Genomic DNA, 144,179 nt, shown 5'->3' with positions numbered 1-144,179 from the left:
TGATTGGAAGGTCTCACTATCGGGCTGCTGATTGGATGACTTTCCGGTCCCGCCCCATCAGGCCCCAGCACTGCCCTGGGAAGCTGGAATGACAAGTTCTTGGTACAGTTGTACTAAAGCTGACCCTAAAGGGGACATTGCATTTAATATCATATTAAAAGTCATACCGATTTATGAATCACATGTATGTATATTATTCTCAATAGAAAAGAACTTTATGACAATTTTTGTTCCTAAGCTCTCTTCCCGAATTCTGTATTTTAAAATGGGACGCAGTCCCCTGAATCAGCAATATCCAATATAAAAAGGGAGAGTAACACACCAAGTGTAATATTAAACTTTCTAGTATTAATATTAAAATTAAAACAGGCGATAGTGATTGTAATAAAACCCAGTATATCCAAAATATTATCATTGTGTGGAATAGTTATTGTTACTGATATATATGTATATTTACATATACACATACATTGTTACTGATTATATATAATATATAATTTATATATATAATATATTATATATACTGTGTGTATACACACACACATACACATTTCGGTTACTGTACTAAATCATCAAAACTCATGGAGTCTTCAGCAGATTTGAGTTCAGGTCTGTCACATTCCTCGTCTAAGGGCTATGACTTTCCTGACCTCAATAAGGTGAGGGGCCTGAGAATCTCTCCCATTATGTCATAGGTGAAGAAATACAATTCCCTGTCAATATTTCTCTTAGGTCCCAATGAATGGGAGTAACAGTGTCCTGAAAGAGAGCAGGGAGCTCCAAGCAGGAGGGGTCCAAAGGTGGGCACAGGAGGGAAACCCTTGTCTCCTGATCTTTCCACAGACTTGCCCTCTGTAGTTTAAATAGGTTAAAAGCAAAATTCCTTTTTTTTTTTTCCAGTTTGGTCTTGGATCTATTTGTCAGACTGTGGATGTCTGTTTTCTCCTGTTATGTGGAATACTGTGTAAATTTAAGAACCCAACCATATGCACAAATGTCTGCAAAATGTCCTGTATAATTCAACACCATTGAGCAAGAGATATAACTTTAATTAGTGGGAAGGGAAATTAATGCTTACATAGCAGCTGCCATTTGCCAGGTAACTTACAATTAGAATATCATTAAGTTATGGCATCATGCCTATAAGGGTACATTACTTTTCTATCCCTGGATAACAAACCACTTCTAAGCTTATTAGTTGGTGATTGGGTTGCTTCGCAATAGAGGTTCAGCTGGGCTACTTCTGGTACATCTGGTAAGTGGATGGTTGTCAAGATGGCATGGCCTCAGAAGGGTGAGCTGGCATCAGCCGAGGCATCTTTACCAAACCCCTCAGGATATTTCGTCTTTGCAGCAGGCTACTGTGAACTTGTTCTCATAGAAATGGAGGTGTCTTGAAAGAGAAAGGAAAAACATTCAAGACCTTTTCAGCCCAGGTATCAGACTAATGCACTTTAAGAGACACAAGGTTATGTGAGTCGTGGCCAAATGAGGTCAACTCAGTTGCAAAGTATAGAAAAAGATACCACCTTTTGATGGGAGCAACAGAAAAAACGTGTTGCCTAGGTCATTGGATGCAGGGAAGAACAAAGACATGCTGACATTTTTGCATTCAGTATCATTATGTCTTGTCTTATTAATAAGGTTCAACTGTTCCAAGTCAAGGAATTTACCCAAACAAGACTGGAATTCCACAAGTCTCTCTGACTTTCAAAGTCCAACCACTGACTCTAGAACTTGTGGTTCACCCCACCTATATGGTCCTTGTAGGATCTGAATAGTGACCTTAGTCAAAAGAGCAGGCTTTGTGTCCATGAACTATTCTTCATTATTGGGAATGATCTTTTTTTGACAGAATACTTCTATAGCTTCTGCCAAGGACCTAAAATAATTTGGGGAGATGTTTGAGGGGAAATGTTTTCCTCAAAAAAAAAAAAAGAGTGTGGGGGAAAACTGGGGAAATCAAGCACCAACCGTACATTTTTATGTCCCATCACAAGAGAAATTTGAAGACATGTATAATGTATCCCAGAGGCATGAAAATTATTTTCACCTTTATTTGGTATTTGTAGGATATTTTTGTTTCTGATTCAGGCAGGATGAAATTACTATTCCTGAAACAACATATTACTATGAAAACAAGTGACTTAAAGACATATGGAGTGTCTGCTGAAATAGATAAGTTTTTATTTATCTCATCTTGGTTTAATTTTAGTCAGTCATATGCATCTAGAAATTTATCTTTTTCTTTTACATTTTACAGTTCAGTGGAATACATGTTTTTAACATGTATCCTAAGGATTTCCTGAATTTCCCTGGAGGTCAACTTAAATGGGTAGCCTAGTCACAACACAGCCATATCTGGAGATGGTGTTCCTGCTTTCATGGCATACATGCTCCACTGGGTATCTCTCAGCATACTGGCTTCTCTGTAGGTGTCCAAGTTTCCTCCACTTCCCGTAAGTTGTGGTTTGATATCAGGACCTAAATTTCACGTATTTCACATTGAAATAGATTCTATCAAGATTCCTCCCAAAGGCTGAGAAGATATCTTTGTCTGCCTCCAATATGTATGGTTTGCTGTCTGCCTTAACCAGAACTTGGTACTATATGTGAACTTTTAAATTTGAATAATTACTGTCAGACCAAGTTTATTTTTTAATTTGATAGATATGTTAAATTTTCTGCTTTCATTATATGCTTTTTACATATTTTAGATACTCTTTTATATTCTGTACCTTAAGCATGCATACATATTCATGCAGACACATAAATTCATACTCTAAAATCTTAGATTGTTTCTACAGTCCCACTAATACCATGTCCATCATGCTTTTTGACCTTTTGCTTTCCTTTGAAAAAATGTTTTATATTAATAATGACAAGCTTCATTCATTCCTGAAATCACATCCTTAAAGGACTTAAACTTTAAAATAAATAAGTCTATACAAAATTTCAGGTCAGCCAGTATTCTTTTCACTATGATTTTGACTGTATCCTTATCCAAAATCAAAAGTGAGATAAAATTGACAGTTTTGGCATCTTTTGCAGTGACTGGCAGCAGCCCTAGCCAGCTTTGCCCTAGCCTTTTTCCACCTGCAAATTACTGAGAATTTTTGATAACTGTAGAATATATCAATAGGAACGTTCTTGATCAACAAAATTATCCCCCAGTTTTGCAAGAGCAGTAAGCACTCTCCCCTGCTGAACCATCTCTTCAGCGCATTACATCTTTTTATCTACACGGTTTCATTCTCAAACCTTTTGATCAACTTCTGTTCATTCTGTTTCTTCATTTTATTCCTTAATCATTCAATCTTTGTATTGAGTTTAGCAGGGCAGATATTTTGTCAAATGCTTTTTTGCATAGAATGAAATGATTACAGGAACTTGGCCTTTATTCTCTTAATGTTGTATGGGATATTTATTGATTTGCATATGTTGACCCATTGCTACATCCCAGAAACAAATACTACTTGATCATCGTGTATGATCTTAAAAAAAAAAAAAAAAAAAAAAACCTCACTACATTTTATTTATTTTTATTTATTTGTGTGCATGTGAGACATGGCACACACGTGGAGGTCAGTGGACAACTTGTGGGTGTCAGTTCTCTACTCTCAGTGTGGGACCCAGGGATTGAACTCGAGTTGTCAGGGTTCGTAGCAGGTACCTTTACCTGCTGAGCCATCACAATAGCCCACAGTTGATGATCCATTTCATGTTCTGTTGAACAAACTTTATCATGTTTTTTTTTTTTAGGATTTTTTTATGTAGGTTCATTAGAAATATTGGCCTCTGCTGACTCCCCATGGGAGACCTTGCCTTGGAGGAGGTGGGAATTGGGCAGTGGGTTCCAGGGGAAGGCTGGGGGTGGGAGGAGGGAGGACAGGGGAATCTGTAGTTGATATGTAAAATGAATAGAAAAGCTCTTAATTAAAAAAAAAGAAATAAATATTGGTCTCTAACTTTTTCTTGTATTGTCCTTATTTTGTCTTGAAATGAGGTATTGCTGGTTTTTATAAAATTAGTATTTCTTTTTATAAATGTATTTATTTATACATACATAGTGTTTGGGTGTTTTGTCTTTGTGTATGTTTGAACTCCACATGCATGCCTGGTGTCCTCAGAAGTCAGAAGAGGGCATTGTTAGGTCCCAGAAACCTGGGACAAATGGCTAACTGAGGTGCCTACTAACATATCAAAGGGGACACTGGTCAGCTCTCCCAGCATCACTGAGTACCTGTGGCTCCTCCCAGCACTTCTCACCCCTCCCCTTCCCCTAGTCCTCTCCCTCCCAGGGATAGGGCTCCCACTTCCTTTCCCCTTGCCTGATCCCTGTATAAGTCAGCCACTTTGGCCACTCCTGTCTCATGGCCCTGGCTGCCTCTCTTGGTTGGTGGCTCCTCTCTTGCTCTCCTCCCTCTCTCTTCTCATGGACAATCTTCCTCTCTATTTTTAAGAGTTTAATGATTGGAGTTAAGTCTTTAAGTATTTGGTAGAGAAATTACAAGTGAAAACCTTATATTTTAGGCTTTTCTTTGGTGGGAGATTTATCACTATTATTATTCAGTCTTATTTCTGGTCTGTCTTTTTCTACACCCGAGTTATGTGGCAGGGCAAAGTTTCCTCCATCTTGTCTCAGCTGGAGCCATCTTTGGTTTAACATGAAAGTGGCCCCCAACCCCCATTTTCAACCCTGCCATGAAAAGTCCCATGGGAAAGTACGCAACCCTGTTCTATCTAGTCAGTCAGGGTCAAAATGCCCCAGCTAACTGCATATTGTTTTTGGCTCCTGTTAAACTGCCTCCTTGCTCTATTTCCCCCTGCAACTGGCAATCAGGACGTAGTTTTTCTGTGATTTTTGCCTTTAAAAGCTCCCTGTAAGATACATTCCAGGCTGCTCTGTGAGAAGTGTTTCTCTTCAGGAAATCACCATGGATTAATAGATTCTCATTTCAGATTTTGGTTGTACTGAGTGGTCATTGGGTCTCTACCCCACAACATTTGGAGGTCCCACTGATATCCTTTCAAGATCCTCTCCCGTTGACCAACCCCAAGGTCTCCACATGGGCCATAGCCTTTGGGGGGGTGGACTTCCTCCCAGGGGTGCACAACTTGAGATGTCCCAGAGCTGGCTCCAGGAGAGAAGGTGTCAGCACTTGCAGCAGTCCAGGCCTCTCCAACACCCCTTCCTAAATTTCCCTCAGTGAGAGTTGCCTAGTGTGTCATCTCCGGAGGTGGGCCATGGGAATGCCCTGTGATGTTCAAACAATTGGACCCTGTGGCTATGGGATGGCCCACCTGTCTAAGAGCTGTGGTATCTGCCACTATTCAGATAAACTAACTCTGGGTCAGGATCTTTTTGATCTGCCCACTTCTGCCTTCTAAGTGCTGGGATTAAAGGCATGCGCCACCACTGCCTGGCCTGGGTTAGGATCTTATATTCACAGCATCCCACGTAGTTGAGGCTCTCTTCTGAGGAACACCAGACTTCACTGGCTGTCTAATGCCCATGTGACCAAGTACCAGGTGTTTTGTAGAGTCTATAGATGAAGATGAAGACTTATTACCTTAATAATGATTGTACCACAGAACAAGAAATATATTTATTTATATTTTTTGTTTCTTTCTGCCATGCCTCAAGGAGCTGTGAATGTGTATTTGTGTATGTTAAGACATAAACTTTATTACTTCAATTTTGTAGGACCCCAGCTGACTTTCGCTTATTGACCATCTACTTTGCTTCATGTTTCCTCCATCTTGGTTTGTTTTCTACTGCTGTAATATCACTCCTGAGACCAAGTATCAAGAAAATAAACTTTATTGTTCTGGATGCTTGAAATGGCTGCATCTTCTGTGGGTCTTTTTACTAGTGTGGACTGAGGTAGTTCTAGGCTTCACACAGTGAGACCCAGTATGATTGACAGCTCCTTTTATAATGTTCTTAGATAATCCATTAATCCAATGGTTTGTGAATGCCCAAAATTATGATATCGACCATTAGTATTGCATTTCAGAGGTTCTCCACAATGCCAGTAAAGTGCCACCAACACTGTCGAGATAGATGATTTCCTGTGCCTACAAGCCCTTGGTCTACCACACCCTGCTGGGCCTACTGGAAGGATGGGGACTTTCTTCTCAAGACCAGGTTTTGGGAGATGCCCTTGAAACTTCTGAGCTACTGGGATGCAGCTGAGGAAAAGCGTCCAATCTGCCACCTGTGTGAATGGATGTCGTGTGTGTGTGTGTGTGTGTGTGTGTGTGTAAGTGATCAGAGACATAGGTATTTTTTATTCATACTTTTGAACTTGTCTTCATGCTTATATAGCAAGTGCTCTTACCCAATGAGCCATTTCTCTAGCCCAGTTTCTTTTCTTTTGTTGAGAAAGTCAGTGCAGTCAGCAGTGTTTGTAAAGACACACAACACCATGTACTGCACATACAATTACATCCTTTCTCAGGAATACTAAGCTTTGACATTATATCATAAAATGGATTGAGGACAGTTCTTCCTCCTTTTCTACGTCTTGACCGTTAAAAACAAAATACTAATTTTTGAAGGACCCAAATGGTAACATTATGGTATGATCAGCTATCATCTCCAAGGAATAATCCAGGGAAAGCCAAAAGTCAGGGAAGTAACAAAGACGGTGATGGCTCAGAGGGTAAAGCGAGCTTCACGGGGCAGGGCCAAAAGCGCCAACTGGAGACCAGATGGAGTAAAGGAAATCAACAGACTGCAGGCAGGAAAGGAAGAAGTTAGGGTATCCTTATGTGCAGTATGATTCTAGATGAGACTATAAAGACTCCTCCACACACCCTGGAAGAACTGATGCACACTTCCACCAAAGTGACAGGATAGGAAATTAACATACAAAATTCAGTAGCCTTTCTACACAACAATGACAAACACACTGAGGAAGCAACCAGGGAAAGAATCCTACTCATGACAGACAGACAGGAAGAAAGACAGGAAGAAAGGAAGGAAGGAAGGAAGGAAGGAAGGAAGGAAGGAAGGAAGGAAGGAAGGAAGGGAGGGACAGAATCCCTCTCCAACCAGCACCATACTATTCTACTAGTTAGCCAAATAAAGCTGTTCCTAAGAGCAGCAGAAAACTTGGTGTATTGTGTGAAGAGACACCATGACCACAACTCATGTAAGAAAAAACATTTCCTTGAGGCTGGCTTACAGTTCAGATGTTCAGTCCATTATCATCATGGCAGGAAGCATAGGGGCACACAGGCAGACATGGTGTTGGAGAAGGAGCCAAGAGGTCTACATCCAGATCAGTAGGCAAGAAGAGACACTAGGCCTAGCTTGACATTTGACACCTCAGAGCCCACCCCCAGTGACACACTTCCTCCAACAAGGCCACACCTCCTAAAAGTGCCACTCGCTGGTTCCCACTCTCACCTCCATGTCACAGGACCACACAGACACTCCTGGAGCTAGAGGGACCTGCACCTTTCAGTTCAGTGCAGCTGTGCCAGCAAGTCATTTCGTAAGGATTCTTTTTATTTCTTCTTTCCTGTTTTTTTCTTTGTTTTTTTTCTTTTATTTTTTGAGACAGGGTTTCTCACTGTAGACCAGGCTGGCCTCAGAGACCCACCTGCCTTTACCTCCCAAAGGATTAAAGGTGTGTGCCACCATACTCGGGGACCATAAATTATGTGTCTGCATGTGTGGCTGTGCACATGGGTGTAGATGCCTGTGAAGATCAGAGGGGACTGGACTCCTTGGAACTCCAGGCAGTAGTTAGCTGCCTGGCTGAGTGCTGGAACTGAACTCGGGTTCTCTACAAGTACAGTGTGTGCTTTTAACCACTGAGCTCTCCTCCTAGTTACTTTACCCACTTCAATTTTTTTTCAAAGTGGATTTAATATTTAATCCTTATTCTTTACCTTTTATTTTTAAGTATGTGAATATGTGCACGAGAACGCAGGCGTCCAAGGAGGCTAGAGAATGTTTTCTGGATCTGGAGTTATAGATACTTGTGGTCCACCTGACATGGGTGCTGGAAATTGAATTCCGGTCTTCTCCAAGAGCAATCCACACCCTTAACCACTGAGCTATCTTCCCAGCCCCTAAACCTTGCTCAAATCCACTCTACTTCCCTCCCACTCCTAAACCGAAGTCTGAGTACACACCACCATAGTACCCTTGGTCGTTTATTCTCCAACACTACTGAAGTCACAGAGGCCACTGTTACTAGATAGCATGACAGCTGCACAGTGGTGACATCAAATTGCTGTGGTTGATTTTACAGTTAATATTCTATTCAGAGAATAATACGGGGCTTATACCAGGCACTGTCAGCTCAAAGTCTGAGGTATTATTTTCTAAACTATACAATGCTACCACATTGAAGTCTCATTTGCACACTGCAAATACTTCAACTGAAGGGATGTATCTAATAAAAATGTAAATCAACAAAGAAGCATATAGAAATCCCAAACAGTAACATAAGAAACATGAAAACCAAGACAGCATAATTCCTCCAAAAATCACTAGCCTGGCAACAGTGGCATCTAGTGAGAAGGAGTCAAATGGAAGCCTGACAAAAACCTTTAAGTACGTTCAAGACACAAAGAGCTGACTGAGACAAGGAAGGTGATGGGTGATATGACAGAGAGTGAGTAACAAAGAGGTAGAAATACTAAAGAATTAATATGAAGTGCTGGAAATAAAAGTAAGTCAAATAAAAATTTCTATGGGAAGTCTCAGCAACAGAGTTATAGGTGTAGAAGGAAAAGAATTTGATTGTAAAGGCACAGAAAACATTTTCAAAGGAGTCAGAACACAAAATTCCCCAGAATTAGAAAGAGATACCAATCTAGGCACAGGAGGCATTTCAGACACCAAACAAACGACCAGAAAAAAAATCTGCCGTCACCTTATAATGAAACACTAAATGTACGGAACAAAGAAGTATGTCGAAAGTGGCAAGAAAGAAACACTAAGCCATATATAAAGATGGGTCCACCAGATTATTCAACAGAAAATTTAAAGGCCAGATGATCTTGGAATGATGTATTTTAAATACTTAAAAGATAATAACTGCCAACCCAGTATTCTATACTTAGTGAAACTATGTTACAATTAAAAGAAAAACTTAAAAACTCCTTGATAAAAATAGACTAAAGGAATTTATGACCACAGTTCAGCTCTACAGAAGATACTTGAAGGAATACTTCAGACAGAAGAGGAAAACAAATCCACAAGGCCTCAGGAAAGAGTAAACCATGCTACAGTAATACTAAGCAAGAGAGGAAGAAAAAACTAAACTACAAAATCAACACAATGGCAAGTAACACTGACTTTTAGATCTGAGTGTTGAATGTGGAGAACCTGTGGCACTCAGGCAGCTAGAAAGGACTGCTGGGTCCTCAGCTCTCGATAGGACAGCCATGTCACCCGCCTCCCAAGGCCCAGAGAGCACTGCTAAAGAGAGGGTGGAAACAATCTATGCACAAGAGCAAGCCAAGAAGTCAACATTCCCACGCATCACTAATTACTCAGTGGGTTGGGAAAAAAAAAAAAAAGTAGGGAGGTGAGCATGTTGGGGATGCCCAGGAACAGAGGGAGCTGGGAGTAGATATGACCACGATACATTACTTACACAGAGGAAACTATTAAAGAATAAACAACATTCTATTAAAATAAAACAAAACTACCCAACCTCTTGGAATAATCCTAAAAAGGAAGTAAAAGACCTCTACAATACAAACTTTAGATTATCCAAAAAGAATTTTTATTGTTAAGATCCCTCATGGTCATGGATTGGAAAAACATGAAGTCTAGATGGGACATGAACTGAGAGATTTTTCACTCTTTTTTGCCAAATGGATCCTCACCTAGACTATACGCAGTTTTAGTAGGTGACATGGCCTCAGCTTCCCAGATGCTCCGTCAGTGTATGGTTTAGTAGGGATGGCTACCCACACCTAAGTTCCCTGGGAGTCTTGGGTCACAGAAGTGAGTCATTTCCATGGAGATCATGGATCATTGAATCATTGTAGCCACACATGGGAGCCATCAGCAATCTCAATCTCCCTCCCTCCCTCCCTCCCTCTCTCTCTCTCTCTCTCTCTCTCTCTCTCTCTCTCTCCCCCCCCCCCCAACAATTTGGTCTCCTTCCTTCTGTCTGTCCGTCCATCCTTTCTTCCTTGCCTTGATGGGATCTCTTTAGATGCAGGGCCTACAGGTCAAAATCTAACTACTGATCTTTCGCAGAGCAATAGTTGTTTATACTACTGCTTTAGTGTATACAAATGGCATACAGTCTACACAGACGACTCCAAGGTTTCAGTCTTCTCAAGATGCTGAATTATGTTAACCTGGGCTAGGTGGTAGGTACAGGGGCACTGTCCAAGCCTCACGATGTCCTGTCCAGAGGGTGGGCACAGATGTAGGCTCGCTTCTCAAGGATCTGCTGAGACACTTTCTTAATCTGCTCATCCATATTTTCTGGAGCATCTGTGAGAGGAAAACGAGGCATAGGTAATCCTTTTGCAATATGGTAATGCAAACAGGTCTAAGGAGTGTTTTTACCTAAGTTAGTTCCCCATTGGGAAGCTATACCCAGGGATACCCTCCTTTAGACCGCCAGGTCTTACGTGGGAAGGCCCTACTTGGTAACTGGCTCCCAGAAAGGCTGTTTCACTACCCTCCACAGTATACCACAGTCCTGCAAGCCATGTACGGCCCCTAGGCTGGGTTCTACAGCTGCAAGCTATACATCTTCAGTAAGGACTGTAATGGCCCTCTCTACCATAACTGGCAACAGGGCCAGCCTCTTCAGACTGCCATGTCAAGGAGAACCTGGTTATATTTCAAAACATGGACAAGCAGTTACAAAAGAGAAAACGCATTTCAGACAGAAAAGCTGGCCTAAAGTAATATGTTTTCCAGGGCCAAGGCTTTTGGAGAAGCCATTTTGGCTAGAGTCTGCGGCTGAAGAGACAGGCATAATGCTGTGTCCTTCTTTGGGGACCTCTCCTAAACGGACACCAGCTATCCTACATAGGAGGCCTTAGTACATAGGGATGTACCTGATCTGGCAAGCCCTCTACTGTGAGCCCAAACCACTTTCCTGGCAGCAAGCTTTGGGAGGAAGTAAGGCACCAACAGCTATGGATGATGGCTGGCCCTGGGTGCTTGCTTTCCCGTAGGCATCTCACTCACACTTGTCCAGCTGAGACAGGCTGAAGAGATTCTGGAAATAAGCTTCCACACAGAACATGTTGGCCAACAGAACCTAGACAACCAAGGTCAGAAAGGACAGCAACTGAGAGCTCTGAAGTTGGTCTTTGAACTCAAAGAATCCCAGCATATTGCCACACTGGGCATGACATCTTGGGCAAAAAAGCCTGGCTCAGAAGTTACACAGCACCCTGACCAAATGCAGGCTGACCAGGAGCAAGTCCCTCAGGATCTCCGAGATGGCGTCTGTCTTTGTGAAGTGTGCACCCATGGGCTATTCTGGAATGACGTGTGTCAAGAGGCTGGTAAACATGAGTTGCTAGTGACTAAACCTGCTTGTCCCTGCAGGGTGAGGAAAGTGTAGTGCAGGTGATGAATGAGGGTGGGCTTGTCACTCACCTGTCTCCTGTAAGAGACTAAAGGCCAGGATCAGGAACAGCACTGACATGGCCATGCCACAGCAAACCCATCCACCCATCTCTGCAACTACCACTTGGTGCTGGAGACTCAGTCTCTCCTGTGCAGGACTCTCCAACAGGCCACACTACTCAATTTCTCCCTTCCTCAGCTCCAGGCTTCATTAAAACGCAGTGGATAAAGGGTCTGTCCCAGTAGCCATGACCTTGACAAACTCATTATGGCTTCTGTTAAGTATTTCCCATGTAGGGCTGGGCAACACTTACCTCATGATCATGATTCCGGAGCCCAGTTCGGATGGAGCGGCTGGCCCGTGACAACACGGCTGTCATGCCATACAGGTTGATGAGGATGTTGGCTACCCGCTTCAACACCAGCTGTTCCTCTACAATGGTCTAAGGACAGGTTCAGAGTGGTGAACAATGATGCTTTTCCTTTCTCTATATCTGGACACATGTCAAGGCTTAAACAGGTCTCAGAAACTTGTCTGATGCTTAGTATGCTCAATGTCACCTTCAGCAAGACTCCCCACAGGGATTAGCTCCTGTGCTCAGCCCCCAGTAAGTAACCCCTCCAGGTATTCCAGAGAGCCACTCTGGTTGGAAGGTGCTTAGAACACTGGAAATAACTCAGCTAGCAGGGCCCTCCACGGGCAGTGCTGGCTAGCAGTTCCAGCCCCATGGAGATCAAGATTTCTATTCTAGGCCTGGACTCACAGGTGGGCAATGGGCTCAAAGTAGTCCCATGGCGGGAGTACCAGTAGGGGAGGCAGTATCCCACACCCGACAGGACCCATTTACCTTTCCAAAACGGAGTAACAGGGTCTCAACAGTCCGACCAAAGTAATACACATTTTCCTCAAGCTTGTTGGCACTGTCCTATTAGTGAAGAAGACAGACTTTGTATCTCTTCCAGGATGTTCCATTTGACCCACCTAATGGAGCTCCAGGGAGATAGGGCAGGGATAGAGTGGGGAATCTGAGTATTCCCAACTTTCCTGGAGGATCCTAGATGCTAGTCACATCCTTCTGGATTGGGACTACCTTGCAGGAGGGGACCCAAATGTGGGAAGTACAGGTGCTGGACATACTTACTCCAAGACTGGGGTGTACAAGGCCAAGTTTGCCTGACAGTCCCATGTCCACAGTTCGGCCCAGAGAGTCCCGAAGCTTCCGACCAATTGTCTCCAAAACTGTGGTCACATTGCCTCTTTTAAGCTCTCTGCAGGAAGTTCACAGTCTTGTGACTTAAGACCCTACAGCTGGCTCCCACTGATCAAGAGTATGGCACCATGGAACTCTGTGCTTTTCTAGAGCTGAGCATGTGGGTTTCATGCAGGGAGGCTTTCTCCTCCCGGCAGAAGGAAGCCTGTTGTACGGTCAGCTTCCAAACAGTTAAGGAGCCTGCAAAATCCTATTAGCAGCCTGTTGTGGGCTCCAGCAGGGATCTGATTGCTCTGCCCTGGAATGAGGGTAGAGGAGATAAAGAGGGGCAAAGAAGAGAAACTAGTCTCAAACTTGCCATCTGTTAGCGGGACACCTCTCATTCCATGGCTTCTGGCTGTCTCAGCAATCCAGCCAACGTAATGAGCATTTTCAAACACCAGGTACCCTCCAGGGTGGGAGATGAGCATCAGCGGGGGTTGAGGGGGAATGATAGAATTTAATGTGTCTAGAGGACAGTGTGACTCTGCAGGCAATGAGGACAACTTGGGCAGGTTGCCCTCCCTGCTGCTTTTGGTGAGGGCAAGCTAGAGGTGTGGGCTTCCAGTCCCTGTCACCACTGTGCAAAGATAGTGCAATTGCTTGTGCAGCTTTGCAGTGAGCCTGTGTGCAGGCTGCACTCCCCACCCACTGTTCCAAGATTGGGACCAATAACAGATGGGAAAATAGCACCTACTTGATCCTTGAGGTCAGGATGCGTCCGGCATGCTGCAGGCCTGTCAGGGCAATGAACAACCGAAGAATCTCATTGGTTCCCTATGGCCAGAAGTGTGAAGGTCAAAGCAGCCCAGCAGTGCAGGCTGTGACTGACAAACCCAGCCACTCCCCACTGTCCACATGGTAGAGGCTGTCACTGAAGTAGCGTGAGAACAAGGCACAAAAGCAGGCTGTGGCCTGGTGTTAGGGAACACACAGGAAGGGTAGTAAGGCTGACCAGATGTATGGCCTCCCACTGGGACTTTTACCTCTCATAGCCTGTCCTGCATAGTCCATACCTTTCTCTAGGTCCCAGAAGCCTTATTAAAACTGAAGCCAGATTTCCCTGGGTGATAAAGGAGTGTGATGACCAGGACACAGAAAGTGTGGAACAGATAACCCATGGCTTTCATTTAGACCAGAATCCTCAGGGAAGCTACAGACAGCTGAGTAGCAGTAGTTGGAAGCTCCTCAGGGGAAAACACACACACACACACACACACACACACACACACACACACACACACACACACGAGCTTCTTCATGATTCTACTATAGAACAGGAAGCTGTAGGCCACTGACCCAGGCTTCCCAGCCAGCACCACCCTGTAGTTGGACTGGCACCAAGGGGAGAGAAGTTCCCCTGGGCGGAAAAGCTGGGCATGGAGGCTCTTCTGCTATTGCCCCCAGCTCTAAACAAAGTGTGCCTCACATCAAAACTTCCCCACTTATCTATGAATTACGGCCTCAAGAGCAAACTCTGCTGAACCACATCACCTTAGCCAGGCTCTTTGAGAAATCCAGGCCTCTCCCTGCAGGAAGGGCCAATAGAGAGGCAACCCCCAGACAAAATGACTTAGACATGCCTGACTCTTCGAAGAGCCAACCCTTCTGCTATTAGGCTGTGCCTGATAAGGCAGAGATGTTGAGTGGGACCAAAGGACCAAGGAGAGCTTCGATTAGAGCCAACAAGAGTCAGCTCAACTTCAATTTACTGAGAGTGAAATCATAACCTAGTGAGTAGAGGATGGAAGCAGAGTAGGAGCTGGGACCAGAACCCGACTCTCCCACATTTGTCCAACCCTGCCCAGTCAGAAGGAACTTGGCAAAACCACAGCAGTCACTGGGAAGCTGATCCTGTAGAAACGGACTTCAGGAGTGTGACCTGAAGGGGCTGTTTGGGCTCCCTCAGCCTCAACTCGCTCTACATAGCAAGGGACGGTGGAAGCACTGGTGTATGGTTAAGAGGATCCAACCAGAGGATACAGCCTGCCCTGTATCATTGTACGTCATCTCTGGGGACTCAGCAGCCTCTCTCAGGGCTAGGAAGGCTGGGAGAAACACAGGGCATCACTAAGGGGATGTACAGGGAAGTACAGTCAGCAGAGACACTCACCTCAAAGATGAGGAGGATGCGGCTATCACGCAGTATACGCTCATAGGGGTAGTCCTTCATGTAGCCTGAGCCCCCAAGGATCTGCAGAGCCTCGCTCACACACTGCCAGGCAGCCTCAGAGCTGAACACCTGCCACAGAACCAGACAAGGTTAGAGCCTGGAGGGAGTGCTCCACAACCAAGTCATCCCCTTGGGTCTTCTAAGATCAAGACCTACTACAGAGAGCTGCTGCCCAGGATGCAGCTGGAGAATGTGTGGAAAATCTGAGCTTGGAGATGAGTGGTTCCAGGAGGAACTTTCTAGGTAAGCACAGGCAAGTCCTTTTGCCTTCTTGGACCAGTGACCAGCCTGCGTGTTCCATCCCCAACATGACTTGTCATGCCTCTTGTGCCAACTCCTGTGCTTTGTAAATCACCCAGATTTCTCCTTTTTAGGAAGTGTGACCACTCTTGCCATCCACATGGGCTTCCATTTTGCTCTGATGACCACTCTCTACTGAACATCCTATAGACAGAGACACTCAGCTCTAGGGTTAGCATGTGGAAAAGGGTCAGCTCTTGGGTACCAGTCAGGAGCTGGAAGGCACCAGGAGAACATGAGAATGAAATGAATCCCACCCAGCACACAGCTGCCCCTGTTCCCAAGCTTAAGCAGGAAGGACTACCTCAGACTCTCCAACGCCCATTTCTCTAGGCTGTCACATCTTTCAGCATTTCTCTTAAGAATTCAAGTCCAGAGGCCAGTTTAAAGTTGGGTTGTCATCTGTATTATAGCTTTAAAAAAAACCTTCCTCAACCCCACCTTCTAGCCCACTCCAAGTCCTTTAAGTCACCTGCCAATTCCTAGAAACACTTTCTACTCTGGACCCCCAGTGGCCACACAGGACCTGGATTCAGAAGCACTCAGTATCAGGCAACCCTCAGCCTAAAGGTCCTTTCCTAAGATCCGAAGAGGGCAAGGGAAACTAAGAAACAGAACACCTACCCACAAAGACAAGACCAGACGTCAACACCTACAATTATCTCAACTATCATAACTACAAATGCCCAGACACCGGAACAAAAATGCAAACATTAACAGTCAAGACAATATGTATCCACCAGAACCCAGTAACCTTACTACAGGGGACCCTGTGAAGTTCTACACAGCTGAAGCGTAAGATAAGGACGTTAAAGAGGTTATGAACAAACCCCATAATGAAGTCTGTGAAAACACAAACAGTGGAACATCTCAAAAAAAGGACCCCAGACAGAAGCAGCAGGAAACAGATATCTACATACATATATATTTTTTACTTAGAGGCTCTTGCTACTAAATGAAGTATATTAGAAAATTCCGTGGAGCCAAGGGAAACAGTTCCAACTGATAGTGATGCCCCAAAGACAATGGATCTGGCAGGAAGGTGGCTGTGATGGAGAGCAGAAGAGTGGGAAACACCCAATGCCACAGAGGTAAAGACGGTGATTGCTGTATGCTGTGGGCCAGGTTCTGTCTACTCACGATCCTAGATTTGCTTGTTTAACCTTTAGGTATCCAACTGAAGCAGTACCTCTGTTATCTGACAAAGGTATGGCCCAGAGGTAAAGCTAGGGGAATCCTTATTTCAGCAAAGTTAGTAGCCACCTTGAGAACAGATGGTGTGAAGAAGCCCCAGGAACAGGGGTATAAACTTGGGCCTGTTCTAGACTCCAAAGGCTGTTTTAGAGCATTTCCTACTTGCAGTGTTTCTGGACCCTTTAAGATAGATAGCAACACTGGGCAACTCAGGCCATGGCCTAAGAGTCAACCTGGCCCTTTTACACACCAAAGAAATCAAATTCTTGTAACCAGTGACCTCTTTTTACCTCACTGAACATGTTATAAAAGAAGGTTCTAATCAAGAGGAAAGGCTATTAACTCTGAAAATAATGACATTCCTTCCTCGAAGAGCCCAGCTAACTTACATGGATATAAAGTTTTGACATCTAGGTCTTGTCCTGTTGCTATAGACTAGAATCAATCAGTGAAAATGGGCACAATCCATACTGGGAAGCAGTGAGCTGCCCTGTAGACTCACACTCAGGTAAGCATAATTCTGCATTACTTCTCCCAGCTTCGCCCTAGGGCCCTGCTAACCCAGAAAGCTGCACAGGTACAAATCATAGGTCAAGTTGTTCTATCAACTAATAAGAGGATGGCTGACAATGCCATGGATCAGAAAGGCTGTATCTCCCCCAAGTGCTAGCTCTAGTTGAGCTGGGATTACCTTCACCATAGCCGCCTCAATAGAGCAGTCGGGAAATCCTGGTTGGTCTAGCATCCCCGCAGTGAGGTAGGCCATGCTCTCCATTACATAAGCCTTCTGAGCCATTAGTGCAAACTTTTCCTGAAATGTTCAGAAAAATAAAATCAAGAAGCGATCTGCACACGCATAGGCTTAAATCTCCTAACCCTCTTCCCGAGAAGCAAATTACATGAGAAGCCTTCTATCCCAGTGGCAACAATGTCTTGTACAGTTTTCTTCCTATGTCCTTGCCCATAGGCACAGTACAGAGAGCCAGCAACCGAAAACCTCTTCCCATCCAGTGAATCAAAGTCTTTAGTACCTGAATCAAACCAAATTCACTGAGATTCCTGCTGAACTGCTTCCTCGTGCAGGCATACTCAGCAGTGAGTTCTAAAGAAGAACAGAGTTGTCAAAACAAACAAAAACACAAAATCAACTAACAAACAAACAAAAGGTTTTTGAATACTGGAAAAGTACTTCCTAAGACCAGCATGATAACCCTTCAACACCCAGAAGGAACTATGAGAGCCTTGTCCTTGAGATGAGAAGCCCTGGAGCTCGAGTTCCTACTTTCTGAAATTCTTGGTCCTCGTGGGGTCTATAGGCAGCCGGGAGGAAGTTAAGAACACAGAATGCTGAGTCAGCTGTATGGGTGTGGAGGAAACACTCTACCTCCTTTAACACACTGCCTGCCTCACAGAAGTGCTGTGATGCTAGGAAGAGGAGGAAGGCTGGAGGCAGTCAGGCGCACAGGGCATCCAAGAAAGATGCAGAAGCGGGCCTACAAATACTCAACCACAAAACAAGGGTACCTTCATGGCAGAGCTCTGGTTGGGGCCTTCATGGGCATGGCTGTTGATAGTGCTGGAGTCTAAGAGCCTCAAAGGGACACTCAGCCTTCTACTGTGGCACTAGCACTTCCAGCTCTGCCTGCACCTTGTTTCCCAAATATGTCCTCTGCTGTGATCCAGTTGCAGCTGGTTTCCAACGGTTCCTACACTCACATGTTTTTGACTGTGAGAATGCTCACTGACGAGAGCCACGGGGCATGTTGAAAGGCGCCTGAGCCTAGCTGGCAGGTCTGCCTTAGGTCATGATGCATGGCTTGTGTAAACCACCACCCTCGCTGGGCCTCAGTTTCTCTACTAAGCAAATAGAGGAAGAATCCAAATGTGTGCCCACAATGTTGTAAACTCCAGCAGTCACGAAATACACAGGGCTGTATCTGCTTCCAGCACTTCACAGCCCACATCCATGCCCAAAGAGCCACGGGGCTTGAGTGAGATCAGAGCTAATGTTTTCTTAATGCCTGGTTCATGGACTGAAGATCATTAGACAGCCAGGTTTGTCATGGATAGAGCAGAAACACTTCATGCCTCTGACAGAATGCCTGATTGGTGTACAAATAAAGCAGAAGAATGCTGAAATATCCTAGGCTCTGGGGAAGGAGTACATTTGGTTCTAATCAAAGGCCGGATGCTGCATTTAAGCTGTCTGTCCAAGTGGCCTAGCTCAGCCTTGCCCGCCCAGCAGAAATAACCCAAACATTCTTAGTATGTAGTCAGTGCTACAAAGGGCTCCTGCTCTTGACTTACCTACTATGGAGATTAATCTTCGCTGTTAACATCATTGGCTTTAGAACCACGAATCATGACACTAGGAGATACCTCTGCGCATTGTTTGTGAAAGAATTCCAGAGATGTTTAACTGGGGAGAGTCTCCCTGAATATGGGCAGTATCAGCCCATAAGCTAGGTTCCAGACTGAATAAACAAGGAGAAAGCTGTGGGAGCACCCACATTCATTCTTTCTGTGTCCCAACTTCACACACAATGTGACCAACTGCTTCCCATTCTAGCAGCCACAGTTGGAGATGTTTCCTAGCCACACCTTCCTTGTTAAGATGGACCAGGCATTCAAATTGTGAGCTAAAATTAACCCTCCCTTCCTAAGGTTGTTTTGTAAGGTATTTTGTCATAGCAACGAGTAAGTAACCATATACCTACCAATCAGTTTCTTGAGCATCCCAGCCACAACACTGCCCATGCTGAATCGCCCACTGTTGAGGATGTTCATGGCTACCTGCAGAAAGAGTGGAATAGGTCTAGAGGCACTGAAGGAGGCTGAGGGAGCCAGCCAAACCAACTTGTTTTCATGAAAGCAAAGGCAAGTGTCTACCATGCCAGCGTCCAGGCCAAGTTAATCACCCTTCCTGTTTTCAGGCCAGAAGCAAGCACTTCTAACCCTCAAACTAGGTGGCTTAGTCACTGTTGTACCTTTCCGTCAACATCACTGGCCTCACTCTGAGCACACACAAGTCACTGCTCCTACTCTAAATGGAGGAGTAGCTGTCAGTACTCCTCGTCTGTGGTAGGGACAGACAGCAAGACTGATCTAAGAATGCTACAAGCAGCAAGAACTTTCCAGCTGTGCTTTGGGATCAGCACCCAGATTTTACAGATGAAGCAGCAGTGTTGTGACTTCCTCGGGACTGACAGGCAAGACTGTAGACAGAGATGACCCTACTGACTGCAGCCAGGTGCCTATGACAGTATCTGATGGCTGGGCCAGCACCCTGCCTCTTTCCTTGCCCTTTATTCTGCTCCAGTACAGTGAACAGCGGGGAGCCAGACAGGTACCCAGCTCGGGTTCACATGCTCTGCTAGCTTATCCAGAGTCAGGGGTTCTCCTCACCAACCAGAGGGATCAAGTGAGAAACTGCGTGAAGCCACAGGGTTAATTTAAAAATGGACAACACCACAAGTTCTGGTGAAGATGCGGAACCCTCCTACACTGAAGCCACCATGGAAAGAGTTCTTCAAAAGAGTACTATAGTCTCCATATAGCTGGTGATTCTATTACTGCACCCAAAGGGATTGAGAACATATTTTCCAAACAAAAACTTGACGATGAAAGCTCACAACAGTGCTACTGACACACACAAGCCCCACAGTGACAATTCGACCCAATGAACTGATGAGTAACATGTGGTTTATCCACACAGTAGGACATTATCTCCCCATACAAAAGAATGAAATACTGACTCATGCTGTGACATGGATGATGGCTGAGAATACGGCGTGAAAGCAGCCAGCCACAAAATACCTTACACTGTATACGATTCTAGTCGGATGAAATGCTCAACATCTACAAACCCAGAGAAGAACAAAAGACAACAGCAGTTGCCAAGAGACAGGGGTAGAACTGGAGGAATGACATTTCTGGAATTAGAAATGATGATGGCAAAAAAAAAAAAAAAAATTAAATTAAAATAAATAAATAAATTTGAAAAAAGGAATGATGGCATAACAGACACTATATTAAAAACAATAAACATGGATATTTTAAAGTGGTAAACTAAATATCACATAAAACATTTCTCAATAAAATATAAATCTGGGGCTGGAGAGATAGCTCAGCAGCTAAGACCATTTGCTGCTCTCGCAGAGAACTCAGGTTCAGTTTCCAGCACCCACACTGTGGCTTACAATAGCCTGTGACTCCAGTTCCAGAGGATCAGAAGCCTTCTGGCCTCTGCAGGTACCAGGCACACGTGCAATTCACATACACAAATGTAGGCACTCACATACATACATAAAATAGAAATAAATCAATCCAGCTGAGTAAGTGGTATATGTCTTTAATCTCAGGACTAGGGAGGCAGAGGCAGGTGGATCTCTGGCCAGTGTGGTCTACATAGTGACTTCCAGGCCAGTCAGAACTACATGGTGAGGCTCTACTCTATCTCAGAAAAATAAATCTTTAAACTATAAACCTGATGGCATGGGGGGAAGCCTAGGGCAGGGAGTTACAACCTAGGGTGCTGGGTTCTTGGAACTTGGGCCTCTCTGGAGCCAGCCCACTAGCCTGTTTTCCACACTCACTGGGGAGGGGAACTCCATTCCTCACTCAGAAAAGAGGAGGTCTCCAAGGGGAAGAAAGACTCCTCACCCTATTGAGACTCCCTCTTCTAGGGGCAAGCCATTTCTCCAGCCTCTATGGTGCTCATTTCCTATGCCCGAGAGCCATATGAAGTCACAGATAGAGCACAGGCTAGCCTGCTAGCAGAAAGGCTAGGGCAGAACATGAGACTCACATGTGAAATGGCCCAGCACTTAACAAGACTGGCCTTCAACTTACCTTAAAGCCACCTCCAACTTCTCCGAGAACATTTTCCACAGGCACTCTGGTATTTTCAAAATGGACTTCACATGCTAAAACACATGGAATTTAAAAATTGTGACTAACAAAAAACCCACTCTGCTCTTGACCCACAGGCCTGTGACTGACTAACTCACTCATTTAGCATCTTGAAGATCAGGGAAGAACACACTGCTGCCTTCACAAAGCTCATTCTTTGGCCAGGAAGACAAACCATAAGTGCAAGGACATGGCAGCCTGGTCAGCACTGTTATGAAATGAACAGCACAGAAAGAGAGAGGTGGGGCTGCAAGGGAAGGTGCCATTCTTCTGAAAGGCCATGCCAGGCTTTTGTAAGGCAACAGTTGACAAAAGCCGAAAGGACCGAAATAGCCAAAGACAGAAAAGCAAATGGAGAGCACCAGCATTTCCTCAGACCTTAGAGTCAATGGGATTCTTGTTCCCTATGTTTAACACAGCCATACCCCACACTATGGGGTAACATCTTCCCAGCTTGGATGGGGTGTCAATTCATCAACACTCTCCAGGTTGAAGCATCCCCAAACCATAAGAAATAAAATCCTACTGCTGTAAGCTAAATCCTAAGGTGTCTGATAGACAGGGCTTCCGTAGCCAGGGACCACCAGCAATCATGAAAGAAATACAAGCCCCATTGGTCAGTGTGAGTGAAACAGTGAGAAAGCAAGGTACACAGGACGAGGCAGGGGTTGGAACAGTGCCCTTGAACAACCTTCCCTGCAGCCCTGCATGTTTTTCTACATAAACAACGTAACTCCTGGCATGCTGAACCAGAGAAAGACACTTAGGATAAGAAAGGTTAGAGTTCAAGGGACAGTCAGGCCAAGTGTCATAAGCTGGACCTGATGATTTTTCCCTCAACTGTTGCTCTGGCAATGTGTGGAGTGAAATGCCACAAAACATGACCTCTCTGTCTGCTGATCATATTTCAGGGTTGACTACATGGGCTACAGGACCTATGCAGTTGGTCATTCTTTCAAAGGCTGCTCGACTAGGTGTGGGGAGGATATATCTTCCTGTTTGGTCTTATGTTCCTGGACCCTCTTCTGGGGTCCTGCATGCTGTTGGGGCACCAGCCTCCCAGTCGTCAACAGGTAACTGACACTGTTGACATGCCCAGCTCCAAAAACAGGGTACGCAGATGTGGACCTTGATGTGCCAGGAGTGGAACACAGTCCCTGTAGGATGGCCACTCTAAAACTACACCAAGAGAATACTGTAAGAATGCCATGGTCAGACTGGATGAACTGAGGCCAACAAACAGGACACCAGCCTCCACTGAAGCAGCAGCTGCCTAACCAGGACATGGTCAGACTGGATGAACTGAGGCCAACAAACAGGACACCAGCCTCCACTGAAGCAGCAGCTGCCTAACCAGGACATGAAAGGTGGGTCTGGACGGTAGGAAGAGAAAGGAGATTCCAGGAAAGAAGATGGGGTGACCCACCACAGGATGTTTACCCAAGACCCCTGTGCTTGTGTGATGCCCACTACTGCCCTACCCAGGCTGAGATTCCAACTGACCTCACTTACCTAGAATCAGCAGCGCCAAATGCACCAAGGTGCATAGGTTGTGACTGCATTCTTATTTTGACTTTGCTAAAATGTCTCACTGAAACCACAAGTAATTAAATGGCATTTTCCATTATACTTGTCATAGTGGACAGTGAACCTGTCTCTCAAGTCTCTCTGTCACACTAGTGCATATGAACATCTGTCACACTACTTACTGTTGGAGCCTCGAATGCCCAGTTTATCTTCAGGTTTCCCATTAGTGATTCCGCCAAAGTCTCTTTCTACTATGAATGCAGTGATTTTGTCTTTTACTGAACCATCAGAATCAACCACCTCAGTTTTTGCAAACACAGTAAAAATACTGGCCAGTCCTCCGTTGGTGATCCAAACCTGAGGAAAACCAAAAGATCCTTAGAGATAGCACTCAGCTCTATCCACCCACTGGATTTCAGGCCAGACATGCAGATGCTCCACAGCAGACAAGACATGGAGAAAGCTCCACATAAGCCAAACCTGTGTGAAAGAGCACGGGGACACACTTAAGTCTCTCCAGAGCAGGGATGTTCTCAGGAGAGAAGTGGCAGGGCAGGGATGGAGCATAACTAATGACACTAAGGTGGCCTCTGAGCTCCATTCATTGCCACACCGCTGACAGTAAGAAGGAGCCTTTTTATCATGGCTGCACAAATACAAACGTACAAATTTATATACTGTATTTTCTTATCAATTGAAAAAAGTGAAAATAGAGGATGAGAAAAAGAGCGAGTACTCAACTGACCGCAATGGATGGGAATTATTTACTTTTGAGTCAAGCAAACAAACTGATCGGGGGAAAGAGTAAGAGATGAGCAGGGAAATCTGGATGCTAACTAGGTAAGAAGCCATTACTACTCGTTCCCCCTTTTGCTAATGGCATTTCAGTGTTCTATCTTGAAGCAGTCCTTGATGAAATCTCAAAGATGCCATCAGAGGTGGTGATGTCAACAGGGGAAGGACTACCAGCCACGAGTGTGTAACTCCTCTAGTGGGTGCCAGGGCCACGGAAGTGCACCACACTATACTCTGCATCTTTGAAAAGGTGTGGAGTCAGAACTGAAAATAAACACACAAGAGCAGCTGTAGGCACAGAATCAGGAGACTGTGGAGTTAGACTGCCTTGCTCCAGTCCTGGCTCTGCCACTCAGCTATGCCTCGGGTTGTTCTGATAAAGGAGTGGCACACACCCAGTGTGGTGTGCAGAAGGTAGACACATAGAGGCGGTGAAGACTGACTAAACCCGATAGGGAAATGAGGTCACGCTGTACCTTGGAGCCATTGAGGACAAAGTACTTCTTATCTTCACTTAACGTAGCTCTGGTCTGGATGGAGGCAGCATCACTCCCACTGCAAAGACGGAGATGTGTGACTAAAGGAGAACACTGGGAATAAGACTGGAATGGTTTTGAGGGTGTAGAAGTAAGATAGGCCTTTAAAATACCGAGTCAGACAAAAACATACAAGTCTGTTCCACTTCACTCTGATGCTTGACCAAGGAAAGTGGCCAGAGTCTGGAAGCAGACGGAACATTCCAGTAAGACTCATACTAATGAGATGTGTGTGGATAACAAGTAAAGAAGCAGTAGTGGAAATGGTCTGTGCTGAAGTTCCCACATGGGAATGTGGGTTCCACAAGAGCTTATCAGAGTTTCCCTGTGTGTTCAGCCCACAACAGGAGGAAGCCTGTTTCAAGATTTCAGATGAAGGGGAGCAAGATTAAACAGGTCCCAGCTGGACTCGAATCAGAATCTGAGTCTTGCCCAGGCCTGCTTCGTCCTTGCTGTGGAACCTTGGACTGGTTACAACTTCCCTGAACTTCAGCTGCTAATCTGGAATTGCAGACTCACCACCCACCCATGTGCCCTGAAAGACTCACTGAAGTCTGAATGCATCCCTGAATGTCAAGAGGCTTGTGAGCCACAAACACTGACATAGTCAATGCTGTAGGAATGTCACCTGTAAGTGACCATGGGCCAGAGATAAGATAATTATCTTATCAATAGTTGTTGATTTTCTGAAGGCATCAGAGGAGGAAATACAAACAAGCAACTCCATCCACACAAGCCCCATGTCCCAGGGAGCTTGGACACTGTCAAGTATACAGATGACTTTGAGGAGACAGACCTGGCTGGCTCTGTTAGGCAGAAGGCTGCGATGTGTTCCCCAGATGCCAGTTTGGGCAAATACTTGGTCTTCTGTTCCTCATTGCCGAACAACATAATTCCCTAAATAAAACATACAGACCAATTGACCAATTGAAGATGAGCGAGGTGTTTTTATGACAGCCCCTCTGCTGACAATATTTACTTCACTCAAGAGAAAATAGTGAGTTCAGAGCCAGCAGCCTCAGACCCCGCAAGGAAGGCTGCCGATCTGTTGAAGGAAGGCCCACTACTCATGCACAAGGGGCAGCCACAGTGGTAGCTTTGGATTCAACATGTAGGATTTTCATCCCTACCTACACCAGTATGTTCTTGGGTCAGCTATGACTCTTCTCTAAGTCTCCACGTCATGATTTACAAGCTGAGGACCTCTCCTTTATGGACAGGATGGCTTGGATGATAGAGTGTGAATACATGGGGGTGCTAGAACTACATCCAGTATGGGAATGTATAGTTTCAGAGCTGTGCTCCCCAACTCCAACCCTGCTGAAAGTAACTGCAGACTGGTCACCTACCTAAACTTGGCTTGCAAAGCTGGACACTGAGTCCATTTAACTGCCTTTCACCTGTATACAGCAGAAATGAGCTGGCTAATGTGAAACCCTTGAGGAGCGTGTGCCTTTGAAGCCGCCCATCATGCTTTAAGTTCAGGGGGCAAGTAAGGTATGTGTATAGACAGGGGAGCTCAGGAAAGGATTCATTTCCAAAGACAGCATTAACCTGTGTCTCATGTGCAAGTGCGGCTAGGCTTCTCCTCTAGACCCTGAGCTAAAAAACCCATGCATGTCACAGAAGCAGTCCCCTTCCCCTACTTCCTCCAGGAAATCCCGAATAGGACCTCAAACAACTGACCTTGAGGCCAATAGCCTGGTGTGCTGCCAGGGTCACTGTGATAGACCCATCCATGCTGATGATCTCCCCAAGCCTAGCATACATGGTGTTGGAGAGGCCTAGGCCACCTAAGAAAGACAGACCAGACTAGCTGACTCTCCAAGTGGAGAAAGGGATGCATTTTATTTTTCTAATTTTAAAGTAACAGCAGAAACCATTAAAAAAAATTAAAAACACAGAACGGCACAAGGAAACTATCATCTATTATCTTATCCAGAGTATTTCTGTATACATCTTCAGGTTTCTCTGAGGCAAGGAGACACATATGAAGCTGAACTGTTAATACAGACATCCACACCAACAGTAAGCTGCTAAGTAGGTTGCAAATCCCTTCTAGCAGAGAGACATCCACAGTCCAGGTGGCCCCAGGTCAGGCTCTTCTGCCTGACGCTGCAACACCTGGGCTGGTGTTCACTTGCTGTTGTGCAGGCCGCCCTGTGCACTGCACTAGGTTGAGCAACTTTCTGCCCGCCACCCACAAGGTGTCATAGCAAACAGCCCTATGCCCACAGTTCCCACAACCAAAAATGTGTCTTGGCATTGCCAATGTTTCCTGAAGTGCAAAACTGGTCCTCACTGGGAATTACTACTCTAGCAATAAAAGACAAAAGGACTGAAAACAACAATGAACTTACATACTTTACATTTTCTCTTCAAATTCCAGAGGCGTCTATGTCCACTTTACAGAAATGAGACCTAAAGTTCTCAGGACAGTAAACAGCAAAGCTGCCCAATGAGGATAAGAGCGCACAGTCCACTTGAGGGGTGGCATGCCTACACACTCAGGGGAAGTTATCCCTGCAGGTGTATAGTATCTCAATGTCAGGCCTCCATGCCTTCCCATTCCCGGACCCTCCACCCCACACCACCCCACCCTTCTCGACCTTTGTTCTGATCAAAACACTTCTGCTTTTTCTTCTTTAATGCAGCGAGGGGCTGCTGTGCTCTCACTTTATTTCTACTCTATTACTGGGTTGCACAAGATAGTGACACCTGTCCCTTTGGAACTACAACCCTGATACCCAGTACGCCTCTTCCACAGCTTCATGTAGAGGCCAGGTGAGCTATTTCTGTGAAGAAATAGAGTGCTGATGCCAAACGCAGGGGCTGGCAGCCTCGGGTATCACTTGAGGCAGTCTGCAGACAGCCAAGTTTTCATAGACTTGGTAATGTGGTTGAGAAGTGACAGGGGTTCAAGGAAGACACATCAGTTAACAGTTTTAAACCCTTCACTCAACCAGGTTAATACGCCATGGAAGGCAATTAGGCATCACCTTTACTTTCCTTAGATTTTTTCCTGTGCCGCAGCTTGGACCAGCTCCAGATTTGGCACTACTATGGATTTATTCTGTATACTTGAGGGCCCACTTTCCGCTGTACAAGGGATTTTACACTTTAGTACCTGCAGACACACCAGGCAAGGGACTAGAAGACCAAGAGTAGCTCCCATTTGCTATGGTTTGCAGTGTAAAACCTCAGTAATGGCATCATTGGTTGTGGAAATGTTCCAAATAGCACATCTCCAAATCAGCAGCTCACAGCCAGGAAAGCTGTCCAACCCTGAGAAGTGTTACCAAATGCACTCTCCCCCACATCTCCAGGACCTTTCAGGGGCCATACCAGCACAGGCTGGTGAAAGTTGAAGAAACACAGCTTTATCTATTGTTGGGCACTTAAGACTATGGAAGATGGCATTTAAAGGCCAGTGCTCCTCAACAAGAAGCCCTTCATGCACACAGGAAAAGCACTTACTGAAGAAGAGCTAGATCACCTGGTGAGCGGCCACTGTCTAACTTACCATATTCTTCTGGGACCTGTATCCCAAAAAGTCCCAGGCTCTTCAATTTCTCTAAGGTTTCAACTGGAATTTTTCCCTCCTGGTCAATTTTCCGAGAGTCCACTGACAAAAACAAATACCTTGATTAGGCAACAAAAAAATAAATAAGCAATGTTCGTATAGATATAAGTATACAGAATGGATTTTGTATAGTACACCAATACCAGTGACAGAAAATGTCTAAGATCTGAAGTTTAGTCAGGGCCTCTCAGCACATGGCTGACTTTTATACCATTAGGCATCTAAGAACTGTATTTTTAAGTCACTGGTGCCAAGTGAGTCTTCCTCCTGACCTGGCGTTAGTCACCAGGGTCATGTAAAACAGCAGTGTATCATGGACTTCCATGACACAGATTCCTGGAGGCATACTATGATGGTTCATACTATTTGTCAACTTAACTGAGTTTGGAATGACTTAGGAATCAACCCTCCGGGTGTGCCTCTGAGGGAGTTTCCAGAGATGTTTAACTGAGGAGGCAAGACCCTCCCCCGTGGGCAGCACCATCCCGTAGGCTGCAGATCTGGGTTATAAGAAAAGGCAAGCTGAGCACCAGCTCAAAACCATCTGTTCTCCTGGCTCTGTCTGGGTGTGAGACATGAGCAGTCACAGCTAAGACCTGCTTCTGTCACCAGACCTTCACCCCCATGAACTACAGTCTTACAACACAAGCCAAATCCCCCTTCCTCCCTAGTTGCCTCTTACAGGCAAGTTTGTTACAGTGACGAGAGAAGCAAGTGATAGACACACTCAGCTATCTCCAGGTTAACTATGGTACCTTCTCAAACACTAGAGAGTAAGTCACAGCTCTCAGAACTGCAATGGAAGGTCAGGACACAGAGCACTGTGCAGACAGTGTCCGGGTCAAGTTCTACCCAGTGTTCAGAGCCTCCACGTCTACACTCCACTCCACAGGTTCTGAAAACAACTTACTCCATGTAACACTAACTCAGTCACTGGCTCAAAATTCATCCCAGGCCTTGCAAAATGTCTCAGTGAGTAAAGGTGCTGTCTGTCAAGTCTTACAACCTGAGTTCAGTACCTGGGACCTACATGGTAGAAGAGAACCAACTTTCACAAGGTATGTTCTGACCTCCACAAACATGCCGTGGCACACATGTGCATATGAATACATACACAAACTCACTAAATAAAAGAAATGCAGAAACCCCAAACAAGAGCAGAAGTGAGCAACCACCAATTCTGTCTCTAATTTTACTGTCTGTGTGCATCAAGGTAATTAAAGTACACTTTGGCGATGAAATTAAACATCCTCACTATTATAAAGTGTTAAAAACATCATAACCTATACTTATTCATACGCAAGTCAATAAAGAGAACTAAAGGTTCCCAAATGTAATCCACTCTCAAAACTCTCAGTCCTGCTTTGCCTCTCAAGAGCTAGAGGTCACGGGTGGGTGCTACCATGTTCCTAAACTAAGGAGGAAGCAGCTTGGCCTCGACACCTGCTCAGCATCCTGTGAGAATCCAGCCATGCAGCAGAGCAGACAAGGACTCCAGGCTAGAAAGGAAGAACACTGACCATCAGCAACACAGCTGTCTGCAGACTATTCCGCAAAATCCACCAAAAACAGCTTCTAAAACCATGAAGTGAGTTCAATACAGCCAATAGGAAGTGGTGAAAAGTCAAAGGTGGGCTAGTTGAAGGAAGCAGATCACTGTGGGTCTGACCCGGAAGAGCATGTTTTATCCCCTTCCCCTTTAGGGCTAGATACACAATCTATAGCAAAAATCAAGTATATTAACAGGATATAAAAAGAAACAAATAAAAACACAAAATGTTTAACATTATCAGCCCTTGAGAGTGATTAACATAAGTGAGATACTAAATGACACTTGTCAGGCAAAAATAAAATCCAAATCCAGGTGAACAAGAAGGCAGAGAAACAAAATATCATTTATTGCTGATGAGAATGCAAAATGGCACAGCATTTTAAACACAGGTTAGTAGTTTTGTAGAAACCTAAGCACACAACTATCACAGAACCCCATCAGTGACACTCCTGGGCATTTATGCAAGAGAAATGAAAATATAAAGTCACAAAAAATCTGTATAAAAATGAACACAGCAGTTTTCTAAATGCCTTTAAACTGTAAATAATTCAATACACTTTAATATGTGCTTAACAAACTGGTACATTTTTGTCATGGAATTCTGCCAGGCAATGAACTAGAAAGACTATTAATGCCTAAGAAATATGCATAGTGAATTATGCTGTATAATATAAAGTGAACCAATTTATAGTTTATATAGGGTTAGGCATGGTGGCACATACCTTTACTTCCAGCACTCAGGAGGCAGAGGCAAAAGGATTTCTGTGAGTTGGGCCAACCTGGTCTATATAGCAAATTCCAGGCCAGCTAGGGCTACATGATAAGACTGTGTGTGTGAATGTATATGTGTGTGTGTGTGTGTGTGTGTGTGTGTGTGTGTAAATAAAGAAACACAACAACTACTAATACATGATATAATTCTAATAATAAATATTCTTAGCTGGGTATGGTGGCATTTATCTGTAATCCTAGCACTTGAAAAGCTAAGGCAGAAGGTTCAAGATCAACCAAGGTTATAAAGTGAGATCTGGTTAGGCATGCCTTTAACCCCAGCACTTGGGAGGCAAAGGAAGGTGGATCTCTGTGAGCTGAAGGCCAGTTTGGTCTACATAATGAGGTCCAGGACAGCCAGGGCTATGTAGAGAGACTATCTCAACAAACAAACAAACAAACTGACTGACTGAAATAAGTAAATAAATAAATAAATAAAATAAAGTCAAGATCCTGTCTCCAAAACCAAACAAACACCCTCCCCACCAAACACCATTCCCCATCCTTGAAACAGCAAAATAATGAAATGTTTCAAGGGGCCATGGAAGCTAGGTAAAATATGGTCATAAAAGGATAGCATGAGAATCCTCACAATCTAATTGTATCTGTATCTTCATGACTGTACACACACAATAGCACTGTATGAGAATACACATGCATTCACCAGTACATGTTAAGGTTTGTGAAATCTGAGTAAGGTCAGCTGGCTTATACTGGTATCAATATCCTGTTGTGATGTTAGATGAGTTATCCAGGATGTTACCACTGGAAGAAACCAGAAGAGTAAACAGTTCCCCAGAACATGCTGGACCACAGATCATGACTGGTTCATAAAACACCATACAAAGATCTAGACTTAACCTTAGAAACCTTATATATGCCATCTTATACAGCCTTTGCCACAGTATGTGATTAACAAGTTTGAGCTACCTGGCCTCAGCTATTTCCATCTTTTCTAGTAACTCACTTCTATCATGTCATACACAAGTTTTAGCCTGCTGCAGTGCAGAAACATTTAAGAGGTTCCTTATCACAGAGACAAGAGGAACACTGAATTAGTGTCTTTTAACTGAGCAGAAACTGGGTGATCCCTGAAGGTTCTATTATGAGTAGAAACTATTTGTAACTTAATAACAACACTAAGAGCTTCCTCTCCCTATAGTGCATCTAATGTAAGCAATCCAATTAACCGAGTAATGGAAATGGGCAATGAAAAAGAAAACCATACATACCTTCTTCAGTAAAGAATTTTTCCAGTGGTCCCACAAACTGATTGATTTCACTAAGTTCATCCTGACTAACCTCTGGAAATGGGAAAACTCCTTTCTAAAAATGAAAAAACAAGTATGACAAATTTAATTTTCAGGAACTTCTCACTGTATTACTCATCAAAAGGGAAGGGGGAAATGTGTTACATTCCACATCTGGTCCCAGGAAAGAGGAAGAAGGATGACTTCACAAGATGCTTCAGCCTAAGACTCTTATTTGTGTTTATTTTCCTCCCCATTCAATCCATACGGCGGGTGGAATCCTAATTTTCAAGTTTCCTTATCAATAACAAGGGTGGAGAGTGTTCCATAAACAGGAGCCTAGGACACCAACAATGGGCAGGTCACATTTCCTCAAGGTTCCTTTGAGACTTGTGGAGACAATGGATATGAGGATTCTTCATTAAAATGGACATCAATCTTTGCATGAGCTCAAATGCTCCCAATAGTAACACCATGCAAGTCCCCCCTTATCAGCTGTTTCTTATGTCATGGCTATTATTGGCGTCCTGCGTTGAACATGTGAGGAAGCAGGGCCAGAGGACAAGAATTCAACCTGAGCTAGACAAAGGAAGATTTACCTAACAGGACTCAATGTGGACTATGAGAATAAAAAGAATCAAGATGTCACTGAAGAATGTATCCAATCACAGTTTCCATTATCTATGGTAAACAGGCTGCTAGGAAAAGCAAGACTGGGTGGGATCCAGGAGAGAATTTTCATATATGCTTATCAAAGATGCTTATTAGACATCTGAGGGGAGATTTTGAGCAGAAAGGAAGACATAAGTCTGGAGTTAAGGGAAGAACTCTAAGTTGAAAAAGAAATCTGAGTCATAAGAACAGAGGTAGCATTTAAAGCTAGGACACTGAATTAGTTCATCAAGGGGCTGGCTGTAGATGAAAAGGGGGGGAGGCATAGACTTGAACATTAGGAAACTTCAGCTTTGCTGCATGTGGCATACAGCTGTAATCTAGCACTCAGGAAGGAAAGCAGAGGTAGAAGATCTTGAGTTCCAGCAACACCTTGTCTCAAAACAAGCCATCAACACAACCACCACCTCCACATAAAAAAAAGGATGAAGTAACACAAACAACAACAAAACTCCCTCTGACTTCATCTGGGCTACTTGCCAACGTCTACCAGTTGAGAAGCCAAAGAACTAACAAAAGAATATGAAGGAAATGGTTTTTCGGAAGCCTGAGGACTGAGGTGCATTCACATCAAACATTGAGTACTTATCTATATCAGATAGCAATGATAGATCAGGTAGGAATAGGAATGAGAAGCAATCACTTAGATCTGACAATGTTGAGATCACTACTGGCTGCTGGGACAAAGCTTGAGGGAACAGATTCAAGACGCAGAATTATCCTTGAATAAGTGAGAAAGTTGAGCTCTAATGACCAGGTCAGCCTTTGCTAGGGGTGGACAGTTCATTATGGTAGTAGGATGTGGATGACACCAGGAAGGACAGCTAACTGTTGAGATTCTACCCAATTACATAAACGTAAAATTGAAAGCAAAAAGGATGTGATGAGGGGGAAGATTGAAAGATTGAAAGAAGGTAAGTAATGACTTTTTCTTTCTCATGGTTCCTACACTTCGACGTTCCAGCTTTGTACTTTCCAGCGGGGCAGCCACTCTTAGCCGGGGTCTTGGCTTCTGCTATAATGCAGTCAGTCAGACAACGTGAGAAGACTGTTCTAAAGAAAACACAGTTAACAAGAAGCGAACTCAAATTCATTGACAAGCCTTCTCACTCTTAACGTGATGGCCTAAAGGGTGCTACAAGCTGGGTTGTGGAGTTCTGAAAAGGGAAAAGAACCTTGGTGGAAGTCTCGGAGCTGAAGGGAAGCCAGAGAAGCGACACAGGATGACCTGTTTAGAAATCATATTTCCTAGCCAGAACAAGGAAATGCCTTCGTAATTAACCCTTACAGGATTCCCCCAAACTCCCCGGACAAGGAATGGCTGGAAAGGTAGGTGTGATGGCACATGACTGTAAACCAAGACTCTGTAGACCGAGGCAGAAGAATCACGAATTCAAGGCCTGCCTGATCTACGGAGTGAGTCCAGAGCCAGCTTGGACTAATGAGATTCTGTCTCAAAACAAAACAAAGCAAAAACCTCTGCGACCCCATTTACGCCACCTTTCCCTGAAGGCCCAGCCTCTCGGGTGTTTCTCTTTTGAGGACTCCGGTCAGGTACCAAGGAAAGGTGGACACAGGGGACAGGGGCAGGCAGGACTTGCCTTACCCGCTCGATGTTGCCCAGGAAGAGCTCCTTGGCGAAAGAGCAGCTCTGCGGACTGGTGTGCAGCGGGCGGCGCGTCTTCGTGAAGACCCCTAGCACCCGAGAAGCTCGCGCCGCCGCCGCCGCCGCCGATGCTGCCGCCACAGCCGCCGCTCCACGCGAGAGCAGTCCGCAGGCAGACATGCTGTTCTTGACCCTAGGCTTCAAGTCACCGGAAGTGCCGCCGCGCACGCCTGATGACGCAAATCACCCGCGTCCGATAAGCCCTCCGCGGGCCGATAGCCAAGGTCCCTCCCTAAACTAGCTCGCAACCGGAAGCTAGCCCCGCGCCGCCTGATGATGCACGGGCTGCGCCGCCTGATGGTGCGCCTGAGGCCCTCTGGAGGAAACCTTAACCAAGGCTGCTGGACGGCTGGTTCCGGAGTATGTTTAATGTCTTCTACGTCAAGCACTGCTATATGTAATTTCTAAGTATGCAATTTTAAAATTGTAATTTCTTTCAATCATCCGAACAGGCTAGGAATTTTTGTGTTTTTTTCTTCTTATGATTGTCCCGGTAAGAAAATGAAAATACTCGGAAGTCAATAGTCAGATGCTGAACTACCATCCGGGCTCCGAAAACATGGTCCTGAAGCCTGTGTGCTTATTCTCACCACGTCCCTTAAGTAGAGGAATTGATTTAGGCAAATAGTCTTAGAGGCACAACCATTCTGTGTTCTCATCTCACTTAACATAGGACTTAGAATAATGAATGTAATAAAACAAGAGCCCCATTTTACTAGCCCACCTCTACCAAATCTTTTAAATATGTTAATGGAGTGATAACTGTGTGGCATAGGAATAGAAGAAAGAGAAGAAACCCAGCTCAAAAGCCCAGACTTTTTTTTTTTAACATTACAAAATGATTTATTTATTTATTTTATGTGCATTGGTGTTTTGACTGCATGTATGACTGTGTGAAGGTGTTGGATCCTCTGGAACTGGAGTTACAGACAGTTGTGAGCTGCCATGTGGGTGCTGGGAATTGAACCCCATTCCTCTGGAAGAGCAGCCAGTGCTCTTAATCAATGAGCCATCTCTCTAGCCCCCAAAAATATTTTCAACAAAATCATAGAAGAATATTTTCCTAATGTAGATAAGAAACCTATCAAGGTACAAGAAACATACAGGAAACCAAAGTGATTGGATCAGAAAAGAAAGTCCCCTCAGCACACAATAATCCAAACAGTAAACATACAGAACTAAGAAAGAATATTAAAAGCTCCAAGGGGAAAGGGTTAAGCAATACATAAAAGCAGACCTATTAGAATTGCACCTGACTTCTCAATGGAGACTCTAAAAGCCAGAAGGGCCTGGGCAGATGTGCTGCAGACTCTAAGAGACCACAGATGCCAGGCCAGACTACTATACCCAGCAAAACTTTCATTCACCATAGATGGAGAGAAGAAACATTCCATTATAAATCCAAATGTAAGCAATATCAATTTACAAATCTAGCCCTATAGGAGGTGCTAGAAGGAAAACTCCAAACTAAAGAGGTTAACTACATCTGGCCTGCCCCTCACCAGCTACAGCACTCAGGAGAGAGGGTCTTATACTTCACCCGGGCAGCACAATAGAGCTGACCCTGTTCGCAGTGGCGTACGTGAGCTGGCCCTGAGGGCATGAGAATGAGAACACAAGAAGTAAATAATCTCAGACCAGCAAAACGGAAAGAAGGGAAACACACACACACACACACACACACACACACACACACACACACACACACACGGGGAGGGGAGAGATTGTAGGGAAAAGGGGCCAGCCAAAGAAACCTACCAGAGCTAGTAAAAGAAAAGCACCCTGGATCTGAGACCTGAGCCAGTGAAAGAAGCACTTTAACCTTGAACCTAGAACCTAAAAAATGCCCTGACCCTGAAACCAGTGCCAAAGAAACACTTTGTCCCTAGAATCAGAGCCAGTGAAAGAAATACACCCTGGCCCTAAAATTAGAGCCAAAAGGCTAAAAAGGACAAGTGAAAGAAACACAGTTTGGCCCTGAAATCAAAGCAATCTCAGCTCCTGACCAACAAAACTAACCAATCCCTGGACAGGAAAACTAACCAACCCTTGAGCAGAAAATCTTCTCCATGGAGAAATTTCAACCCTAAGAAGCCCTGTATAAGTCCCTCTGCCTGTTCAGTTGTGGGCTGTCCTTTCCCATACTGGCAGAGGCAGCCACTCTCCTGGATGCCTCCTTCCCAACTAAATCTCTTTCTTAAAAAAGTCTTGGGTGAAGATCTTCATTCGCCTGCACAGAATAGAATAACCTTGCTGAGATATTCCCTTAGGGGACTGAGCAGGAAAAACCTTGCTGAGACATGCCCTTATGGGGGCTGGGCAAGGTGCACAAGAACAAAAGAACCTTGCTGAGACAGACTTTTCATTAGGGGAAGCTGAGCAAGGTGGAGCAGAAAAAAAGTAACAAGTTTTTGCCAGAGCCAGAGGAGATTGCTACATTTCTGCACCGGTTTCCCCTTTAGCAGAGTGAAGCAGAAGGAGCAACATCTTGGACCAGAGAGAAGAAGTGGAGCTCTGCTGGGAAGCCCCCTTAGGTGGGTAGTGGGGAGCAAAGCTCAGCTGTAAGGGCTCTATCCAGGAGATGAGCAGGATTCCTATATCCTGTGGGGAGACCATCCCCCACCGCACCCCAGCTTCAGATATCACTTGACTTCCCTACAAGTCAGGTACCTTTCCCTCAAGGCTGAGCTGTCCTATTGCGACTCCAGCCTCCAGAGCAGTCTTATGGCAGCTCTAGGTATAACCTGGCTTCCTGATAAGTCAGGATACCTTTCCCACCAAAGCTGTAACACTCCCAGATGGTTCATATCCTGTGAACAGGGGCATATCTGAAGAGGCAAAATAAGTGAGGAACAGGCTGAGGTGGGTAGCTTCATTACCACCAAAAGCTATGGTGATGTCTTGGTCCTGGGCTGCTGCTAGGGCCCATGTCTGCGTTCATGGCTCTGATTCAGCAGTGGTCATTGTTGATGTACGTGGCTCTGATACCAAGGAAGGCCGAGAGGACAGAGCAGTACAGAGTTGGCCTGGCCCCTCACAGACTACAACACTAGGGAGGTCTGGCCTGCCCCTCACGGGTTACAGCACTCAGGAGAGAGGGTCCTACACCTCACCTGGGCAGCACAATAGAGCTGACCCTGTTTGCAGGGACGTGGGTGAGCTGGCCCTGAGGGCATAAGAATGGGAAAGCAGGTCTTACCTACCTACCTTGTGGTGGCATGGGCAAAGGAAAGATGCCCTTCTTCCCTCGCTACCTGCAGCAGGTGGGAGACCTGACCCGACACCTCACCAGCTGCAGCACTCATGAGAGCAGACCCTGAGCCTCACCTGGGCAGCACAGTAGAGTTGACAAGGGCACAGGTGAGCCAGCCCTGAGTACGTTACTGGGGCATATCCGGTACCACCTTCCTCATCTTAGATGTTGTGGGAGTGAGGGAAAGATGCCCTTCCCACTTGCCCCTACTGCCCTCAGCTGGCAAGGGAGCTGAGCCTCCCCTTTACCAGCTGCAACACTTAGGAGAATGGACCCTGCACCTCATCTGGACAGCACAGCACATCTGGAGGTGTGGATGAGCCAGCACTGAAGTTGTGAGCTTGGGAGAACTGTCCCCACTACTAGTCTGTCAACCGTCGGTGTGGACAGGGGGGAGATGTCCCTCCTTACCCCTCACCCCAGACACCTGCAGCAGATGAGGGTGCTGACCCTCCCCCTTACCAACTGCAGCACTCAGCTGCACTCACGAAAGCCAGCCCTGCTCCCTGCTTGGGCAGCTCAGCAGAGCTGACCTATTGACAGGGGTATGGGTGAACTGGCCCCAATAACTACCACAATTACCAATGTGATTAAAAAAAGAAAATAACACAATCCAAGTGATTGCACGGCCAAGGGATGATTCTTCTAAAATAAGCATGGCTGTGGCTGTCCGTCCTTGCTCTCATCCTTCCTGTGGTCACTGATTGACACTCTAATGTTACTCTTGCTTAAACCTTGCATTTTAATCTTGTAAAATTTATGTCTTCTTGGAAATCTAATGGTTTCAAACTCCTTATGACAGGTCTTCCAGCTAATTATTATTACTGGAAATGTGAAGCCTCCTCTTCAAAGGATGAAGTAGGGAGTTTGGGGGTTTTCCTAAGAGACTGCCCACCATGAGTTGAGAAGTAGTATTAGAAGATTAATTGATCATCATTGCCTTAGTCTGGCCTTCTGTTGGTGATAAAGCACTGGTAAAAGGTAACTCGGGGAAGAAAGTGTTTGTCTTAAGTGTCCTAATCGCTGTCCTTCACTAAATGAAGCCAAGGCAGGAACTTAAGCAGCCATCCATCATTAATCAAGAAAGTTCCCCCACAGATTTGCCGACCGGTCAACCTGATGGAGGCATTTTCTCTGTCGAAGTTACCTCTTCTCAGGTGATCTTGGTTTGTGTCAAGTTGACAAACTAGCAAGCACAACTGACTCCTTGTCAACTTGACACAATCATATCAAACCATCACTTCTCCTCTTTTATTTCCAAGATCTCATGTTAGTATCATAGTACGTCAGTTAATCAGTTTCAGTTAGAGATAACTACAGAGAAGTCTTTGTGTGTCTGTCTCTCTGTCTTTGTCCATCTGTCTGTCTGCCTCTGTCTCTGTTTCTGTCTCTGTCTCTCTCTCTTTCTGTGTGTGTGTGTGTGTGTGTGTGTGTGTGTGTGTGTGTGTGAGTGATCTGCTCTGTCTCTATTGCCGGTGTCTATTCTGTGTCTCTGTATATGTCTGAAACTGTGCCTGTTCCTAAAAAAGTACTTTGCTCTGCATTTCTTGAGCAACACATGAAACAGCATGAGAAGGGAATGAAAGACTCTTGATACAAATCTTCAACAGAGGTTTTGTTTCTGTTTGATTTTAGAAGGGTCTCACTGTGTAGCCCCAGCTGGCATGGAATTCACTGTGTAGACTAGGCTGGTCTCTGACACAGAAATCCACCTGCTTTCCTGTGTTGCTGGAATCTCTCTGTAAACAGCACTGTGATACTGATGCAAATGGAAGAGAAATGTCACTAGTGGACTGAAGCCAGCATAGCTCCCAGAAGGCTTCATTGTGAGTCTAGTTTACATTTTCCTTTTATACTCTAAACCACAAGGTGGGGCCAATAGGCAAGGAAGTAGGCTTTCCAGACAGAAGCAAAACCTGCCAGCTAGAATTTCACTTCTTAAAGGCATAAATTACAGTTGACAGGTTTAAGTTTTTGTGATCAGGCTCCTAAAGGCAATGGCTGCCTTGGGGCTGGGAATTTCCAATTGCCTTTGCTCTTCTCCAGAATAAGAGTTAGAAAGTTAACATCAGGGCTAGGGTTAGAGTAAGTTAAGGTTAGGGTTAGGGTTAAAAGGTTAGAGGGTTAGAGGGTTGGAGTTAGAGGGTTAGGGGTCTGTGATGGTTTGAAAGAAACTGGACCCCAAAGGGAGTATCACTATAAGGAGGTATGTCTTTATTGGAGGAAGTATGTCACTGTGGGAGCAGGCTTTGAGATCTTTTTTCTCAAGCTTTCCTCAGTGTGACAGTCAGTTGACTTCCTGTTGCCTGTAAGATGTAGCACTCTCAGCTCCAGCACCAAGTCTTTCTATGAGCCACCATGCTCCCCTCCATGATGATAGTGGACTGAACCTCTGAAACTGTAAGCAAGCCATCCCAATTAAATGTTTTCTTCATAAGAATTGCCGTGGTCATGGTGTCTCTTCACAGCAATAAAAACCCTAACTAAGACAGGGTCCTAACTAATAACCTTTAGGGGTTAGGGTTTTAAGGTGTTATGATTAGGGTGTTAGTGTTAGGTTAGGGTTAGATTAGGATTAGGGTTAAGGTTAGGGTTTAGATTAGACATGTATTAGGGAGGTTTTAGGATTAGCGTTAGGATTAGTAGGATTAGTAATTTAGGGGTAGGCTTAGGGTTTAAGATCTAGTTTAAGGTTTCTATGGCAGGGTCCTGTGCTGTTGTTCCCTTTGGGGGAGGGGCAAGTAGGTGCAGAGTCAATGACACAGACTCTGGGAGAATGTCAAAACAACAAGCTCAGTTTATTCAGGAAGAGGCAAGCATCAGATACCCTCCACCCTACCCCAGTGGGAAGGTCTGATGAATATGCATCTGCTGGCATGACATGGCTGCCTCTCATCGGTCCAGGTCATCTACAGATCATGTCTCAGCTGCTGTTGCTAAGGCCCTTAGACAGACCCAGGTTGGCTCTCAGAAAGTATCTTTGTTACTGGTTTGGGCCAGCTGGCCCTTAAGCCTGTTAGGGATGAGTCATCCCATAGGTTTCTACTAGTAGAAACGTCAGTTTCTGTGCATATCATGGCTTTCATGGGGACCTAGCTAGTTGAAACTATAATATAAGGTTTATCAAGAAACATTGACTGAGTCCAGTATACATCCATGGGATCTGGTGGTTATAACCCCTGTGTTAATATCTAAGCTGTCTACAAACATCTCCCCACCCAACACACCACATTTTACCCATCAGGACACATCCAACCATTTCCCCACTACAACATTTTACCCATCAGAACACCCCCCCAACACATATATACCACATTTTACCCATCAGGACATACACACACACACACACACACACACACACACACACACACACACACCATTTTACCCAACAGGACACATCCCCTACATACACACACACACACACACACACACACACACACACCACATTTTACCCATTAGGACACATCCCTACACACACACACACACACACACACACACACCCCTCATTTTACTCATCAGGTTTTTAAAAATGTACAGAATCTTTTGGAGATGGTTATCTCACTCTATCAGAGTATGTTCAGTGTTCAAGATTTTCTGAATCATATTACAGAGAAACCTGACAGTTTTTAAATAGAAATTTAATAGTTTACAGAAACCTTGAACAGGATGGAATACAACCAATGAATGATGCTTTGCAGGAACTTATTGAACTCATTTACCAACAGGCCATGTATACCTTAAATTCCTCTTATATGGGAGTTTGCTGGCATAAATACCTGTCCAATCATGTGACAATTATTTCACAGAGAGGCAACTTATCATACTCATAAACTTCAACCCACAATCATAAACATCAAAGAATTCAAGTAGTTTAAAGAAGTCAGAAACAGCTCAAAGAACTTAAAGAGAATGGTAATAAGCACTAGAATAATGAAAAAACCACAAATGTACAGACAACTTAAATTTTGAAGAAAATATTGGATTTGAAGACTGAATTCAATAGAGAAAAAGAAATGCTGAAGAGAACTAAAGCTGAAATGAAGATGCAGTTGAAAAACACAACACAGTTAGGACACTCAGAGGAACACTTTATGAATAGAATGGATCAAGTAAGAGATAGGATATCAGGAATCAAATAATAAGTAAAGAGCATACACTCCACATGCAAAGAATATTAAAAAATTAAAACACATGAAAGGAAGATGTAGGAACTGTGGAGTACCATTAAAAGACCAAATCTTATAATTACAGGCATACGTAAAGAGAAGAGTCCCAGGACAATGTCCTAGACCAGATCTTTAACAGGAGCATAGAAAACTTCCCCAAATGAAGAAAAGGCATACCCACACATATGGAAGCAAATAAACTTTCCATTATATCATAGCTAAAACACTAAATATACTAAACGAAGAACAAGTATTGAAAGATGCAAAAGAAAAATCATGAAACACATATAAACACATCAGAACAACAATTTCTTTCCCAATGGAAACTTTAAAAGCCTGTAGAACCTGGAGCAACATACTTCAAATTCTAAAATACCAAATGACAACCTACACTATTGTATTCTACTCAGTGGACTATCTCCCATAGTCTGAAAAAGAAAGAAAAAATTTCCATGATATAAAAGGATAAAAGAATTTATGTTCACCAAACTACCACTGCAGAGAGCACTGGAAGCAGTACTTAGAACTGAAGAGAGAAAGAAGTATAACCAACAGACCGTAGAAAGAATAAAAATGAAATTATAGTCACTGAGACACAAAATATGACTAAAAACAAAAATTTTTAAAAATGACTGTAATCAACAAATGCCTTTCAATAGCAAGTTTAATATTAATGTCTTAATTCAAGTCTTAACTCTTGAATCAAAAGATATAGTCTAGTTGAGTAGATTAATAAATAAAATCTATTTTCCTGTTATCTACAAGAAACTTATTTTATATTTAAAGTTAGGCACCACCTAAAAGTGGAAGAATGGAAAAAGTATCCTAAGCAAGTGGGTCCAGGAAGCAAGCAGGCATTGCTATCATAATACTAACAAAATAGACTTCAAACTAAAACTAAGCAGGAGAGATAAAGGAGGACACTTTATTCTAATCAGGAAGAAAATTAAACAAGAAGACATTACAATCCTAAGCATACAATCACCAAATTCTGATCCTTCCAAGTTCCTTAAAACCATACTACTGGGCCAGCCGGTTGTGGCCCATACCTTTAATCCCAGCACTCAGGAGGCAGAGCCAGCCGCATCTCTGTGAGTTCAAGGCCATCCTGGTCTACAGCGTGAGTTCCAGGACAGGCACCAAAACTACACAGAGAAACCCTTTCTCAAAAAAAAAAGCATACTACTGGAATTAAAGACACAGACTAATATCAACACAGTAGTGAGCCCCAGACCTTATCACACATGACTCCATGATGAATGTAACATTCAGGGTGTAAAACTCAACACACAGACAACATTACCTGCCAAAACTAAAACAAAGACCTAATTCATCCAAGTCTACACAGTTCTGGGAAAGTCTCATAATGTACTAACCTTCATTTTTAGCTTCTGTAGTTCCACTTCTGGCTGTTCTTGTTAACTGAAGTATGCCAATCCAGAACATCGTTTTTGTGCTTAAGTGCTCACCAGGAGAAAGATTCTGGGCTACACTGGGTGCTGAACACCCAGTGTAGTCACTGGCCCGCTAATATAGACTTTCTATTAGCTTAAACCAATGTCTGAGCAATCTTCTCTGGTTAGTACCCCACAACACAATTCCAATATTTCACTTGCTCCAATGGGTGTATCATCTAAACAAAACAGAGAGAAATATCATAATTAAATGATATCATGCATCAGGTGGACCTAACATGTCTTCAGGATATTTCACTCACATTCTACACAGTATCCCTTGGAAGCTTTTCTGAAATAAACCACATCCTAGCACACAAAACAAATATAAAAAATTCAGAAAATTTGAATAACCATGTTTCCTATCTGACTAGAATGCAATAAAATTTAAAAACAACAAAGAGCAAAGCTCATAACAAACATATGAAGATTAAATAGCTTATTATTGAATGATAAATGGATCAAATAAGAAATAAAAAAGAAAATTTAAAATTTCTAGAACTAAATGAAGGTGAAAACACAACGTAACAAAACCACTGGAAAATATTAAAAGCAATCCTAAGAGGAAAATGTATAGATCTAAGTACCTACATTAAAAAACCAGAAAGAACACAAAAATATTTAGTAATGCAACTTAAGAATTTGGAAGGACAAAAACAAACCAAATCAAAACTAAGTAGACAGCAAGAAATCATAAAAATCCAAACAGAAATTAATGAAATAGAAATATATTGATGTTAGTTCTTCTTTGAAGGTCTGGTAGAATTCTGTGCTGAATGCATCTGGTCTTGATCTTATTTTAGTTGGAAGATCTTTAATTACTGATTCTATCTTCCTTGTTGTTATGACAATTTAAATCATTTAATCTTCACTTGAAAGAAGACTTATTTGTTCATATTTACTTGTGTGAGTGTTTTGCCTACATGTTTGAATGTGCACCATGTGTGTGAAATACTCCCGGAGGTCAGAAGAAGGCATGAGTAACTGGAGTTACAGATGGTTGAGAGCTGTCATGTTGGTGCTGGAAATAAACCTGGGTCCTGTAGGGGGAATCTAGTAGAGTCATTGTATCTAAGGTAAACATTAGAATGTAACAGTTTTTTCTCACTTAATCTAGGGTAACAGTTGAATGTATTAGTGTTTGTTGGAGGTACTGAGACCTTGAAGAAATCATAGTAAAGAACAGTGATTGTTTTCTATGATTTATAGAGCTGTTTTTCTGAAAGGGTTTTCCATCTGTTACATGACTTTGGTTACAAGACTATGCAGGCACACTTGAGGGTCTTGAATTATTGCAAACAGTACATAATAAAGACTAGGGTTGCAGGGGTGTAGTGATTTCCTTCAGAGAACATATAGAATAGATAGATCAAAGGGGCTTTGGTATGAGGAATTTGTTGTGCCCCAAACACAACCTTTGTGTAGAGTCAGTAAATATGATTCTGAGTGGAGGTTTGAGGTTCAGTTCACAGAAACTGTTCCTCTCTGCTTCCAGAGAGCCTAAAATTACACTCTGGGGTGACTCTCCTTTCTTGAACAGCCCGAGCAACACAGAACACCCAACAGGGTCCTCTGAAAGTATGCTCAACTGCTGAACCGTTGCTCCAGGCCCCACTTCATCTTGATTTAACATTGATAGGCTATTTATATCTAGAAATGCATCCGCTTCTTTTAGATTTTCAAGTTTGTTGGAATACAGATTTTTATCTTTACATGTATTCTTATAATTCTCTGAATTTCCTTAGTGTTTGTTGTAATGTCTCTTTTCATTTCTAATTTTATTAATTTGGATATCTTTTTCTTTTGAAGAAAAGAAGTGAAATACTTGCACAGTGAAACTCTAAGACACTGAAAAAGAAATTGAAGATGTCAGCTGGTCAGTGGTGTCGCACGCCTTTAATCCCAGCAGTTGGGAGGCAGGACCAGACAGATCTCTGTGAGTTCGAGGCCGACTTGGTTTACAGAGTGCGTTCCAGGACAGGCTCCAATGCTACAGAGAAACCTTGTCTTGAAATAACAAGAAAAAAAGAAAGAAACTGAAGATATCAGAAGATGGAAATGCTCATGGATTGGAAGGATAAATATTGTTAAAATAGTCATCTTACCAAAAACAATCTGCAGATTCAACAAGTTTGGGATTGGATTTAAGAACTGTTTCATTATATGTAACCCATATCTGACACTGTGAATCAGGCCAAGAATGTGAGACTAGATGGGTCACAAACCTACTACTGTTATATAGCTAAATGAACATAGTAATAAAACTACTCAATGACATATTGCTATATCCATAGATCATATTGCTGTATCCATCACTCGACTTTCACCAGAGAAGCAGCTTACAGAGATGGAAATTAAGAAAGAGAATGGACAACATCCAGAGAGTGAGAGACTTTGGAGCCCTCAGCCCTAAATGGAATGTCTTTATCAAACCCCTCCCCTCAAGGTTCAGTGATCTATGTGTAAAATGAAGTGGAAAGACTGTAAGAGCCAGAGGTGGTGAACAACCCCAAGGACTGATGCACATAAATTGTGTCAGCATGCACAAGACCTGCACAAGCTCAAGCCAGACAAAATCTCAGCACAGAAATAGGGAAGTGGGCATAAAGAAGCCATCTGCAATTGATAGCTGCTGTTAGAGGGAAAATTGGTTTTCTTCAGTGGCTTGATGATGGTATGTCATCCACACTCCAGGACAGGCCCCCTCCTCAGGAGTAGTCAGCCAACACAAACCAGACTCCATGGTTTTGTGTTTGTTTTAAGGAAGAAAGAACATGAAATTGGGTACATAGCATGGTAGGGGAATCTGGGAGGAGTTTGAAGAAGAGAAAGAATGTGATCAAAATGTATTGAATGAAATTTTCAATAAATAAAAAGGCTTTTCAAAAGAAAAAACCCTCACTGGTTTCTTATATTGGTTTCGTATCCTGCTACTTTGCTGAAAGTGCTTAGCAGATGAAAGAATTTTCTGTTAGAGTCCTGAGGATTTTTAAAGTATAGGATCATATTTTCTGCAAGTAGAGGTAATTTTACTTCCTTTTCTATTTGTCTTCCTTTAATGTCATTCTTTGCCTCACTGCTTTTTCTAAAACCTCAACATTGTGTTGAGTAAGAGTTGAAAGAGTACGTCACTGACTTGTTCCTGATTTTAGAGAAAATGATTTCAGTATTTTCTCATTTAACATGTTTGCTGTATATAGCATTTACTACGTTGAAGTATGTTTCTTTTGCTGATATTTTCTTCAAGACTTATAAAGAAATGTTGATTTTTTCAAAGTTCTCTTCTATAGCTATTCAGATGATTATATGATTTTTGTACTTGAGAGTAACTATATACTTTATTTGTTGATTTGTATATTTTGAACTATCCTTGTATCTCTGGAATGAAAGCAACTTGGTTATGGTGTATGGATTTTTTTAGTGTGTTGATAAATTCAGTTTTTAAATATTTTGTTTAATTTTTTATCTTCTATTTTTATACATGTATATAGAAATACATTGTGATACTATTTACCCTCAATTACATCCCTTTTTCCACTCTCACTGATCATTTCTTTTTCCTGTCTATTCTATCTTCTACTTTCAGGTCTTTCATGTGTTTGTATGCCTCACTAAGTATAAATAAGGCTGCTTGCACATAAACTTACCAGTGGCTACACCACTAAAAAAAACCCTGTTGCCTCTTTCTCAGAACCATTCACTGCCAAAGCTCCTCAGAGGGAAATGAGGCCTCATAACAGAACATTAAAGGGCCTATTTTGTGAATCTCTTTCTTGTGTAGGCAGCCACAACTGCTTTGTATTCATGGTTTTGATAATGTTTTCCCTTCCCCCAGTTCCTTCAGCAGCCATGTCATACCCAGAAAACAGAATTTCACAGCACTGTTCTCCATCCTTCAGCTCATACAATCTGTCCACTTGATGCTCCATGATATTAACTGGACCTTGACAGAAGCTATTGAAAATTTTGTATTTTCTCTTCATCAGGAATAATGATGTATAGTTTTCTTTTTTATTGATCTCTTTCTTATCCAATTTAAGAATCAGAGTAAAACTGAATTTACAAAATGTATTTGGTAGTATTCCTTTCTGTTATGATTAGGTGTTGTGGGGTATTTGTACACTGTGTGAAGATGTATTGCTGTGATTGGTGTAATAAAAAGCTGACTGGCTAATAGCTAGGCAGGAGAGGATAGGTGGGAGTTCTGGGCAGAGAGAGATCCCTGGGAAGAGGAAAGACAGAGTCGCCAGCCAGACACAAAGGAAGCAGGATGGGCAGTATGGAAATGAGGTCACAAATCTCATGGAAGAACATAGATTTAAAAAAATATGGGTTAATTTAAGTTACAAGAACTAATTAGGAACAAGCCTAAGCTAAGGCCAAGCTTTTATAATTAATAAAAAGTCTCCATGTCATTATTTGCAGGCTGGCAGGCCCAATGAGAAAGAATTACTACAAATAGGTTTTTCATTTGTTTCTATTTTTTAGTAATTTTTTTTAATTTGACAGAAGCTAGAGTTATCTGAAAAGAGGAGCCTCAGTTGAGAAAATGCCTCCATCAGATTGTCTGTAGGCCAGAGGTGATGGATCGTTAAAAAAAAAGTGCTGTAGACACAACAGGAGTGACACATGTATGAACAGACTGTAGCAGCACATACAAGGCCTACACAGATTCGAGCCAGATGGAGTCCTTGCACTGAGAGGGGGAAGCAGACACAGGCTCCCACTCCTCACCAAGAAGTTACCAGCAACTGAGACACACCTGTGAAGGACAAATCAGTTTTCTCCAATGAAGTCTCACTGGATATTTTAATCAGATTTCATGGTAGGTTCCAAGCTCAGAAGTGGTTGGCCAACACACAATGAACTAGATGGTTATTTTTGTCAACTTTTGTCTCATATGGCTTTGTTTGGGCGTTTTTTTTTTTTGTCTTATTGGTTGTTTGCTTATTTATTTTGATTTGTGTATTTGTGGGTTGCTTTGTATGTTTATTATTTTTTTTATTTGTTTTAAATGAAAAAAGAACATAAAATTGGGTGAATAGGAAGATGGTGATCTTGAAGGAATTGGGGGAAGGGAAAACATTATCAAAACATATGAAAAATGATTTAAACTAAATTAACCAATAGAAACAAATATTTAGTAATAAATTTAATAAAAAAAATTTACTACATACACTAATAAATTTTTGTACCATAAAAAAGAGACTTTGAGGGTTTTTTGGTTTTTGTTTTTTAGACATATTTTGTATATTTTAAAGAGACTAAGTGTCTCAGTTAGGGTTTCTATTGCTGTGATAAAACACCATGCCCAAAAGTAACTTGGGGAGGCAAGGGTTTATTCCAACTTACTCCTTGTAGTCCATCTCCCAGGGAAGTCAGAACAGGAAGTTAAGGCAGGAACCTCTAGGCAGGAGCTGATGTGGAGGCCATGGAGGAACACTGCTTACTGGCCTGCTCAGCCTGCTCTCTTACACCACCCAGCACAGCCTGCCCTTGGGTGGTGCCACCCCCTGTGAGCTGGGACTAATGAAGAAAATGCCTCCCAGGCTTAATTACAGACCTATATTCTGATGGCATTTTCTCAATTGTGGTTCCCCCTTCTCCAATAATTCTAACTTATGTCAAGTTGAAAACAACAACTTTGGATTTCATTAGTATCTACTGTGGTGTCACCCTTTTTATATCTAATTGTATTAATAGAGCTTTTCCTCTTTTGGTTGGTTTGATGAAGGGTTTCTCGATCTTGTTTATATTCTCAAAGAACCAAATCTACGTTTACTGATCCTTTGATTTTGTTCTTTTCATTTCTGCTTCATTAATTTCTGCCCTAATCTTTACTACTTTCATTTTGCTAGTTTCAGCTTTTCCTTATGTTTCTATTGTTTGTTTTCTTGTTGCTTTTGATACAGCCTCTCATGCAGCTCAGCCTAGCTTCAAAATCACTATGGAATCAAGAAAAGGATAGCCTTGAACACCCCAGTCTCTTGCTTCTACCTTTTAAGTGTTGTCTTGTGTTTGTAGGACCTGAAGCAGCAGTTCTCAACCTTCCTAATGCTGTACTCTTTAATATAGTTCCTCATGTGGTAGTGACCCCAACAACAAAGTTATTTTCATTGCTACTTCATAACTGTAGTTTTGCTATTCTTATGAATTGTAATGCAAATATCTATTTTCAGATGGTCTTAGGTGACCCTGTAAAAAGGTCATCATTCAACCTCCAGAGAGGTCACGACCCACAGGTTAAGAACCATTGATCTCGAGGAACATTAAGTCATTAGAGATTTCTTTGATTTTTTTTTCTAGTATGGGCAACCACAGCTATGAGCTTTTCACCTAGAACTGACTGTTCTGTATCTGCTTCTGTTTTCATTTTCATTTAACGCTAGAATTTTTAAAACTTCTTCCCTGCTTTCTTCAAGAACTACTATTTATTCTGAATGTATATTGTTCCAGTTTGTGTTTTTAAGTTTCTATAGTTATTCTTGTTGCTGATTTCTAGATTTATTCCGTTATAATCTGCCAATAAATGGAATTATTTCAATTATTTTTATTTTTTAAAAACCACACTAAGAAATTATCAAAAAACACTATACTGCTTGGTGCAAAAACACAAACAAACAAACAAAAAACAAAACCTAACAAATTCATACACAAGGCTCAAGTAAATACAGAAACAATAGTCCCATGCAGTGACTATCTGTATTAACAAAAGAAAACACTGAAGAATTTTCACAAACTTGATGCATTTAATCTCCTTGCAACTCCGGATGCAGCAACTACCAAGGAACATGTGACAAACCTTGGCCGGAACTCCCAGAGGCCTCTGCGCCCAGCCATAGCCCACCCTCCGCCAGCCCCCCCCTCCCTCAGCCATCACAGGACGGTTGAACTCTCCCTGGCGGGAAGACCAGGCTAGGAGCCACTGTGAGCTCTTGTGTTTTTTGGTGAAGAGGTGAGAAATACGAGCTGCTATATGGTTTTGGAAAAACTTATGAAGTGCACTAAAATGAATTCAAACTTCTGATTTCGTGTAAGTCACTGTAAAATGCAAGTGTATCAGTTTAACCATTGTTCAGACTCCAAGGGAAGGGGGGGTTTAATGTGTAATAAAAAAGTAAAGCTCTGTCTATCATAGACTATAAGATCCAAAGTACCAAAGGTGTCACTAACTTAGATTTTACGATGAGTGTTTGTAGGTACGTGTGCGTAAACAGATAAAAACATGCCCATTGAGGAATTTCTTTGGGGCTGGGGGAGAAAGTGAGCTTCCACAAATTGCCTATATTTATTGTTACTTTATTTACAGGGTTTCTCTGTGTAGCTTTGTGCCTTTCCTGGAACTCACTTGGTAGCCCAGGCTGGCCTTGAACTCACAGAGATCCGCCTGGCTCTGCCTCCCGAGTGCTGGGATTAAAGGTGTGCGCCACCACCGCCCGGCCTTTGTTACTTTACTTTTTTTAAATATTTTCAAGATTCGGGGGGTGAGGGTACTACTCAGTAGGTAAAGTGTTTGCTTGTCAAGCATAAAGGCCTGAGTTTGGGTCCAGCACCCTTATAGAAATGCCAGGCACGGCGATGCTCCTGTTGTCCCAGCGCTAGAAAGCTTGGGTAGGAAGCTCTTAGGCTCAGAGGCTAAGTCTAGTCTTAAAAGTAGATAGAAGATTCAGAGAGACCAGCAGTTAGGAGCACTTGGTGCAGTCGCAGCAGAGAACTGGGGTTTGGTTTCCAGCATTCGCTTGTCGCCTCACAACCGCCTGTAACTCCAGGTTCAGTGGATCCAATGCTCTCTTGTGATCTCCCGGCCACCAAGCATGCACATAGTACACAGACCTACATTCGGATATTCGCACATACATGTAAAGTTAAAAAATAATTAAAGGAGCTGGAGAGATGGTTAACAGCACTTGTTGCTCTTCCAGGAGACCCACGTTGGGTTCTCGGCATTGACATGGTGGCTCACAATCATCCTTGACTCCAGTTTCAGAGAATCTGACACCTTCTTCTGGCGCTGCAGGCACCAGGCACACGTGTGATGCCCACACGACATACAGGTGAAACACTCATACACGCGCACAAAATAAATATTTTTAAGTAATTAAGGTAGGGAACAATATATGAAACCGTCAGACTGACCTCTGGCCTTCACATTGCTCATATATGTGTATAAACCACAAACATGTGCATTTGCACATACACAAATATTTGCAAGATTCAGAAATTATCGATTTTAACAAGAAATTAAACACGGTTGGAGATACTACATTCACAGTATATTACAAAACACACGCTGTGGAGGCAGAATCCCTAGGTTCAAATTCTTGTTTAGCCACCGATCTGCTGAGTGGCTTAGGTAAGTGTTTCTCTTTTTATTTATTTACTTTTTACACTGGTTGATGCGGGGACAGGTGCTTGTCACGTGTCACATGTGTGGAGGTCAGAGGACAACTTGTAGAGTCAAATCTCCCCTTCCATCCTGTGGGTTCTGGGGATTGAACTCATGACCTCAAGCTTGGCAGCAAGTGAGTGCATTTTACCTGCTAAGCCATCTTGCCAGCCCAGGATCCCAGGAATTTTTCTAATTCATTTTTTAAAAATGTAACTAGTGTGCAACCTACCTCACAATTCTATGAGGATTGAAATGAATTCAGCACATGCCCAGTGCTTAGAATAATAAAATATAATAATTGCATAGTAGGTCCTGAGAAAGCTAACTGTCAATTAAAAAAATATTTCCCCCATATAAGGATTTAAATAATATTTTCCAAATTGACTTTAATTCTCATGAAAGCCTATTTTACTAAAAATGACAGTAACAACTAAATACCTGGCTTCTGTCTATTTGACAGTGAAGGTGATGTTGTCTTCCTCTTGCTTAGACTGAAAGTTTGGTCTAAATTTGTTATATTTTTAGTACTACTAGCCTTTGTCCATTAATGTTGCTCTTTCCATTCAGGTATATCACCCTTGCACTGTTTTTCAATAGTTTGTAAATATTATCAATGATGCAAATAAAGAAATCGCCCTTATGAAGTTACTTTTGAATGGTTCATAAACTTTATGAACAAGATAAATATCAAATGTGATTTTATATAAAGTGATACAGATACAGACACTTCTGTATTTTACAGATTTACTATTTGTCTTGAAAGGATTTTACACTTTGGGGATGCAAAAGGGCAACATTAAAGACAATAGTGTAAGCTGCTGTAAAAATAAACAAGGTAGTAGTTCATTAAAATATATTATAAATGCAGTCATGCTTTTTTTCAAATAAAGGGAAGCTTCCAGGAATGTGGAAGGAAAAGAAGAAAAGGGATAGAGGATAAAAGAGTATAGAATGGATGAATATTATACATGCATATATATGTATGTGTGGAAATGTCATAATGAACCCCTTCATTTTATACTGCTAATATATACTAATATAGCAATATTAAATGATACGTTATAAAAGATAAGGTGAAAAGAGAGTCTGTTGTTATGTAAAGTCATTTAACTTTTAAAATGAGATTAAGAAACATTGTCTCATGGGTAGTTTCCTTCTGTCAAAAACATCAATTATTTTTAGAAATCTCTGTGCTTACATAAAAGGATGGACATTTGCCTTTTCTGTGCTGATACGATGTGGTAAAAATACTAAAGTACATTTGAAATTGGTGTGACTTATTTTAAAGATCAAAAAGAAAACCCACCTGCTATGGAGGAAGAGTTTGATGACTTAACCCAATCGTCTGAAACAGCCTCAGCATCCAGCAGGTTTCCTTCCCCTAATTATGAAGATCTCTTAAAGCTAATTGAACATCTGAGCCTGGAATGCAAAGGTAAGTCTGCTGTGTCTAGAGCAGCAGCTGCTGTGCATATTGCTTAGCACGGCTCCCCAGAGCACTGATGCACCTTAGTGCACGTCAGAGGCACACTATATATGTTTAAGGAGAATGAGAATCATGCACAGTTAGCCAGGAACTTCATTGTCCTACTGTATTTTCCTCAGCATGAATGGTACACCTGCTTTTTTAAGGCCACTGTTTCTCTCTTGAGTGTTTATTATGAATAGGTCAGGTTTGTCTCTACCTGGAAAACTGTGCATTTATTCTTACGGGTAACATTTTATATTTTCATGTTATTAAAATTTCCATGTGTTTGTGCGTTTTATATATATATATGTGGTCTATCATCTGTCTAACACACACACACACACACACATATATATGTTCATGTGTGTGGATATTTCTATTTTTATCAGTGTTTCATATATTTGATAAAATAATATTCACTTTGTAAAATAGCATTTTATTTTAACTAACACATAGGAAAGTATCTTTACTTATATTTATGGGACTTAGTATAGCATTTTAATACATATGCACAATGTATAATTACCAAAACATAGCTTTTGTATATCTATAACCTCAAGTATTTGCCATTCCTTTGCCATCAGAACATTGAAGACTCTTTCTCCTAGCTATTGTGAAATATTTAATTATGTTAAGCATAGCTATACTATTGTGCTATGTGGTCATAAAGTGATTCTTCTCATTCAGCTGCTTCGTGCCTCTTTATGTGCCTTGTATTTGCTCAGTGTAAGAGTGAGTAAATGTGACAACTTACAGTCCTTCATATACAAAATGAACTCATATACTTTATTTTCATATTGGTTTCTTGCTGACTCAGATTCTGGTAGCCTATTAAAAATCCGAGATACAGTTCACTCATATAAAATGTTAGTACAACTTAAAAATAGTCACTGCAAAGCACTCATGGGAAAACTTGGAACTATGGAAAATGAAGTGAGTGGCCTACAAAAGAAGCTCTCAGAAGCAGAACATGAAAAAATAAAGCAGGAGCAAGAACTCTGCAATCTACGGTATGACACCTTGATGTTAAAAATGTCTGAGGGTCAGGGGATAGCTTAGTGGTAGAATACTTTGCCTAGCATCGGTAAGACCCTCGGTTTTATCCCCATGGCTACAATAGGCGGGGGTAGGGAATCAAATTTTGAGCTGGTTGTAGTAGTGCTGCACTTGGACAGCAGAGAAAACTGAATCTCAAATTCAAGGCCAAAGGCAGTCTGGACTACATAAGGAAACACTGTTGAAAAAGATGGGGAAGAGAAGGAAGACAGGAGGGTGAGGAGGAGGGAGAGGAGAAGGGGGAAGAAGAAAAAAGCAGCTTTCTTAGTCTTGTTAAATATGAAATTTTGGCATTGACACAAGAAGTAAGCAATCACCTCAAAGGGAATAATTTATTCTGGAGCCAAATGTAAATAGCCATCGTCCAAAATACCAACATGGTCACAATTTTGTGGACTTTTTATAGTAAAAGAAAAGAGGAAATCACAAATTAAGGTATTTTTTCTTTATTCTTTTCTCATGCAATGCATCCTGACCACAGCCGCCCCTCCTTCCACTCTTCCCAGTTCTCCCCGCAACCTCCCCTCCCCCCAGATCTACTGCTCCCCTGTTTCCTATCAGGAAAGAGCAGACCTCCCAGGGATATCAACTGAACATGGCATAACAAGACTAGGCACAAGCTCTCATATTAAGGCTGGATGAGGCAACTCACTAGGAAGAAAAGGGTCCCATGAGCAGGCAAGAGTCAGAGACAATCTCACTTCAGTTGGTGGGGACATTAAGTAGCCAGATATGTAAAGTAGAGAAGTATCTGCTATTGAAATCATCTACTATTAATGGATTGATGCTAATCCATGTCTTTAATTCAAGTTGTAGATTTTTCCATGAAGTTGGGCACCCCTGAGTTTGGTGCATATATGTTTAGCATAGTAATGTCTTCTTGCTTATCTGTTCCTTTGATATGGATAAAGTTTCCATACTCTTTACATCTTCTGATTGGTTTCATTTGAAGTCAATTTTGTCATATATTAGGATAGTGACAGATGCTTGTTTCCTGGTCCCATTTGATTGCAGTACTTTGGTCCAGTCTTTCACCCTGTTTTTAAAGGCAGTGCCTGTCTTTAAAACTAAGATATGCTTCTTATAGGCAGCAGATAAGTGGGTTTTATCTCTGGATCCAGTCAGTCTGTGTCTTTTGATTGGAGAATTGAGGCTGTTGATATTTCAGGTTATTATTGAAATGTGTGTTAGTTGTGATTGTGTTGTTGATTTTTGGTCTTGTTTGTATTCTCAGCAGCATTTTTTGTTTTTTTTAGCAGTTAGGGCTTTGTATTCCTTTTTATAGTCTCTCTCCTATGTTCATGCTCTTCAGCCTGAAATAATGCTTCCTATATTCTCTTCAGGTCTGGTTTGTTGGATATACATTTTTTAGGCTGTCAATATTGTAGAAAGTTTTTTTTTTCCTTCAATCACGGTAGATAGTTTTGCTAAGTATATTAAACTCGGTTTGCTGTCATTGGTTTGGGGACTTGGTATGCATTGCTTTAGACTCTTTTGGCTTTCAATGTTTTCATAGAGAAATTAACTGCATTCTGATGGATTTTCATTTGTATCTGACTTGCGTTTATTTCTCTTGTAGCTTTCGATATACTTTCTTTGTTACTTAGTGTTTTAACAATGGCATGCTATGGGGATTTTCTTTCTGTTCTTGCCTATTTTGTGTTCTGTGTGCATCTTATATTCATATGAGTGTGTCTTTTCTTAGTTTGGGGACATTTTCTTCTATGATCTTGTTGAAGATATAGTCTGTGCCATTGATGGGATTCTTCTCCCTCAACTATGCCTATAATTCAAAGGTTTTTTTTTTAATGGTGCCCCACATTTCCTATGTGTTTCTTTTCTGTGTTTTTAATTTTTTCATGTTTGTTGTTTATTTGGTTTAGATCCACTATTGTACCTTCCAGACCTGACATTCTGTTTTCTACTTGATTCATTCTATTTGTTAGACTTTTGTTGTTGTTTGTTTTTGCTCTTTTTACTCTTTGGGGGTCTGCCACCCAGCTCCCAAATAAATCACACATGGAGCCTTATTATTACTTATGAATGCACAGCCTTAGCCTGACTTGTTTCTAGCCAGCTTTCCTTAACTTAAATTAACCTGTCTTTTGCCTCTGGACTTTTCCTGTTCTCTTACTTCTATAAATCTTACTCTTACTCTGTGGCTTACTGTGTACCTGGGTGGCTGGCCCCTGGAGTCCTCCTCCTTCTCTGGCTACTTCTTTTCTCTTCCAAGATTTCTCCTTCTATATATTCTTTCTGCCTGCCAGCCCCACCTATCCTTTCTCCTGCCTTGCTATTGGCCATTCAGAGCTTTATTAGACCATCAGGTGTTTTAGACAGGCACAGTAACACAGCTTTACAGAGTTAAACAAATGCAACATAAACAAAAGTAACACATCTTAAAATAATATCCTACAACAGGCTTTCCTTTAAGTTCTCTGGTTGAGCTATTGAGTTTTCAATTCCATCTTCATTTCAGCTTGAGTCTTCTCCAATGTTTCTATTTCTTTATTTAATTCAGTTTTCAAGTCCTGGATTGCTGCCTTAACTTCCATCAGCCTTTTATGTTTGTGTTTTCTTGGGTGTCACTCAGGTATTTATTCTCCTTAAGCTCTTTTCTTACCAAACTGTTTCTTTGTGTTGTCTTTAAAATGCTTGAATTCTCTGAGAAGGTTTATAATTGTTCTATGTCTTGGAGTTCTTCTAGATAATTCTCATTGGCAAACATGTCTACAGGACTGGTAGATTTTGGAGAGAAGACATCACCTTGATCCTTTATAGTTTGTATTCCTTAGGTGAGATCTGGGAATATAGACTTCCTTTCTTAGTTTTAAGTTTGTTATGGATGGAGCAGAGTTGGAGAGAGCAAAGATGTTGGGGCAGGATGGATCTAGAGATTAGAAATGGCAGCCAGGTGGGCAGAGGAGACTGGCGTGGTACACAGGATGTACTTCTTGTTCCAAGATGAGAGTGTGAGGATAGATAGGTCTGAGTGGGAAGGTTGGCCATAACTTGGGAGAGTCCTGTTGTGTGGCAGGTAGGTATGGAGGATACTGGGCCAAGCCTAGAGCTCCTCTGCAGTGAAGGCAGGGAAGGCCTGGCTAGACTGGTGCACTCATTGTAAGAGCAAGGCTAAATCTAGTAGACTGTAGAAAAGGTGTAGATGAAGAGGGCATGAGTACTCACCTGGATAGACATTCCATACATATGGAATGGAGTTGTGAAGGCTGCATGAAGGGTCCAGTGGGTAGATGATGGTAGAGTGGGTTTTGGTGGAAGCCTAGACATTGGCCGCAGTACAGGAGGAGGTGGTGGGTTCAAATGAGTCATATATACTGGGTTATGCATTGCAAAAAGGCCCATAAGCGACAAGCATCCCCCCCCCACTTTGGTGTGCTATAAGAGACAGAACACTTGATTTAGGTTCCTCTCTGATTTCTTTAAACTTTGTAAGGTGGCCAGTGTGTGCCTGTCTGTATTCATGAGTGTGTTACCTTGATGAAGGTGACAGCATTGTCTGCCTCTGCTGGTGTCTCACTTGATATTCTCCCTGACTAGTATTGGGGTCACTAACTGCTTGAAAACCTGTGCCCAGTTTGTGTGTGTTTGAAAATGAAGGGGCAACAGTAAGCAAGAGTACTTCAGAGGAGGGTTAAATAGATACTTTTAGGATAAATCAATATACAACGAGCCCAGCAAAACAAATATTTTCTAACAAAATGTTTTCCTAACATAAGCATTTTTACACTGCAGATTTGCTTTAAAACAAGAAGTGGAGAAGAGAAAAAGTGCTGACTGGGTTTATGAAAAAATTAAGGGGCAGCTAAGAGAAAAAGAAGAGCAATGTAATAAAGAAATTAAAATGAAACAAAAACTTGAAATCCGTGTTAGGGAACTGGATGTGGAATTGAAGACTGTGAGAAACAATCTTAATGAAGTAAGTTAATCATACGTTTAAAATTATATTTTGCTTTTATTTTATTTTTAAAGGGATAATATTACTTATCCATTTGAATAAATTGAATATAAACACACATAATCATATGTTTATTTACATATGGGGGCATGATCTGAGAAATATCCTTGGCATATTGATCTGCAATCATCAAAAATGTGCACTCACACAAGTGTAGAACATCTAGCTCTTCACCCGGGCAATGAAATCTTATTCTTGTGGCATCTTTGAGAGGAATGAAGACTTTCTTGGCTCTCTTTTTATGCTTACTAGGGAGGCTTAGGTCATGCAAACTCAGTTGTGTCCACAGCCACTCTGAGTCAGTAGGTTCGAAGTTCATTGTTTCCTGTGTACAAAGAATGAGGAAATGTAGACATAGAAAAAATAAGGAAAATACAGATTCATTAAGGAAAATTGAGAATGAATTCACAATAGGACAGGCTCCACATGAGAAATGCCCTTGTATTGCTCTGACCATTTGTGTTGCGCTTGTCTTTCATAGATTTTATAGAGAGAATACAATGGAGACTGAGGTAGGCTCTACTGTAGTTGAAAATTTTCCTGTGTCCTGCTTGGTCCACAGCCACTCAGACCCCAATAAACACACAGAGGCTTATATTAATTACAAACTGTATGGCCATTAGCTCAGGCTTATTACAGACTAGCTCTTATATTTAAATTAACCCATAATTCTTATTTTGTTTAGCCACATGGCTTGGTACCTTTTCTCAGTTCTGCCTTGTCATCTTGCTTCCTCTGTGTCTGGCTGGCGACTCCTGGTGGCTGCTCTTCCTCTTCCCAGAATTCTCATTGTCTGCTTACCCCACCTACACTTCCTGACTGGCTACTGGCAAATTGGCATTTTATTAAACCAGTATACAAAAGCATTATCCCACAGCACTCTACAGGGATTGGTCATTTTTGTGCACATAATGGGCCTAACTAATGAGAAGTCTATATGCCCTATGCATACTGTCTCGGCTCTACCAAAGAGCTTTTCATCCATGCAAGGAAGGAAGTCACATGTGGTACATGACTAGCTGGTTACCCACCATACCTCCTGCCTCTTATGTGGTCTGTGACTAACAATACTATGTATGTTTTAAATAATATAACGTCCATGAGAGTGCTAGTAGTCATCTAGGGGATTGGCAAGCTCATTCCCTGGGATGAACAAAGAATTGAGTGAGCATCTAGGAAAAAACAAAAGACCAAGCAATAGAGAAAACAAGAAGGCAAAAAGCATCCCCTTGAGATGGGAGAGGCCTAAGGCTGGGAGTCTGTTAAATAGGCTTTGGATTGGATAGTCCATGGTCGTCTAAGTCCTTCCTGTTCCCCTATTGGTCATACAAAGTCCAAGTAGAAGGTGCAGTGGTGCAGTAAGGATAATGAAACAATGTTACTCATCTAGGACTTAAATGGTGGTTTTATGGAGTACTAGCACCCTAGGGACCTCTGTTGGATCCATTCAGAGCTCAGCTTGCACCTTTCTTCCTCTAGTATCATCTTCGAGTATCTTACTTGAGACTGACATTCTTGAGCTCACCATGTAGCCTAAAACGACCTTAACTCCTAATCCTCCTGCCTCTACCCTCTGAGTTCTTGCATCACCAGCATGTACCACAGTCCTCGATTTGACAGTACATTCCGGATGGAACCCAGGGCCCCAGGCAAGCACTCTGCTAACTGAGCTGTATCCCTAGCACCAAGGTTTTGATTTTACTGTTGAAAAAGCTGGCTGTCATTTATGCAATTAAATGTTGGGTAATTAATGTGGGAGGCAGGTTCTTGTGGATTTTATCTGCTCTTTGAACATTTTTTCATAGTTTGTCTCTTAATATGGTTTTAGACCCACCCACCCCCATCTTACCAAGTGGTATAAGAATAAAACCTTCTCTAAATGTGTCTAGGCTGTAGAGGAACGAAATGGCATTGAAAGGCAGCTTTTGCAAGAACAGAATGCCAGAATCTTACAGGATGAGATCCTGGCAAATCACCTTCACAAACAAAAGGAACTAAAAATGGCACAAGAGAAAATTAGTTCTCAGGTATTTTCTTCAGTCACTTTCAAGTCTTGTGTATGGAATTGTATGTGTACATGGTTTCCAAAAACAATTAGAGGGCTCATGAAATGTACAGAGCACTTTTCAAAATCCTATGTGGATATACTTAATATACATACTTTGATGTGGGAATAGCTTTTTTAGCAAATTGGATAAAGTAGTGTTAATTCAAGTCCAGTTGTCTATAACATAGTAATGACATTCACAGTGGCCTCATCCAAGTCAATTTTAGACAGCCTGGAGTAATGTCTTTCACAATGACCTCATCCAAAGAATGGGTTTTAGAATTTCCCATAAGAATTCATTTTTATATGGTCACAAAAGCCTTGCTGGTAACAATGTATCATCTGCTTTGGGACTGTGATTTCTCCCTCTTGATCTGGTAATGGAGAGATTTGCTTATTTGTTCCAACACTTGGTAAAGAGAAAAAGCACAGTTAGGAGAGATCATATTTTAGATGTCATTTCCTTCTTTTCCAGAAGAGTAACGGTTTGCTCTGATTCTTTATTTCAGTACAAAGAGCTTTTGACAGCAACGATATATTGTAATGTAGACAGAGAACCATGTTACCACTAAGTTTCACACAGAACAAAGGCTTTTGTTTCTGTGCTGTGATTTCCACCGTGGTGGCTGGAGTCCAGGGCTTCACACACGCTGTACAGTTGCTCTCACAGTGAGGCATATCCCTAACCTCAGAACTGGACATATTTAGTTCATACACGTATTTCAAGATGACTCTTCAGAAAGGCTGTTATAGCTTTCTCAAAAAGTATTTAAAGCATTTGAAAGATGAGGCATTTCCCTTTCCTTTTAGGCATATCTTTAAAGCACAGAAATAGGAACAATTATAGTACTTATATTCAAGGTAAATCAATGAGAAAATTATCTAGATTTTGTCAGTGGAGTGTTAAAAAGCAACTTTATTTAGATATAACAGACACACTAAATAGTTCATACATTTAACATATAGAATTCATTGTTTCTTAATATACACACAGAGTTTCATAACCATGTCTAGCACCATAGGCAATTTTAGAACATTTTTATTACTTTGAAAAAGAAACCATTCACTCTTATCTGGGAAACCCCTAGGGACTAGTCCCTCCCTCTACTCCTGTACTAGAAACCCACCAACCTGTTCCTTGTCTCTTTAGTTTCCTTTTTCTCAGCACATAGAGTCCCATATATAGTCCTTTTGTGTGGCTTATTTATCTTAAAATATGTGACTTGTGCTATTCCAAATGTCAGCCCTTCTTTCCTTCTGTTTATTGTGGGTCTGCACCACTTATCCATCCGTGGGCTGGGAGATGCCAAGGCTCCACTTGCTGGCTGTCTTAGTTACTTCTCTTTACTGGGAAGAGACATGACTGAGGCACCTTACAGAAGAAAGACTTTAGTGGGGCTTACAGCTTCCGAGCTGAGTCCATGACCATCCTGGTGGGGAGCATGGCAGCAGACATGGTGCTGAAGTAGTAGCTGAGAGCTCACACCCCTACCCACAAAAAGAAGTAGGGAGGGGGACTAATTATGAGTAGCATTTCTCCTAATCCTTCCCAAACTGTTCTGCCAACTGGGGACCAGGCATTTAAATGTACGAGCCATTCTCACTCTTTCATATATTATAGGACCAGCCTTAATATTATGCTACCCCAGGGTGCCCAGAAGTGACACTACCAGCGGTGTGGGAATGAATCTAGATACATGGAACTCTTTTGTCCAACTCGTTTATTCGTCCTCCATGATCATTCTGTCCAACATTCCGCCCTCTTCTATTGGGAATTGTCTATATCTTTCCCAAGCCAGCACATCTTCATGTTTATAATACACATAAGAATTGTAAGGTCCCTACCAGAAGCTTCCTGGCAACTTCATTTGCAACCCCAAAAGGGGAAAAGAATAAAGGCAGAGTTAGACAGGAGCTGAAATAAATCAGAGAAGGAATTTATGTGCTAGGAATATATCCTTACTGTGGTTAGGTGAAAACATTACGAGTCTATCATAAATGTGCTCAAATTATAAACTTACAGGTGATAAGGTGAAGAAATCTATAAGTCACTAAAAATAAAACTGCCACTGTTTTTATCTGCTACCAGTTTTCTGACAGGGCGGGGGAGGAGTACTGATAGTTAGTCAATCTGCATCACAGCTTGAAGCACCTGGTGAGAGGAAAACTTTTTGATCTAAGAAGGTGCTATGGGGCAGTGGAAGATTTGGACTTGATTTGCACAGGAAACAAAGCTATGCACCTAGGAGCCAGGCACTTGGCCTGGGAGCCATGTTGTCTCTGAAAGGATGTTTTACCTAGTTCAGGGGCTTCAGGCGCCTAGCAGGTGGTCTGGTAGCATTTGTTCCTCTCTTATCTTTTAATGCTTTGTTTGGGGCTGGCCCAATCTTTGGATGTGGCTAAAAGGAAATATTTGCAAAAGGCAGATACCCAATTCAAATGCTAAAAAGGGAATCAAATGGGGAGCTCAGAGCCAGAAGGTTCTGCCTATGTGACTTTATCCAAGTACTTTGAGCATATATGCCCGAGATGGAGGTTCACACACATACACACATTCTGGGAGAATTATGAGCACAAGGAATTCATAGCAAGATGCAGCTGAATATTAAAGCTATGTAACACCAAATATTCCGTGATAAGTGGCTTTCCATTTGACAGACCCTTGGCCGGTCAAAGTATAGCTCTAATACACAGCTGAATCTCTATAATATATTCTTGTGGCCCACAAGATCACTCAAACCACCAAACTGGCTATTACTGAGAATGCTGCCATGGGCTCTCATTTATGAAGTATAATATGCATATCTCCCTACTTCTGGATTTTATTCTCAGAGTTATATACGCTGGCTTTACCATTTCTCTTCTTCTGCTCTTTCTGACCTATTCTGTTTGTTTGTTTGTTTGGTTGGTTGGTTGGTTGGTTGGTTGGTTGCTTGATTGCTTGCTTGCTTGGGAGCACAAGGTCTTATGTTGCAGCCCAGATAGATCTGAAACTCAATATACAGGCTGAGTAGGCCTGGAACTTGTGGTGATTCTCCTCCCATCCTCCCAAATGCTTGCATTCCAGGTATAAACTACCACACAAGGCTAGATGTCTCATTGTTAAATAAATTGTAAATATATGCACTTAACAATTGTTAGGATAAGAATAACTCTTCCATTAAGTCAGCAGACTACACAGATGCTTGCAGAGCCATATTTATTGTAGCATTATTCACAGCAGTCAACTTAAGGAACCAACTTAAATGTCCATCAATACATCAGTGGATAAAGGGAAAAAATGGCATGTTACACACTGGAGTTTTATTATGCCATAAAAAAGAACAAAATATATATTCATGTGGTGCATATGAATGTCATGAAAGTGGTAGGCAGACTATTAGGGGAATTGAAGGAGCTACCCTAGCCTAAAAAGGAAGGAGAAAGACAGAAAAGGACATTGACTGGGGTTAAATGTGGTCAAAGCATATGATATACACAGATGAAAATGATTTTTGAAACTCACCTCTATGCACAGTAAAAATATGCTAATAAATAAAAGAAAAAGAAAAAAATGACATTCTTCATAATATTATAGCAATCGTTTATTTAAGACACTGACATAATAAGACTCTCATTTCAAATGTTATGGAATTAAATATAAAATTAATAGCACTCACTTTAACAGTGAAAAATTGTTTTGCATTTTTCTCACTATGGATAAAGAATGAGAGTTGCCATCATTCTTCATTATGCAATTGGAGCTGGGATTTATAGCTGTATAGTAATTTACCAGCTAAAATGCTCTGGATACAGCTTTTCTGATATGCCATCATTCCGTATAGTCTTCAGTATTCATCAGAGTCACGCTAAAGCATCCCAGCACAAACAGTGACTGGGAATGAAATGATTCAGCAATCTTACTGCAGTCCAATATGTTTAGGCCGTTGGCTCTAGCTTGCCTCTGATGATCATGCCACTTGCATACTACTTAATTCAAGAGGAAGCATTTGCACTGTTCTTCATCATCGCTGTCCACCAAGGAGGCCTGAGAACAAATGGGCTGTAAATAATGATAAGTGGACAAAGGTACCATTGGTTAGTGTTGTTAATGGCTTCATGGGGTATTAAGAATGTATTCTGTGCCGGGCGGTGGTGGCGCACGCCTTTAATCCCAGCACTCGGGAGGCAGAGGCAGGTGGATCTCTGTGAGTTCGAGGCCAGCCTGGGCTACCAAGTGAGTTCCAGAAAAGGCGCAAAGCTATACAGAGAAACCCTGTCTCAAAAAAACAAAAAAAAAAACAAAAAAAAAAAAAAAAAAAGAATGTATTCTGGGCCTCACAGTCCCCATTTCTTGCACTTCCTAGAAGGAAAGAATGATTCCATCCTCTTCACATAGATTATTTCTTCCATTGGTGTGCCACTTACCTAGAACATCAAGTTTTAATAAACATAAAGTACAATAATAATTTATCAACCTGTTTAAGTTCTTTATGTATACCCTGTAATTACTAGTATTGTCTCCATTTTACAGAGAAGACACAGACATGGAAAGATAACTTACTTGGTATCACAAAGCTAGTAATAGTTGAATTTGGGGTTCAGACTCAGCATTTAGACTTCGGCGTAGATACTGGACGTATCGTTTAAATTACTACCATCATTGGAATAGCTACATTCATTTATATCTGTATGGGCATTTCAGATCACACATAAGGTGGCCTTTGGAATACAATGATTTCAATTTTCACCACAAGGAATGTATTGTTTTCCTCCTTTTTATCCATTTTGTTGTTTTCTGTGTTATTAGGCTTGAATGCAAAATGTCTCCCACAGGCTCATGTGTTTAAATCCTTGGTCTGCTGTGAGAAGTTACGGAACCTTGAGGAAGTGAGGCCTAGATGAAGGAAGTGGGTTACAGGGAGGTGGGTCTTGAGGCATATTGGCTGGCCTTGCTTCATTTCTAGTCTCCGCTTCCTGATTTGTAGAAATGTAGCAAACTGTGCTGCAAGGTCTTGCCAGCACGTACCCAGCTGCCCTGCCTTCCTCCCATAAAACAGAGATAAAATAAATTCCTCTTCTCCTGAGTCACTTTGGCAGGTTTTATATCATGGTACTGAGGAAAGAAACTAACACCGAAAAATGGTACCAAGAAGTGGGGCTACTGCTGTAATAAACCCGGTCATGAGGTCCATGGGCCTTTGGAACTGGTTTACCTGAAGAATACGGGAGAATTTGTAGCTCGGGGCTAAAGAAGCCTTAGAAGGTTGTAAGTAGGGTTAGTTTTTTCAGTAGATGATGACAACAAATACAGAGACCCACAACCAGTCAATATGCATAGTGTAAGGGATTGTGGGGTGCTCAGCTCTAAATGGGACATCTATATCACATTCTGTCCTCCAAAGGTTCAGAGTTCACTGCAGAAAGGGGGACAGAAAAATTGTAAGAGTCAAGGTAATAAGTGCCTGCTGCAAAACAGTGTTTGCCAGACATGACAGGGCCACTGAACACATGAAGTCACAGAGGCAGTGACTATGGCATCCACAAGGCCTGCAAGAGATCAAGCCCCCAGAATCCCAGTGTGGAAAGATGAAGTTAGCATGTCCCTCTGCTGCAGGTCGGCTAGGTTGTGGGCAGCTGCCTCAGGCTCCTCCACCACAGCTGTAAGCCTCTTCCACCACCACATACCTTACTCACCATGATGGAATGTATTTCTCAAACCATGAGTGAGCCCAAATGAATCCTCCTAATTATTTCTGTAAGGTATTATGCTAGAGTGACATAAAAGTAACTAATACAATAAAATATAAATCAAAAACAGTGGTTCTTTTCAGTCCAGGTATCAACAAATATTATTATTATTATTATTATTTTGGTTTTTTGAGACAGGGTTTCCTGTGTAGCTCTGTGCCTTTTCTGGAACTCATTCTGCAGCCCAGATCTCGAACTCACAGAGATCTGCCTGCCTCTGCCTCCCAAGTGCTGGGATTAAAGGCGTGCGCCACCACCGCCCGGCTATCAACAAATGTTTTAAAGGACTACTAGCATCGTTTAGGCTCTGTAAATCATAAGATCCCTGTGTTTTGTTGTGAAGAATTATTTTGCATATATCTGTACTAATTTGGATAATTTTGCAGTTGCAACAACAAAAATAGTAGCTATACACAGTCTTCAGGTGAAGGGCTTATGGTGTCCACTGAAATTTTACAACAAAAACCCAGAATGAGCATATTTACCCCTGATGATTAGTAAAGGATGTTTTCCTTTATTTTAGTTGCAAGAAGCACTGGACCAACACATAGAGCCTGCACAATGCATTAAGAAGATGCACGACTGCATTCAGAAGTACAAGGCAGCATGCAAAATGACTTGAGTATTTACAAAGCAAATTAATAGTATGGTTTGAGATTTAGACCAGTCATGACAGTTTCTGAGGTTTAGTCTTAATTTACTTGAAATGCACAATTGAGGCTTGGGGTGCACTTCAGCAGCATAATAATTTTTGCACGCTTTACCTAAATGTTGCACATCATCTACAAATCATAGCTAGAAAAATGATACATTTATTTTACTTTTTTGTTTTGTTTTGGTTTGGTTTTGGTTTTTTTGAGACAGTGTTTCTCTGTGTAACAGCTCTGGCTGCCCTGGAATGTGCTCTGTAGACCAGGCTGGCCTCGAACTCATAGAGATCTGTCTGCCTCTGCCTCTAGTTACTTTTTAATGTTTAAGAATTTAAATAATTATTATTCAAGATGTTTGTTGAGAAATTGTGAGATGTTTTTAAAATTGGCATGTGAGAGTAACTATTTTAAAATGTGCATTATAATAGACTTGGACTTGAAAACTGCAAGTTAAAAGCTACAGCAAAAAAACAAGCAGAGAAAATTGAACAGTTAAAGGAAAACCTACTAAGGGAAATTTTGGTAAGTTATTCTCTTATTCCTTATAATAATGAAAAGAAAGTTTTATTTCTCTAGTATTTGGAATATTTTAGGCAGTAGGGCATTTTCATTGGTAAACACACTTGCATTCATACCAATACATAAAATTATTTTAGTAACACAAATAGTATTCTTTGTGGAAGTTTTCTGACATCATAAAATTAATGATTTGGGTAGTAAATTTTAAATAAAAATGTTGTGAGAGTCTAAAGCCAATTTGTACGCTCTACGTTTTCAGCCACTCACCCCCTGAAGGACACGTCAGCGTCTTCCATGTTTTGATTATTGATATTCCATGTTTTGATTATTATTGATAATGCTTCTCTTACCAGGTTGTTTTGTAAATAATGTGTAAAATTTAGGTACAATGTACAAGAGGAATACATTTCTTTTATTAATGTAGCTATTATTGTTATGGCTATGATGATTTTTGTGGCATAGTGATTGAACCTGGGACCTGACAGATGCGAAGCAAGTATTATTAGCACTGAGCTACATACCAAGCCTAAACTATGCATTCAAAGTATGTGTTTGAATCGCTGCTTGGCTTTTAGAACAACTTTTAAAATTATAATAAAATAATTATTGGATCTAGAATTTGGGTTAACTAAATTTTGTAGTTATCCATTCTAATCTGAGCCTTTCCCACAAGAATTTGATAATGAATTTCTTATAACTTATATCTCATCAGGAATGAGTACTAGGTCATTATATAAACATTTTTCCCAGAGGGCAGTGATTTGATCTTTGGATTTTAGAAAATAATTTTTATATTCATCAGTGATCATTAGCCTAAGACTTAACTGTCCAGTCTTAGAAAAAAAAAGATGTTGTTCAGTGTGTCAATATAATCATGTATATTAAAAACTCTATGAATGTTTCCCAAGAAGAACAGAATTCTGTCATTCATGCCCTCACCTGCAGAACTTAAGATTGTAAGTTTGCAATATAAACACTCAATTGGAACAATGAAGTAGTTGCTCCCAGTGGGTGGTTTTTAAAGTCACAATTACTAGGTTCTTACAATTTCACTATAAAACTACAGTTATCACAGCGTTAGGTTTGGGTATGGAGTCTTTCTCCCTGCTCCCATCTACTGCACACAGGCCTTGCATGCTAAGGAATTGATCACCAGCTGATGGATCCAGCCACTGAAGGAAGTGGGTCATCATGGCACTAGTTTTATTAATGGACTAACACACTCATGATTCATGGCTGGTCTAATTGAAGGAAGTATGTCACTGGGGGCACATCTGTCCTTGGCCTCAACATTGTTTCTCTGCTCTGTGGCTTCCATTAAGCGAGGTTTCTCCTCTGTAATACATTCAGGACACCACACATTTGGCCTAACTTCAGGCATAAAATGACAGGGTCAAGTGATTAAGGACTGAAACCTTTGAAACCATGTTGCAAAATAAATCTATCTTCTTTTTTTTCCCAATTAATTGTACCAGGGGCAGGGACACCTGACCAGTAGAATACTAGTACCAAGAAGCAGAGAGATTGCTGTGTCAAAAATCTAACCATGTGGTTTGTAGGCACTGGAACCAGTTTGTGTGAAGAATTTGGAAATGTTTGAAAAAGCAGCTTATAGAACCTTTAAGAGAACTTTTGTCTGGGAGCTCAGAAGACTAGAATGTGAAGAGTATAGGCTGTGTTCATGAAGTTTCCAATATGAACAAGGACTCCATTGTGGGTTAGACTTGAGGGCTTTCATGTTTTTTTCTTACAAAGAGCATGTTCTCATTTTGTTCATGGTCTAAGACTGTATGACACTAAGTTTAAAGTGATAAATTAATTTAACTGGTGGAAGAAGAAATTTCTAGGCAGCATGACATTCAGGCTGTTGCATCACTGTTGCTAGCTGGATTTAACCAGGTGTTTACTAAAAGCTAGGAGCAAAAATATGACGGGACAATTTTTAAAATTTTGTAGTTATGCCTGTGTAAAGCTGGGGTGAAGGAAGGCATCATATCTGCAGAGATAAACACCATTTAAAAAGAAGCCAGTGAGCAGGGCATGGTGGCACACATCTTTAGTTCCAGCACTCAGGAGGCAGAGGCTGGCAGATCTTTATGAGTTCAAGGTCAGCCTGCTCCATTTAGTGAGCCAAGGCTACATAGTCAGACCATCTTTTAAAAAAAAAGCAAAAGCAAACAAACAAAAACAACAAAAATAACTATATAAAAAAAGAAGCCAAGTATTTTTCACTAGGACAATCAGAAAGATATCTTGAGATCATTTCAGTTATCAGCAAAACCACCACAGCAGTAAATGGGTGAAGGTTATAAAAGGGTAAGTTCATGTTAAAAAGACTTGAGAATTGAGAACAACTTGACACACTTCTGACACAAAGCTGCCTAAGATATTGTTTCCCAGAATTCCTTACACGATGCTCAGCTCATAGCTGTGAGTTTGCTTGCAACTTAGAATCCAACTAGTCAACAGAAAGTTGTTGGAACTATTGAATGTACACAAAATACATTTTGTATTATGACAAGGCCATGAGTCTTTAGGGGCCAGAGGGAGAATATTACAGCTTGGATAGGTGGTATCTCCCAAAGCCTCATATGTTAAAGGCTTGTGCCCCAGCTGATGGGTCCAATCACTTATCAATGATTGGCTCATAGAGGTGCTAAAATCAACAATAGATTAATGCATCCATGGATTCATAGCTGAATATGGTATAAAGATGTGGGGCCTACTTGGAGGAAATAAGTCACCGGGAATGCACCTTTGACAAATGGATCTGTCTTCTTTAAAAGTGAATATAGATGCCATAAGAGGCTTTCTTCTAAGGGGTAACTTCATGTTAAGACAAAACTGTAGAAAAATAACATTTTTGTAACAAAGATAATGGATATGAAGACCATATTTTTGTGACTTTGGTGACTTTTTCCTTGTTGACTTTCTGAGTAACAACAATGTTGTAAGAATTAATTAGAATGATACTTTGTTCCAACTAAAATTGTATCAGATTTTACTTGTTTTCTATTAAACTGTTCTCAACCCACTTGCCTCAGCACCAAAGCATATTATTTTATGTCTACAGAATGATGATCTTACTGCAAAACTGGAAACTGCATCTTCCAAATGTCAACATCTACAAAAAGAAAATCAGCTGCTTCAGCAGGAGTTACTGTCTATGAAAACCATACAAAAGAAATGTGAAAAATTAAAGAAGCATAAAAAGAAATTAGAACAAGAAATAGTTAACCTCAAAAGTCACATGGAAAAGAATATGATAGAATGTGGTCAAATAGAACAGTATAAATGGGAAATTGAAGAGAAAACAAAGCAGGAGTTAGTGCAAAAATTAAAACAAGTCAACCTATTTTTGCAGGTTAATTATATACAATATGTCTCAATTCTTTTTACTGCAAGTTATGTTTTCGGTGTATATGCTGTATGTGTTCCTTCTACTTCTTTTGTAGCAATCTGTTTTATATATTTTTAAGAAATGTGGAAAAGGCCAGAGGTTAGGGAGGACCAGATTGAAACAGTGTCGTTTGGACACAGCCAGACAGCTGAACTCACAAACTCACAGCAGATGTGACAGCCTGCAAAAGACATGGACAAAATCGAGCCAGTCATCATTTAACATGAAGTGGGGCGGGGTTCTTGAGCTCCTCTCCCAACTAAGGAACTATGGACAGTTGATGGCTTCTAGGGAAGAGAGAGTAAGTTTTCAGAGGGGATAGTCAATCATGATCCAGTAGATAGCCCTGACACCCATGAGTATATGAACAGCACAAATGGGTACATTTGTATTTTTAAGAAAAGAAAGACAATAAGAAATTAGATGTAGGAGGACTTGAAGGGAGGGAGGGGATGGATATGATAAAATACGTTAAAAATGCATTCTATGAAACTCTCAAAGAACACAAATGTTATATTAGAACTTTTGGAAGGCAGATAATGCCTGTTTTCCCTTGTTCCATTGGTATAACTGAACTGACAACACAAAATTATTTTTCTTAGAGAATCATTTGGTATTTAAGACTAGCTGGCATAAAATATGATTTAGGAAGAAAAAATATGGCACAAAATTGCACTTTGAATTATACTTAAGTTACCTTGTTCAACTTTAAAAATTGTCAGATTGTGTGAGTATGAACAGCGAATAGTATTGATCTGAGGCCATAGTTCATTGTTAGAGCACATGCTTAAGCACAAGTATTCAACCCTCAGCACCACAAAAAATTATAATGGTAACACATAAATGAATGATTCCATTTTTAAGTTCAAGTTTAATGTAATTCATGTGAATGAAAAATATTTAGAATTTAGCATCATTTTATATATTTAAAGTACATCTGTGAAATAATTGGTCAAAACTAAAGGAAACAGATACATAAGAACTGTATGAGCAATAGTAACTTTTAAACTGTTTCCTCTCCACTTGCCGTAGACACAAGCCGCCTATGAAGACAAGCTGGAGAAGTTGAGGCACAAACAGAACGCTTCTGTACGAACGCAGATGAAGCTCAGAATACGGGATCTGGAGTCTGAATTCTCTAAAATGAAGAGTCAAGTAGATTGTAATCAAATAGAAATGGAAAACTATAAGCAGCTCTACCTAGAAGAAGTCAAAATTAGAAAATCATTGTCAAATAAACTAAGCAAGTAAGTCAGAACATCACACAAGATAAATCAAGCTTATTAACTTGTCCCTAGGACATGGTTTTTAGTGAAGTCAGTTACAGCAATTGGTGGGATGTGAAAAGTAACACCAGGATATAAATTTGGAGGCTAGTGCTGGCCTCACATGGGCAGTGCCCCTCCCCCACAAAAGTTACAAAGGAAAAGAGAATATAATTTTAGAAAATAAAATTAGCAAAATAACTTATCCTTAAGGGACTGGAGAGATGGCTCAGTGTCTAAGAATGCAGACCGCTCTTGCAAAGCCCCTGAGTTCAGTTTCCAGCATCCTCATTGAGCAGCTCACAGCACCTGGAATTCCAGCTCCAGGGAGTCAATGCTTCAGACTCTGCCAGCACCTGCAGTCATGTGAGCACACCTATTCCTTTTTAAAAATTTACTTTTAATAACTTCGTCCATGTCAACTTATATGTCCTCTTCTTTCTACATGGCTTTTTATCCTGCTTTATGCTCTCCTATAGTTAACCTGGCATAGTCTAAAGCTCTGTATTTCATAACACTCTTGTTACCAATTTTCTGGTTAGCATCCTCTCAAAAAGAAACATTAATAAGGTTGGAAAACGGGCTGGAGAGATGGCTCCAAGGTTAAAAGCACTGGTTGCTCTTCCAGGGGTCTTGAGTTCAATTCCTAGCAACCACATGGTGGCTCACAACCATCTATAGTTTGATCTGGTGCCCTCTTCTGGCCTGCAGGCGTACATGCAGTACAGAACATTGTATACATAATAAATAAATTTTTTAAAAAAGTTGGAAAATTACAGCTTAAGCCCATAAATCCTGGGATACTATTACTGTTGCACTGGGCACATCCTAGTCTCTGGGAAATGAACTTTCCGTGATTAGGTTTTTTGCTATTTCCACTCGAGGGTCCCTAGATATATATGGTTTTTTTTTTTGTACCCAAAAGCGTAGTTTGTCACAGGAAAACATCAAGGAAAGTATAATCTGGAAAATGAGAAGACAAAATTTCTGATTGAGTGTAGGGCTGAGTGGAGATAAAAAGGCAGAGCCCACCTCTAAGGTCTTGGTAAACGTGTGATGGCTGCTTTGTCCTTTGAGATGCTTGAGCAGTGCGTGGTCTCTGTCTCAGCCATCTTCTCTCTTCTAGAAGTTGTTCCTCTGAGTTGTTTTTCACTGCCACACACTTACAATGGTCAGAATGTGCATGTGGTGAAAGAAAAATGCCTTTAATGGATGGTTTTTAAATCTTTATGTTGATTTACTAAATACATGTATTTCTGACTTTCTCTCTCTTACCTTCAACAATCTCACAAAGTAGATTGATGACTAAAGCCAGGCAAACTAACTTACTCATCATTTCGCTGTTAAATATTCATGTATTTCTAGTGACATCAGGAATCCTGTGCATAGGGCTTTTCCAGATCTGCTGTCTCGCCCATTGGGCCATGTATCGTCAACAGACGTCTCTCTCCTCTACACTGTTTGAATTGTCTGCTAATTAGAAATTCCCCTAGAAATACATATGCTTCTTTAGAGCAGTTTAAACCCTGTATTTAGATACAGTGTATATGCTCTGACACAGTTTGGGTACTAAGATACTGCTTACTGAGGAATTTCATTAACCACTTTAAAATGTGCATTATTTAGGATCCACTTAGGAAAGTGAGGTGTGAATAATTTGTCTTTGCACTCTTCATAGAACAGATGAAAAGCTAGCGGAAGTCAAGACCAAACTTCTCCTGGAGAGAAAACAGAACAGGGCTTCACAATATAGCACCATTGACACAAGATCTGTCCTGGAGTCCACTTGTCCTAGAGACCTTAGTAATAGATTGTTCATTCCAAGAACTTTCTCTGGAGAAGATGTAATGGTTCCTACCTCAAACCTCTGGCATTCAGTTGAGACCACGGAAAACTGCAAGACCAAGGTCGGTTTTATTTCTTTCCTTTCTTTAGAACCATTTCTGGCATAGTTCTTTTTCATTTCAGACATTACTAAGTTATTTAATTGGCTTGTGCATATTGAGTGAACACAATGTATACTCATGAAGAAAGAAAACAGAAATTTGATCATTTTCAGAAGTTCAGAAGCTCTCATTTGCAAACAGCACTCATTTGTTAACTTGAGTTCTCAGATGTAACTAACAGGTAGATTTTTCACCTTCTTTTAAGATTACTAGCTCGCTGGTTTAGAAAATGAATGTGATAGCCAAACACTGAAGGTTTGTTTTGAAATGCTTTGGCTTTCCTTGTAAATGATTTTACTTTCTGCTTCTATATTAGTTTCAGGTTTTTTTTTCCCTAGTTGAGTGAAAAATAGCATTAGAATTTTAATGGAATTGCATTGACTCATGGTTTGCTTTCTATAACATGGCCAAATTCACAATATTAATTCTGGTGACCGATAAGCCCTGTGACATCTTTTCATCTCCTATTGCCTTCATTAATTGTTTCTTGGCGATTTTAAGTGTTTCACTGTAAACTCTCCACTGTCACCTTCCTTGTCCACTCAACTTTGTATGCTCCTCCCCCTTTATCAGCCATCAAGTCCAATTAACCCAGGTATTCATGAATGTGTAGTGAGGTAAGTCTGCAGTGGTAATAATCTTAAAGAAAACCGACTCTCTCACAGCAGTTGTCAACTGCAATAGTTTCTCTGATAGATGTTGTTGTTGGTTGGTCTTTGGTCTTTTGGGGGGCCCTCCACCCAGCTCCCAAATAAATCACATATGGAGGCTTATTCTTAATTATCAATGCCCAGCCTTCGCTTGGCTTAGTTTCTAGCCAGCTTTCCTTAACTTAGCCCATCTATCTTTTACCTCTGGGCTTTTCCTTTTCTCTAACTTCTGTAAATCTTACTCTTACTCCGTGGCCTGCTGTGTAGCTGGGTGGCTGGCCCCTGGAATCCTCCTCCTCCTCTGGCTGCTAAATCTTAGCTCTCTCCTCCCAGATTTCTCCCTCTATATATACTCTCTGCCTGCCAGCCCCACCTATCCTTTCTCCTGCCTTGCGATTGGCCAGTTCTTTATTAGACCATCAGGCGTTTTACACAGGCACAGTAACACAGCTTCATAGAGGTAAACAAATGCAACATAAACAAAAGTAACACACCTTAAAATAATATTTTACTACAGCTAGAGGTGGAACTTCATTCCCCTCCCTCATTGCCATGATATCTCTTCTGGCTGGAGTGTCCACCAGTCTTATGTATACTGTCATAACCACTATCAAGTTATGTGTGTAGCTGGCTGCTTTGTCTGGAAAATACTGGTTCCTTGTACTCATTCACCTCCTCTTGCTTTTACAGTCTTTACGCCCCTCTGCCACGATCCCTTAGCCATGGGAGAAGAGGGTGCAGGATAAATGTGCCATTTAGGGCTGAGCATTCTGCAGGCCCTTATTCCATGACCCTTGGCTGTTGTGAGTCTCTGTGTTAATTGCTATCTACAGCAAATATAAAGCTTTTCCATGAAGGTTGAGGAAATGCATTAATCTATATGTTAAGTCATTAGAAGACAGTTTAACATGGTATCCATTTGCCAGAAGAATAATAGGTTCTCTTCTAGGACCCAAGACCTGTCTAGCCACAGGTTCTTGGGCCAATAATGGTGGCATATATGGATTTTATCTTGTTGAACAGTACTTAAATCCAATCAGAAAGTGGTTGGTTACTCCCAGAATGTTTGTGCAATGATAGCACTGATGAATATTATCTAGCCAGGCCAGTTACAATGTACCTCAAAGGGTTTCACACCCAGGTAAAACTGATGATTACCTTCTTCCTCTAGCAGCAGACATAGCATGTTCTAGTACTATGAAAGCTAGCCAGTATGAATAAAGTTTCCATATCAGTACCAGGTTGATTTTTCCATGCTCTATGACTCAAGAATGTGTTGTCTTTAGCAATAGGGTCTAGTTCTGGGGATAACCAAGATCAGTGTCCAAGTCTGTAATGTTGGGTTCTTTGGAAACTTAATGACCAACAACTCATAGAGAAGTAACTCATTCCTGGGCCTGGGTTTGTTTTTATTTGTTAGACTGTGGTGTCGAGTTAGGGGCACTGTTGCCATGTTATAGAATAACTCCTCGTGTTGACTTTTTTCTGCACATGTATAGATATACTTTAGTAACTGCATTTGTAGGCTTCCGTATGACATTTTTGAAGTCTTTAGTGTTATTTATCCTTTGCAATTTCTTTCTTTTATCCTACTCTCTGTTTCTTCACCCAAATTAACCCCCTTCCTGTTCCATAATTCCCTCTTAACCTTTCATAAACCTGCATTATATATCCTCTCTGTTGAAAGCATCTCCATGGGCCCTTAGTAATTTCCTCACCTTGATGAATATTCCAAATAAACACATATATTGAAAGATTCAAGATGACATCCACAAATGAGAAAAAAAAATGTAGTGTTTGCATTTCTAGGCCTGTGTTACCTCACTCTTAATGAATTTCATTTGAAAAAAAGTTGCAAATAAGCCGGGTAGTGGTGGCGCATGCCTTTAATCCCAGCACTTGGGAAGCAGAGCCAGGTGGATCTCTGTGAGTTCGAGGCCAGCCTGGGCTACAGAGTGAGTTCCAGGAAAGGCACAAAGCTACACAGAGAAACCCTGTCTCGAAAAACAAAACAAAACAAAACAAAAAGTTGCAAATAAAAAAATTACACATTTATTTTTCTAAATAGCTGATTAATATTAATTGTGTAAATATACTACATTTTCATTATCCATTCATGACCCGATCTAGGCTGTTGCCATGTCCTGGCTATTATGAACAGAGCAGCAGTTGTAGTGGGTAGCCATTCTAGCTTTGATCTGGAAGTTCCAACCCCCATTGAGACTTCGGCAACTGTCACGCCTACAAGGCGGGGCCAAGGGAGGCGCCTGGAGACCTGAGATCGGGATGGGCGGCGCACTGACTCGGTTCAGGGACCTTGGATGGTGAAGGTGGGCCAAGCAGAGCTCCAGAGAACACTGCTGGACTGCGATACACCTTCCCCAGACCCCGCGACCTACCTATTCCTTAACTTGTAAGTTATGCCATTAAATAAATCTCCTTTTAACTACGTGGAGTGGCCATAATAATTTCACCAATAGCGGTGAACGTGGACACACAAGTATCTCTACAGTAGGACATAGAGTCCTGTGAATATATGTCCAAGAGTGGTATAGCTGGGCCATGTGGTAGATCTATTTACAGCTTTTTGAACAAACTCCACCTAATTTCTATACGAATTGCATCAGTTTGCACTTTCGACAAGAGTGAATAAGTGTTCCCATTTCACTACATCCATGTCACCATTTATTAACATTTGGGTTTGGGGTCCTAGCCATTCAACATAATTTTAATTTCTATTTCCCTGATGGCTAAGGATGTTGACTATTTTCAAAAGTGTTTCTCAGCCATTTGTGTTTCATCTTTTAAGAAATTAGCCTATAATTTTCTCTTTTTGTTTAGTCTTTGTTTTGATAGCAGTAGATGCCTCCTTCATTTAAAAAGTAGAAATGTTTTTTTATTTACTATGTTGTGAAATAATTTGAGGAATGTAGGTATTAATGCCTCTTTGAAAGCACAGGGATACGACAGGTATGATAACAGGCATGATGGCTGGAGCCATAAGCCGAGAGCTCACATCCTGATCACAAGCAGGAAGCAGAGAGCATGAACTGGGAATGGTAAGAGTCTTCGAAACTACAAAGATCACTCGTAGTGACGTACTTCCTCTAACAAGACCACGCCTCCTAAGCCTCCCCAAACAATGTCACCAACTGGGGACCAAGCATCACATGCCCAAGATTATGGGGGATATCTTATTCAATTCATCACAAGGTGTAATAAGTAGTAGCACTTATATCCTAGGTGCAACATCAGTGGTCATCTAATTGGACTTCAAGGTCTACAAAATAGGAGAAAATTCATGCATGGTAATGGAAACCTAGCCCACTACTCACGGATGATGAAGTATAATTTGTAACTGCATTCTAAACATTGCACCTACAGATAAATGTCACTCTCACTGCCTCATCAAAGAAACTTCTTTTTGAAGCAGAGACCATTACAGAAACCCACAACTTGTAAAATGTAGAGAATAACCAATCTACATCAAAATCTCTACACCAAAGACTCCAGGAATATCATAGGAGAGAGAGCAGAAAGATTGTAAGAGCCAGAGAATGGGGTGTGTGTTGTGAGGCTGTCTTCTCTATGACAGGAAGCTGTACCCATGAAATCTCAACAGTGTGGTTGCCTAAACAAGTCCTGAAAATGATGCCAGTTAGCATGCCAACGTGGATAGAGAAAATCTCACAAGGTCCTGCCTCTAGCTGAAGAGCTGTAGGTAATAGATGGCTGCTGAGAGAGGGAGAATTGTTCTCCAGGGACAAGCCCCCTGATAAAGCAGCTAAGTCTAAATGGCCAGCTCTAAACACACACACATGTGAGCAACACTAAAGGGATTCAGCAGGTTGTATTTGTAAGTTTACATGTAAAGGTATGCAAAATAATTAAGAAAAAGTGGCCATGAATTTAAAAGAAAAAGGGAGTTGGAGTGAGGAGACGGATGGGGAAAATACAGAAAAAAAAAACTTTAGAAATATGTGTGGCATTTTTGTCACTTCTGAATAAATTTTGGCTGAAGTCCACTTTATCAGCTCTAGTTATAGCTGCTCCTGTTGGTCTGGGGTTTACATTTCTTTAATTTACATGTTTACATATTTACTTTTATCCTCTCCTCTCAGTTTTTCTTTGCCAGAAAGGTGTTTTTCTTGTAGACAATAGTTATTTTTTAAAACCAATCAAACTCTGTATCTAATTGGTTGGTTAAGACCATTTACACGTCGTGTGGTGGTGGCACACACCTTTAATCCCAGCACTCGGGAGGCAGAGCCAGGTGAATCTTTGTGAGTTCGAGTCCAGCCTGGTCTACAAAGTGAGATCCAAAACAGGCACCAAAAGTACACAGAGAAACCCTGTCTCAGGAAAAAAAAAGACCATTTACACTCAGAATTATTATTAAAAGAGGCTTTTCTGATTCCTGTAATATTGTGCTTTCATAACTTGTTTGTTTGTTGGTTCAAGATTTGTTGTGGTTGGTCAGTCCCATATTGCTACCAAGAGGTTTCTGGCTTAATATATATGGTAGTTTGAATGAGAATGGCCCCCATAAGCTCATGTATTTGAACACTTAGTTACCAAGGAGTGATACTTTTGGAAATATTAAGAGATGTGACCTTGTTAGAGGAAATGAGTCACTGGAGGTGGGATTTGAGGTTTCAAAAGTCAATACCAGGCCCAGCCTCTGCCTCTGTCTCTGTCTCTTTCTCTCCATATGGATCAGGATGTATCTCTCAGCTACCGCTTAGTACTTACTTACATTCCACCAAGTTCCCTGTGATGATAACGGACTAAACCCCTGAACTGTAAGAAAGCCCCCAATTAAATGCTTTCTTTTCTAAGAGTTGCCATGGTGTCTCTTCACAGCAATAGAATACTGACTAAGATAGAAGTTGGTACCAGGAATGAGGGTGTTGCTCTGATAGGCCTGGCCATGCTATGTATTAGAGAAATATGGAAGATTTTAGGAATTTGGACTAGAAAAGCAGGGGCTTACTGTGCCATTCTAGTGGGAACATGGAAGACAGTGCTGAAGGTGATTTGAACAGTAGGAGCCCAGGTTAAGAAATTTCAGAAGGGAAGGATATTATTAAGTGACATAGAGACTGTGATCTCAATGTTTGTAAAAGAATGTGGCTGCTTTCTGCCCTTGTCCTGAAAATCTGCTGCAAGCTAAATTGGAGAGTTTTGGATCAATGGCATTGGCAGAGGAGATTTCAAGACAGCCTAGTGTTGACCATGTCACATGGTTACTAGCAGTCACTCTATGGCAAATCTATAATGAAAAGGAGTAAGCTAAGCAAGGAAAAATACAAAATGTAAAGTTTGAAAAAGAAAGGGGCACCAGGAAATGAGCTAAGTCTTGTGTTCAAGGAGCTAAAAAGTGTAAAGAAAAGCCTGATGTTAAAATGTAATAAAGGGAGTGGTAATCTCAAGACAAGACCTCACCAGATAAGCTTCAAACTTGTGAAAAGGAACTAAAGAAAATCTTAAGCAGTTAAGGAAACCATCAACTACAGAAAGTTGTTGAAAATTTATTTGAACAAGGGAGCCATGTTCTAGTCCCAGCAAGCAGCAGAACTTGGTAGCTTTGGCTATGTGGTTCTGGCTTTAGAGTCAAGGATACAACCAAGAGATTTTGGAGTCATCCTCCACAACTAAGGAAAGCCAATGAGGCCAAGTGTGTATCAGGGGTGTCCCTACATGGAAGCTCAGTAGAGGCCATTGTGTGAAGCTGACGGTGAAGCCTGGACTGTACTGGAGACACCAAGATATTGAAGATGCCAGCATCATGGGATATTGTCAAGGAAATCTGCAGACCAGGTGTGGAAACAGCCCAACAGAGAGAAGTATGCTGTAGTCAACAAAGCTGAGAGGTGTTGAAGATCTGAAGAACATTTTGACATCCGACATGGACATACAGAGTGTGGCATTTGCCCAACTTGTTTTAAGTCTTGTTTTGACCCAGTATTTCCTCACTATACTCCCTTTCCTCCCATTTAGAATGTTAATGTATATCCTGTGCCATTGTAGGTTGAAGTATGTGATCTGCATTTTGATTTTGATTTTACAGGAGTTTACAGTTAAGAGATTGCCATGAGTCTCTGAACAGGGCTTAGACTTGTAAACAGCATTGAGACTGTGAAAGACTATGGGTACTTTTGAAGTTAGGCTAAATGCATTTTTGCATTATGATATTGCTACAAGGTTCTGGAGGCCGGGAAGTGGAATGTGATGGTTTGAATAAGAATGGCCCCATAAATTCATATATTTGAATGCTTAGTCACCAGGGAGTGGCAGTGTTTGAAAGGATAATAAGGATTAGGGGGTGTGACATTGTTGGAGGAAGTGTGTCACTAGGATGGGCTTTGAGGTTTCAAAAGCTCACACCAGGCCCAGTCTCTGTCTCCGTCTGTCTGTCTCTCTGTCTGTCTCTCTGCCTCTCTCTCTCTCTCTCTCTCTCTCTCTCTCTCTCTCTCTCTCTCTCTCTCTGCCTATGGATCAAGATATAGCTCTCAGCTATTGCTTCAGCACATGCGTGCATACAACCATGCTCCCAACATGATGATAATGGACTAAACCTCTGAAACTGTAAAAAAGTCCCTGATTTAATGCTTTCTCTTATAATAGTCTCCTTGGTCATGGTGTCTCTTCATAGCAATAGAACATTAATCTATTCTTGTGAAATTTATCCTTTCTTGTACTCTTCATAATCAAGACACTCTTTTTCCCCTCTTTGTGTTTAGAAATGTTTTACATTGCTATGGATTTTAGTTTATTGATACAAGTTTAAACATAATTTTGTTATACTGTATAAATATATATTTCTACTCTCATTTGAGGTATTATGTTTATGTAACTCATTTAGATTGTAATGGATAATTAAGAAATACAGACTAATAATTAGACTTCTATTATAGTCAAACTTGTAGTCATGTTAGTTAAGTTTTCTAGGTATACATAGATATATTTCAGATAGATAATTAGTCTTCAAACACTTCAAAGACTTACAGAATAATGGCATTTAAAATGTCTTAAGAACTTAAGAACTTAGACTTTTTTGGACAATGAGACTCATCTGCTCCTGGCAGCACCAAATATGTCAAGGAAGATGATGGACATCAAAGACACTCTATATGAGTTTATTTTCTTCTTGGTAAAAATAGCCATTCGGGCAAGAAACTGTACTTGCCTGGACTGCTTAAAAAATGTTACATCAACTGGACATACAGGACCCATAGGAAGATGACCACTGAACTTCCCAAGACAAAATGGCCCTTCAAGTTCCTGCTTTGCAAAAGAAACTGCCAGATATTCTACAGGACACAGAGAGAAGCAACTGAGAGACTCTAGGCCTGTGGGCTGAAGATGGATGCCCCAACTTTACAGAGGAACTTTGGGTGACTGTCCAGGCAGCCAGCTGTCTTTGTCATTCTAGATTTTTTGGAAGTTGCTTACAATGCACTTCCTGTTTACTTAGGTAGTATTATATCCTTCTGAAGTCTTTGATGTAATTGAAGACTAGATAGTTATAATTTCCTTAGTTATGATAAAAGATAAGTTAGATATAAAACCTTAGACTCACAAATAGAAGATAGATAGGATATCTTCTTTAATTTTGCCAAATACAAATAGACTAAATATTATAAATAGACTAGATATTGTAACTGTAATTCTTCCTTGATAATTATTTTGTTATATGTAATTTTACTATGTTAAAGTTAAAACCTTCCTTTTTGAAAAAAAGAAAAAGGGAAGTGCTGGGGATGTCTTTCTGTATGTGTGAATGTGTTGCTCTGATTGGTTGATAAATAAAACACTGATTGGCCAGTAGCCAGGTAGGAAGTATAGTATAGGCGGGATAAGCAGAGAGGAGAATGCTGGGAAGTGGAAGGCTGAGTCAGGAGATGCTGCCAGCCTCTGCCGCCATGAGAAGCAAGATGAAATGTACCGGTAAACCACAAACCATGTAGCAACTTATAGATTAATAGAAATGGGAGGAGCCAGGTGGACACAAGAATACATCAGCTACACCTCTGTGTCTAAAATTTCTTTAAATATCTTCTGCAGTACTGGCGTGGTGGTCATGAATCACCTTAATTTGTGTTTGTCTTGAAATAACTTTTTATGTTAATTTCCAACTCCATTGGCTATAATGACCTTAACTAGCAATTATTTACTGTGTTTATTTTTTGATTAATTGAATTTCTCATTTATATAATTTTTGAAAATATGTTCCTTGATGAGTTTTTCAACCATGTTACTGTCTTTTCTACTTTGTTATTTTCTTTTCTACGTCTCAGTTTCCTTACTTCATCCCATTGCTTGCATGTTTCCTCTTAGAAGTCCCTAGTCATTTCTAAATGTACACTTGGAACATTAGAGACCTCTAAAACTTAAGTCTTCCAAACTTGGGGTGTGGAGCGAGCTGAAAACTGAAGATTCTTATATTTTCTCACATTTATGCTTATGCTCATCCAAGTTATCAAGTGTCAGACAGCCATCAGACCTACCTTCTTTTATGAATTTCTGTACTTTCCAAAAGCCTCTGCTGACCACATCATTTTTGGGGGCTGAGTAGGGTCTCTCATACTTCTGAGATTCCCTGGTTCATGTTTGCTAGGATGGCTTGTATTCTAGCTGGCGGAGATGGTGTCAGGGGTTGTCTCAAGAGCACTGGGAGCAGGAGCATCAAGCAAAACTCTGAGATCTGTACAAAAGCACTACTCTCCAGCTCTCAGAACCCACTCAGCATTAAACATTGCTGTTGAGTCAAGACTGTTGAATCCTTGTATAGGCTCCAGGGACTTGACCTAAAAGATAGGAAATAAGGAAAAGAGAAACAAGTGAACACTCAGATAGACAGAGATAGCTGGAATGGGGTGGACTTGGCTAATGGAGAAATTGCAGCACCCTGGAAGCTCAGCATGTTTATTACACAGTGTTGAGCAGAGAGGCAGAATTATCGTAAACAGCTAAACATGAAGTTATAGTTGTTGCCCAACTTTTCTCCATGATTCCCTCCTGGCTCTGTGTCTTCCGTTTTGGCTGTGTGAGGTTGGCTCCAGGATTCTGCACATGCAATTGTACCCTTATACAAGGACCCCAGGAAATTTCAGTGTTAAAAAATGAGATTCCATCTAAGATGATGACCTACCATAGCTCTCTGAGACTTGGGGAATAACAAATAGACTGTTCTTGACAGTTGAAGACATATATGAAGAATGATTGTCTCTCTAAAACTCAAAGCTTTCAGGAAACATGACTTGTCATGTGCATCGGCAGCTGGGCTCTTTTCTCCAGGGCCACATAGTCTACCTTTAAAAAAAAATGTCCTCCCCTTCCTAAAAATTGGGAGGTGTGGGATCATGGCTCCTTTGTCCCTGACACCCTTTTGCTTCTCTACACTTTTTAAGAGTCTTCTCTGTGGTTTCCAATGCTTTAACAATCTTGTTATGTCTCTGGAATAATCTATTTCCTGCTTCTCTGACTCTTCATTCTCTGCATCACATGGAGGTAGCTTCTAATTCCTCATCTTACCCAAATAGCTTCAGTTTTTAATTTTCTAATGGTAAGAAATGTAAAGTTCTTTTTAAGGGAAAAAGCACTAAAGTAAAAAAAACAAAAAACAAAACAAAAAAAATGGGTTAAGCAGATACTCTTTTTTATAAAGAGTAGCATTTTGGTAAGAGTCACAAAGTAATGCAATCAGCCTAAAATATGAGTTAATTTATTTAACCTTCGTATTAAAAACCCAAGTTTTCTGAAATGTGGATATGAACTAGATGAAGATTAATGATTACACTTTTATTAGATACACAACAGGTATGGATGTAGTCCCTATTAGTCTACTCAGGACACAGTGGAACTTCGGTTTACTCATGACTTTAAAGAAATCCTCTAGCTGAGTATCCCCCTAAAAGTCTTAATTAAGCATAATGTTTTCCTTTTGTTTTTATAAACATTTTAAAATAAATGAATGAGTAGCTGCATGAGTAGTTAATTTTTTTAAAGACAGAGTCTCACTATGTAATCCAATTGACCTTTATATCACTATGATCCCAGGTTGGCCTGGGATTCATGGCTTTCTCTTATACTAGCATCCTGTAAGTAGGGATTGCAGGCATGTGTTACCACAGTGCTTAAAGGCCACATTATAAAGATATATAGTCTCCATCATAATGTCTCTTATTTAATTTAAATATTATAAATAACATTCGACTGATTTCAGGTGCTGCAGGAGTGGGAACAAAGTGTAACTAGAGAATTAAGACAAGGTAGGTGTCAAATTTGATTCATTAAATTAGGGTTAATTAACTGATTCCTGAAATAAAGTATTAATAGCTAATAGTATCTCTTTCATTGGTAGCTTCTACACTGTTAATTGTTCTTACAAAATCAAGGGAAAGGTGTGCAAAACATAAGCATTCTTAATGAAAAATATATTTATCCATCGTTTATTCCTTTCCTATCACTTTAAATTCTTCAAAGCCTCTGTACCTCATTATATGGCGGCCACTCTCTTCACCTCTCCCATCCTTGTGAAACTATCCTTAAAGACAATGACATACTCTGAAGACCCTCTGGATTACAGGCAGCTAAGGAATTCTGAGAGCAGGATAAACATTCTGCTGCAGGGAAGACCACACCAATTGGTTATCCAGTACCAAATGGTCAACCCTGAAAACATACATACAAGTAACATTATACAGATAAAGCAAGTTGCATTTATGTATTTAGTAATATATACATAAATGTATGTATGTATGTAACAACAATTAATGAAGAAAGAGGACATGAATTTGAAAAAGAGTGATTGAAATGTCTGGGAGGGTTTGGAGAGAGGAAAGGGAAGGGGGAAGTGATAATACTATAATCTCAAAAAGAAAAAAATAATTTAAAAATAAAAATGCAATGGCATGATGATCTTCTCAGTTTATGACTAAGAAACCAAGGTTTATTTACTAAAATTTAGCCAAAAAACAAAACAATAACAAAAAGCCCATACTTCATAAATTGTCAATTGACAAATGCCATTTCAAATCTCCCAGAATTTACCTCCTTATTTGTTTACTTTTCATCCTCAGGGAAAGCTTAAATTTTCTTAACATGAACCAAAAATATCCAAATCAACTTTCTTCTCAGCAGTAACTCAGATGTCTGCACAGAAGTCCTGAGCTGCCCGTTGGTTTCCCTCACAGCCAGATCAGGACTGCTCATAATTCCCACGTGCTCTTCCTCAACTGTTTGCACTTGGCTCATTCTGCTGTGCTCACCTTCTTCTTATCCTCCAGATTTCAACTCTGATCACCACCACCAAAAAGCCATACTGACACAAAAGGCATAGGAGTCCCTTCTGTTTGTTCTGGTAGTTTTCTATTTTGTACCTGTCTATTCAGGTACTAAATGGAAATTGTCTATTCACCTGTTCTTTTTCTTAGCATTGTAGTATTTGGTTGCAGAGGAACAAACTATATAGTCCTCATCGGTCTTACCTGCGCTTGTCACACCACCTTATTAAATGGCTCTTGAAGAATACATAAAGACTGGGAAAACAGATGCACTCATAGTCACACTGGCAATTAATTCAGTGTGCAACTACTGCCAAATTGTATTTGTAGTTTGTACTGTAATATTTTTATTTTTTCTTTATTCCTGAGAATTTCATATGGGTATACAAGAAATACAATATATACTCCTCATTTCCTCCTCCAACGACTCCCCTTATATTTCCTCCAATATGCTCCCTTCCCTTTTCATTCTTCATTTTATAATTCACCAACTTCATTAGTGCTGCCCATATGTGCGTGGGTGTGGAGCCATCCACTGAAGCCTGAGAATCCTACTGGTGCCCACATTCCCCCAAAAGAATGGTTCTTCCTTCAGCAGCTATCACCTGTGAATAGCTCCTCAGTAAGGGGTGGAGCCTGGAAATCCTCAGCCCCATCTGTCCAGAAGTTGATCTCCTGTAGATCTTGTGCAGGTGACCTCGTATGCTGTGAGCTCATGAGTATGATGGGTGTTTCATGCCCAGGAGACACCATTCCTCCCCATCCTGTCATCTTATATTCTTTCCACCTCCTTTTCTTCACTATTCTGAGTCTTAGCTGGAGGAATTGTCCTGTTTAGAGCTGAGCACTCGGTCTCTTATTCTCAGCACTCTGACCACTTCTGCATCTTTCCATTGACTCCTGCCCCCTGCAGAAAGAAGCTTCTCCGAGGAATGCTGAGACCAGCGCAGGTCTATGGGCATAATCATAACTATTTAGAAGGTAATAGGTATCATGAACATTAGCAGAACAACAATAGTAGGTTCTACCCTCCAGCCTATGACCTATGACCTACTTAGCTTTGCTGGCTAGTTTTGTATCAACTTTGACACAAGGCATAGTCATCAGAGAAGAGGGATCATCAATTGAGAAAATTCCTCTGTGAGTTGGGCTGTATCCAAGCCTGTAGGGAATTTTCTTAATTAGCTATTGATGGAGGGGGCCTGACCCATTGTGGGCATTGCTATCCCTTGGTCTGGGGTTCTATAAGAAACCAGGCTGAGCAGGCCATGAAGAGCAAGCCAGTAAGCAGCACTCCTCCATGGCCTCTGCATCAGTTCCTGCCTCTGGGTTTCTGCCCTGTTTGAGTTCCTTCTCTGACTTCCTTCAGTGATGAACAGTGATATGGAAACATAAGCCAAATAAACTCTTTGCTCCCTGAGTTGCTTTGGTCACGGTGTTTCACCACAGCAATAGTATGCCTATCTGAGACGCCAATCAGAGGGTTTTGATCAAGATTACAGTACAGGCACTGAATTTCCTTGTATGGACAAGCCTCAGATCCATCCGAAAGTGGCTGGTTACTCCTCAGCAGTCGTGCTGCTATTGCACCAGCCAGACATATTAGATTTATCTTCATTGACACTGATAAATTTGTTTGAACTTTTTAAAACTTATTGTTAATTCACTAAAGTCTTTGACACAGAGATTTTTTTTTTCTTTGCAGCTACTGCTGAATCTGGACTTCATAGAACTTCTTCCCTAAAATTTACTCATATGTGAAGTCAGAATCTTCCTAAAGGACCCATTAGGAGAATGTGTGGAGATTTTAATATATATATGTATATATATTATATATGTATATCAATAATTTGAAATATAACATTTTACCTTTAATATGTTATTTGACTATTCATAAAATATTTTGATTATTTTCCAATATGTGTAAAACATTAAAGAATATTTTGTATCAAAGATTAGTAGTAAAAGTTAAATATTTTAAACTATTTTTGGGATGTGTAGCTAATTTTTAAGTGAGTATTGCAAGTGAACACATGTATCATGGAGTTTTATGCACTCAGACTTCTTCAATGTGAGTTGTTACAGTAGCACACAAAGAAACAACTTGTTAATACTTTGGTGGGGTTTGATGCCTTATTTGTCAATTTTTATCAATCCATGGATATACTAATGTTTAAATATCATCTTGATATACTGGTATCATAGCCATTGTCAACACATTTTATTTAACCCAATGTAACAAAATTAGGGATAAAAAAGAAGACGTTGCAACAGACACTGAAAATTCAGACAGTCATAATGACAAGCTTTTAAAAATCTTTGTTCCACCAAAGCAGAGCATCTAAAAGAAATGAATCGCTCTCTAGAGATGTGTGGGATACCAAAGCTAAATCAAGATGAAAAGCAATAATCCAAATAGATATATAACACTCAATGGATTACAAATGGTAATTTAAAATCTTCCAACTAAAAAAATGCCCAGGGCCAAATGGATTCAGCACAAAATTATACCACATATTCAAAATAGAATTAACATTAGTACTGCTTAAGGGAATCCATAAAGCAGAAAATGAAGAACATTTCCAAATTATTTTTTAAAAAGCTAGTATACGCTAATACTAAACAAGACAAACACCCCATGGGGAAAAAAAAATTATGGGCTAATGTCTCTAATTAACATGGATGCAAGAACTTTCAATGAGATTTAGATCACTCGAGTCCCACACCTATTTGTTAGGGACCACAACTTCCTCTCAAATAGTCAGTCTTCCTGCCTTTCAGAATCACCCCATCCTACTCTGCTTGCTACCAGGGACTCTCGAGCTGTTGTAGAGTATTATTTTAAGTTGTGTTCCTTTTGTTTATGTTGCATTTCTTTAACTCTGTGAAACTGTGTTACTGATCCTATCTAAAACACCCAATGGGCTAATAAAGAACTCAACAGCCAATAGCAAGGCAGGAGAAAAGATGGGTATGGCTGGCAGGCAGAGAGAATATATTGAAGGAGAATCTGGGAGGAAAGGAAGAAGTAGCGAGAGAAGGAGGAGGACTCCAGGGGCCAGCCACCCAGCTGCACAGCAAGACATGGAGTAAGAGTAAGATATACAGAAGTAAGAGAATGGGAAAAGCTCAGAGGCAAAAGGTAAATGGAATAATTTAAATTAAGAAAAGCTGGCAAGAAACAAGCCAAGCTAAGGCTGGGTGTTCATAAGTAAGAAAAAGCCTCTGTGTATTTATGTGGGAGTTGGGTGGTAGGCCCCCAAAAGAGTAGTAAAAACAACAAAAAACATCTAGCTGTCCTATTAGTGCACACCCAGTTAGGCTACCTATGCTCTGTTTCTTCAGTCTCCTCCTTCCTGGTCACCCAAATACTGTGACTACTTGACAGTCTCCTCTTGGGTACTTTCCCTCGCTTTGGGACCAGCCTGATCCCAGCCCATCCACTACCAGGGACACTCTAGTTCCCATATTTGGCATGGACCCAGCCTACCTCACTTCCTGCCACAGCTCCCCTCCATTAGGGCAGACTACTCCCTGCAGCTGCTTGCAAGGGGAGAAACAACCCTATGTCTTAGTGTACTCCCTATAGGACTCACCAAGTGCAAGTCCACTCCCCACCAGAGACCCTCAAGCCACCAAATGTGAAAAAGAGACTCAAAGCCCTGTTTGCTGTCTGACTGGGATGTTTTAATTGCAGACCCATGGCCAGTCCACACTTCCAGGGGAAAAAAATGTTTTGAGCTTCTTGACCAAAGTGCACAAGGCATCAGACTGTAGCAGAGAACAGAAGACATAAGATAGAGGCTGTTGCCTCAAATACCATGATAAACAGAGCAAACTGACCTAAACAGAGCAATCCTGATATGAATTAGACCCCTCTTGAACACTGAGCACCACTGCTAAAAGAAGAAAGTGATTTGAACAAAAAAGATAAAAATTCAACCAACAAACTAAAGTTGTGCAAATCCCAAAACAGAAATAAAAACATAAAAAATATAATTTCTAAAAATACAGGCCCCATATGAAAAAATATGTCACCTCTAAAAATACATATCCCATAGTAATGACCAGAATGAAAATGACATGTGTATCCTGCATAATTTGGGCATTAACAGCTTAGATGCAAGACTGTAAATCATCGGTAGCAAATTTCTGTCCTTCCGGGGTTCTCCCATTGTGCTGTAAGCCTATATTTAAGACCTCCTCCCTCCTTCAATAAATGGCATTTGGCATTAAAAAAGAAAAGAAAAGAAAAGAAAAGAAAAGAAAAGAAAAGAAAAGAAAAGAAAATGACATGGAAGAACTTCCAGAAAAAGAATTCAAAAGAATGATTATAAGCATGCTCAAACAATTCAAAGATGACAAAGAGCTAAATGAAATAAGTCAATCCAATACATGAAAATAAAGTTTTAATTTTTAATGAAAACCCAAACTGAAACAGTGTTGGAAATCTAATACTCAGTAAACCAATTACAGAACTGAGTGGAAAGCCTTACCAAGAGAATTGCTCATATTAAAAACAGAAAGTTGCTGGGCGGTGGTGGCGCACACCTTTAATTCCAGCACTTGGGAGGCAGAGCCAGGCGGATCTCTGTGAGTTCGAGGCCAGCCTGGTCTACAGAGCAAGATCCAGGAAAGGCACAAAGCTACACAGAGAAACTTTGTCTCGAAAAACCAAAAAATTAAAAAAAAAAAAAACCCGAAAGTTGAGGATGGAAGAGAAAATTGAGGAATTGGCCCATTCTGTAAAGGTCAATAAGAAAGAAACTTTAAAAACATTCCATTCCATATGAATGGAATGTGGGAGAGTCTGGAGACACCAGGAAAAGGCCAGAGACTGTTAGCCCTGCCAACTGCCTGGGTTATTGGCACAAAAGAGCGACAAGAAAACCACCATAAAGGCATACCCAGAGAAAAAGATGCCCATCCACGTGCAGGAAGCCTACAGAACATCAAATAGACAGGACCACAAAGAAACTCCCATGGCATGCTCTATTTAAAATATTAAAAACACAGGATAGAGAAAGAGAATTAGAAGGCACAAGGAGAGAGGTCAAGTCACTTTTAATGGCAGGACTATTTAGAAAAACACCTGGTTATTTGGCAGAAAGCTTTAAAGCCAGAGGGGTCAGAAAAGATTCTTTCCAAGTTGTAAAAGACCACACTGTTATACTCAGCAAAAACTATGTCTGAAAGTTGAAGGAGAAATAAAACCTTAAGAACAGGTAAACCAGATCTATAGAGCATGCCAGAAGGAGTACTTCAGTCTGAAGAGAAGGACCCATATCCAAGAGTCACAGAAATGAAACAAACAATACCACAACTGGGAACCAAAGAGGTATGAGAAAACACCACAAAATCACAGAAATGGACCTTGATTTTTCAAGGACTATGAGTGTTAATGGTCTCAATTCCCCAATAAAAAGACAGACTAAAAAATCAGGTTAGAAAATAGGATTCATTTTTTTCTGCCTCTAAGAAACATAGCTCTAAGAAACAAATATAATAAAAAAAAACATATTCCAACATCTGACAAAACAGACTTCAAATCAAAATTAATCAAAAGATATGGAGGGATACTTCACTCTCATTAAAGAAAAAAAATCTACCAACAGGATATTACAATCCTAAACACATACACACAAAACACAGGGGCACCTCACTTCATAAAAGAAAGACTACTAGCTCTACAACCACAGTGATGCCAGCACCGTGAGACTGGGTTATTTCCATACCCCGTTCTCACCAAAGAAATGTCCCCCCGAGTCCCCAGTGTTTGCTTTCCCAGTTGGTGGCACTGTTTGGGGGAGTAGTGGGTGTCAAGAGCTTCATGTCTCTCCCACATTTGAGTTTGTATGCAGGATTTTCTCAGGCATCCTCGATTTATTTTTTTGTCGCCTAGGTTGGGAAGGGTTTCTAGTCTCTGTCTGCCAACTGGCTTCTTTCATACATTATTCTCTATGCTGCTGTCTCCAGTTCCTACTCACGTGTTAGTGTCTCAGTCTTCCTTGCTGAGTTGAATTTCTGCTTAGACATTAGAGGGGCTCAACCCTCTCTTATAAGATTCCCAGCCTGAAGCACAGGGCACTAGCTCAGAATAGTTCCCGTGTGGCCGGCTACTGTCTTCTCTGTGTGCTGAGTGTCAAGAAATAAGCTGGTAGATTAAATTACAAATTAACAATTTTTTTTTTGGGGGGGGGGGTTTCGAGACAGGGTTTCTCTGTGTAGCTTTGCGCCTTTCCTGGGACTCACTTGGTAGCCCAGGCTGGCCTCGAACTCACAGAAATCTGCCTGGCTCTGCCTCCCGAGTGCTGGGATTAAAGGCGTGCACCACCACCGCCCGGCCAAATTAACAATTTTTATAAATAGTGTCGCCAGGCAGTGGTGGTGCATGCCTTTAATCTCTACGCTTCAGAAGCAGAGGCAGAGGCAGGGGGATCTCTGTAAGTTCGAGGCCAGCCTGGTCAACAGAGCAAGTTCCAGGACAGCCAGGGCTACACAGAAAAATCCTGTCTCAAAAACAAAAACAAACAAACAAAAAACTCATAAAAACCAAGAACAACAACAAAGTATAAATAGTACTTATTGTTTTTATATATTGTTGATCATTTCTCTTGCATTAGAGATTTCTCCCCCTTAGTTCATCTTAGGTTCTTTATATATTAAGGAGAGTATATAATTATTGTATTGTTTTTTTTCACTTCTGTAGTAAAATGCCATGACCAAGAAGAAAGTATCTTCTAGAAAGTTTTCTAGAAGGAAGTGTTTACTTGGGTCTTATGGTTCCGGAGGGATAAGAGTGCATCATGGTGGAGAATCATAGCAGCAGGTGGCCGATCTGACTTCAACAACAGCTGAGCACTCACGTCCTGAATAGCAAGCAGGAAGCAGAGAAAGCTAACTGGGAATCGCATTGGCTTCTGAAATCCCAAAGCCCACCTCAGTGACGTACTTCCTCCTGCAAGGTCACACCTACTTCAAACTTACCTCCTCAAACTGCACCAGCTCCTGGGAACCAAGTATTCAAATGACTGAGACTTACTTACTCATTCAAACCCCCATAGTAATCATGTATCTGTGATAAAACTTTAAAAAACTATTCAGTTTGTTTTTAATTTTTCTCTATATATTTGTTTTGATGTGTTAACTTTAAAACTTTTTTGAAACAACATCCTCATGTTGGTTAAATGACACATGGCGGCCATGCTGGCGGAGGAGAGTGCTGATCGGAAGAATCACAGCCATGGTTACCTTTTTAGAGCTTTACTGGGGCGGGTGGGGGACAGACAGAAGGAAGGAGCGGAAAGGAAAGAGAGGGACGCACAGAGGGCCCACCCGCTTTTTAGCCTGGGACGCTGTCGCAGGCTGATGACACAATTAAGGACCGAATCCTTACACCTCACTGTGTTTGTTGTTGAGGCTGATACCCTGAGGTCAGCTGAGCCTCCTACAACTTCCTGGACAGCTGAGAGTACAGCACACGTCATCACACTAGCTCTAAGCGTCTTTATATAGTTAAAGTTAGCTCTCTCACTTTTTCTGTATAGCGTAATAATCCATACAAGAAAGACACAGACAATCATGTTGATTAAGCCAATGAAAAGTATGAGTCCTTTATTATCTGGCAACCCAGAGTCTCTCGGTGTTTAAGTTCATGGGTACAGCAGGTTTTGCCTTTAAAGACCATACTTTACATCAGCACTGGAGAACAGTCAGATGAACCTTGAAATGGTCATTCCTGGCATAGTACAGTATTTATTTCAGATATAACATGGTAATTATTCTTGACTTACACCTTCTTCAGTTGTCTTAGTTTATATTAATTACTTTGGTTAGAAATCTCAAACACATTTTCAAGGCAGGCATGATTGTTGGGAGGGTAGAGGACTGACAGGTAAACACAACATGGAGTTAGGACAAGATGGCATTACCTGAGTCAACATTTTGAGTGCTGTGATGTATTTACAAAATCCTTCCCTGTTCTATTTACCATAACATCTTCTAGAACTTTTAAAATATTATACATGGGAGGAACTGTGGAGAGTAGAGGGAAGAGAAACTTCAGCTTTATAGTATGAGAAAAGAATCTGTGTTTAATAAACCCGGGAGAGAAAAAAAAACAAAAACAAAAACCAGCAAGTGTGGATGACACCAAGAAAACAAGGCCTTCTAAATCAACACGATCAAAGCTCATGTGAACTCACAGAGACCGAAGCAGCATGCACAGAGCCTGTACGAGTCTGCACCAGGTCCTCTGCATATCTACTACGGTTTCAAGTTTAGTGTTTTTATGGGATTCCCGAGTGTGCAAACAAGTGGGTCTCTGTTCCTTGTGCCTTCTCTTGGGCTCTTTTCCTCCAGGGTGTTTTTTTTTTTTTTTTGTCCAATTTCCACTTGTCAGTTTTTGTTTTATCTTACTATATTTTATTACTATCCCCTAGAAGTCCGTTTATTTTCAGATGAGAGACAGAAAGGGAGTGGATCCATAGTGGACAGGAGGTGGGAGGTTCTAGCAGGAGTAGAGAGAGGGGAAACTGTAATCAGAATATATTATATAAAAGGGGAAAAAAAGAAACATTCAATGTTCTGGTGTTTTTATTTTGTTGAAAAAATGTAGGTTAAAGGAAAAAGAAAAAGCTGTAGAAATAATCAGAAGAATTTACAAAGCAATTTATAAGATACTTTCCCTTGATTTTTGTAGTGTTCTTGAAATCAAGTGCAATTTTTCTAATCTTTCCGATAGAAATTTATATGAGTGTATTGCCACTTTTCGGCATCTGTGATACTGGGCTGGTCTTGGGAGGCACTGTGTCTTCTCAACCGTGCCACATAGGCCTCACACAACTGGAAAGAACTAGCTAGGAGGGGAAGATATGATGAAAGAACTCTGCCATATTTTTGGAAATCACCCAAGTACCATAGCTGAAGAATAATAGCTTTAATATATTGAAATCATATGTAAAAAGTTAGAAAAGTATTTGTTAATCCTACTGGCAAGAATAAGACCACTACCACAATTTTTGAGCCAAATTAGAAGCAAACTTTATTAAATACTGGCAGGACGATGGACACTGGCCAGGTCCATGCCTGGGATTCCCAGAGAATAGCAGCGAGTTACGTTAATCCAGTGCTTATAAAGGTAAAACCCACAAGCCTATCTTCATCCAATCCGGGGCAAGCATACATCCTGACATACTTCCTGACTACATAACCTCCACCTATGCGTGATCAAGCACACCCTCTTCAGTTGGGGCAACCAACCTTGTTTACAAGAATGAGAACTTGTATCTTATTATCTTACATGAACAACAACCCCCAGCATTCTAGGAAGTTATCTGTCCTTGGGCAAGTGGGGCTTATAGCCTAGAGGCATTTTTGTTTTATAGATCTCTTAAACACAGTAATTTGAACTTAAAACATAACTTTAGCCCTCATATAATAACACAAAAAGAAAACCTATTTCATCTTTTGAGAGAGTCTCATGTAGCCCAGGCTGGCCCCAAGTTCTCTTTGTGGTTTTTGCTCTGACCATAGGCTTTCACCTGACTGGATTTCTCTGCTGTACTTGACTCTTTACATCATCCTCCTGCGGAAGGATCCATTCATTTGACTTCTGTGATGCACCTGGCTGCCTTTGCATAGCGAGAGTTTTCCTCACCCTGGTGTCTGTGATTTTATCTACCAGTGCCCAATGTGTTGCTATTTCCCCAGGGATATCTTTTTTAAGAAAAGTGCACATTTATCCAAAATATCTAAGAACCTGACACTTTCTACCAAATTTAAATTATGTACTATGATTTTTATTTGTTGTAATACATTAAATTTCAAGATCCAAAAGCTAGTATTTCTTTTCTTTTCTTTTTTTTTTTTTTGCTTTTCTCTTTCTTTCTTTTTTCTTTTTTTCTTTTTCTTTTTTTGGTTTTTCGAGACAGGGTTTCTCTGTGTAACAGTCTAGACTGTCCTGGAACTTGTTCTGTAGACCAGGCTGGCTGCAAACTCACAAAGATCATTCTACCTCTGCCTCCTGAGTACTGGGATTAAAAGGTGTGTGCCACCATGGCCCAGCTAAAAGGTAGGATTTCTAAATCAGTATGTGCATTTCACATAATAAACGGTTAACAGGGGGGCAAAGTATTATATGCTAACTAGATTTTCCACATCTGTATAGTAAATTATATGTATCCTGTGGTATTGAGATTATAGAAAGTTTAGAGTGCCAAACGTGTTTAATGTACATTTTAATTAAATTTATGGCAATTAAAGTATTTTGAGGCAAGGTTAAAACAGTTATATATGTATGTGTACATGTGTGTGTATTTGCTCTTGCACACATATGCTTTTGTGCATTTAAGGTTTATTTGGTGTTGAGTGTGAAAAGTGAATAAGGATCCAACATTTTTTCCCAGAGAGCCTAATCCCAACTCTTGAATTATTGAGTTACAGTAAAGAATTATGGCTGAGTTTTGTCAAACACTTCAAGTAACTATGAACATTATTTTCTTTTCTTTCAAATATTAACATGATTAGTCAACTGAATTAGCGACTTCTCAGTAACAGCCCAATCTTACATTTCTACAATAAAATTTATGTTTTTACATGTCACTTTGTGCTTCAGTAATATTTACATAGGATTCTCCCATTAATACCCATAAGTGACATTAGACTGTCAGTCATTATGTGTGTGAAGTACATGTTGTTTTACTGATTTTGGTATCATTGTTATCTTCATAAAAAAGAACTTCAAAATTTTCCATCTTTTTGTGTTCTAGAAAATATTAATAGCTTTATGGTGAACCATTGTTTACTATTCATATGGAATTTCTTTGCAGGAGAAGAGGGGCTTTTTCATCATTTGGGGTAGAGGTGAAGAGGGGTGGAATGGTAGGAAGGGTTGTTCTTTGATCACATGATCTAGTTCTAAAAGTTCAAAATTTTCAAGACAGCATCTTACATTTTAAAGCAGGTTCTGGCATAGCCCAGGCTGCCCTCAAACTTGCTATGTAGATGAGGATGACCTCTTGGTCCTCCTGCCTCCACTGGGCCCCCTTTGTTTCTGATTGACTGTTTTCCTACGTGTTCTCCCACCAGTTGAGAACAAGACCACTACCACAGTTTAAAGTTAAATTTGGAGCCAGCTTTAGTACTGGCCAGGGTGATGAACTGTTCCTCTGGTTTCCCAGGAAATGGCCCTGGGTCATGGTTTGCAAGGGCTCAAGTATTTCTATCAGGTCCAATCATACATCCTGACGTAAATTTTGGCTGTGAGCCTTCTGCCCACGTGTGATCAGGCACATCTGGTGTAGGGACAAACAAACTTGTTTAGGGGAGTAAAAAATTCGGCTTGTTATCTCCCACAAACAATAGCCTCCAGCATTTCAGGAACTATCTGCCCTTGGGCAAGGGGCTTGCAGATCAGAGGCATTTTTGTTTCATGGATCTCTTAGGTTCTCACACTGGATTTATTAGTCCAAAGGCATTAGTTCTGTGAATCCATTAACTTATTCGCCTTTACCTTTGTGTTCCTGCTGCATTCATGTTTACTTTATATTATTTTGTTTGTTTTGGTTTTTGAGGGAGGGCCTTGAAGTATTGCTCAGGCTGGCCTGGAACTCAGTGTCTAGTCAACCCTCCGATTCACCACAATCCTTCTGCTTCTGCTTCCTTAGTTCTGGGATTGTAAATATGTGCCACTATGCCCGATTTATTTTTGTAGTTGTAACTCTCCAACTTACTGTTTTCCCCGCTATGAACCCTGCCCCAGCTGTCTCAAATAACCATGTACAGATTATTTTTACTCTGTCTTTATTTTCTAGATATTCTGCCACTCAGTTTCGACTTCCCCTTTTTCCTGATGTTCAGTGAGAATGCTTGCTCTTCTGAGTGGTGGTTGGAAAGACTCCACGTCTTCAGCGTCTCCAGCTCCGGTTAGGTACCCTCCTAGAAAGGTAGGCGAGCTGGCTCCGCCCAACAGCGCTGGCTGATGGAGCACAGCGACTCACAATCCACAACCACCACCACTACTCCCGCCCCGGCACATGGTCCAATCAGCCAATCGGTGCCTTCGCGATGCCCGGTTCTGTGATTGGCTCTGGCGGAGACGCCCACCTAGTCTTTGGTGCAACGGTGGCCGAGGGCGGACAAGAGGCTTGCGAGGAGAGGGACGCTTTCACCCGGACGCCAGGCTGCTTTCGGTGTCCGATCCGGCTGTGCGGGGATGGCGGCGGCGGCGCTGCTGGCTGTGGTGGACAGGAACCAGTGGCGGCGGGTCCCGATCCTGCTGCTGCAGCCGAGGTGACGATGGGGCGGCGGGTCGGTGCGCGGCCGGGTGGAGGGGCGCTGGGTCGTGTGAGCGGCCCTTTAAGTCTCTGTGTGTGGTTTTGGTGGGCGCTGCCCCACTTCTACGTGTTGGCTCTTCCCATGGTCCCTGTGTCATTGGCTCCGAGGGTGGGAGGGTGGCGCTCCAGCCGCAGGGTGCACAGCTACAGACGTGGGCCAGGACCCCCTTCCCAAAGTCCCTTTCACCTGAGCTTCCCCATCTTGAGTGCAGTTCACAAAAGGATTCCCAGAGATCTTTCCTATTGAGGGAAAGAATCAAATTAATGAGAGCAACCCTGCAGAGGGCTGAGGAGTTTTGTCGAATGCTGTTCACAAGTTTGCACAAAGCTGTATAAGATGACTCACTTGTACCCCAGATTCTTTTGGCGATGAAGCTCCACACTTTGGGGACAGTAACTTCTGCCGTGAAAACCCGAGTCCTGTAGGTAGATGGCTTCATCATTATCATCACCTTCCCACATTATGGAAAGGCAGCCTCAAGACTGCCCTGGGGGCAGAGGGCTGGGTCTCCTCTTAGCTGCTCACTTCGTGTATGACCTTGGCCAAGTAACCTGATAACTTTGCTTCAGTTTCTTCTAGGAAGAGGTAATGGTGCTCGTATCCAACAGAGATAATGTTAATATGATACTGGTCCTCTCTTTTGTCCAAATTAACAAGTGGATAAAAATTTAACCAGATATGGTCCATATGGTTTAGTCAATAAACGTACTTTGAAGAATCAACAAATCTTCAGCCAACAGTGTTAGATATCCTGGATTGTCAGTGACTCACCCCTATATTTTAAATACGGAAGATGGTGAACATAGTGTCAATGCTATTTTCTTTCCTGTGAATTATTATTATTTTTTTAAGGTTTCCACAGAACTACCACAGACTCGTTTTCCTCTTTCCTCTCTCAAAGCTTGCTTATTGTCTGTAGAAAAAGTCTGTAGGTGACTAACTTGTACCCCAGATCCTTTTGGAGATGAAGTGCCACACTTTATCATCTCACTAATGGTTTCTAGAATTAAAAATCTTACCAGCATGAGATTTTTTTTTTCCCCAACCATGATTCCTCTTATATCTCAGAGAAAAGAATCCCTAGTTGTAAGATTCTAGGCATGAGAACAGAAGCTGTCTTAATCAGTGTAATTATCTCATGGCAGCAACTTACTTATCTTGTTTAAATGTTTTAAGACGTAGCAAAAATAACTGTAAAAAATAGGATAGAGCAATCAAAACATTGTGAGGATAGAGGATTACAGCTAAGGGGTGTGTCTTTCTGCCTGTCTCAGTCTTTACTAGCTGAAGGGAAAATGCTTTGGGCTGTCAGTGGTCCCATATGAAGTTGTCATTGCATAGACACAACTGTCTGAAAAGGCCTTAAACCTTAACTTACCTGAAGAGGTCAAAGGAAGACAATGCTCCAAGCTGGAAAATATCTCATAAAGATCAGGAAAAATGTCTTCCTCCTTGAAGATCAAGAATATGAGGTGGGCTGAATTAGGAAGATTTGAGAAAGCACCAGTCTCCTGGGGAAACTATCTGCAGAGTTCTCATGCCAAAGATGTATGTCTTCCCAGTAGGCTTCAAGACAGCATCTGATTAAGTGTGCCTCCCTCCCAGGATAGTGAGTATAGAGTGTGCCTCAAGGGACCCTGATGTTCACATAGTCACATGCAAAGGGTGTATGCATATTGTTGCAGCTACATGATATCTAATGTATACTGTGATCTTTGTGCTTTGAGGAAGAGCTAAGCTCCTCACTCTATACAACTGTGTTTTTGCTTGGAAAAACTGTATACTTTAAAACTGAGAAGTATCTTCAAGATTGCCTCTTACAGAATAGGAAATATAGGTTAAGCTCTTGACTAACATGTGTTTGTGGCCCTCTAAAACTCAATCTGTTTGTAAAATTTATTCCTTACTATTTAAGTTTTCTCGTTGGGAGGGTATTAATGAAAAAAGATTGAGAAACCCCAGTGTAGAGTGATGTGACTGGGCAAGCCATATTGAAGAGAGCAGGTGGGGACCAGGCCATAGCCAACATTTCTTATTTCTGCTAGCCTTGTTTCATTTTATTTCAGCTTCCTTCCTTTACTTTCTCTGGCTTAATGTCACAACTGTCTTATCAGAGGTTTGCATTCTATTTGTATTTTCTTTCTTTCTTTTTTTTTTTTTTTTTTTTTTGGTTTTTCCAGACAGGGTTTCTCTGTGTAGCTTTGTGCCTTTCCTGGAATTCACTCTGTAGCCCAGGCTGGTCTCGAACTCACAGAGATCCACCTGGCTCTGCTTTCCGAGTGCTGGGATTAAAGGCATGCGCCATCACCGCTCAGCTTCAATTTGTATTTTAAAAGTATAATTTGGTTAGCATATTTGATTTAATAAGACAGAACAGATAACATCAAAATGCAGAGTGAGTAATCTTCCTTGACACTTCTGATTGTGTGTGTGCTGGGTGGTTTTTACTATTATTTACAGTCCAACCAAATGTTTTTAAAAGCTGAGGTAGATGATTTTAAAGCACTTTACCCTTTTAAGTGTCTCTCTGGCCAAGTACCAGCTTCAGATATTAAACAGGCTAGGTGACTCATTCAGAGACCTCAACCCAAAGGGAGACTGGCCAGAACTCAGCCTCCCAGGCTCTAGACGGGCTTTCTTTCCACGGAGTCTTACTAAATCACTTTGCTAATGGGCTTAAGGTTAAACTTCCACCGCATCTGGACTTGTTTTTACAAGTTTTGAAAGAGCAGTAGCTGATCTAGTATATTCTGATTAATTTTTCTTCCATTTGGATTTATTTTATAGGGAATGGGCTTGGAAGCAGAGAACCATGAAGTACGGAACAACCCCAGGTACCGGCAGACTTTGTTTAGCATTGCTTTAGGGTGTGAGCCAAGAAAAAAAAAATGTTTACTCTTTAATTTGTGTACAGTAGAATTGGCTCTCATAAACCTTCAGACTTCTGAATTTTTGTGATAATGTTCTTATTAATTACTAAGTCACCAGCTGTACTTTTTGTCAAATCGGTTTTTGCTATTGAGTGTGGATTTTGATGTGTAGTGATGGAGAGCATTTTCAATTTTTTGTTTATTTGTTTTAAGACAGAGTCTCCCTACATAGCCCTGGCTGACCTGGATCTTGCTCTGTAGACCAGGCTGGCCTCAAACTCACAGAGATCTGCCTGCCTCTGCCTCCTGAGTGCTGAGATTGAAGGTGTGCACCACCATGGCCTGGCCAAAAACCTTATTTTTTAAGAAAAAACTTTATTTTAAACTGTCAGCATTTATCTCCTGTGTGACGATGGAAATATTTATCATTCTTTTTCTAGATCGGGCAGTTTTGTTACCGTGGTTGAAGGAAACAGTGACTCTCTTAGTCACTCAGAATTCCTGTAGATCACCAGGTGACAGAGCAGGCTGTAGCATAGGCATCATTGCCCACTATACTGTATCTTTTTTTTTTATAAAATATGATTACATAAGCTTTATCTCATGGGTGAATCGGAAGTGGGTGAACAGGGCATAACCAGTATAAATAGCCTTTTACGAAATAAATTTGGGAGAACTATGCAGATTGGAAATGAATTGGCCCGTGTTGTTGGACATATTTGAAACACCTGTATTGATTAGGTTTAGATTAATAAAGGTGGAGTCTAGTAATGGGAAGGAACATTTCAAGAAACAGTGCAGGAAAGCATTGAGGAGCCTCATGATTTGCCTGGAGGAGAGCAGACCTCCAGGGAAATTCAGTGATACTCGTAACTTTCCAGGAGTTTGAGAACTGAGAAAAGAGTGCTGGTGGAAAGATCTGGAGCAAAAGCACAAGAAGCCATATTTTAGATGCTCTGATGTTAGGTCGACGAGCAGACGTCCAGAGATTGACTGTGGAGAGCTAGAAACATGAATGAACTGGAGCCCCTGAGAGTGCAGACGTTACCCACGTAGAAGGGGTAGCATTTGAAAGTAACAACAGGACGTTTCCATGACAGTCAAAAGAAAAACTGAGAACCTAGTCATGACTCCTTCACACTGCGTTTCTTGATTTCAGTGTCCTAAGCTCTTCCATATGAAGATCATACAGTATGGTTTTTTTTTTTTTAAAGCTTTATGTATCTTACTGAGTAACTTGAGTTTGCAATGATAGAGATATTATGAACTTGAGTGAATAGAAAAGAAACCCACTGTCTAATATTAAAATGGTAATTTTAGGTTTCAGTATGCCAGGTTTATCAAAGCAAGCCCTCAGGAGCTGACTAATAATATATTTTAATTTCTCATTTCCTAATAACACTTGTGTCTTTCTTCATGGTGTCTTAACAGGAAGAAGCATTGCCAAAGTCCTCATTGCAAACAGAGGAGAAATTGCTTGCAGGGTGATACGAACAGCCAAAAGAATGGGCATACAGTCTGTGGCTGTTTACAGCGAGGCCGACAGGAATTCCATGCATGTAGATATGGTATGTCGTTAAAAGCTGGAAACAAAATCTTGTTAGTGATTGCATGTGTGTCCAGTTTAGCTCCTTAAAGTGACAGTTGGTGCTTGCAAGTGTCCACAGGGTTTGTGTAAGTTGGTTCCAACTACTCACTGAGCACTCCTCTTGGAGACACTTTTAAGATGTAACACTGGGTGATCCAGAGTGCTTAGTCACATAGCTGATTTACAGGCAAGGTATTTGATCTCATAAAAGATTGCTTAATTCCAGGGCCCTGATATGCAAGGACAGAGGTCAAGACAATTGCTGTTAGCATTTTCACCTTAGATAGGTCACTTGATGTTTCTGAACTTTAGTTCATCAGTAAAATCCAAGCTAAAAATACTCAATTCGTTTGAACTCCTTTGAAATATGCATTTTCTTTCCTTCCTTCTTTCCTTGCTTCCTTCCTTCCTTTCTTTCTTTTTTATTGTTGTTTTTGGTTTCTTGAGACAGGGTTTCTCTGTGTAACAGCTCTGGCCATAGACCAGGCTGTTCTCAAACTCACAGAGATCAGCCTACCTCTGCCTCTTGAGTGCTGGGCGCTGGGATTAAAGGTGTGCACCACCATTGCCCAGCTGAAGTTTGTGTTTTCAGTTATGACTAGTTCTTATCTTCCGGACAGAACTCTAGCACAAATGAGTTCAGCTGTTGACTCTTGTTAGCCCCCAGCAAGACTGCATGCATCAGTTTGAGTTCCTGGACCAGCTTCAGATGGGCTTTTTTTTTTTTAAACCATAGTAAACTACTCCCTCTTGTTAGAAATAAGTTTCCTCTTGCCTTTCAGGTTTCTCTCTGAACCTCCTCTCCTTTCTCAGTGTTCTTTCTGGACCTCACCTACCTGTATGAGTTAGACCATTGATGTTGAAGTTCTGATGTCAAGACTTAGTCTTGACCCTCCTTCTTTCTCATTGATTCTTTTATTCTAGATCCTTTTACCTAGCCCTTTGACTCTATGGAAACCCCCCAAATTTCTGTCTGTAGCTCAGGCTTCCTTTTGAACATGGGTGTCCGGGGACACCAGCTGTCTGTTTGTCAGATACCAAACCACTGTGTCCTGACACTGAACTCCAGCTGTTTTATCTGTATTCAACTTGATGTTTTCCCACACTTCCCTTCCCAGTTGACAACACCTTTGCTGATAAAAATAATGATGCAGAGACCTAGTATGTTTGAATGTCTCCCCTCCTCTTCCCGCTTTATACATGTCATCCTTTCCTCTTTTAGAGAGCACTAAGGGCTGCTACTTCCGCTCCCAGACACTCCTCCCACTTCCTCCTGCGCTCTCTTACCTGCACAGGAAGTCAGGCCACTGTCTTGTCTTGACTGGAGAATGCTACTATTGCCTTCTGAACCTTCTTCCCATTCCCTCCTGGTCCTCTTAGGATCTCTTTTTTGCATTTCAGCCAGACCAAGTTCTGAACCAAAATTTGTTCGTATAGTTTAATTGCTTTATGATCCATCAAGTTGGGAAATCTTTAAGAGACAAGACAGCTAATACTTGGTGTTGGTTGGGATGGGTAGAATTGGTGTCTTGATGGAGATGGTTGTTAGCGAAATCCCAGTGCTGACGAACCAGGAATTATTAAAATGTACACATTTTGTAACCCTGTCCTGCAGACATTCTGCCAGGTCTGTGTCCCCAAGATAGAGGAGCCACATTCACATATAAATGCGCACAGAGGTATATGAAGAATTTTCCAATCTTGCCTGTGTCCAGTGCTATGCCGCTGCCACCTAAATTCATGTGAAGAGGCTTGTGATTAAATGAGCTGTGCTACCTCCATTCTGTGCAACTGTTCTAACAGCTGTATATGTGTATGTTAGCAAAGAAGCACTCAAAAGTCAATTCCAGAATATAGGCAAATAGTATAATTCTATTTGTATAAAACTAAGACTGTGTGTACTTATGTTTATATGAACAAATACAATTATGGATATGAAAAAAAATGTCCCAAGTTGGTTATAGTAGAAAATATGTCTGGAAAGGACTGTAGTGAAGAAAGGTGGTACCCAAGGCCAATTTACCATTGTCCATGTTTTTCACAATGAGAATGGACTTGTGTTTTGTGAAGTTAAAATATAATTTTTGGTATTTATTTTGCCTTTTGTATTTTTTCCCCAAATCTCATTATGAATTCTAATAGGAAAAAAATCCAAACATTTTTGCTTCCCAGAGGCCTCATGAAATCTGTTATCACTGGTCCCTTGACTGTCACATGAGTTACCCTCGGTCGCATACACAGACCAGGTTTCTGTCCACCTCTGGACCTTCACATATGTGTGTTCTGTCCATGGAAGCTCTGCAGTCCCTTTCCTAAGCCCGCTTTCTCCATCCATCCTCAGGCCACGTCCTTACCAGGGGCCTGTCCTGACCGCCCCTGCTAGCTCACCCTGGCCACCCTCAGAGCAGAGACAGTCACCTCATTACTGTTATATCCCTGACTTCTCCTTTCGGACCTTTGTCACAGTTCCCATTTGTGTGTGAATGCTCGATGGCTGTCTTCCCTCTGTAAGGGACACTGCCCAACCCAAAGCCTGACACGCAGTAGGCATTCGGCACCTGTGCATAAATGAATTCATGCTTTCTATTTTGGTCTACTTCGAGGGATGCTTTGATTGTATGAAAAATATAAAGGATAGTGTAGAATAATGTATAAATTATGAGAGATTATATAAACTTTGTAATGTTTTCTTGCTACATGTTTCAGTTAATGTATTTTGTATCTGTTTCCAGATTATAACTTTAGGCATTAAACACATTTACGATCTTTATAATGCTGTGATTAAATCTAGACTGTGGTTTATTTGGGAAAATTGAATTTGACTCTCCTTACATGCAGGATCGAGTCCCAAACTGCTGCTTCTTCCGCTTCTTCATTTTACATTATTCATGTCTGCTGTGCCTGGCATTTTCAGTTTTAATAGTGACTCTGTCAGACTTTTTCTTTCAAGCCACCAGCCAGCTCCCAAATCATGACTTGTTACTAATTATGAGTGCTTGGCCTCATCTTAGCTCTTATTTTAATGTTTCTCTTTATCTACATTTTGCCTTGGGGCTTTTTACCTTTCTTTCCTTCTGTATGTCTTACTTTCACTGCCTCTTGTGTCTGGCTGGTGGGCTGGCGGCTGTCTGTCTGGCGGCTGTCTGTCTGGCGGGCTGTCGGTTGTCTGGCTGTCTGTCTGGCAGCTGTCTGGCGGCTGTCTGTCTGGCGGGCTGGCGGCTGTCTGTCTGGCGGCTGCCTGGCTTCTCGTCCCAGGCCTGTCCCTCTCTCTCCCTTGTTCTCTTTCTTCTCTTCCCCTTTGCCTAGATTTCTCTTGCTACTTATTCTCTCTGCCCACAAGCCCGGCCTATCCCTCTCTTGCCTAACTATTAGCAGTTCAGTTTTTTACTCGACCAATCAGGCAGGCGAGGTGAAACAAATGCAACATATCTTACATCGTTAACAAAGGCAGCAGAAACAAATGTAACACACCTTCACATAGTTAAAGTAGCCCTCCAGAAAGTAAACAGATGTAACACATCTTTGCCTAGTTAAACAATTACTCCACAGGTAACCATACAAGTGCAAACTAGCCTTGTGGTCTTTAACAGGCAGATGAAGCATATTCCATCGGCCCTGCTCCATCTCAGCAGAGCTACCTGGCAATGGAGAAAATCATTCAAGTGGCCAAGAGCTCTGCGGCACAGGTAAGAACTGTGAAAAAATTTGCAATGCAAAGCAAATAAATTTTGTATAGTTTATGCAAAATTACTTCTTTGCAGACATTTTCTCTTTTTAGTGAGTTTTTACATGTGATTATTGAGTTATCTTCATAAACTTATGTATTACTTCTCCTTCCTCAGCCATTTTACTGGGTCCTCTACTTGAAATCTTTTGGGAAGTAAGTAGAGGGAGAATCTAAACTATAAATTAGAATTAAGAGAGAATTGAGCTCCTCTACCTCAAATTTCAGGTGCTTGGAACATCAGACGTTTGGGTTTAGGCCAGTTTTTCACAGAACAATAAAAACCCCTTCCTGGGCTATAGCCCATTGTTGTCCTTAATAGCAATGCTGTTCTAAATTAAAGTGTGGGTTTTTCTAGGGCGGATGACGTGGCTCATCAGTGAAGGTACTCGCTGCCAAGCCTGTCAACCTGAGTTCAGTGGAAGGACAGAACTGATTCCTCTAAGTTGTCCTCTGACTTCTACATGGATGCCCCACAACACACACACACACACACACACACACACACACACACACAAACACACACTTAAGAGATGTAATAACAACTGTTTCATAACTATTACTCTTTTAACCAAAAATATGTCTTAAAACAAAAAAGGAAAATTATGTCTTAATTATGTTTTAACATTTAATTTATAATAAATAATAGCCACTTCTTGATTTAAGCATTCTTTAAGTTCAGTTGTTAAAAATTTGAGAAAGTTTGTGTAAAGGTAAAAAAATTTTAATGTGTATATAAAGATAGATTGTTCTAGAGATGACCACACAATTCATTAATTCCACTTTGAAGTTTTATTTATTTATGTATGTGTGTGCATATATGTGTGCATGTATGTCTGTAAATGTGTGTGTATGCATGTTTGTGTGTGTATATGTGTGGGTGTTTGTGTTTATTATGTTGGTAAGTGTGTGTGTGTGTGTGTATGTATGTATGTGATATATGGGTTGGGAGCTTGTGAATGTGGAGATCAGAGAACAACTTTGTAGAGTCAGTTTTTTTCCTTCTACCTTTTTATTTCTTCCAGAATCAAACTCAAGTTGTCTAGCTTTCTGTGGGCACTTTACCCACTGAAATCTCTCACTAGCCTATTAATTGTACTTCGAAGTGTACGTTGGAGAGTTTATACTAGGGGCTCATACTTGTACACCAAGGTTCACAGTCATATTATTTATAGATTTAAAAAAAGATAGAAACAACTCACATGTCTGTGAACAGATTAGTGGATGACCAAATGTGGAATTTACATATAGTGAAATATTAGCCTTAAAAATGAGTAAAATTCTGGTGCAAGTTGCCAAGGAATGTGAAAACATGCTAAGTTAAATAAGCCATAGACAGACAAGAATTCCATCGATAGAAGATACCTAGATTTGTAAATTCATAGAAGAGAAATGAAAAGAAAATAGTGGCTGCTTGGTCCCAGGAATCGTGTCTGGGATGGTGGTAACATTTCGGAGATGGGTGGTGATAGCAATAGGAGAGCATCGTCATTGTGAATCACATGCTTAAAATCGCCTGAACGGTACCTGGTAGGGTTCGTATATACGACTGCAGTAGAAGACACTAGGCTGAGGGTGTAACTCCATGGGAGACCACTGCCTAGCACCTGTGAGGCAGCAGCACGTGAAAGAAAGAAACAGGTTTTCCTGGTGCCAACAGACTTCATATTCCAACATGAATGCTGTAGACATCTCTTTGGGAGCATGCTATGACAGAGCCTTTGGTGTCTTGTCAGCCGTCTCTGGAGAAATCTCCCCAGGGGAGGGCGCATTGCCAGCACCAAAGCCCTGCTAGCTAGTAAGTTATGTGCTTTCTCTCCTTTATAGGCCATCCATCCAGGATATGGCTTTCTTTCAGAAAACATGGAATTTGCTGAACTTTGTAAGCAAGAAGGGATTATTTTTATAGGCCCTCCTTCATCTGCAATTAGAGATATGGGTATAAAGAGGTAAGCATCATAAGGCAAATTGAAGTAGTCTGTTTTATTACAGCAGATATTTTTTAAATTATTATTTTGTGTGTGTACATGTGTGTGCACATGCAAGCCTTCCACCTTTCCATGGGTTCTGAAGACCAAGCTCGCGGCTTGCAGGGCACACACTTTACCCTCTGAGCCATCTTGCCAGCTTTGTTAACGGGTGTTCTAAATTATACTCTTGTTGTTACTCTTCTGGCATGTTGGAAAATTCCACTGAATTATGGAAAACATACAAGTAATTAGTATTTTTAAGATATATATTAGCTGTGTGGGGTTCGAAGACGGTGGGATGATCTACTACGGGAAGTAAGGGCAAGTGTGTAACAAGGAGTTTTAGTGTGTGCTATAATGTTGATCCCAGGCTGAAGTCCTTCCTTTACTTGTGCAATGATTCTTCAAACAGTTAGGATTTGTCGATATCACAGAATTGGGGCATCTTGGTGTTTTTACTCTAAAGCACATCCAAGTCCATCATGGCTGCTGCTGGAGTCCCTGTCGTGGAAGGTTACCATGGCGAGGACCAGTCTGACCAGTGCCTGAAAGAGCATGCTGGGAAAATCGGGTACCCTGTTATGATCAAAGCTGTCCGTGGTGGAGGAGGAAAAGTAAGGTTGTGGGTACCCTTCCCTGCCATTTCCAGCTAGAGGTCTGTGTTTATGTCGTGGTCACACAATTCTTGCTTTCTTAGGGCATGAGGATCATTAGATCTGAAAAAGAATTCCAAGAGCAGTTAGAATCAGCCCGGAGAGAAGCTAAGAAGTCTTTCAATGATGATGCTATGTTGATCGAGAAGTTCGTGGACACCCCAAGGTCAACTTGCTGGTTTGGTTTTTTTGGCTTTGGAATGTGTGTGTGTGTGTGTGTGTGTGTGTGTGTGTGTGTGTGTGTGTGTGTGTGTGTTAAGCAGTGCCTGTATATTCTTTAAGCTCTGATGTTGTAACACTGTATAAGATCTTGAAGTCCCCCAGTTGTACATATGTAGTCATAGGTTAGAGGACAGTATGCTTGCATCTCAATATTTTCTTCTATGTTGATAGAAAACTCATGCACAAACACATAAGAAACAAATATGCCCAGAAGAACAGTAGATAGAATCATTTATAACATTATAATGTTATTCAGTGATATACTCCAGGTATCTTTCTACATTAGTAAACAATGATTCTGCCTTAGTACTTTGGTTTAAGGCAGAATGGCCCTGTGACGTTGATGTCCTGGAGTCCGTTTATTACTGGTGAAACTTAGGATTTTCTTCCAGTATAAATATGTTCTTCTAAGAATCAGCTGTGTTTACAGAGCTCTTGGCATTAGTTGAGGGATTAAAAAAAATGGAACTTGTTAGTTAACCAGATTCAGTTATGAAGATTTTTGTCATCATTTTATGTTAAGCAGTAGTCCTCCTAGCTAACACTAATCATGTGCTAGATTCAATGTTTTCCTATTCTAGGTGATCTTATTGTCCTAATTCTAACAACCCCAGAAATGTATTCCTACTTTCAGTTTGTGCATCAAGGCACTACACAATAGAGTAACTCTTGCTGCCTGTGGTCACCAACTACTAAGTTGTAAATCTGGAATTTGAGTGCAGGCAATTTGACTCCAGAGTTCACATTCTAAACTGCTGCACTGAGGAGCATCTTTAGATACTACCAGAGAGGACCATAAAGATTCCTAGCTTTTCCTGTTTTTAAAAGTATGATAATGATTGTAAAATTTCCTATGTCCTAGATTTTTGTGTCTAATATATATATGTGTGTGTGTGTGTGTTAATATATATGTGTGTATACATATACATACATAATATATATACATATACATATACATACACATATGTGTATATGTACATATGTATGTGTGTGGATATATATATATCTTTTAAGTCAAGTGGAAAGAACAGTTCATGTGTGAACCATGCATAGAAAGGCTTTACCTTGCAGGCAATGAACTTGAAGCTCTAAGTTCTTTTTTTAAAAAGAGTCCAGGAAGAACTCTCTTTAATGTTATCTTCTCTTTAAAGAGGACCCTGAGTTGTTTTTGGTTTTGTTTTACACTTTATAAAGATGGAACTGGAGGGCTGGAGGGAGATGTCCAGCAGGTAAGAATACTGGCTGTTCTTGCAGAGGACCTGAGTTTAATTCCCAGCACCCACCTGGCAGCTCACAACCGTCTGTAACTCAAGTTACAGAGGATCCAATGACCTCTCTGGCTATGTGGGTCAGGCCCCAGGCATGAGTGTGGTGCATAGACATACATTCAGGCAAAACACTCATACACATAAAACAAAAATAAGTAAATCTTAAAACAATAATGGAACTTTACCTGAGCCTGACACAATAAATAAAATTTAATTGCAGTTTGATAGTTAAGAAATAAATCAATTCAAAACAGATCAATAATTAGGAGAGCACAGCTTCTGCTTTGATCCTCTGCCCCTTGCAATTGTCCCTCCCCCTTTCCTACAATGTTCCCTGAGCCTTAGGTGCAGGAGTGATTTGTAGATGTATTCATGTGGGAATAGGATCCACAAGTTTGTGTTTTGCTTATTTGTGGTTTTCTGTAATGGTCTCCATTTGTTGCAAAAAGAAGTTTCCTTGATGAGGGATGAGGGCTAGCAACACTTACCTGTGGATGTGAAGGCAGATGTTTAGATTGTTGTTAGGGATTACACTGGTTTAGTAAAGTGGTGCTTGTATGTTCTTCTCCAAGACCCATGACTTCACTCGCCCTGGGTTGTTAGCTAGGACCAAGTAATGTGTGAGCTTCATTTGTATAGGCATTACGTGTGTTCACTCTCAGTATGACTTGTCAGAATTTTGCTAGTTTTTGTTTTTTGTTTTTTTTACTCAATATTAAAATGCCTTTTTGGTTTTTCATGATTTAATGTCAGGACACTCTTGAAATACTAATGATCTATATCTTTTATGTACTTGTTTGATTTACTACTTTTTTTTGTTTTGTTTTGTTTTTTGTTTTTTGAGACAGGGTTTCTCTGTGTAGCTTTGCGCCTTTCCTGGAACTCACTTTGGAGACCAGGCTGGCCTCGAACTCACAGAGATCCGCCTGGCTCTGCCTCCCGAGTGCTGAGATTAAAGGCGTGAGCCACTGCCGCCCGGCTGATTTACTACTTTTAACTTATTGTTTGACTTACTTTTTAGCTCCTTTAGAGATGAGATATTGATTTCAGTCTTCCATGTTTGTAGAGTCTGACTGTAACAGTTTTTTGTTTTCTTTAAAAAGTTGGTTATTACTGACCTTTTTATGAACTATAGTTTGTAATAACTTTTGTAAACAAGTTTATCAGCCTTTGATTTTTTTCCTTTGTGGTGTACCCCAATTTCAAATCTCCTGTATTTTCACTCTTCTTACCTAACAGTCGTTTCAGACATGTACATTTGTTTTCTCTGGTGTTTGTCATCCAAGTAGAAGCCCTCTTATTTGGACTTTACAAGACTGTAGCTATGTTTCTAAATCTGTAACCTCAACACGGACTCCAGAAGACCATATCTTCCTCAGAGAAAATGGAGGAATCTTGGTCATTTTGGCCAAGAGTTTGGGTTGATAAATGTGAAATCTTTGAACCCTTAATGAAGTATATTTACACATTGGTTTCTGCTTGAAATAGGCATGTGGAAGTCCAGGTGTTTGGTGATCACCATGGCAACACAGTATACTTGTTTGAAAGAGACTGTAGTGTGCAGAGGCGACATCAGAAGATCATCGAGGAGGCCCCAGCGGTAAGAAACCTGAAAGGACATTTCTGAGGTTCTCTTGAATGCAAACTTTGCTCAATCCTATTTTCACATCAGATCTGTAAAGCTAACTTCTCCTATCCCTAGCATCTGACTAGGAATGCAATGATAATACTTTGGTGCATAGCTGAGGATCCATGGGGGTTGGGGGTGTGATGTGGGGGGCAGTATTGTTCTGAACAATACAGAGATACAAGTGAGCCATGTTCCTTCTGGACACAGTCCAGGAAGATCTACCTTGGTGCAAGTATCTGACTAAGCGTTAGCAACTCGACAGTGATGTTAGAGCACACTGTCATTAACTAGAATTAATTACATGAATAAAATGGAATTATCTGGTTTGTTGGACATCTTTTTCATAGAGAAGAGTCTTGTTTTAACCACTGTTTCAGCATGTTCCCAAACTGTGATAGTCATCTTCTTGCCCAATAGTTACACTGTGGAGGAAATGTAGTTTCTCTTTGACAACTTCCCCTTACTGTTTCTATCCCTTACTTGGTTCAGGTTGCTGTGAGGGTCAAAGCGAGGGCTTCCTATTTTTGAGTTTATATTTCTGTGGTGTTTACAACCGCCATTCGTGAAATATGTGTTATATGTATTTCTGAAACATCAGGGTCTGAGGTTTCTAGTGAGCCAGTTCTTACACTATTCAAAATATAATTTTGGTTGCAGAATATGTGAGATATTTGAAGTACATGTCAACAACTGCAGTAAGACATAGTTTTTAAGCAGTGATTACCAATGTCTGTGTGTAGAACATTGTTTTAAACAGTGCCTGTAGAAGCAGGTGGCATCAGATGCTCTTGGGTTCCTCTGCAGGTTGTGAGCTGCCTGATATGCATTCTGGGAATCAAACCCTACCCCTCTGCAAGAGCAGTACATACTCTTAACTGCTGACCCATCTTTCCAGCTCAATACTCGTCATTTTTCATATAGTTATGAAGGTTGTTATGCAAATACAAGGGATAAAGATGTGTAATTGTACTGAGTAATATCTGTGGTTCATAGACATTACTAGCAGAAGCATTCAAACTTTGGTATATTGACAGACAAATTGGTATATTATCTTTCAATGCAGTTATTTAATATACATATTATCTAATGTCCATTTTAATTGTTTTTGCATCTGGTAGAAATGTATAGAGATCAGTACTAATGGAAATTATTTTTAATACCTTCCTGTAGCCTGGTATTAATCCTGAAGTAAGAAGAAAGCTGGGGGAGGCCGCAGTCAGGGCTGCTCAGGCTGTCGAGTATGTGGGAGCAGGTATGTTAAAACTTCCTTGCAAAAATTATCTTCTTTCAGGAGATGAGAGGGACATAAATCGGGCCCCCTAAATGTTTTTACTGTATCTATAGTAAGAAGTACACTTTTAAGAAACCTTTTCCTAGCCAGTCCTTAGCCTAATCAGATATGTGGAAGTTTACTACTTCCTATTCTATTTCAAAATAAAACAAATCAATTTTCACTTTTATTTTTAGAGCATAGTTTTTGTTTGTTAATAGAGCTAAGAATTGAAGCCAGGGCCTCACATTATGCTAGGCAAGAGCGTTACTATGGAGATACACCCAAAAGTCTTTCAGATCACAACAAAACTGAACAGAAAGCTGGAGTTGTACTTACACATCACCTGCCCCACCCAGCCTCCAGCTGTGTTAGCATCTCTGGACCAGGTCATACCCTGTGTGAACCTACATGGTTCACACCCTACCCTAGTCCATAGTTTAGGGAAGTGGTTCTCACCCTTTCTAATGCTGCAACCATTAATACAGTTCCTCATGTTGCGGTGAGTCCTAACCATAAAATTATTTCATTGCTACTTCATAACTTCAATCTTGCTACTGTTATGGAGTGTAATGCAAATATCTGATATGCAGGATATCTGATATGTGATCCCTGTGGAAGGGTTGTTCCAGCCCCAAAAAAGGTTGAGACCCATAGGTTGAGAACAGCTACTTTAGAGCTTACCCTTAGTATTATACATCCTATGAGTTTTGACAAATGTGTAATGAATGTACCTACTCTTGCACTAGTAGTATAATTCAGAATAGTTTCATTGACATAGATATCCTCTCTGCTCTTCCTCAGCCTTAAATACTGGCAACCATCTATCTTTATCCTGCCTTCATGGTTTACCTTTGTAAGAATGTCTATAGTTGAAATCATGCAGTGCAAAGCCTTTTCTGATTGGCTTTCTGATTTGAAAGAAACTGTCAAACTCTCTTCCAAAATGTAGTACTATTTTTACATTCCCATCAACAGTTTACAGTTCCCACTCCAATCTCCTACAGCATTTGCATTGTCAGTTGTGCTGGTCAGTCTTTGTCATGATGACACAAACTACAGTCACCTGGAAAAATGGAACCTCAGTTAGGAATTGCCTCCATCAGATTGTCCCAAGGGCGTGTCTGTGGGACATTTTCTTGATTAATGATTGATATTGGCGGGCCCAGCACACTGTGGGTGGTACCATCCCAGAGGAGGCCATCTTGGATTGTGTGAAAAGCAAGTGAGCAAGCCATGAGTGAGTGAGCTGGTGAGCACCACTGCTTGAACTCCTGCCCTGGCTTTCCTCGGTGATGGACTGTAAGATGAATTACACCCTTTCCCCAAGTTGCATCTGAGCAAACTAGGATATCAGTGCTTCAGATTGTTGACCATTTATTATCCCATTGCTTTACTTATTCATTCATTCATTCATTCATCTTGCATTTTGGGGATTGACCACAGAGCCTTAGGCATGCTAGGCAGCAGGCGTGTACAGATGAACTACATCTCAGCCTCCATTGTTTTAATTTTTTCTCCCTACTGAGTTATTTATGAAGCATCTCATCCTTCTTTGCCATCCATATATCTTTGATAAAGGGTCCGAGTCTTTCATCCATTTTTTAGTCATTTTTATATTTGTTTTATAAATACTCAGTCTGCAGCTTGCCTCTCGCTTTTTCAGGATGTCTTTTGGAGAGGGGATGTTTTCCATTTTGATGAAATCTTACCTGTCAGCTCTTCCATGGGCTGTGTCTTTGGTGTGTGTGTGTGTAAATGTCATTGCTATACTCAGTTTATCTAGATAGTCTTGTATGTCACTTTCTAGGGCTGTAGTTTTGCAGTTTACATTTAGACATGTTGTCTGTTTTGAATTAATACTTGTGAAAAATATAAAATATATGTCTAGATTCCTTATTTTCTTCTGAATGTTTTTGTTTCAGTACCATTATCCCAGCAAGTTATTTTGTGAATATCCGTAAACCGATTCCAAAGTTTATATTAAGAGACAAAGGACCCCAAATAGCTAGCTCAACAATATAGAGAGACTTTGTGCCATTGTATTGCCTGTGCCCCTTTGCCATAGGTTAGTATATTTACGTGTCTCTATGTCTAGGCTTGCTTTTCTCGTCCACTCATCTGCTCATTTAGCAATACCATACACTCTTGGTTTAGCTGTAGCCTTTATAGTAAGTCTTAAAGCTGAGTACTGTTACTCCTCCAGCTTTGCTATTCTCCTGAATCATTAATGCAACAATTGATTCAGGTTTTTCACATTTTTTTAAGATTTATTTTTATGTATATGAGTAGTTTGCCTACATGTATGTGTGCACAGTATGTGTGTGTATGGTGCTTGAAGAGGCCAGAAGAACATGTTAATCCTTTGGAACTGGGGTTACAGATGGCTGTGATCTGTCATATGGGTGCTGGGGCTCCAACCCAGATCACATGCAAGAGAAGCCAGTGCTATTGACCACTAGACCATCTCTTGTCCCCTGATGGGTGTGTGTGTGTGTGTGTGTGTGTGTGTGTGTGTGTGTGTGTGCGTAGGAGAGATTGAGATTGTTCAGATGTCAGTTTCTTGTGTGTTTGGGCAAATTGTGCCTTTTGAGGAATTGGTCTGTTTTATCTAGATCATTGAGTTTATGAGCCAAGAGTTGTTGATAATACTCCCTTAGGTCTGGCAATTCAGGTCAGTGGGAAAACACATGCCTCCCACATGGAAGGTTCTGGGCTCAATAGGAAGCAGCAAACAGAGAAAAGGTAACATTATCCCTTTGATGTCCTTGAGACCTGTGCTGATGTTCTTCCATTTCTGACATTGGCCATTTGTGTTTATTTCTCTCAGCCTAGCTAAATGGTATTGATTTTATTGTTCTTTTCAAGGACATATTTTTTTATTTTTCTGTATTGATTTTATTTCATTGATTTCTGGATATATTTTATTTATTTATTTTGGCAAGGTTTCACTATGTAGCCTCGGCTTGCCTTGAATACACAGTCCTCCAACTGCCTTTCAAGTGCTGGAATTAAGTGTATGTGTCAACATGCCCAGCCTGCTATAATTTTTAAAGACCTTTTATTACATTTATTTATTCTCTGTGTATGTGTATGTATGTGCACTTTTTCTTGGTATTTTTTTTAATTAGCCAGTCTAACTGGGGTGAACTGGAAACCTAACATGTTTTGATTTCCGTTTTCCCAGCCTCACTCTTCTTTAACCGCTCATTTGACTGGCTACTGTGAATAGTGCTTCCGTGAGCATAGATCAGTAGATAGTTGTATCTGTGTGCTCACAAGCACATGGGTGTGCCACAGCACACAAGAGGAGATCAGGGGATGACTCTTGGGAGTCTGTTCTCTTCATGTCCAGGGATTGAACTAGGGTTGTCAGGCTTGGCAGCAAGCCTGCTGGGCCATCTCTCTAGCCCTCTGTTGTGATTTGTATTGTTTGACTTCTGTTACTGGATTTTTAGATTTAATTTGATACTCTCTTTCTTCCTTTCTTATACATTTGCAGCTATAAATCCATAGACACTGTCTCACTGTCTCTGCTACATCCATTCATTTTAATTGTATTTTCATTTAATATAAAATACGAAGTTTTCTTTAGTTTTCAGGTATATTTCTGATACTGGTTTCTAGTTTAATACCACTGTCTTTTGAGAGCAAATACCATATGATGTCTGTTTTTATTATTACAACTATTGTGTATTATTCAAATCAGTGGGTTTTCGCTGTGACATTTCCACATATGATGCTTTGATCATGTTCACCCTTCCCTTCTACCATCCCTCTTCCCCTCTTTAAGTTCCTTCTTCATCCCAAGAGTCTTAACTTTCAGGCCATATGAGAATACTATTTACTGGTTTGTTCCGCTTGGCTTGCTCAGTCTGAATTATTATACAATCCAGGATCACTTGCCCAGGGGGTGGTACTGCCTATAGTGGGCTAGGCCCTCCCACATCAATCAAGAAAAACACCAAAGACATGCCCACAGGCCATTCTGATGGAGGCAGCTCCTCAGCTGAAGTTGCCTCTTCCTGGTGAGTCTAGTTTTTGTCAAGTTGACAAAAATTAATGAGCACTAGGTGAAAGTGATATATTAGGGTCTGCCTCCCCCTCAGTTTTCTGTCATGTTTATTTTAAAATGGAATGTTTTGATGTCTGATGCATATATATCAAACATTTACAGTTTTATGTTTTCATGGTGAATGGTTTCTCTTATTGATATGTCTACCTTTTTGAGCAGTTGTGGTGTGAAGCCTGTTTGTATAATATGAGTATAGTTGCTCCTGGGTGTTTTCTGATTCTGTTTCTTCATACTTTCATTTTCTACCCTTTCACTTTTAGTCTGTATGTGCTTTTATTGATGCTGTGAGTTTCTTGTAGCAGCTAACTGGTGGTTCTTGTTGTTAATTCAGTCAGACACTCAATCTTTTCATTGGTAAATTAAGATCCTTCATGTTCAGGGTTGTTACTCATGGCATGTACCAGTTCTTGTCATTGTGATGCTTTCCTCTAGTTGTTTTCAGTAACCTGTGTTCATGCCTTTCTCTTTGTTGCATTAGGGGCTCTAGTTTAATGAATTAACAGTGTTTGAATCATACCTGATTTGCTTGATTATTCCTCTCACTGAATTTTCTTCTTTCTCCTCTTCTCATGCTTATTAATATTGCTTCCAGCTGTGGATAGAGGATTCATTTAAGAATTTTCTATAGGGGCTGGAGAGATGGCTCAGGGGTTAAGAGCACTGACTGTTCTTCCAGAGGTCCTGAGTTCAATTCCCAGCAACCACATGGTGGCTCACAACCATCTGTAATGAGATCTGGTGCCCTCTTCTGGCCTGCAGTCATACATGCTCTATACATAATAAATAAATAAATCTTTAAAAAAAAAAAAGAATTTTCTATAAAGCTGGTGTGGTAGTGCACGCCTTTAATCCCAGCACTCTGGAGGCAGAGGCAGGCAGATCTCTGTGAGTTTGAGGCCAACTAGCCTACAGAGTGAGTTCCAGGATAGCCAGAGCTATGTAGAGAGATCTTGTCTCAAATAAATAAGTAAATTAATAAATTGATAAATAAATAAGAGAATTTTCTATAACACTGAATTGTTGGCCATGAGTTTCTTTAGTTTTTGCCTGTATTGACAGCCTTTATTTCTCCTTTGATTATGAAGGATAGTTCTTTTAGACAGGACTCTACATTGGCTGTTATTTTTCTCTCAGGGTTTAAAATACAGCATTTCATACCCTCCTTGCTTTCAGAGTTTCTGCAGAAAACTCTGTTATCCTGGCAGGTTTCTCTTTGGAAGTGATGTGGTACTTCTCTGTCTTGCTGTTTTTGAGGTTCTTTATGCTTTTGGCAGTTTAATGGACACATAGAATGGTTCCTTTCTGGTTGCATCTAATAGAGTTCTAAATGCCTCCTGTACTTGGATGTCTGTGTTTCCCAAGAATGAGAAATTCTGTTATTACTTCACTGAGTGGGTTTTCTGTGGCATTAGACCACACCGTTGTTCGTTGGTTGTCCTCTCATCCTCTCTCCGGTGTCTCGGTGGCCCTGTGTGTTCTGTGCATCCTTGCTGGTTTTCTTTATTACAGTCTGTTCTAATCTTCAAGCCCTAGTGTCCTTTCCTTTCCTTGATCTCGTCTATTGATTCTTTCAACTGGGTTTTTGCTTATTTGTATTTGTTTTTGAGGCAGAGTCTCACAGTATAACGCAGGCTTAATGTGGTGGTGATCCTCCGTGCTCAGCCTCCGTGCTCAGCCTCTGTGCTTAGCTTCTGTGCTGCTAGAATTGCAGGTGAGCACCACCAAGCCTGACTCCACAGAGCTTTAGTGTGTGTGTGTGTGTGTGTTCCTCCAGATGTGCCAGCCACATGTGGTCTGGAGTGTATGGAAGCTACTAAACTTAGATCATTCCTTGGTGTGCTGCTATGGGGGTGAAGGAATAGGGCCCCAGACATTCCTTACTTATGCTCACTGTGTATGGCTCAGTCATCAATTGGGGGCTTGGTGTATGATCAGTTCCTCTGCCAAGCATGAAGGTTAACATTGATTGTCAACTTGACAGGCTCCAGAATCACCAGCGAGACTATAGGGATGTGCCTATGAAGGATTATCTAGATTAAGTAATAGAAGTGAGAGGACTCATGTCAGTGCACCAGCATTCAGTACTCTCTTCTTCCTGCCTCTGGACAAAATATGACAGTCTTGCCTTACTGTCATGATAGACCATCCCCCCTGAACTTTGAGCCCAAATAAACCCTTAGATTGCTTTGATGAGGGATTTTTTTTTTCACAGCAACAAGGAAAGTAATGAGCACATCAAGATTGAGGGAGAACTATGTCATGGTTGGATTGAGGCACAGGTTCTTAAAGCTGGGCTGGGTATACTCTGTACCACAGTATCCCTCCATCATGCTTAAGGCATCAGGCTCTAGCTCTATTACCATTGAGAAAGAAGAAAACAGTAGTAACAGTGCCATCATATTACATCCAGATACAGAAACATCACAGCAACTCTTTAAAAGCTTTTACTAGTACAATACAAGTAACAAAAGAGGAATAACAAAAGAATAATAAAACAAAAATATTTGAAAGGAAATGAAAAATGGAGGAAAAAAGTTTGTTTTTGAGACAAGACTTACTATGTAGCTCTGGCTGGCTGGGAACTATGTTATGGTGGTTTGAAAGAAAATGACACCCAAAGGGAGTGGCACTATTAGGAGGTGTGGCCTTGTTGGAGTAGATGTGGCCTTGTTGGCTTGGCAGCAGTGTGTCACTGTGAAGGTGGGGCTTTGAGGTCTCATATATCCACTGAGACAGCCCACTTCCTATTGCCTGTGAGTCAAGATGTAAGAACCCTCAGCTACCTCTCCGGCACCATGTCTTTCTGCATGGTGCCTTGCTTCCCATCATGACACTAATGAAATAAACCTCTGACATATAAGCAAGCCACCACAATCAAATGTTTTCCTTTATAAGAGTTGCCATGGTCATGGTGTCTCTTCACAGCAACAGAAACCCTAAGACAGAAGTAGACCAGGCTAACCCCCAACTACTGAAATCTGCCTGCCTCAGTCTCCCAGGTGGTGGGATTAAAGGTGTACAAGGCTGGAAAATAAAATTTTAGAAGTGATAAATGAAAAAAGAGAGAAAAAGAAGACCAAATTAAATATAAACACCACAGAAATGTGTTATCCTTGCCCTAATCCTTAGTTAGCATCCCAGAGAGAAGGAAAGACAATTATGAAAAGAAAATAAGGAGAAATGATCCAATTAAAACATTTTAGAGGCAAAAATTACATGTTAAAAAGAGAAAAGCGTGAGCAGAATTGAGGTCTGTCCAGGCTCCAGTCTGCCTGTGGCTTTGGGTTGCTGTCTGTATCAAAAAGCAATGAGTTTTTACCACCCAGGAGACTGCCGTCTTCTCTCAAAGGTTTCCTCTCCCACACTGGTGGTCTTGGCATTTCCAGGAATAGCAGTGCAGGGATGGAGGCATCATGAGCTGGTGTTCCAGCGGAGGCCAGGGTTATGACAGTAACTGTGATGAGAAAATCCAGAATACAGTGTAGCTACCTCCAGAGATTGGGTTTCACCAGCAATAGAGGTGGGTTGCTTAATAACAATACAGGAAGAGAATATTTTAAATGTGTTCATATATTACACATAAGCATGTATTTGTTTATATTTAATATAATTTGTAGATCAAACTTAACAGCGATGTCGTAGTTTCGTTTCCTGATACTATGATAAAATACCTAACAAAAGTTACTTAAGAAACAGGGTTTGTTCTGGCTCACACTACAAGATTCCTGTTCACCATGGCCTGGAAGTCACAGGGGTAGGAGCTTGAAGCATCTGGTCACTTTGAATATACAAACAGGAAGCAGACAATGATGGATGCATGCTGCTGCCAGTCAGTTCTCTTTCTTTACTTACACAATCTAGGACACCAGGCATGGAATGGCGCCACACACAGTGGGCAAGCCTCCCCACCTCAATTATATGCCCAGAGGCCCTGTCTCACACACACACACACACACACACACATACACACACACTCTCTCTCTCTCTCTCTCTCTCTCTCTCTCTCTCTCTCTCTCTCTCTCTCTCTCTCTCAAAATCTAATAAGACTTCCCATTTCCTTTCCTCCAAGGTGGTCAGTTGAGAAATCAGAAGTAAATGTTTTCAGCCTTTGTCGAGCAAATCTTTTCATACCCTCTGGAGAGAGCACAGCCCCATTGTTACTCTTCCTTTTCTTGAGTTTTGCTCACCTGCCAATCAAAGGAGGTGGTTTGTGAGGAGATCCAGTTATTACTCACTCTGTGTGGCCCCACTGTTTTCATTTCTCTGCTCATCTTAAGGCAGAGCTGACCTCTCTGGCACCTTCGTTGATGGTTTGAAATGAGAATGTCTCCCACAGGCTCAGGTGTTTGATTACTTGATCCTCGGTTGGTGGAACTGTTTGGCTAGGTTTAGAAAATGTGGCCTTGCTGGAGGAAGTATGTCACTAAAGGCAGGCTTTCAAGTTTCAAAGCCTTGGGCCATTCCAAGTGCACTCTGTTTCTTACTTGTGGTTCCAGATGTGCGCCTTCGGCTTCCTGCTCCAGCCGCCATACTTGCCAACTGTCGCCCTCTGGGACTGTAAGCCCAGTAAGCCCTTTCTTCTGTTCAGAGAAGCCTTGTTCATGGTGTTTTATCACAGCAACAGAAAACTAATGAGAACAGGTGGAGTGGGGGAAAGCATGCTATGGAATTGGGTCGATCGCCCATACTTGATGGAGAGTATGGGCTGTGCTGGATTTCACTGGAGCTCTAACCCCTCTCTGATATTCCAAAACGTAGCCCCCAGTGTTTATCTTGCAGCCATGTGCGCTCTTCCCCAACCTTAGCTCTTAGCAGTTTCCCTTCAGCGTCTCTTTCCTGTTCTTAAACTAGCTCTGAAGGCTGATGCCCTGTGTATGTGCATAACCTTTGTGTGGGTTCCTTGATTCAGAAAAACGTTAGGACCTTTGACTCTGCATGCAGTAAGCTCAGACAAGATGTTCTCAAGACCATCCTAGTGATACTGCACTGTGGAATCCTCCTGTCTCGTGCTATGCAAGATTCTAGGTCTCGTGTGTGTAAGCCGCCTTTCCTCCCAGTGCCGAAGCCTGTGCTAACCGAGCTTTCTTTGTCCTTCATTTTTGACCTTTACCCTACCCCCAGATGCACTGTGACGTGTTTGCCTGAAGTGTTTTTTCTCATCCTTTGCTCTCGAAAGCTTCTGGGTTTTGTCAGGTTATCTGTTGGGTTCAACGATGTTTTTCATACAAGCCTGACCATCCGAGCTCAGTCCCTAGAACCCACAGTGGAAGCGGGGAACCGACTCCCAGAAGTTGTCCTCTGACCTCCACGTGTGTGCCATGGCGTGTATGCGCTTCTACTCATAGATGCACACAAGGACAGACACACACCATAAATGAATAAAGCAAGTGTTATTATTTCATGTCATAAGCGCAGGTACTTTATAATGATAGTTAGGTATCTCCACTATCTCCTTGTCCCTTCTGGTATTGCTGTCATTCTCCTTATTTCTGCATAAGCACATATATGGAGACATACATAATCACATTCACTCTTTCTGGTATTTTAAACTGTTCATTAAATCACCTAGCCAGCAAATGAACTAGGAATTCATTCTACTTTTACTTATTTATTTTCCGATAGGCCTCCTCTATGTAGACACACATTTCCTAGAAGGCTGGTAATTAAACTATTGTGTAAAATTAAATCTAATAAAACTGAAGGATGTTTGCCTACCATGCACTAGGGTCTGGGACCCATCCCCAGCACTACTAAGAAAAAGCTTGGAGGAGTATTGCAGATCTTAGTAGACTACCAATAGACTTGGATTGGCATACAGCTTAGATACTGGACAGCTAAAAAATCTTTTCGGCGTGTTCCTAACAAGGACTTTTCTTATTGGGAGTGGAGAGCAGTAATGAAGATTAAACTTAGGGTCCAGTGCATCTGAGATAAAAGATCTATCATGTAGCGACAGCCCCCGTCCTCACAAGGACTTTAAGAGGGAACCACAGGGATCAAGGGGGAAATGTTAGGCTTTGTCCAGAGTTCAGGTAAAGTGGGACGTCATGGTATGAGGCTTCTGGGGTAGGGATGCTGGGACAGTAACTCACAGTTCAAATGTGTTCTCATTACTACAGCAGATAAGACTGGTGTATAATTTGGGCTCAGCATTTGCTCAGAATTCCAAAGATATTTTCGATTGCTACATTTCATACAGTTCTCTATCTTAAACTGAGACTCATTTGTTGCTGCAAAATATGGTGTTTTCTTCATGAAATACAAATCATATACCACAAATTAAGTCTGCAGCAGTAAAACTCATTGTGTTGCATCGTAAAAAATCTTTTTTAGCCTGCGGTGGTGGCGCACGCCTTTAATCCCAGCACTCAGGAGGCAGAGCCAGGAGGATCTCTGTGAGTTCCAGGCCAGCCTGGACTACCAAGTGAGTTCCAGGAAAGGCACAAAGCTACACAGAGAAACCCTGTCTCGAAAAAAAACAAAACAAAAAAAATCTTTTTTAATGAAATTTTTAAATGATATTTTTATTTTCCTATGTGCATTGGTATTTTACCTGTGGAGGTCAGAAGAATGCATCAGATTTGTGTTAGTCACCATGTGGGTGCTGGGAACTGCACCTCTGGAGGACATCTAGTGCTCTTCACTACTGAGCTGTCTTCCAGCTCTCATGATAGGACATCTTGATTTGCTGCTGATTTTATATGCCCTTGAGGTGTGACAACTGTATTTTATCTCCTAGGAACTGTGGAATTCATTATGGACTCAGAGCACAATTTTTATTTCATGGAGATGAACACAAGGCTACAAGTAGAACATCCCGTCACTGAAATGATCACGGGAACTGACTTGGTGGAGTGGCAGTTCAGGGTAAGAATGTTTTTCCTAGTAAACATCAGTCTTGGGCTATGGATATAGCTTAGTGGTAGAGTGCTTGCTTAGCATGGATGATGCCTGGGTTCAGTCCCTGGCACTACCAGAAATAAGATCAGGGTTGAGAATACATCATGCTGTGAACTACTTTGGGTATGACTCATTTTTTTGTGGTTAGGATGAGGACAGGAAAATGTAAGATTTAAAAAACAAAAAACAAAAAACTGGCTAGGCAGTGATGGCACATGCCTTTAATCCCAGGAGGCAGAGGTAGACAGATCTCTGAATTCAAGGCCAGCCTGGTCTACAGAGCAAGTTCCAGGACAGCCAGGACTACACAGAGAAACCCTGTCTTGAAAAACAAACAAACAAACAAACAACATCTGATGCTGCAATGTTACTGGCACTTTAGGAACACAGATTCCAAATTTATCAATTACCTTCATCCCCCGCTTAGGCCCTGGGCTATAGGCAGGTGAGCTGTATCACTATATCTGGTCCTGATCACAGGCCAAGCCTTGTAATCTACCAAGAAAGCAACATTGTGGACCATGTTAGGTTTTAGAGGCAAGACATGCTAGCCAGGATGAAATGACCTAAGGAGTTGGGAGTGAAGAGCGAGGGGCATGGTCTTCTAGCAGTAGAGTGATCCATGTAAAGTTCATTTGCAGACTGCTGTCAGCCCATGAGTAGGTGCTCATTTGTAGTAACCATTCACAGCCAGTGTTCAGAAGGTATTGTAGTTTTTGACACTGTTGATGTATCTAACACACACACACACACACACACACACACACACACACGATCTGTAACTGTTCTAATAATATGAAAGTAGTAGTATGAATATTCTTGATTTCCAAAGGATTCTTGGTTCATTTCATGTACTGAGTCTAAGGTATTTTTTTCCATACTTTGATGATTAACTCATGACATTTGGATAACTTTGTCTTCTCAAAACTTCTGTGGACAATATTGTCATGTTTCCTTGGTGAATGATTAGTGGTTCGGATTGAGCCAAAGGATTCTTCAGGGTCTCTCTGTGGCAATGGAAATGAGAAATCCAGGCACAATGAGCTACTAAACATTAATAGTGTTGGAGAAAACTAGCAAGTGTGTTTGTTTCTAGAATCAAGAAGAGGGATTTTTTTTTTTCCTGAAGCAGTAACCATGTGATCCTATGGGCTGCTTGCAGCTGAAGACACGTCTGAATGTGGCCCAACAAAAAAATTGTAGTTACTTAAAACATTAGGAGGGGTTGTTGGTGCTGCTGTTGTTTTAATTATAACTTCATTGCAAAGTTCTAAGGCATGAACTTAGTAGATGACACCATCATGTTGCATTGTCAAAACGTTGGATACCTAATAGGACTTTAAAATTATGGAGGAACTGTGTTCTTAAGCATTTAGGAATGAGAAGGAAAACCAGGGATGTTTTTTTCTGGATCTTGGGGAAATGCAGGAGCTTCAGAAAAGGAAGCAAGCTTTCATCATCCAGAGCACATTCCAGAAATGAAGGAACTGGGGCCTGACATGGGGCATGAGGTGCTCTGGAGTCATGCATAGGGAAAGCAGGGGACCTTGACAGTTGATGAGTCAAGAATTGAGGCTTCAGGCCTGCCTCTACAGTCAGAGACTTCTTAAAAAGAGGACTCAGTGGTTCAACAGGTGAGTTCAGGTTACAGCACAGATGGCCAGCAGGACCCGGGGGATGCTGGGAAATCTGCAGCTACTTGTGTCTCTCTGAGAATGAAAATGGCACATCATTCCCAACCTAAAGGTGTAGTTAGGACCAGTCTCTCCTGGACTCGGATGGGAAGCCAGTGTCAGGCAAAAAAAGAAAAAAGAAAAAGAAAAAAAAGCCAGTAAAAATAAGCCAGTTTGAAAATAGTCTGTATAACAAGAAATTAGATTATATCCTAGAAGATGCAATGCATGGCCAACACTTTTTTCTTTTGCAAGTGAAGACAATTAGAACTCACTAGCTTATCAACAGGAGTTTCATTTTGAAACACAAAAGGAAAGGATGCCAGCAAGGACTTCTGTGGTTCTTACTGTAGCCAGACTCTGAATACAAAAGCTTGAAAAATTCCCTGGGCAGGGTGAGTGTGGGGACAATGGAGCCCAGGCAGTGTGGGTATGGAGACTGTGGCCTGAAACACCATCAACACACTTGATTTAGTTATTTCTACTTTGGTTCTGTATTGTGTGCAGTTCCTGACCCTTCTGTTGCAGGTTCTGAGGAATGTTCTCGTCTCTGTTGTGTGCTTACCTTTTCAGTTCAGAATCATATTTTACTCTTTTCTCCTGTGTCTTCCATGAGTTGTTGTTATTATTATTATTATTATTTTAATCTTGGGGGGAAAATTGAAGAGAGGAAGTGTCCACATGTCCTCTATTACATCAGTTTTCGACCTGTGGGTTGTGACCCCTTTGGCAAACCTCTGTCCCCAAAAATATTTACATTACATTATAACATTACATTATAACAGTAGCAAAACTATAGTTATGAAATAGCAGTGAAAATAATTTTATGTGTAGGGGTCACCACAATATGAGGAACTGCATTAAAGGGTCACAGGGTTATGAAGGTTGAGAACCACTGCTCTATTAGCTTTTTCCAAGTCATACTAATTGATGGGTAAAATGTATTTCAAATTGTATATAAGAGCCAAAACGATAAGTATTATAGTAACAGTGGATGATCATAGCTCTCCATCTTGTGATCTGGGTTACACAAACATCTTGTTCTTCTTTCTATCTCACTCTGTCACTCACTTGCTGGTGAAAATAGTGTAGATAGGCTGTTCACACTTACTTCATGCATGTGAATAATTCCAGACACCAAGTGGAAATATAAAGATAATTGGGGAACTGAGTATTATATTGTAAATGTAAACAGTGTCTTACCAGTAAGAAAGTTAGGTTTTCATGGTATTAAACACTGATATTTATACTTAGAAATTAGCCTTCAATTAGGCTTTCTCCACTTTAAAACTCTGGAACCCATGGTAATGAACAGATTATCCCCAGGCTGACTCTGCTTAAGGGGATGGACAGCACAGATTTCATTTGACTGCTTTATAGAATCCATACGTCCATTTTCACAGGGTATAAGCAAGACCACTGACCTGTGAGTCAGTGGTTAGTTAGTGTTAGTAACTCTAACGTGCATTTTCATAAGAAGCTCTATTTTGTTACCAGATTGCAGCAGGAGAGAGGATTCCCTTGAGCCAGGAAAAAATTCCTCTGCAGGGCCATGCCTTTGAGGCTAGAATATATGCAGAAGACCCTGACAATAGCTTCATGCCAGGGGCTGGACCACTGGTTCACCTCTCTACCCCTCAGGCAGACATGTCTACGAGGATTGAAACCGGAGTGCGGCAAGGTAACACTAAGTGAGATCAAAGCTATCACTGTAATTAAACTCACATTAAGTTACTTTTCTCTAAGATGAGGCCATACTGTGTTGGCCAGACTTAAACTCCTGGGCTCAAGTGAGTGTCCTACCTTTGCCTGCTAATGAGCTATGATCCATATGTGAACTATGGATCACACCACCATACCCAGATTTAACTGCATTATCATCTCGTGTGTGTGTGTGTGTGTGTGTGTGTGTGTGTGTGTGTGTATGTGTGTGTGTGTGTATGTGTGTGTGTGTGTAGTGTTTTACATTTTATTTATTTAATTACTTTGTGGGGTTTGGTGGGTTGCTGTATGTATGCCATGTGTGCATGTGGAGGCCCTGGGACAACACACGAGAATAGTTTCTTACCTATGGGCACAGGGGACTGAAGGCTTGGAACCTAAGAATGGAAATAAGTTTAATGTGAGTGGGTAGGGCTTTGCCTTGACCTCCACAGAGAGAAAGGGAAAGAAGATAGGCTGAAGAAAGCCGGCCCATGTGTCACTGAAGCACATGATAAAGCCTTGTTAGATTTTGGAGAAGCTTTTAAATCCACCTGATCCTTGGTTTCCTGGAAATCAAACTGTGCTGAGGGCACCTGCCATGCAGGCGTTGGTGAGGATGAGCATGAAGTGATGGGAGGAATGTGTTGTTCTGCCGTGCCTCATTCCTGAGTGGTGACATGGACAGTGTTTCTCAATTCCAGGAGATGAAGTCTCGGTGCATTATGACCCCATGATCGCAAAGCTTGTTGTCTGGGCCGCAGATCGCCCGTCAGCCCTGTCGAAACTGAGGTACAGCCTTCATCAGTACAACGTGAGTGAGCCGAGCCCTGTGCCAATGCCCTTTCTCGGCAGAGTGACCCTTTGTCTTCCCCAGAGGCTCCTGTTCTCACCTCATTCCTGCATTCCAATGTCAGACACAAAACAAGTCTTCACAGGGAAAGTCCCCAAGGGCGAGTGTAGGCTTTGAGCACTTTCAGTTAGGAAGAAAAGGATTGTAGACATAGAGCTGTTAGTGTCAGTGCTACATGCTAGTGAAATCATAGGCATCTGTAAATAAGGCCAACTATAGAAGTGAGTGTCGTCAGTTTTCTTTAAAAAATTAATGTAGCTAGAGTTTTCCTGCCTGGCCCACAGTCAGGACAAATCTCTGTCACCTGCCAGTCCCACAGCCGCTCAGACCCAACCAAGTAAACACAGAGACATATATTGCTTACAAACTGTATGGCTGTGGCAGGCTTCTTGCTAACTGTTCTTATATCTTAAATTAATCCATTTCTATAAATCTATACCTTGCCACATGGCTCGTGGCTCACCGGCATCTTCACATGCTGCTTGTCATGGCGGCGGCTGGCAGTGTCTCTCTCCGCCTTCCTGTTCTCTCAATTCTCAATTCTGTTAGTCCCACCTATACTTCCTGCCTGGCTACTGGCCAATCAGTGTTTTATTTACTGACCAATCAGAGCAACACATTTGACATACAGACCATCCCACAGCAAATTAATACTTATTTTCATCCATTTGACAGTTTATTTTTCTGTATCACATTAATTTTCCTGGTGCAAAAGTCCCAACCCCCTTAATTTCACTTCATAGAAGGATTTATGACACATGATTTTAAAATTATTGGGTGTTATTAATCTGCATCAATTTCCGTGTCTCTCACACTATGATTGTATTTGCTCTCCCCTGAGTGCCCCAGTGTTGAGAAGTCTGTTGCCTCCCCTTTGGTGTGTCTTTACCTTATACTGTCTGTTGACTGTCCTTGGTCCTGCTCACTCCTCAGACTCCATTTCCAGTTGTTGTGTTTCGAGCAGGACACTTGGATGTCCTCTGTCCCCTTGGGCAGCCTCAGTCTCTGTCGCAGCCTTTGGGAGGCAGGGGCTGCAACTATTTTCTCTCACTGTCCCCAGAGCCTGTGTCAGACCCTGGCACCTGAAACTGCTCAGTAAGTGAAATAAGGAATGGATGATAGAGTGAATGAATGCATGAACCCAAAGCCACAGTCACCTTTATCTTTAATCCTCTTATTATTGCTTTTTGAGAGGAGGTGATTAGGATTGATGATATTCCTTTTTTTTTAATTCTTATATCCATGTATAAACTTTGGATTTTAGTGTTGGAAGGAAGTTTCTTCCAAGCTTTTTATTCTTGTTCCCTCTCCAGTATCACAATCTTGCCTGCATTTGCAGTCATCCTATTTTGTGGAATGTTCTAAATAACAATCTTTGATCTCTTGAAAATAAATTCCATGTCTATTTTTGACATTCATCATTTTCCTAACCTAAGCCAATTAAATGTTTAACCTGAGCCAATTAAACACCCCTGCTGTACCACATCCCACATCCTGTTTCTCTTGTTAAGCTGGATTTTGAAGTGTAAGTCCAGATATGCCGTGATAAATCTGGTGACAGTTGAGTGTGACCCTTTTCAGTGGGTCATAGAGCAGATGCTTTTTTGAATATATTGTTTTCCCCACTCAGCAGGACCTGGGTTTGCTTTTCTTCCTAGATTGTCGGCTTGCGCACCAATGTGGACTTCCTGCTCCGGCTGTCTGGCCACCCAGAGTTCGAAGCTGGAAATGTGCACACTGACTTCATCCCTCAGCATCACAAGACACTCCTACCCACCCACAGCATCATAGCCAAAGAGGCTGTATGCCAGGCAGCTTTGGGGCTCATCCTCCAAGAGAAAGAGATGACCAGTACTTTCAGACTTCACACACAAGGTACAGAGCACACTTTTCTTCCCTTGCTATAGTCTCTGAATCAGCAAGAAACATGCTTCTCTTTCTGTGTGTCTTTCTTGCCTTTTCTGCTTCCACTGACTGATCCTATTATATGCAGATATTTTTCAGTGTGAAAAAGAACTCTGGAAAAGAACTCTTCATGTATCACAAGTGCATCATAAGCATAAGTACATACATTAGAAGTGCACATATAAGCACTACTGAACTCAGTAAATGTAGCTCGAACAATGCCCTAACATTGCAGAAATTGCTCTCTTTCTAGCTGAACACTGGTTCTTTCTGTATCTTGTGCTGATCCCTGTTGACTCTGCATTCAGCACTCTGGGTGGTTTGCTCCATTGTACCCACTGTACCTACAGCAAAGCCCTTGGTTGCCCTAGAACACTGGAGATCCAGATTGCTTTGAGCTAGCCGTGTTTCATTACTGAGTTTCTTCTTCCTCTTTTTCCATCCCATAATTAAATTTCTGTCTGAATAGAGATTTCGGTCCTTCAGGGTGTCAGAGGATATGCTGTGGGAGGATCTGTTCTGGTTGCCACATGCTTTCCTCCTCCAGCATGCTCTGATGGTTGCCCAACCTTTTCCTGGCAACCAGTTGCCTCATAGGATGGTGTATTATAGCTTCAGTCAGCTCTGCATTGAAAGGTCCCCCACTCCCTGCCCCCACTGTCCCCAAACTAATACAAAATCTGCATTCTCAAACTTGCTCCCAGTATTTACTCAGGATAATGTTGAACATTGGATTAAACATAATTTTAAGTCTCTTTCTCTTTTATTATTAGAATTATTATATTAATTTTTTTGTTTTTAGTTTATTTTTATTTATGTGTATGAGTGTTTTGCCTGTATCTGAGTCTGTGCTCTGTATATATACAGTGCCTGTCAAGGCCAGAAGAGGGACCCTAGGATTGGACTTAGGCATGGTTGTAAACCTCCATCCATCTGGGAATCCCACCTAGGCTGTTGGGAAGAGCAGCTGCTGCTGCTGACCACTAAGCCATCTCTTTAGCCCTGGTATTGTTAAATGTTCTTGCCTCCTATAGGATTCTATTAGCATCTTTGATTTTAGATGTTTTCAAATCATTATATTGAAAGCTTAAAGAATGCAACTACGTCTTTAGATTTGTTTGCTCTATTCTCACTTTGCTCCTTTACTTTTTAAATTTATAAGTATCACGCTTACAGGCTCCATCCACACACTAGATGGCTTTAGTTTAGTTACACCACTGTCTCTGGGTTGTATCCAGCAGAGCATGCACACCTCAGCACATAGAGCTGAGCCAGTGACACAGAGACCCAGTGAAAGGAAAACAATGAATGTTAGAAACTGGGGCAGGGTGGGGACCTCTGTGCCACCAGAGGACAAGAGCTGACTTACATACAATCAGATTCTTCCAGAGAAGCTGGGACTTGTCATATGAAAGTCTCTGAGACGTAAGTCAGAGTATCTACCTTAAGTTTAAAATAGTAAGAACCGAGCTGCCAATTGAGGACCTGTGGTTTAGATTTGCGTTTGTAGAGTATACTTGGGAGCTTGATACTTGTAATTTTGTTGTTGCATTTTAAATTTTTTCTAGATCAATTCTCTCCGTTTTCATTCAGCAGTGGGAGAAGACTGAATATCTCTTACACCAGAAACATGACTCTGAGAAGTGGTAAAAGTGGTAAGTAACGTTTCATTACAAGAGAAATGTAGAGTGTAGAAACACAGCACAAAAACACTTCTAGCCCGGTCATGCTCAGTCAGCTGTGAGATTTTAAATAGCCAGTGGAGTTGATTGGCAGGGTCATGGGGTTAATGGTGTACATTCTCTCCCTACTTCTGTGCTTTTAAGTATTCTAAAAATATGCCGTAAGACATACCTACAAACAACTGAAGTGAAATGTGACAAAGTATTAGTGAGGAGACCAGGGTCTGATCTGAGGCAAGGCCTTTCTCCTGAGCTCTTTGTACTTTTTATTGCTCTGCAGGCTTTCTGCTCTAAGAACATCACTTTTAGATAAGAAAACAGTGTTCAAAACTGTCGGGGACAGAGGGTCACCCACTGTTCAGGCAGTGCCTTGAGATCCGTGTGGACTGGGCCACTGAAGAGCTGTTGTTTAGTCTATGTCTCATCGTATGAGTATTTATCTTCACCACAACATAATGCGGGGAACGAAGGGAGTCCCAGCTCATGTGTGGATTCTGATGCTGAAGCCCAGAAGTAGGGTAACTTACCGAAGGCCAGGCAGGACAGAGCATCATGGGTGCCCACTCCTTTTGATACTGACTTCATGCTTTTCCTAACTCCTTTTGGTTGGGTAGTTTGGTGTTTATTTTCTAACTGTGTACTAGTTTGAGAAGGCTCAAAGACTAACTTACTTTAACTAAAAAGTTAGAAGATGGTGGCACCTAAGCCAGAAGAAGGTGGTTAATAAATCATGACCAGGCAGGATACAGAGGATCTTAATCCTGTGATAGTCAGTCACCATCCCTTCTGCTAGAGGACAGTGTGCATGAGAAGCCAGAGTAGGTGAAGTATGCTGGATATGAGGATGTGAGGTATCCTTGAGCTATGGCAGCTCTCATAAAAAGCAGGCGAGCTGGCTAAAGCAGCTCCCTGTCAGCAGATCAGTCCCCCTCTTTGAGGAGAGCAGGACCTTTTGACTCTAGATATCATAGACATCATTACAGTGTAGCAAATACTTCCTTCACAAAGCGATTGCATTGTGACCATTATGTCACCCTCAGCCTAGGTGGACATTGCTAGAACTATACTGGGTGATCTCCAAGCCTTCACAAAGAAAGTTTGCAAACACCCCTCCACTCTACAGCATAACTGGTGTTATTCCTGCATCTTGGGTTAGAGTGTTTACTCATATCATCCTAAAAAGCAGCCTCTAAAATCTGAGGATGTCTTGTGAGCAACTCCTGCATGCTGACTGTAAACATCAGTGAGGAAAATTGCAGTGACCTTTGCAACCTAAATTAAACAGACAAATCACATATTCCACTGTAATTCATATGAGCCAGCTGTGCTATTTGGCATGGGTCTTCATTAAATCACTGAGTAGTATTTTGAATTATGCTGAATTTTATTAGAATTAAAAATGTTTTGATTTAAAAATGAGTAAGTATGTAATTGAAAAGCCAACATGATTGCTGTTCACTATATACTTTTACCACTATTCCACAAATATAATCTGATTCTGAATGTAACTCACTGGAAACGTTCTAAGGAGTCCTTGAAAACTGCTAATGGACAGTGGCCAGGAGAGTATCCCAGACAGGAAGCCCCAAATATCTATGAATCTAAAGTAGAACCCATTTTCAGTTTTCTTTAATGACAATGACCAAGTGTTTCAATGCTATGTTTATGACCTGAATTTTTATATATTATTTTGTTACTGTTGGCCATGTTTCTCGGAACCCTGTGTTGGCTCTCAATAATAATGATAATAGCTTACATTTATTGAATGTTTTCAGATACAGTATTAAACATTTTCCAGAGATTATCTCATTTGCATTTTAGAACAGGCCAATAAGAGTCATGCTATTACTAGTGCCACATTTATTATCAACAACTAATCTTTCTTAGCCAAGGACAAAGCTCAGATATCAATCATTTTCCAAAGGTCATAGAAAAATAATTCAATCCAGGGTTCGACCCCACACCCTGAGGAATATATACTTATATAACACTATACCCTGAGGAATGTATACTTATATAACACTATATAACCTTGCCACGCCTTGTTAAATGTATAACAAGCTGTTTAAGATTCTCTGGTGGGAAACAAAAGTAACTGGGGGAGGGAATAACAATTTCACTCTGTGGAATTATAATCAAACCTTTACTATAATTCTGCTTGCTTTCATGTCACTTAAACACTCTTAATATTTTGTAGTGGAAAGAAAAATGATGTGGTGTAATTGGAAGCATTTAAAAATTTAAAGCATGCTTATAATATGTAGGGTGGAGAATTTTCACCCACCCAGTGTAAAGCTTTTGAAAACAGTTATGCTGATAGATGTTGACAAAAGTAAGTTAGTTTCTTGTGTGTGTGTGTGCCTAGGATTATGCCATTAGGAAGTGTATATGGTTGGAATGTGGGTGTTGTAGTACTTGAAGGTGCAGGCCATGAGGTTATTGGAGTTTATTTGTAAACAGTTTCAACTTTTCAGGGTTTTTTTAAAGAGAAAATTGCTCATAAACTGGGATGAAGAGAGAATCCTAACTGTTTTATAGGTAGAAGTCTATTAATGTTCAAAAGAGTGAGTTCAAAGACCTACCACTGTGAACCTGGTGTAAATAAGTGTGCACCACTGTGATGTGAGGAGATGGGGAAGTAGGAACCATGAGCAAAGAGGCATTTGGGAGTGTCAACTGGTCCATTTTCCAGTTTGCTTAGAGCTGAGTCACACATAGAGGATAGGTAGAAAACAAAGCTGAGAGTTTTGGACTCTACATATTATGATCATGCTTTAAGTTTTTTAGGAGAAAATGCCTCCGATTACACCAGATCAATTTTCTTTCCATTTCAAAACATTACGAGTGTTTAAGTGACATGAAAGCAAGCAGAATTATAGTAAAGGTTTGATTATAACTTCACAGAGTGAAATTGTTATTCCCGCCCCCCCCCCAGTTCCTTTTGTTTCCCACCAGAGAATCTTAAACAGTTTGTGATACATGTAACAAGGCGTGGCAATTTAGCAGGGTGTAGTGTTATGTAAGTATACATTCCTCAGGGTGTGGGGTCGAACTCTGGCTTGAATTATTTTTGTAATTAAAAATTCCTGGTAATTACAAATTCCCAGGACAGTAATTTGAATATGGAAATGAAAGGGTTGAGATGGGAAGCAGGGAGGGCCCAGAAGATGCCTTGAGAGCCAGTCAGCCTAGGTCAGGAAGGCAAGGAGGAGACTCATAGGACAGGTTTTGGAAGGAAAGAAATGTTATTAACATGTGCAGCTCTAGTCACAAAAATGTCATTGTTAACATTCCCATGCCTGCTTAATGGCCAGACAATGAAGGGACACAGACAGAGTGACTTAGCCAAGACCGCAGAGGCAATCAGATGGGAGGTTTGGGTCTCAAGCCAGACCTTCTCTTTGCTAGTTGACTAGTTGACTGCATTTTCTGCACTATCACTATAACCTTTTGTGTGCCGGGGAAAATATATAAAATACTAAAAGTACATTTCAAAAGAGAAACGTTTGCCAATCTACCTGTGCTGAGCCTGGTCAGAGGCTACAAAGGAAAACATTGTATCCCCTGGAGTTAAGATGGTGCCTTTTCTTGCAATACCAGAATAACTTAGAGTTGAGAGGGGGAATTTAATCATCTCCATTGTTTACATAATGTTTTCTTTTTTTTTTTTCTTCTTCTTCTTCAATTTTCCCTTATTCCATAAAGATATAGTCATAGCTGTGACGTATAACCATGATGGGTCATATGACATGCAGGTAAGCCTTGTTGGTTCTGGTCTTAGCTCAGAGCCAAATCCTATCTTTCTCATACTGAGTGGGGTTGGTTTTCCTTCTCAGGTTTTCCTTCGGCCTTTGACCATTATGACTGTAATGAGAATGCCATGTGCTTTTATTTCAGAGCAGTTTGAGGGACTCACCCCTGTATTGTTTCTAACCTGTTTATTCAGTTTGGCTATGATTTCCTTAAGCATAAAAACTTAGCAAGAAGAATAACCTCGAATTAAATAGCTAATAAGCCCCTCAGGTATGTGCACACATTTCACCAAAATAGCAGCACTCAGATTTTTGAGATTAGGAACCCAATACAGATTTAAAAATTATTGAGAGGTCAGATGTGCAAAGAGCTATTAGAAAATTTAAGAAAATTAGGTGTACAGCTTAATGGTACAGATGTTGTATAACCATTGCCACCACCCATCAACAGATAAAACAAAAACTTTCCTATCTTTTTCCTCTAGTTTTTGACAATTTCCATCATAAATACAATGTATTGTGAACACCTCTTCCATTGCCTTCTCTTATTCCCTACTTCCACCCCACCCTCCAACACTTCCTTCTTCCCAACTAGTCCCCCCCCCCCCAACTGTCATGTCTTTGTTTTAATCCACTGAGCTAGTTAGGGTTGCTTGTATAAGCATGGGTAGGGAGCTATTTGCTAGAGGCAACTCACAGCTGCTTACACCATTAAAGGAAATGATACCCCTTCCCAAGCAACCATTAACTGCCAATGGCCCCTCTCCCCCCTCCTCCTCTTTCTCCCCTGGTAGACCTGGGGCCTCATAGGCCCCTCCCCATCCATGATAAAATGTTAAAGAGACCAGTCTTGTGCAGGTACGGCTGTTGGAAAAATGCCACTAGGAACAGGTGCACAGGGAGTGCTTCAAAGTTGTTTAATTGTGTGTGTGTGTGTGTGTGTGTGTGTGTGTGTGTGTCCCCAAAAGTAGAATTGCTACATCATGCAGTGATTCTGTTTTTCATTTTTGAGGAAGTGCCATGCTGTTCCCTGAAGCAGCTGCAGCATTTGCATTCCCACCAGTAGTGCACAGGACTGTTTCTGCATCCCGGCCATAGTACTTGTGGGTTCCCCCTCTGTTTAATAACAACCATCCTGATAGGTGGCAGTGGTCAGGCACTGAAGCTCTAATTTGTAAATGACTTAAGGATGATGGCTTCTTCTTGTGTGTGTGTGTACTTGCTGGCCACTGGTATGTCTTCTTGGGAGAAATTTCTCTCTGCAACCTTTGCCTATCTGTATTTTAATCCAGTTATTTTGTTGTTGCTGTTGAGTTGTAGGAAAACTAGAAAAAATATAAAATCTAATATCAAGTACCCATTACATTAGCCATCATAAGTGTTATATTCTCACAGGTCCAGTGGCTTCTACAGAATTCTCCTCCATGCTTATGGGGGAAAATGTTTTAAAAGGTAGACAGCATCTTGGTCCTATTATGAAAACGGTTTAATTTTGCAGGTTCTCTAAATGGCTGTTGGAAAACTCAAGGAATCTAAGTCATTGTCACTCCAGGGCAAAGCTTAGGCTAGCCTTTAATTAAAAGAAGTCTGTTGGCAAAATGAAATGCTAAAAAGGTTCTTATTGTTATTTATTCATTTGTGGATGTTTCACTCATGAGTCTAGAGCCTGTGTGGAAGTCAGAGAACAATTCACAGGAGTCAGTTCTCTGTTTCCTGTGAGTCCTAGGAATCAAACATGAAACTCAGGCCATCAGGTGTGGTAGCAGGCCATCTTGCCTAGCTCCTTAAGAGGATGTTAAAATGTAGGAATTCAGCTACAAGTTCAGTAAATATATCACATTTAATATGAACTGAAGGATTTCCAATTCTGAATGGATTTACCGTTTACATGTGGTAGAATTCCCAGCACTTTGAGACCTAGCAGTTTTCTCTGTCTGCGCTTCAGATCAGCCATGGGAAGTCACCCACTTTGGATACGTACACTGTTTCCTTCATATTGGCCTCTGGTTTGGGGACCTTTTCTTGTTCCTTGATGACTAGTAAATTGACAGTTGCCCTGGTTGGCTCATGGGAATAAATGTGTTTTTGTGAATTTTTAGACAAAACTTTTATACCCTGAGATTTCACAGATATTCAAATAGCTATTTTAGTAGCTTGGAGGGTGGAGTCAATGTCATGTTTAACTTAAGGGAGATGAGAACAAATACAAATTCCACCATGTAACCTACGTCACTTTAGCCCCAGCAGCATATTTGTGAAGAATAGATACAGATTCTATACTAATATGATGGGAATTGGAAAGAAAAACATAGATTAAATGGATTTTCTGTGTGAGGGAAATTTTCTCTTGCATGTATGTTCAAGAAAACACTCTTTAAAACAAGAAAATGTGTCCTTTTACCAGCTCCCTTGAGACATAAGTTGTCTTCTGACATAGCCCCTGAGAGCAAGACAACTGTGACCAGTCCCCAGCTCGTCTGTCCTTTCAAATCACAACCAGAGTCCATGGAGTCAGTCAGCCCTGTGTGCTGCTGAGATAAAGGAAGTGCCCTCTGTGTGGGTCCAGTTTCATTCTGTTTCATGGCTGAGCTTGGCACACGAAAACTGCATTTAACTTAAGAACTCGGGAATGAGTACCAGCATGTAATATAGCCAGGGGAATTGAATCATTTTGTCTGGTTTCTGTTAATTTAGTTGTATTTTGAATTATGTGCATGTAGAGGGTGGAGTGTGTGCAATTGGGTGAAGTTACCCGAAGAGACCAGAAAAGGGCATCGGATCCCCTGGAGCTGGAGTTACAGGCAGTTGTGAGGTGCTTGACATGGGTGCAGGGAACCGAACTCAGGTCCTGTAGGAGCAGCGTGCTCTTCACAGCTGAGCCATCTCTCTAGCCCTTCGATGTGTTCTTTTATTTGACCTGTTTATGTTATTCTTTCCATTTTTAAGTGAACTTTCATCTGGCATTATGCTGATAGGAATAACATATATAGTTATTTTTTTTCTTCTAATCATTGTACTGGTATTTGTATCTAAATTGTTCTGGTTAGGAATCTGGGGGTGGGGGTTCTGCATGGTTCCTTGAAAAATATACCTTTGAAACTGCTAATGATGAAGACATTTTGACTTTATTAACTCTACATAGTCATTCATTTTAAAGCCTTTTTCCCCCCCAGATTGAAAATCAGACCTTCCAAGTCCTTGGTGACCTTTGCAATGAAGGAGGCTGTACCTACCTGAAGTCTTCTGTTGACGGAGTAGCCAGTAAATCCAAGTTCGTCATCCTCGACAACACCATCTACCTGTTTTCCATGGTGATGTCTCACTCTTGTCTTGTTTTGATGAGGTTTCAGTCTGCTGCTCAAGCTGGGCTAGGACTCATGGAAATCCTCCTGCTGTAGTTTCCCCGAGTTCTAGGATTGGGTGTAGGCTACCATGTCTGGGTTTCATGATAGCCCTCTTGGGGTTTGGGATGGAACTGATTAACCAGAAGCATTTCACTGAAAGGCCCACTTCCTTCAGCCACTGAGATCATGTTCGCCCAGTTTCCACCTCCACATTTCTTTGCCACAGTCCTACCTTTCTAGTTCTATTCATCTATTTTGTTCCCGCAGATTCTCATTGTTACACATGACAGTTTTCTTCTTAGAATTCAGAAATGAAGCTTACCCTCTCCTTGTGAGAGGCTCTGCTCTCGGCGTGGGCATTCCCCCATACTGTATCCAGACCCATCCCTGTGTCACTTGGAATCCTGGGGTTGGGGACAAGGTGACCACGGGAGAGCAGTCTGGACCAGATGCTTGTGGCAATAAAAAAGTGGATGGGGTTAGTGGCAGTGACTTGGCACTCAGAAGAGAGCCAAGGCGAGCTTGGCTTGGCCTTGGTTCAGAGCCTGATGACCAGTGAGCCCTCAGCTCCTGGGCCATGGAGAGAACTGTCCATCAGAGAGATGGGGCCATATCAAGACCACGGTGTTTATGGGGAAATGACTTTAGTGACTGCACTGTGCCTAAAGTCAAGGACAGTGCAGCTTTTCCAGTAGCTCTCTTCTGCAGCCAACATTGCTATAACAGTGCCAGGCTGAGAGGCAGGCCGTGGAGGGGCAAACAGCTCTGGATGGTAAAGCTGTCCTGGATCAAGCCCTGGCCCTGCCACCCGGCAGCTGTGTGACCTTGTACAGTTAAACTTTCCAGGCTCTGGTTCTGCCATCTATAACCTTGACTAGTTAGCAGACTTACTTTATAGAATCGAGAATTAATGGCATAGTGTGTATGTAAGTGTAAAGTTCTTACTGTAGATTATGTTATCCACAGTAAAGATGCCACTAAAAATCACTTCCAGAAAGTGACCATCCTGTCACTTACAGCCCTGTCCTTTAATTCTTAATCCCTGACCAGGCATCTATACCATGACCTCTGTGTCATGGGAGATGAGACTGATCGAGGCTTAGTAGCCTCTTAAGATCACTAAGCTTCATTAGAACCTGGGTGTCAGTAGTGACTAATAGTCACTAATAGCATGAATCAATCCCTTGGGTGTCCTACTGAACATAAAGAGATGAGATGCTGATTCTATGTTCACTGTTTTGTATAGGAAGGAAGTATTGAAATTGGCATTCCAGTACCCAAGTACTTGGCCTCAGCGAGCTCAGAAGGAACTCAGGGCGGTACCATCGCTCCTATGACTGGAACTATTGAAAAGGTAATTAGGGGGCATCTGTGAAATGATGTCCGAAATGGCTCGTAAATGTCCTTTTGGAGCTTGGTATATCCTTTCCTCTCCTAAATTTTGCTCATTGGAAAGCAGTGACTTCAAGAAAATAAGAAGAGTGAAATATAATGGTTCAACTTTCAATGTATATAACTACCAGTTTTTGATAAAGATTAGTGGGTTTTTGTATGGGGGTGTGTATGTGTATGTGTGTGCTACATGCATGAGCCTGAGTTCAAATCCAGAGCCCCATACATGTTGAGAACCCTACACCTGAGCTCCACCCCAAGACTGCTGGGGAGGGTTGCTTATTTGTTTTTTAATTTTAATTTTATGTATGTGTGGAGGTGTTTTGCCTGTTTGCATGTGTGTGCAGTGCCCACAGAGGCCAGAAGAAGGTATCAGAGCCTCTGGAACTGGAGTTAGAGACAGTTGTGAGCTGCCATGTGGGTGTTCTGGAGGAGCAGCCAGCGCTCTAACCGCTGATCCATCTCTGCAGCTCTGAGGCCGCTATTTTGAAGGGAAGAGTTTACTTCATGGTACAGTGCGTTTGAAGGGAAGAATTTACTTCATGGTACAGTGTGTCCTACCTGGTTCCGTGAGCCTATGATGTCAGCCTCGTGGCAGATTGGGGCCTGAGGGTCACCTGAATTTGAGGCCAGCCTGGGCAACAAACACAGCAAGACTCTGTCACAACAAAAGAAAGAAGTACAGCTAACACCATCTAGGAGCATGGTTCAGTGGAGGAGCATGGCTCAGTGGAGGAGCATGGCTCAGTGGAGGAGCATGGCTCAGTGGAGGAGCATGGCTCAGTGGTGGGGCATGGCTCAGTGGTGGGGCATGGCTCAGTGGAGGGGCATGGCTCAGTGGAGGGGCATGGCTCAGTGGAGGGGCATGGCTCAGTGGTGGAGCATGTGCTTAGCATTCCCAGGGACTTGGCTTCAATCCCTGGTGCCAGAGAAAAGAAAGAGAGAAGGAGATAGGAGGCGTGAATAAAGGACAAATCAGTGCATTTTTTCCTCTTTATAGTGTCATGTTTCCCAGGCTGCTCTTGAATCCTGGGCCAAAGTGATCCTCTTCTCTCAGCTTCTCAGGTGCCACAAACCCCAACTCAGAATGTATTTTTAAGAATGAAGATTTTGTCATGAAATAATGACATAATTGCCTATGTGTTAAAATGAGTTTGGAAGGCTGGTTGGGGACCCACGTGGCTCAGGGTGGGGTGCAGGTTGGAGAGGAAGTTGTTTTTGTGGCTTTGAGACAGGGTTTCAGTGGGTAGCCAGGCTGGCCTCAGACTTAGAGCGCTTGTCTTGCCCTTCCTCCGAGTGAGGAAATTACAAGCACACACTTCCACACCCAGCAAACCACGTGATCTGATACAGTCTAAGGATACAGTCGGGGTACTCACTTGACTGTTGCTTGGCACTAACTTCCACACACATGAAACTACGTAAGTTTATTCTTCATGGTTCTGGAGGTTGGGAAAATCTTGGATCATGTGACTAGTGAGTTTGCTTCTTGGTATCACAGTGGACAGACTGTCTTCTCCTCCTAGTGTCCCCACATGTCGAAAGGCACAGGACCTCTCTTGGGCTTTCTCGGTGACAGTACAGATCCCTGGTGACCTAATTAATCACCTTTGAGAAGCCCTAGCTTCAAACCTTGGATTTACTATTTCAACATGAATTTCAGCAGGATACAGACATTCACATGGTAGCACAAGACAATCTAATTTCTTTGGGGTAGATATCTGGTCTCCCTAATACATTAAGTCATACCAATTCCATTGTGGCTGGAGATGTGGCTGTGACAGAAAACCTTCTTCACATACGGTGAAGTCCTGGGTTCATTCACCAGCACTGCAAAAAGTAAAACTTAGCTGTATATTCTTAGAACAAAAAAAAAAAAAGAGGAAAAGAATTATTTAGTCTCCCACCGTTCTCCGGTGTGTGAGCTGACAGAGTTAGATCTGCCTTTAGCTTGGTCAGTCTCTATTCACACCAGCCTTCCACAGTGAGGGATGCCTGCAGAGAATAGTCATCTTATGTCTGAAGGTGGACACACAGTGGCTTTGTGAGACTGTACTGAAGAAGCGTCACCAAGAACTGGGTGATCTTTGGAGCATCCAGAGATGCTTATTGCTTATGACTGTGAGAGCTAACTCCCTGCTGGTGTCTTTATAGACTGCTCGGTAGCTGTATTAACTAAGAAGACAGTTAGTCTACATCAGCTCATTAGTCTGGTAGAACTGGAGAGAGGGATGGACATCCTTTTCTCACATGAGGACTAGTTACACACTTGTAACACAGACTCAACATTTTGAAAGGCCATCATAAGCAACTCCCAAACTAGAAAACTAGTCAAGAGCCTCATCCTCCACCCTGTATGAGACATTAACAGATATCTGTCCTTCCCTGTATCATTTATATGTATACATTTCCCTGTACCAGATGTCAGGTCTGTCCTGATTATATTCATGAAAAACGAAACAGTACAAAGTTATGTAAAATCCATTCATCTGAGTCAAGCAAAGGTAGGTCACAACCTAAAGAGACTAAGCACATACACTCAACAGTGCTAGCAGTGCTGGGTGGACCTGGCAGAGTCCAGTTTCCCTGGTACATCTGTCCTTGGCAAATAACCCCGACATGTAGGCCTGTGCTCCTGTTCCATTTGTTCACATACCAGCTCTGTGAACAAGAAGGACCTGTGTTTCAATGCATCCCTCAATCTCTAGGTGTTTGTGAAAGCTGGAGACAGAGTAAAAGCCGGAGACTCTCTGATGGTTATGATCGCCATGAAGATGGAGGTATGTGAAATCCCAAGTTCAGTTGCCCAGTAAGCCTTGGGAGCAACCCAGCCTAGCTGTGCTTTGCTTTATTTGATAGGTTAATAACATTTAAAATACTGAGAGTCATGAGCTGTCTCTAAGTATTAATTGCAAAAGCTAAAGCAACCATCCTTCTGGTAAATTCATTTTCATCTTGTGAAGCCATACCTGCCATTCTGAACATACTGAAATTATCATCAGCAGTATCACAGCCGAACACTCACTGTGGCTATTTCCTAAAGCTGAATTAAGGATGACAAGTGTTAGACGGTAGGCCAGTAGCTTCCTACTTTCACTTTGGAAGCTTTGTAGACCTGCCTCCCGAGTTGAACGGGGCCCTCCAGCAGGAAGGCCACGTTGTAATACTGGGATTGAGCCCAGGACTCCGTGCAGCTAGGTGGCCACACTCATGGCACCCCAAGTCCTAGTCCTTCACATAAGCTTCCCACATGCAAGTGTGCTGTAAAACCTGGTTGAGACTGCTCATTAGACAGGAGCTTCCCAGTCTCGTCCTTGATAGTGTTACTGCTCAGTACTGACTCTTCTCAACTGTGAAAGTGTCTCCATTTTCTCTGTGGATGGCGATGTGTGTAAACAAACAAACTGAGAAACCATAAAGCATTGAAGGTATTAGCTGTTTTTTTCATTTTTGTCTGCCTCTCATGGCTTGGTGTGGGCATGGCCCTCAATAGCATGACTACCATTGTTGTTTATGTCCCTACAGCATACCATAAAAGCTCCAAAGGATGGCAGGATAAAAAAGGTGTTCTTCAGAGAAGGGGCCCAGGCCAACAGACATGCACCTTTAGTGGAGTTTGAGGAGGAATCTGACTAATTCGAGTTGTAATGAACTGTGTCCATCAAAGAAAGCGGCTGCCCAGCATCTTACCTACCTGGATACAGCAAGTGCCTCTTGAATTTCTAGATCCCAGGAAGAGGAACTTTATTAAATAAATGATCATGTGATTGTAAAACCCTTTCATACTTACAAATTATCTCAAAAGATTTCGTAGAAATAAAACTGAGTTGTATTTTTTTTTTTTAAGAAACTATTGTTTGCCTTAGATCTTGTATGTTTACTCTTTTAGAAGTAGGGTAAAAGGCAGCTTGATTAAGAGAGAAGTTAAAAGGAAAAGTCATGTAAGTGAATGGCTTTCCAGTTCCCCCTGATGAAAATACAGTAACATACTTCAGAGGCAGGGGTCACAGAGCTGAACTCAACCACAGGTCACTTAATTATTTTAAGACACAAGTGTCACTTATTTCTAGTCCTTGTGTTTGGAAAGTTTCTCTTTAGATTCTTCTGCCTTTATTGTACTTGCAGGCAGCCTGGGAAGCCCTGAGTGAGTGACGTCTTGACTGAATGTGTCCTGTTGATCTGGGCATGGCCATGTCAAGGATCTTAGCCTTAGACCCAAGGAAAATGGCACCCCACCCACCTCCACCCTGAGATTCCCTTGCGGGGTGAGGCTCAGGGGAATTTTGTACAAAGCCTTCCTCTGTTTCCTGTGCAGATATTGATATTGTGTGCAAACATTGTCCACCATAGCTTTCTACT

At 41.4% G+C, this 144,179-nt stretch overlaps 3 protein-coding genes across 7 annotated transcripts; 2 read left to right on the top strand and 1 right to left on the bottom strand.

Annotated features, from left to right (window-relative positions):
• Positions 1-10,130: 10,130 nt before the first annotated feature.
• Acad9 (acyl-CoA dehydrogenase family member 9) lies at positions 10,131-33,901 on the bottom strand. Its single transcript, XM_059265373.1, has 18 exons — positions 33,696-33,901; positions 31,400-31,493; positions 27,785-27,886; positions 25,948-26,054; positions 25,058-25,158; positions 24,202-24,280; positions 23,113-23,287; positions 21,344-21,417; positions 19,210-19,285; positions 17,524-17,594; positions 17,184-17,303; positions 14,939-15,067; positions 13,523-13,602; positions 12,718-12,844; positions 12,424-12,501; positions 11,890-12,018; positions 11,189-11,261; positions 10,131-10,480 (listed from the first exon to the last, which is right to left on the bottom strand). Exons 1-18 carry the CDS (start codon positions 33,873-33,875, stop codon positions 10,380-10,382), a joined length of 1,896 nt encoding a protein of 631 aa, XP_059121356.1. The 5' UTR covers positions 33,876-33,901; the 3' UTR covers positions 10,131-10,379.
• Positions 33,902-49,467: 15,566 nt separating this feature from the next.
• LOC131913026 (ankyrin repeat domain-containing protein 26-like) lies at positions 49,468-92,111 on the top strand. Of its 5 annotated transcripts, none has more exons than XM_059265367.1 (12): positions 49,468-49,583; positions 52,306-52,452; positions 53,303-53,495; positions 57,295-57,478; positions 59,407-59,544; positions 65,818-65,888; positions 66,373-66,466; positions 69,537-69,827; positions 70,896-71,110; positions 72,807-73,035; positions 83,953-83,998; positions 91,722-92,111. In XM_059265367.1, the coding sequence occupies exons 2-12, from the start codon at positions 52,329-52,331 to the stop codon at positions 91,754-91,756; spliced, it is 1,620 nt and encodes a 539-aa protein (XP_059121350.1). In that variant the 5' UTR covers positions 49,468-49,583; positions 52,306-52,328; the 3' UTR covers positions 91,757-92,111. The 5 variants fall into 5 exon arrangements, with proteins under 5 accessions (XP_059121350.1, XP_059121349.1, XP_059121351.1 ...); XM_059265366.1 differs by lacking the exon at positions 91,722-92,111 and adding an exon at positions 86,718-86,817; XM_059265368.1 differs by lacking the exons at positions 59,407-59,544; positions 91,722-92,111 and adding an exon at positions 86,718-86,817.
• A 5,040-nt stretch (positions 92,112-97,151) lies between these two features.
• On the top strand, positions 97,152-143,657 carry Mccc1 (methylcrotonyl-CoA carboxylase subunit 1). Its single transcript, XM_059265365.1, has 19 exons — positions 97,152-97,303; positions 100,136-100,182; positions 101,650-101,786; positions 105,397-105,492; positions 107,358-107,479; positions 107,967-108,114; positions 108,198-108,319; positions 111,132-111,243; positions 112,444-112,525; positions 123,358-123,485; positions 126,689-126,872; positions 127,597-127,706; positions 129,404-129,620; positions 131,219-131,305; positions 135,038-135,087; positions 138,258-138,395; positions 139,675-139,782; positions 142,529-142,600; positions 143,346-143,657. Exons 1-19 carry the CDS (start codon positions 97,227-97,229, stop codon positions 143,454-143,456), a joined length of 2,148 nt encoding a protein of 715 aa, XP_059121348.1. The 5' UTR covers positions 97,152-97,226; the 3' UTR covers positions 143,457-143,657.
• The last annotated feature ends 522 nt before the right edge of the window (positions 143,658-144,179 follow it).

This window comes from Peromyscus eremicus, chromosome 6, assembly GCF_949786415.1.
Source record: "Peromyscus eremicus chromosome 6, PerEre_H2_v1, whole genome shotgun sequence".
NCBI lineage: Eukaryota > Metazoa > Chordata > Mammalia > Rodentia > Cricetidae > Peromyscus > Peromyscus eremicus.
The sequence above is the reverse complement of the archived record's forward strand: the minus strand, read 5'-3'. Positions and strand labels throughout refer to the sequence as shown.

What these genes read in the sequence shown, in the direction of transcription:
- Acad9 (XM_059265373.1), bottom strand. Translation starts at nt 33,875, where the DNA reads ATGTCTGCCTGCGGACTGCTCTCGCGTGGAGCGGCGGCTGTGGCGGCA. An exon ending in TGCCTAACAGAGCCAGCCAG is followed by an intron (nt 24,281 to 25,057) that starts GTCTGTCTCCTC and finishes CCGTCTTTGCAG; the next exon opens with TGGGAGTGATGCTGCCTCCA. An exon ending in GTGAATTTGGTTTGATTCAG is followed by an intron (nt 17,304 to 17,523) that starts GTACTAAAGACT and finishes TGAACATTTCAG; the next exon opens with GAAAAGTTTGCACTAATGGC.
- LOC131913026 (XM_059265366.1), top strand. Translation starts at nt 52,329, where the DNA reads ATGGAGGAAGAGTTTGATGACTTAACCCAATCGTCTGAAACAGCCTCA. An exon ending in ATGCACGACTGCATTCAGAA is followed by an intron (nt 65,889 to 66,372) that starts GTACAAGGCAGC and finishes GCATTATAATAG; the next exon opens with ACTTGGACTTGAAAACTGCA. An exon ending in AACTAGAGAATTAAGACAAG is followed by an intron (nt 83,999 to 86,717) that starts GTAGGTGTCAAA and finishes TTTTCTTTGCAG; the next exon opens with CTACTGCTGAATCTGGACTT.
- Mccc1 (XM_059265365.1), top strand. Translation starts at nt 97,227, where the DNA reads ATGGCGGCGGCGGCGCTGCTGGCTGTGGTGGACAGGAACCAGTGGCGG. An exon ending in GAAGTACGGAACAACCCCAG is followed by an intron (nt 100,183 to 101,649) that starts GTACCGGCAGAC and finishes GTGTCTTAACAG; the next exon opens with GAAGAAGCATTGCCAAAGTC. An exon ending in TGACTGGAACTATTGAAAAG is followed by an intron (nt 139,783 to 142,528) that starts GTAATTAGGGGG and finishes CTCAATCTCTAG; the next exon opens with GTGTTTGTGAAAGCTGGAGA.